The sequence below is a fragment of the Coenobita brevimanus genome, chromosome 14 (assembly GCF_032717465.1).
Source record: "Coenobita brevimanus isolate Jiangsu-jjx chromosome 14, ASM3271746v2, whole genome shotgun sequence".
NCBI classification, from domain to species: Eukaryota; Metazoa; Arthropoda; class Malacostraca; order Decapoda; family Coenobitidae; genus Coenobita; species Coenobita brevimanus.
This window is the reverse complement of record NC_136967.1, coordinates 55244495-55371900: the sequence shown is the minus strand read 5'-3', so window position 1 is coordinate 55371900 and position 127406 is coordinate 55244495. Positions and strand designations below refer to the sequence as shown.

The 127406-nt window shown below is 42.3% G+C and overlaps 1 protein-coding gene across 1 annotated transcript; it reads right to left on the bottom strand.

Annotated features, from left to right (window-relative positions):
• Positions 1–23795: 23795 nt before the first annotated feature.
• Positions 23796–106608, bottom strand: LOC145389708 (uncharacterized). The gene is made up of 4 exons (XM_080264913.1): positions 105945–106608; positions 52260–52464; positions 24461–24665; positions 23796–23984 (listed from the first exon to the last, which is right to left on the bottom strand). Exons 1-4 carry the CDS (start codon positions 106606–106608, stop codon positions 23796–23798), a joined length of 1263 nt encoding a protein of 420 aa, XP_080121039.1.
• Between the last annotated feature and the right edge of the window lie 20798 nt (positions 106609–127406).

Here is a 127406-nt window from a genome sequence, read left to right as displayed (position 1 = left end):
CTGCTGCTGCTGCTGCTGATGATGATGATATGGATAATGACAATACTGAGTTTAATGTACAGTAATACTTAAAATTCCAACAGCTAGGTAAGGAACGTACCTTATACTTACTTGATCCAAAGCTATTAAAAAAAAAAAAAAAAAAAAAAAAAAGTTCTGCATTGAACTGAGCCTAAATCAAGCTCCCCTCTTTTCTTACAAGGAAAGATCTAGACTTCCTGTTTGATGTGCCAGGACACCATTCTTTCTCGTATGCCAAACTCCATCAAACTCCTATTGAAAAACAGTGCCTGAGTCAAATGAGTTGCATCTGTGCTTGAGGGTCTGACCATACATTGCCACTAGATATCCTGCACTAGATTGTTGACAACAACAAAAAAAAAAAAAAAAAAAGGCTTTACCAGTATTGACGATATAATTTAAAAAACTGTCATCAGTAGATTCAACTAATTAAGATTACCCCATGGGCCTCTGAAAACGCACCATGGACCTCCAGGGGGCCATGGCCTCCCGCTTGGGAAGCACTGTTACTAAACAGGAGAACTATATTATTGTTCGCAAAAAGTACGCCACCGTCCAGTGTCAGATACTGTACCTTGTGAGAGAACCGCTGGTGGCGTGAGGGGGCGTGACGTGAGGGCCTCATTACACGCCACTATGGGCTACGAAAGTGACGCTTACGTGACTATGGGTATTTTCATCGGTAGGTGTGGGTGCGGACCAGGAGGCAAATGTTGTGATGTCACGGCGAGGAGTAGGAGGAGGAAGAGGAGGAGGGAGGGGGAGACGAGGGGGGGCGTCAAGTGATGTAAGGAGGAAGAGGGAAAGTATGGGAAGGTGGATGTAACCATAGGAATGTGGGATGATGGAATAATAATAGAGGAAGTGCCAGAGAGATGGGTGAGAATGGAAAGAGCTTGCTAGAGTGAATAAGGCTATATGATAAACCGGAGGGAAGTTGAGATCTACGACAGAGATAAATACGGAGTGATGAAATTAATGATAGGTGGTGTGGAGATGGATGGTGAAGGCGGGGGGAGGGGGCGCAGAGGAGGGTTGGCAGAGGGAAAGAGGGAAAGCACGGAGCAAATTTAATGAAGCGAGTGAAGAGGAAACAGATATTAACAGAACAGGCATTAGTGAAAGGAACCAATAACGAGGGACCAGAAATGAGAAGCGAAAAAAACATGAGTATGGAGAACAAACTACATACCTTATGGCTTTTTCTTGCCGCTACCAGACTATTTTATTCAGCTGTAAAGGGTAGGGAGGGAGTTAATGGAGGCGCTATCTAACCCCTCCAGTTCATAATCTCTCTTAAGGTCAATGAAATCGTCTGAGGGAGGTAAGACTGAAATAAAGCCGTGTTGTTGACCCTAAGGAACTAAGGAATGAGAGATAAGAGAGGGCCAGAGACAAAGATAAAGTGTTCAAAGAGAATGCAAGGTCTAAAAGCTGAAAGATAATGAGTTTGGAAAATGGGAATGAAAGTAGACGGGAAAAAGAAAAGAGAAAGGGATGGAGGTAAAAAGTGTCAAGGAACTGGGATGCATGGGCTTTGAAGAAGAAGAAGAAGAAGAAAGAAGTAGAGGAGGACAGAGAGAGAGAGAGAGAGAGAGAGAGAGAGAGAGAGAGAACAATGCCGCAGCCAGAAAAGGAAAAATTAGGTGGTGAGGAAAGGAGCAGTAAAAGGTCAGACAAACGACGGGAAAAGATGAATGATGCAGGTGAATATTAGGAACAAAATAGAGGGTGGAAAATTGGTAAAAACACTGATATATATGAGGTGGAAAAGGTGCTGAAATAGAAGACAGGAAGGGAGTGATACAGGAACAGTATAATATCAACAAGATATACTTTATTATCTGGGAGCCAAGTACTAAGGGTAGAGGAGTTACAGTTAAAAGAAGACAGAAGAGGAAGAGGGGAGATATGAGAGAGGTGGCAGTGCAAGGTAGAAAAAAAACATTGAAAAACAGAGAATTAATGAACCTATATTCACTCCAGATTGAATAAAATCATCTGGTGCAAAGCCAAATGAAATACTACAGCTGATGCGCCCGTAAGACAATGGAAACAGTATAGAGAGTGGCATGCTTTTGTGTTCCCCTTCAACTGCACAAAATCATTTAGTTTAAACTCAAAGGAAACACAAAAGTAAATGCCCCCTTAAGAGGGCTAGAATGAGAGGAAGATTAACTAGAATGAGAGGAAGTAGTTCTGGAAAAGGAATGAGAAGAAAAACACAAGCAGCACGGCGTGAAAATAAGGACAGTGAGAACGAAAAGAATAGATGTAGCAAGCGTAGGATGACGAAGATAGTGGCAATATAAAGTGAAAACACACACACACACACACACACACACACACACACACACACACACACACACACACACACACACACACACACACACACACACACACACACACACCAGCGAGCTGATGAATCGTGAGTAGGAGGGAATATAAAAATACATTCGAGAAATCTGTAAAAAAAGAAGGGAGGAGAAGGGAGCGGAGATGTCGCGGAAAAACAAATGAAATATCTGAGGATTCATGGATAAGGAAGATGACATGGAGAAGGAGGGAAGTAAAGACGGAAGGAAGGATAGAAGAAAGGAAAAAGAGCGGAAGTAAATAAGACTGTCATGGAAGTTAACAAGACTGTCATTCCCTTAATCTACTGCAAAAAGCTGGCAAAGGGAAAGTGGAATAGACGTAATAATTATATGGGATTCGTTGCCCACAAATTATTATCACTACGCTGGAGTTAACAGTGGTAGGAAATCCAGCTTCTTAAATACAGAAAGTCCTCCTTATATGTCACAATTTGGGGGGATTTTTTCTGCAAAGTCCAGCACGTTGTGGAAAAATTGTCTATTAAACCTACATTCTTTTTGTATGGGAGAAAGAACCAAAGGCCAGAAGCCTGCAAGATTGTTCCCTTTAAAAAAAAAAAAAAAAAGCAAAATTCACACCTACAAGGCTCATATGCCAGATTTCTCCAACTAATAAAACTAAATGTACAGAAAAAGTTTTGATATATTGAGACACATGACCAGTACATAACCCGGACTTACTTTACGGCAGTTCACTTCCGGTGCTTATTTGATTTTATATTTGGAGCTGCATGTTTTATTCTGCTTCGTACTTGGAGAGCAACAGTTCTCAGCATTGTGGCCACATATACACCCACTCACATAAACCTTTCCGAACACTCACAGACACATAAAACAAGCCAGAATGACATCGTTCTCCACCCAACTCAGCAAATCACACACTTTCTTTTATATATTTATGCGACGACATTTTGCACAAAGTCTGGGATTGTCAAATGTTGCTTGCATACCATGACACATCAGGCGTGGACCAGTAACTGCGGGGGGAAAATTCTATCTAGAAAGTGCAGTCTTAGAATGAGACAGACACGCAGTAGTATGACTCAGTTTTGGATGCAACATTTTGAGAGTCAACAGAGAACTTTCGCTATGCCATTATAAGGTACACAGACTACTTCCTTTCTATTTTGGTGACTGATAATAGTACTACACAGTTTTAATAACCAAGTGTTGCTTTATTTCGTGGCCTTCATCTCGATCACTTGATTTTGTTAGGAGCACATCTGATTCCCAGGTAACCTCCCACCCAGCCTACAATATTACAAACCCAGCGAAAGCTCATTAATACTATGTTCAACTTATTCGTCACACAGTAAATCTCATATCCATAGTAACTCTGTCCATTCTCAGCTTAGATCCACCCAGTCCCCTGCAATTCATAAACACATCAAACAAACTAACCTTACTTGCAGGGAACCTATTGTAAACTAGATTGTTACACACATCACTCACACCACACAACACTCGCACCACACGACACTCACACCACACAACACTCATACCACACAAAACACACACTCCACAAACTTACATCACATAAAACTCATGCCACACACCACACATCATGCACACTACTGTACACATTACTCTCACTACGTCACTCACATCATCCATCACTTACAGCACAGAAACTCACACCATACAATAGTCACCGCGGACACCACACAGTACCATAAGCAACTCGCACCACACACCACTCATCACACACACCATACATCATACATCATTTACGTCTTCTTTCACTGGAATATCCTCAAGCATTCATGCCTTTTCCCTCATAATTCATCCACCTTACTTAAAAATTCATAATTGCTTTTGCCGAGAACGTCTTTTATATTTTATTCCTTCTCTCTCAGGATGATTGTATTCTGTTTAGGTGATTTTTTTTTTTTTTTCCGGGATGAATTTGAGTTTTCAGTAATCCCTTTGGAGCAATAGACCCTTCGTTTGCTGAATAATACTGTCTGAAAATTTCATTGACAAACGAAACTAATTCGCTTGATTTCTTATGGGGTTTTCCTCGATTCAGTGCAGCCGTACACTAGGCCCATTCAGCTGGCCAGTCTTCCTTTCAACTAATTTTATAAGTGCTGCAGTGTTATACTCGTATATTAGTTATTTCAGTTTTATTCTCTCCTATTTATAATAATATACTTGCTTTTTGTTTATTCGTTTACTTCACCCGATACAGCATCATTCTGTCATCATTTTAATAAGACTTTGCAGTTACTTCCTTTTACACGTGTCAGGCATCATGTCCATACTCACATCACCCTCCAATCCACACTCTCCGACTACAATTTCTCTTTATTTTATAGCATTAGTTTTTACAGTTTTTTACTCGCCAGCACAGCACCGTTACTTCCCACCGACATTTATTTTGTGTTGTACACCGACTTGGATTGCAACAGGGAGCGCATGAGGGCAGAGTTCAGGTGACTGTGGTTGCCCCTGGACCCACACCACTCAGCTGACAAACGGCAGGCTGACCACGCAACTGTCTGACGGCAGGGTTCACTACTACGGTTATTTGTGAGTGGATCGCGGGCTGGATGTTAGATTTGGGGTGTTTGGGTGTGGGATCTGATGGCCAGGAAGTTAGACAAGTGATCTGATGGCTGAAGAGACGCGGGTTCCGTCGCAGGCTGGAAGGGGAAAATGTATGATCAATGAATTTCGTTCAGACAGGCTTCATCGTTCTTTCAATAGGTCATTTGACATTTCACAAAGACTCCATCAGTCGTTACCTGTATAAAAGTCCTATATGAGACAGCCCTAGCATGCATTCAAAATCGACTGTGGGTACTGGCAATGAAGTAGAGATATATGAGTATTTGGGGCACCAGAACTATTGCTCCTAAGGGAACAACGGATTATCAAGTTCATGTCCAGAGATAGACATATAATAGAGTCCACTGGTGATAACAGAGCATGACGGTCATCTTTATTGGAAGAAATGCCACAACAGACATTCTGTTTGCCTATTAATTTCTCCTCTGTTTTATATACCCTGCGGTGAAAAAAAAGCAATATTTGTCAAGAGGTAGAATATACTAAATTAAAGGTATGTTACCAAATACCTGTGGAAAAATGTAAAGAGGAGACTAGTAGACGTGTGACTAGTACTTTAGGAGTCAAGGTGCATTTTCGAGGGGGCTATGAGGTAATCTAATCATCTGGAATCCCTAGACATTAGTGGCTAGAGACAATTTCATCATCACTTTCCCGAGGCCAGATTCAGAGTAGCTTGTTTACTTCTTGAAAGGAAATGTAGATGAGGATCACGAATGATGTTGTATTTGGTCCTGCGAGACACGAAAAAGGAAAAGTTTGTGAATCAGTGCTGTAGACAATTTCTTGACATCCTCACTACGAGATTTTTTATTTTTCTTTCTTGTTACCACCAGATAAGAGATTTTTCGAGTGGAAGAGTTGAATTATGCCTAAATTAACTCCATTTTTTTTTTTTTTTACAAGAAGCCCTTCCTCAGCTGATTAAAACGTATACTAGCGGCAAGAATAAATGGACTCAACAGGTTAACTCCTTGAAGTCGGTGACCTCTCTCTCTCTCTCTCTCTCTCTCTCTCTTTGTAAAGTTGCTACGCTGGTCCCATCTTTGTGGGCTTCTAACCTTTGGTTTTTCTTTTTTGTATAAAAAATACTCCTCACATCACCATCCCGCACACCATCATTGTCCTCACACCACCACCTCATGTTACACCTTACCATCTCCCCTCACACCTCCTCAGCCTCATCCCTCACCCCCACCACACCACCCTCACCCCCATCCCAGACCCCGATCACGTAACAGCTACGTGAACAAACTTCCTTCCCGCCTCCATCCATCCCACCTCCACCTCTCGCCCCGCCGCTTCATTTGCCGCTTCGCTAATAATATGGCAGCCTTCCACTCTCATCCATTGTGTGTGCTTGAAATATATGCTGAATCCCTGCTTGAAATATATGCTGAATCCCTGCTTCTGTGTGTGTGTGTGTGTGTGTGTGTGTGTGTGTGTGTGTGTGTGTGTGTACTTGAATATGAGAGAGGTGTGCGTGACCGTGGGGTTAATAACATATAGGATACCCACCCTGCGGTACCTCACTCGCTGACAACCCTGTTCCTCCTTTTCTTCCGCCTCACCTTTGCTTATGACGACGGTGTGTGTGACAGCCGGAGATGAGTTAAATCTACCTGCACACACACACACACACACACACACACACACACACACACACACACACACACACACACACACACACACACACACACACACACACACACACACACACACACACAACAAATAAAGCTATAGGCAGTCACCATTCTATATAAGCACAATCATATAGACACAGATACAAAGACCTACGTACACATTGCTCAAGTACATATAAGATGCCTCTCTCACACACATCACCTGCAGTACAAACACCTCCAGCAACAACAACAATAGACATTTGTATAAGGTCTAAAGCTCTTCCCAGATGCACAGATGCTGCATGATTTTAAAGCTGCCAGTAAATTATCCAGTGTGTGATACCATTTGAAGGGATTTCCAGCAGGATGTGAAGGGACTCAAATTTCTAGTAGCTTTTTCCAAACTGGGAGAATGGCGATTGGTGTCTTGTTATAAAATATGCAGATTAGCTATTCTGCGTTTTGTACATTCATGGATAAGTCTGATTAACGTCTGTATCAAATTATTTCTTGTTCTTAATGATAGAGGATCACTCGGCACAATCATGCAAAATCACAGACGCCTCTTTCTCCCTTTTAGTGTGGTTGCCATGATGAGTGAAAACAATGAAGTATCGGTTCATGAAGTTACGCGGCCATTAAACAGACACAGACCGTCATTATTCATCTCAGAGCTTCGCTAGGATAATGGGAATACTTTTCAGTGATCTAAATACAGTACCACGATACCAGAGCAGCCCAGACAATACCTGCTCACATCACATGACCTTGGCTGCTCACCCACTGATCAAAAGGCGGCCTCTGCTTCACGCCATCTCCACCGGACACGGATGTAACAGGGTTCACGAATGTCACAAAGTATGGCAAGGAGGAGGAGGAGGAGGAAGAAAAGAAGAAGAAGAAGAAGAAGAAGAAGAAGATGATGATGATGTTGGTGATGATGATGATGATGATGAAAGGTGTATGATGATGATGAAAACGGATATGAACAACAAACAGAAAAGGGCTTAGATTATGCTTGTTGAGGGTAATTGTGCCAAGCAGCTGATTTCTCCTAGCATATGACACTCACATCCAGGTCCCTAATTTTACCGTCGGATGAAAGGAGAGAAGAGGGAAACAAACTTTATACGTGAGTCTGATCGGCCCTGGGATTGAACTCGGGTCCTTCTATTTGCGAGCTGAATGCGCTAATAATTTTACCACCTAGTCCCTCGCCTCTAAAATCTATAGATGTAAGATGTAAACTGCAGTACACTCGCAGAAGTTTACCTAATATTTCACATCCATTTCTCACCTGCCTTTGCTGGTTAATATTCCTTAAGCTATGAGAGGCTACGTATATTCACTTGCCCATAGATGATTCGTCTTAAGATGCGCTTGAAGGAAACTGTCTGAAATAACATAAAGGTGAAGCTGATGCAGTGGAATGGTAGGCTAACTTTTGGGCCTTACTATACATTATTCTTTTTCCTTTCTTTCTCCATCATAATTTTCTTCTTCTTCCTCCTCCTCATCATCGTCTCTCTCTCTCTCTCTCTCTCTCTCTCTCTCTCTCTTGGCTGGCTACATTGGAGGGTTTAGGGTTGTATTGTAACATAAAGATACACTATGTTTCCGCTAAAGCAGAAAACAATACGGCATTACATCTAATCTAGACACTTAGACAAAATGGGAAGGAATGAACTTTGAGAGAAACTTTCATGATTGGGGGAAATGAGATTAGCAATTTCGTGTGAATGGAGAGGAATACAATATGAGGCGGTGAGAGAGGAAAGTGGCCACAGAGTGTGTGTGGGAATTGAGGGAGGAGCCAAGGAACGATGACCGGAGAGATTTGCAAGGACAGAGGGAGGGAAAATGCAGACGGCAGATGTGGGAGGGAAGGGTGTAAAGGGAAAGTGTTTGGGGGAAAAGAGGGAAATTAACCCCTTGAAGAAGTCTTTTAGGTTTTAATCTTATCGTACATTACTTATAGTCTATATAGTGGGGCTCACACGTAATATTCTTTTTATGTGTCCGATTCTGGGCATAGGCTACAGAACCCGTTCCCTGAGGGCCAGCAGTCCTCCTATGTCACATACATTATCACATGGCACCACTTCGGCATTAACAGCCACCGTCCTTATTGAACGTATGCTAGGGCTGTCTCAAGTATTACTGGATTAGTATTAGCAGGGGCGTTTTTGCGACATGACGGTAGGTCTTTGAGAGATTAGTAAAGTCTACTTTCAACGAAATTCAAATCCTAAAACTTTTTCATGCCCAGCTGGGATTCTTACCTACAGTAGACCACCTCTCTACCGACTCGGCCACTGGTTCCTGTAGTAATAGTGATACTACTACTATCACTACTACTACTACTACTACTACTACTACTACTACTTCTGCTACTGCTTCTACTATTACTACTACTACTACCATTACTATTACTGCTGCTACCACTGCTACTATTACTACTATCTACAAGTACTTTCCGTTAACTCGGGAGAGTCTATTCATGCGGCAAGAGTGAGATTCAGGCTTTATTAGTGTCCTCCGTGCGTTATCTCTCTCCTGGCTTGGTTAAACTTATGCGGAGACGTCAAGAACAAAAATTAGTGAGTTTCGTAGTGAAGCGATTAACCCTTTCACCCCAAGGACGTCTTTTCTATACCAGGAGGTCCATATATTGCGCTTTTCTAACCCGTGTGGTCAGGGAACGGCTGAATCTGCTGGTGTTAGAGTCAAGATATTTGGCTGCTTCGTGAAACTTCAAATCAGTCAGGCATTTAATGACTGGATAAAAAAGGGAAAAAGAGGAGGTGGTATATAGCATGGAAAGGCTTATGAGCAGAAAATGATGCGGGGTAGACACTTTTAACCCTGACTGAGCAGTTCTCACAACACACAGGGAACTGGGATGGGCAATGTAAAGATAATTCATAGTTACATTTAGGCTAGACAATCCCACTAAACTTAGGAACGAAGTCTAGTTGTCAAAGGGTCAGTTAAGGATATGTTACCTAGCCCTACTGGATCGAACACTCTCTCGTTAACCTTAGTAGAATCCCCAGAATATATGAGAAAGAGGATAAGGATGATGGGTAAGAATGGCGTCCTCCTAGTCAAAGTGTTATGCTGTTCACACCGAAGACGTCGTATCTATTTCGTTTTTGCCCTTTCTTGGTGAATTTTATAAAGATTAGGCTGGACTTTTCAAAATGGAAAAGTTATACATAGTCTTCATTAACCTCCATTGATGCTGGAGGATTTTACTGAGCTGAATAAAATCGTCTGGTGGCAGCAAGTACAAAATGAAAATTGGAAATGCGTCCCGGAGCTGAAGATTTTAAGAAGAAAAAGAACATTAGGGGGAAGGCCTACGAAAAGGACATACGAAAGGAGGCAAAGAGAGAACTGTATAGGGCGATATGGAGTCGAGAGAGTAAATCTGGTAAATGGAAGAATATAATGATTTTTAGATGAACTTCTTGAACCAGGTGACATGTTCCTTTAGTGTGTTCCTTCCTCTTCCATACGATTTTATATATATTAGAACTAGAAGAAATCCTTTGTAAAATATGGGTAATTGAAGGCTATCCTTAACCAATCCATATCGAAAATCTTCCTTAAGGTGAACTGAAGCGTCTGGAGATGGCAAGAATAAAAAATTACGTTCTTGTGGATAGGTAGTTAAAAGTGGAAAAATGGTTGGAGAGGAAATGAGACAACACCACAAAAGGGCCGGGGAAAGAGAAGCCAAAAACTGTATGTGTGACGATGTGGAAAGTGAAAATCAAGCCACTGGAAAAACGTGAAATTGTTTAGTTTAAAGACCTTTTAAAAGACTGAATGCACCTGAGCAGAAGACAATGGGTAGCATCCTGAAGTGGACAATGAGGTGTCAGATGATGCAATTATGATAAACCAGATTATATTCTTAAAATAATCCGTTGTTGGCCAGTTCAGTACAGCCAACGAAGGTGGAGGAGGTTATGTATTCACTCATGTCCGTCTGATTTTAAACAAGATATCCCCCAAAGATCTGTTATCGAATTTCAGTCATACTTCGTTGACATGTGGGCAGTGGGACAAGGTAGAGCTAATTAGATTTTGAGTGGGATCTCTAGCCGGATGCATGAACAAATCATTTATTTTACTGGAGTCGGCTGAGTATGCGTTGCCTGAGATTATATAACAAGGAAGACTAAGACTGCAGAATTAACGGACTATGTGGAACCATAAAAATATTCGTCTGGAAGGAAAGACGAATTATAATTGTAACTCTTATTTTTTATTGCGTTGGTCGAGGTAAACGCTTTCTGACACTTTCTTGTTGTTGACAGTATTAACATTCTCAGCCACTACTCACTTTGAGCTAAATAGATTCATCTGGCGTTAGCTGGATAAAATGATAGAGGAAACACAACGATGAGAAAGTAAAAAAAAAGGAACCAAAAAAAAAATATTGCTGGAGACTCAAAGAAAACATGGGTGTTTAGAGATTGATGAAAAAAAAAAAGAATAAAAAGAATGTAAATAGAAAAAGTGGAAAACAGAAAAGGGAAGTCATCGTGAAAAAAATGATGAAGTAATAAAAAGTAGGAGACATAATACTTAAGATTTGTGGTATATAAATTCGGTGCATTTGTGAGGGTGAAACTTGTTGATGCTCGTCCTGACTCAGGGGTGGGCAACAGTTTTGACGATTTACTGTGATAGAATGACGAGAACACGATAACGGGGAAGAGAATTACATGCAGCGGTAGAATATTTTTAAAATTTGGAAAGTGGAGAAGGGAGAAAAATAGAGTGAACATTGCACTGATAAATATGGGGAAGATAAGTGACGAGGAACTGCGGTGGAGAAAGGTAAAGATGCATACGAGATCATACAGAATAACTTGTAATGACAAATACAGTCAAATTCTTTTAATTCAGAGTCTGATGGTTCGGAATTATTACTCCAGGCCAACAAGGGGGAAAAATGGTGATTCAGTTGAGCGGAACCGTCCATTTTCGTACCCACGCCACCACTCACAAAGTCTCGGATGTAGCTCGGCTTGTAGTCTGCCAATGTATCTCTCCCAGTGCTGTTTACTCCCTTAATCTAAACGAATTCTCGCGTATTGTGACTCGTGATGGCTTCCACAACCCTAGGATTAACTTGGATTAGTACACTACTGATGCCTTGGATTTACCTGTAATACACCTGCAGCACATCTACACCTGCACCACACTTACTGTAATGTGTAGGTTGAAAAAAAAAAAAAAAACTGTCGTATTACTGTAATTTTACATATTTTATTAATGTTTGGTGGATGCTTAGAAGGCTTTTCATAGGGCCTGTCCACCAGTTCGGAATTTTCGATAGTCCGGAACCCCTAATGTCCCCTGCATTCCGGATTAAAAGACTTTGCCTGTATTGTGGCTAGACTATATAGCTGTTGTTGCTGTTGCTTAACGCTGGTTTCTTTGGCTAACCAGAATCACTGACCACAGGTGAGCACTTGCTTCTGTGGCGCCGTTCTAAAGATGCATTACCGAAGAATACATACACAGTGTAGGGATCAGGCCAAGATCTTTCCTACGGCAAGGTATATGGAATTATAAGGAAGTTTAACTCTCAGGAGGACGTCGCAGGTGCTCCATCTAGGGTACAGCACCACCAGGTGTAGGCTTCTCATCAGCGTCAGCACATATCTATAAAACAATAAAGTGGGAAAGGCATTACCAAGACCAACAATATTGAAGCATTGTAAAGAAGGATTATTTGGAGAAATGGTATGGTTAGGCGCCGGTACGAGACAGGAGGGAGGCGAAATAAGGAGGCAGCGAGCAAATAATGATCACTAGAAATTGCCAAATTGCACATCTGTTTCTTACACAATAGATTTACGCCATACAGCGCCAGCATAAGCAACTGTAATCATCCATTTGCATGACAATAAGTCTTCCCAACTGGGAATTACTCGAGTCCAATGAGATATTCTCCCAGGTCATAGACAGTAACTGAGTAGATAATGGCGATCTTCCTCGGAAAAAAAAAAAAAAAAAAACAGCTGTGCCAATGTTCTGAAGTTTTTCCAAGGTATATATTTTATTTCCGTAATTCCAGACACAGATATGGCCTCTTTTCTCATTATGTTCTTTCACTGATGTTCCGGAGAAAACGCTGAGTGATTTCCTGGTTACAGTCGCTTTCTGTAGTCATGAAGTTTGATGATTCGAGCTGGTGCCATAAACCGGCCTGTCTGTGCAAGTGCTGGTTTTTCTGTGCACTGGCAGGAAAAAAAAAAAACTCTCAGGAAAAGACTGGTTGCATTCTTTTCTGATGTAATTCACCATGACAGAGTTTGGGAGAGGAAAACTGCCCTCCCGTGTTATTTCTTCTGAAGTTTGTGGAGACTGTGCTATAGGAATGTTAATATATGTGTTGTCTCTTTCGCCTTTACTCTCTTCGTCACATTTTTTTTGTGTGTGTATGACAGAGCTTGTTCTATACGCTCCTTTGTACAATCTCGGTACACTATTTTATTTTGCCTTGATAATTCTTCTGAGTATATTGCCTTTTCTTCTAGGTACCAGTGCTCTCTCCCTCTCTCTCTCTCTCTCCTTCGCTCCCAGCCTGTATCACCGCCAAGGAAGAAAGAGCTGCCCAACTATGGTAATTCAGTGACCCTTTTGTCTGGAGGTTAAATGGCATGAACCAATTTCTTTTGTTGCTTCAATTTGCCTTTTCTTTTTTTTCCCTCCTGTCTTCTCTTCCGGTGTGATTACTGACCCTGTGGTGTACTTAGGCCCTTGTGGGGGGAGGGGGACAGGGGAGGAAAGCTGGTGGGGAGGAAAGACAGGAGGGAAGGAGAAGGGGGAACGGAAAAGGCATAACAGGGAGAGAAAACGGTAAGAAGGAAATGGAAAAGAATAAAAACAGCGAAAGAAGATGGGAAAAGAGGTAGGAAAGGAGTGAAAGAAAACAGAAGAGGAGGAAAAGGGGAGAAATGGCATTATAGAGAGAGAAAACAGTAAGAAGGAAATAAACGAGAATAAGGAGAGCAAATGAGGGAGATGAAAAGAGGAAGTAGAGGAATGGAAGGAAAAAAGAAAATGGAGAGGCAATGAAGCAATGTATAGACGAGAAGTAAAACAGAGGAAAGAGAAAATGTGAGAAGACTTGTGAAAGGGGAAAAAAAGGAAGAGTTGAAAAAAAAAGGGAAAGGGAAAAGGTAGGAAAGGGGAGGTACTGAAGGAAGGAAGAGATGAGACTGAATAACGAGAGAGAGAGAGAGAGAGAGAGAGAGAGAGAGAGAGAGAGAGAGAGAGAGAGAGACAGACAGAGAGAGAGAGAAGGGGGGGAGGGGGCAAGGCATATTAGCAAATGAAGAGGAAAGAGTTACAAAGAAAAAAAAGAGATAATAATAACTGAAGAATGGAGGAATAAGTAAAAAATAGACCTTTGAAGGAATGAAGGCAAAGTGAGATTTCGGTACGAGAAAGGCTGACAGAGTGAAAGAAACCACATATCACTGAGAGAAAAAGAAAAAGGTGGATAAAGAAGGAAGTAATAAAGATTTTTTGTGGCTAATAACATGACCTGCAAGGACCAAGAAAGGATAACTTGGCAGAGAACGACATTGGAAAAATAATGAAACGTGGAATGGGTGCGTTAGTTATAGACTCTTAGATTGAAGACAGAAAGAGAAACATCGTTGAATTAATAAAGCAAAATACAGGTCAGAATAATTCATGTAACCCACAGTACAAGTCACAGAATCATTTCACTGACATCTTGCTGTTTCAGACCCAACATCCTTAATGCACAAGCTCTGACACCTACTTTGCTGAGCTTGGTAACATTGGTTTGGCAGGGAAGGAGGGAAAACAACAATCTATCTATTTCACGTATCACAGCAAAGTAATGTTTCTAGAGCATGAAATTCCCTGCCTGTTCTTTTCAAATATTGTCATGAAATAGTGAATAAAAGCATCGTACATATGGTCTGTTAATTCCTCCTTGTCTTTATTATACCATCCGAATGATATGTACTTAAACTTCAATAAGAGAGCATGATAATCTAAGTGAATGAAAGTGTTATCAGTCACATTATTGCCATGTTATCAGATAGACCCTAAACATCTCTTAGCCTTATCTTGCCCATGGTACCCCACAAATAGTAACCTCTGAGACAGCTAAAGCAGCCCTACCATTACGTGTGGTTACTTACTGTGGGAGTTCTGCCAGTACTTACGCTTCCGCTATCGATAATTTCCCTCCACACGTTTCACCAACCATTTTGCTGATCTGATTTATGGCGACCATTTCTACTCTGGAGTCTTTCATCACCGGGACCTTAAATTTCGCAAAAGTACACGAGAATACTGTTTATGAGGCAATCGCTCATACTCAGCAGGGAAAAAAATATTCTCCCGAGCGATGCTGACAATAGGCCCGGCTTTCTCCGGTACTCGACACACAACAGACCCGCCGTGCCAGGAGAACTTGACATTCATCACACTGAGCACATTTTCCGTGGAGGTTAAGTTAGGAAAACTGCATTATTTTATATTTTACTGAACGTATTATGACAGACAAATCATGCACATTGTCATTATGGTCTTCCTCATCCATCAACCTTATCAAGCCTGAGTATACTGTACGGCCATAATATGACAGCCTATCCTAAAGTGCGTATATTTTTGTCGGGAAGTCACCTGCGTTCAATATAAAAACTAATTATGTAGTGTATACTAGCCTGACATAGCTAACTGCCTTTTCTAACAGGTCAGCTAGGCCAGACACTCATCGTAACTTAACTCCTAATCTACTTTGCCTGATCAGTGTTTCAGCTTAGACCTTATAACTGTCTATATTAAACTATGATATATATATATATATATATATATATATATATATATATATATATATATATATATATATATATATATATATATATATATATATATTCATTAAGAACCTCATTTTTACTGCTCACCCTTTTGATTTTTACAAACTTTGTGGGATATCAGGAACGTGAGAGCGATGTGTGCTTAATTTCTTGCTTGTGTTCTTCTGGGTTAAAACTTCTAACTAGAGCATCGCCACGCTTGTTACGGCCAACCTACAAATCCCATATATTACATTCCGCTTTTCTCATGCCCTGCTCTACCACCCTGCCAGCCCTTCCTGCTCACTCCTTTCCACCCACTCAACCTTTTTCATAACCGCTTCCCGCATACACACACATCAGACTTTTGAGATATGCTTCGCCACATATCTCTGGCGCCTTACTAGCCTACGTAAAACGCTGAAGTGAATGGAAATTGATATACCTGAAATTGTTTGGATTGACCTATCTGAGCCTAAGCAGTCTTGGAATGATAAGGCTTGACCCGAGCGGATGGAAGGCCCTTAAGTGAATTTCAAGAGATTTAACTAATTTGGACCCACATCTCTATACTTTATCAAGGTCTACGTCGAGGCAGCCACACAAAATCCTTGGGACAGTCTGCTCTCTGCTTCCTTTACTTATTTACCTGTTCTTTTCTATTACTGTACCTTGGAACTCAAATTATTCCACCAGTGCCTCTCCATCCACCGACAAATCATAATGTTCCTTTTCCTTACTGTACAGGGGATTTGAAATTTTTGTGAGGGTAATATCTGAAAATGAAGCCAGATAAGAGTAGTGACGGATACTGCAAGACAGGATGACGCAGTGTATGAGCTGGTGAATGGAGAAAGACGTGAAATTGCAATATAGTGTAAGTACCTTGGTATAATGACAGATAAAAGAGGGAAATGTGAAGAGGAAATATGAAGTTGATTGGCGGAAGGACGAAAGGTAGGTTGTGCTACAGAGGTCTTCATATGATACAGGAAACTGAGTACAAAGGCTGCAAGAAGACTGTATGAAAGTTAGTAAGTACCCAAATCATATTATAGGCATGCAGTAATGGTATGGCATGAATAGATACAGCCTTGAGTAGCAGCACAGGAAATGGAATTATTGAGGAATATATGTGAGGTATGTAGCAAGTAGGCTGGAGAGGGAGGGGAACATCATTTAGCAACTCATTGTACAGTGCTATAGGAATGATTCAGTCGTGACTGTTAATAGGCAGAAACGGCAAAACAAAGCACACCTTTGGTTGCCGCACCCATCCCTGCAATAACCTAATTGGAAAGAAAACATTAGTTGTGGGGGAAGTGGAGGCACGAGCCCCCTGTGTCCCACCCTCTGTAAATTCTGGTGCGGGTGAGGTCTACTACTATGCAAAATGTTCTCTTTACCAAGATTACAGACAGTCAAGCTCTTTTCATTGTAAGATACTGACCAACAGAGGCTTGATGCAGTATGTGGCACACGGGATTGGACTGGTCAGATCAATCCCAGTCAGTTTTTGCTTCACACACACCAGAGTCATCAGTGGGTAATTCTTCTCCCTGTGTGTGTGTGTGTGTGTGTGTGTGTGTGTGTGTGTGTGTGTGTGTGTGTGTGTGTGTGTGTGTGTGTGTGTGTGTGTGTGTGTGTGTGTGTGTGTGTGTGTGTGTGTGTGTGGACTAATTACCACTGTGTGATGGCTGTGTGCCGTTCACCTCTTTACCAACCTGTCGCCTAATGAGACCCACCAGAGAGGAAGTACCAACACACCAACTTCCCTCTTTCTCTGCCTTACCCCTACTGCCTCACCACCTCCGCCTATCTTTCTAGACCCTACTGCCTCACCAATCCACGTCTCGCTGCTTTACCCCTACTTCCTCACCACCACCAGTTTGCTTCCATACCCCTACTGCCTCAAAACTCCCACCTCGCTGCCTTACCTCAATCTCCTCACTCCTTCACCACCTCCCTCTTCACTCAACCTAATACCAAAGCTAACTTCCTTTACACACTCTTGTCAGCCTATTTTTCTTAATGTTATCGCCTGCCATTTGCCCGTAATTGATATTATCTAACTTAACCTCGTTTCACCACTTACTAGCTTCTTACATTCTTGTCGGCCTTCATGTATTAACTATTTATTATAGTTTCTTCTTGCCATACATGACAGCACCTATTCTTAGAAACCCACTCTCCTCTCCTTTTTCATCCTCATCCCAGCACTGGTCTGGGGTGAAGTCTACCACTGTACAAAATTTTATGTTCCTAGTTAAAAAAAAGAAAAAAAATAGTGCACTGCCTTCCCTCAGTGAATGCCCAGCCCATGTAAAAACTCACTTCCCTCGAGAACTATCTTCCATGAAGAATCCCACATTGCCTTAAACCTGACCTGGGTGTAGGTCTACCTGTGCAAAAATTTGTCTAAAAAAAAAAAAAATCAATTCTGAGCGTAAATTGGCGGTATTTGGAACCCTCAGGCCCCCTTCCCCTGCCTTAGCGGACCGTCCTCGGTGATTTCACCCTGACTGATACCCAGTCAAGGCGGACGTCTACCACCGTGCAAAAGTTACTTTCCTTCATGTTCCTAGTAGCTAGTTAATGCTTTCTCTAAGGTTTGCCTCCTCCATTCTGGAAAAATACCGTGCCTCACCCCCGCTGTGGAGTAGAAAGAAAAGTGAAGCCGTCAACCATTTTTATTCATATTCTCTTACCGTTTTCTTTCTATAACAAAACCTAACCTAATCTAACCAGACTTAACCAAATATAACCCAACCTTGCACTGCACCTTGATAGTTTTATCTATCTATCTATCTATATACCTAGGCTGCTTCCCCCAGGGAAAGGGAGGTAGCCGAGACAGAACGACACACTCTCCATTTACTCATCCATTCAAACACATTCATTCACATCTTAGCCCCAAAGGGGAGAACGGACAGATCCTCACCGCACCACACCGCACAAGGGTCAACTGCGCAATGCAATCAGTGACATCCGCAGCAGGGCCCGACAGCAGAACTGGTTTACCCCTGCCACATCATAACATACCCATCCCCTTACCCGCACCTGACCTTACTAGCTGATCAGACCAAATGCGGGAGAATATCCCCTCAGGGCTGCGTCATCACTTATTTATTCACAATTTCTCTCCATTTATTTCTGTCACGCACAGCCACTCTTCCTTGCTCAACAGACATCCCTCTCGCATCCAGCGCTCTCTTCACACTGTCCATCCATCCTATTCGTGGTCTTCCTCTCAGCCTTACACCTCTCACATCAGATCTAGTTATCTTTTTCACCAATCGCTCATTATCCATTCTCTCCATATGCCCAAACCATCGCAACACCCTCTGCTCAACTCTACCAGCCATCTCCTGAACAACTCCAGTTCTCCTTCGCACTTCATCATTTCGCGCCCGATCCATACGCGTCACTCCACACATACTCCTCAGACACCTCATCTCCATTACATTCAAACTTTTCCTCTCTGCTACACCCATATTCCATGTTTCAGCCCCATATAATGCAGTCGCTACCACAACACCCTCATACAGCCTTCTCTTTACATCCATTCTAAGCGAACGACATTTAAACACTTTTTTCATTCCTCCCAGCACCTTTCCTACTTCATTTATTCTAAACTTCACTTCTGCATCTATTCTTCCATCCACAGCATTTATATGACATCCTTGTCATATACAGTATCCCCTTCCTTTAGCCTCCCTCATCTCTCTGTCTCTCTCTGTCTGTCTGTCTGTCTGTCTGTCTGTCTGTCTGTCTGTCTCTCTCACACACACACACACACACACACACACACACACACACACACACACACACACACACCTCGTTATCTCTGTTTCCCTTATGCTCCCTCTGCCGTTCCCTCCTTCAGTGTTCTGTGCTTTTACACTTTCTGGTCACGTCTGTGCCACTTTTTATCACTACCTTCCCCTCTTCATCATCACCTCTCCTCTTATTCTTTTATTCTTCCACTTCCCTTGCGGCTCCATTTTACGATCCATTACTGCTCACCCATCATACTTTTATCTATCTGCACCTCATCCTTACATTCCTTCATACCTCCACCTCATAGTCAATCGCTCTCACCTGGGATTACTTCAGTATGCCACTCTTCCACTGTCCTATCATTGCCTCCCCCTCTCACCACTTCATATTCATTCCTACTAGTTACAGTCCATGTTGTCTCAGCTGCTGCTTCTCAAATGCCCTCTCTTTTATATACTCCCTCACCATTTTCCACCAACGCTATCACTCTTGACCTCTTCCTCATCACTTCTTCTTCCCCAATGTGCTTCCTTGAGTTTTTCCAATATCTGATTTGCACCAAGATCTTTCATTAATATCGACAGCACAACTAGTGTTACAATATCTATTTGAAAACAGGGTAACTCGTGAACATCATAACACAAATTGCTGTTAGTCATCACCTGCATCCCTAGATTATTATGTTCTGTAAAGGAGCATTAATGATGATGTTATTCTAAGTTAAATTCATTCTCACATACGCTCTCTCTCTCTCTCTCTCTCTCTCTCTCTCTCTCTCTCTCTCTCTCTTCCCTAAATGAAATTCTTTGCATTTCTTCTTTTCTTATGTTGACACTTTTTCTCATGTATTTGCTCTCATTTCCATTATATGATCTTCCAAGCCCTTTCTTTACTTTGTCACTCATCCTTTCTATCTCTAACCTTGCCCTATTGTCTAAGATCATGAATTTATCCTTTCATCTGAGATAAACAACGAAGAGATTTCAATATGAATACATTATATGACCTAAATAATATAAATGATTGTTGTACGCAATCAGCTTTGTGACAATGCCTGTACATAACAATAACGCTCATAAATTGGATGGTATTGTTCGATATGGTGATGGATGAACTGTATTATGATGATGTAGTGGTGAGTGTTGGTTCCTCGTGGCGGGTGGTGGCGGAGGAAGGTGATAGGGCCATTGTGGGGCTGCGTGCTCTTTGTTGGGCTCCAGTTACGATTGTCTCTATTGTTAATTGGATCCCACGGGACTATTAGCCAATCATCGGTGGCACCAACGGCATCAGACAAACAGACAGGCAGACAGACAGGCAGACAGACAAACAGAGAATCACGTACAGACTGGCGTGAATAACAAATGTATTCAGATAAAATGGTACTTAAAAAGAGATGAATCAACTGATGATTGATTTTTGCAGCCATCGTCCAAGGTCAAATTCCCAACACAGTCGAGTCTTCTCTCCTTTGTCTTCCAGTGGCTTGGTAATGGATAGTGATGATGTATGATGGTGATCTGATTTTGGCTATGGTAATAAAGATTGCTGTGATTACAAATATATGAAGATTAAATGTACCTACTGGCATGTGACCCTGTGTTTCTGAGCAAAATTTATAAACGGATGTGATGAAATGTATATATGTAAATGATGTCAGTATATACTTGATCTTTTTACCAATATGGACGTTTTTATGGTTCTGGACTCTTCACAAAACTCTGAAACCTATGATCATTTTGTGTCAAAAGTATTGTAACATAATGTGATGTTTAGTCAAAAGTACTGTAACATAATGAAAGTTCTTGTTCATATTCATCTCAGTAGTAAGTAAATGACACCATAACTCGTATATTCATACACTTTATTACAGTCTGATCTAGCTGTGGATATTAACATGATCAAAATATCAGCTACATCTCAGCAACAGGAATATATAAATAACTGTAGTAAAAGTACCCTAATGACATCAAACTATTAACAATCACTAAGAAACACGACAAAAAATAAAAACATTCATCCACTCACTTCAACGCGCCATGAGTATTATCACTTGAGGATTCATCACATCACTTACTACTGGCTACTGATGGAGAGATTTTGATATGTATTTTGATTGGGTTGGGTAAGGCGGGAAAGGCACACCAGTCCATGGATTCGTGTAAAATGCTGTGTTTCTCCGATTTTCAATATGACTCGCATCAGTCACGTTCTGACAGACTTAGACTCCATCAGTTCGATAATTTCTTCATTCTAGTTATCTCTAGACGATTTTATTCATCACTGGACAAGCATCAGGAATGGAAGGGTTAAGCGAGCCTTCCTTGATTATTTCTGTACTTGAGATATTTATGGAATTCATCATCAAGAAAAAATTGGAATGAAATAGAAAAGTACGTCCGCTGGCTGAAGGGATTAATCGAAGCCTTCTTCTTCTTCTTCTTCTTCTTTGTCCTAAGGCTTCCCACTAGATACAGGAAGAGGGATTTAGATGCAAAAGGAGGAAGGGCACAATGGTGACTGGGACAGGGCTTAGTCTTACCGGATTAAGAGGCTTTCTAACGCCTCGTTCTCAGCGATTCACCAATATACTTACATATTATTATAGTCGTACATGTCATCTATATTTTTTTAATTGACAAAGATAGCTTCAGCACGTAAGAGTGTATTACCAATGTGCTAGAGTATATTAAAGTACCATACACAGAAAAAAACTGAAAGGAAGAGGCGTTAGAGATTCTGCTTATGCAGTGAGTGTCGAATACAGTCCTAAGAGAATGGCGAGGGTAAGAGAATGACAGAGAATGACTGAATAATGTGGTGATGGGAAAAAACTGATAGGTAGAACAGAGATGGACACAGTGTAGATAATGACAATCCACTGGTGACAAGGATCCATGAAATGTACAGAACATAACATTTTCATAAGTTGGTAAAGAGGGAACCACAGGGTACGGATCAATCAACTTCACTACTGCTAGCACATAGGTGGAGGGCGAAACGCTAAGTACCCTTCCAGCAAAATCCCCCACACAGAAAACCTGAGCATTTCTGGGCCAATCTCCACAATGTGACTACGTTTTATTTCAGTATGTGCTTGCTGTGTTCATACGATTTTTATTCCACAGTATAGATGACCACTTATATTAAAGACGTTAACAGAAGTTTTCTCCAACTCTTCAATTTCTCAGTGTCTCTCGTGAAGTGAATAATATCGTCTGAAGATTGCTGGAATAAAATGAAAATACGGGTGAAGAGTTCAAATGTTTATAAATTTCAAGTGGTAAGTATGAGTAGTAAAACAATGAGTATGGACGGACAAAATCACTGGCTCAGTTCACATATAAAGGATTCTCAGTAACCGAATCATGCAAGTAACTAGAATACACAGGTGGCAGGATTGGCAGTCATCTTTGAAACTGACAGTAAGAAATTTCTGAGGTCTGAAGGCAGTTCTTATTTCGCGAGCTAATTACCCACTTTGTCCCATCACTGTACTGACTCTCAATAGATATGCTCATTTCAGCAACACGTCCGTTCAGTTACTCACTTCACTCACTCTCTTCACTTTTCTTAAACCCTCGTACTGTTTCGCACGATGCTGTAGTCCATGTGTTTCAGTAATGCAAGTATGTAGTTACTCTCATTTTCACAACTGAGATGCTCCCTTTTAGCATTATTCATGAATGTGTGAATTGTACAAACATATTAAGTCAATGTATCAAACATTTATGAACACTTTCAGTAGACATGTTTTCAGTCACAGAGAATATTTATTTTTCCGTACCTAACAGTGGAATTAATCTAACTCTACTGTTATCTGTTTCATCACCTTTCTCAACCTGAAGGCACACCACGTTCACAGTACTTTGCAACTTCGTATCTGGTTTCAGATGGTACATATAGGCTAGTCACTTCAAAAACACTTAGGCTGTTCATTGGTTTCATTTACACAAGCTCACACCTAAACCCACAGAGATTATATGCATCTCGAGCTGCCCAGTATTTGTCTTTCTGTTTATTCTGTTACTTTACTGGTGCTTCTTGTGCCAGAAAATCACCTCACTGCAGTGTATGCAGGTGATGACGATTTCCTCCTGTGACCAAGGCTTCCTCTATGACTCTTACCCAGCCAAGCGCATGCGAGGAATGGAGAACATGAAGTGTGTTGGAGTTCGCAGTTCATATATTGATTACCGATTATTCTTTCCATGATCTAGTCAGTCACTGTTGGCATAACATAATACTCTACATTGTTCTGACAGTGCTGAAGCCTCACACACCAGGCCAGTCCACTCAAGTCCTGTGCCCTGAGCTTCAGTTCTATTTACACTTTGTGGCCTTGTAAGGATCACTGTACAATATCTCCTTAATTTCACACCCGTTTTAAGGTAACTTCAACACATAGAAATCTCTGCTGTATATCTACTACCCATATATATATATATTTTTTTATATTTAAACTTGGCATTCAAGTCCAACACAACATTACATTTTAGCACAAGGAGAGATTGGTGTTGTCGATGCTTTGACAACGGAGTAAGCCACTTGAGTCACTGTTTGAAGTAGTGTGCAAGAGATGCCTGTGATGGTGCTGGTGGGTAGAGGACTCTGGGTGTGACGAGGGTTGGCGGGGAGGTGGTGGGAACGGAGGTGAGGGGCGGCGGGGTGGGCGGATCCAGGGCTGGTGACGACGCCGGCGACACAGCAGCCGCGGTGCGGCTCAGGGCTGCCAGCTGAGCCTGAGGGGAGACACAGGATCAGATGAGGCAATATGGGGCACAAACACACACACAGGCAGCATGAATTATCTACTGTTACTCTTACGAGAAAAGCAGTTCAGACATCATGTATTATCTGTTACTTAACAATACATGAAAGCAACTATTATTGCTCTTTATAACTTGGAAATCATAACCGTTTATATTGATCGTTAGCATAGCATGATCTGGCATTCTGTACCGTGCATCACATCACTTATAGATGGCAAAAAAGGGCAGGATGACGATGATGATGATGATGATGATGATGATCTTGATGCATAACATGACCTTCCTTTGATAACAAGTCAAGTAAATGCTTATATCTCTGCATTATATCTTAAAATTATTACTGAAAATAGTAGTCAGTGAACAGATTAGTTTTCAGTTTCAGTTTGAATTGCTATAAAGGGAGAGCTTGTTGTTAATTTACTCGCAGTGGAATGTCAGTGACTCACATGTCGGTAGTAAAGATCCATGGATGAAGAGAGTGCTGCCATGGAAGAGAGGGCGCCGACTGCTGAGAGAGGGTGGTGTGCGGGGTGTGTGTGGGGTGACAGGGTGGATGGGGTGGGGTAGGGCCAGTAGGCGCCCATAAGACGGCCATACCCGCCCTCAGCCAGCAGCTCTAGACCCACCGCAGTCTGACGCTTCCATTTGGTCCTGCGGGCACAGACTGGGGTCACACAGGAAAAGATTACGAGGCAAGTTGATTTAAGTAATCACTGAAGTAGATACAAAGTAACAAAAATATCGGCCTGTTTCATTACCTACAGCATTAGCACCTTCACAGTATATTTCCTTCATTCATTCTTGCTGCTGCCAGACAATTTTATGCAGTTTTAAAAAGACCTCTTGTCGGAAGGGGTTATAACAATACCAATAACCCTCTTCAGTACATTGTCCTTCAAGCTAAGTAAAACCGCCTGGTAGTGGCAGGAATAAAACATAAAAAGTCAGCAAACTGAAGCATTCAATAACTTTACTTTGAACTAATGAGAAAGTTACCATATAAAGATACACACACACACACACACACACACACACACACACACACACACACACACACACACACACACACACACACACACACACAAACACACACACACAATTTCATGACACGCATAGTTCACTGAACAACACTAGTATTCGATATTACTCGACTGCCTACCGGTAAGCAGTCATCACGTTTTCATCTTATTACGGATTTTATAAAAACAATTGACAGGATCAGTTTTAAAACTAGCCCTGAACGACTGTATGCATTCTATCAACTTCTGAAACTACAAGGATCTGGCCGAGTTCACGATGATCTGTTACACACTCGCTCGAGATAGCGTGGCGAGTGTAATGTTCTGCCTTGTGTGTGTGTGTGTGTGTGTGTGTGTGTGTGTGTGTGTGTGTGTGTGTGTGTGTGTGTGTGTGTGTGTGTGTGTGTGTGTGTGTGTGTGTGTGTGTGTGTGTGTGTGTGTGTGTGTGTGTGTGTGTGTGTGTGTGTGTGTGTGTGTGTGTGTGTGTGTGTGTGTGTGTGTGTGTGTGAGCAAAATAAAAACAAGAGGCGCCAGGCACACTAAACCTGGTCTGACCACTCAAGGTCAATGGTTTTGGTGCCAAATGAAAGTCCATATGAGACTTCCTGTATCTTGAAATTAGTAAACATCTGCACAATTAGTTTCAAAGAGTTCAGTTTCTGTTAAGTATACGTAACACAAAGCATAGCAACTTTTACCAAATGAAGTAGAGTAAATATGACGAATATAATGATGTGGCTGGAAGCAACACAGTGTTCTCACAAGATACTATGGTACACATCAAGGGTGTGGAAGCACGAACGATGGTCGTTGTGGTGTGAAGGCAGCAGTGGACAACGGAAGGGGCGACAAGCAGGAAGCACTTCATTCATTCACCGACCCCCAACCCTTGAGAATTTGTCCACCACCTGCCTTCCGCGACAACAAGTGTATCGGCACGAGAGGAAAAAAATTCAAAGGGAATGACGTATTCTCACAACAATTACTTGAATGTGGCTTCTTTGACAAATTACCTCTTTTGGCTTTCTCCATTTTCAAAGGGAACTGCAATTTTCTATCTGCAACGAGACGTCCCTAAACGAGCCGGTCGCTGTGTGCTGGTTTTAATCTGTTCCCCAAATTACGGCATACGCCAAAGGAAATGGCTGCAAATGGTGTCGACAGATGTTGGAGAATAATGCAAGTGTCGCCTGAGTACAGTTTAATGTTAACAAATGAGGATGAAATTGTTGATTACATTTTCCCCGGTGACAATTGTTGCAAATGGTGCTTGATGTTGCGACACCGGGGACGGCAGTCACTGTCATATTAGCCCAGCTCACGTGATTGGTGGTGAGCTTCTGTGCAGGTGGTGATGAGCTGTAGGGCGCATCGGCCACTTTATGTAGGAGAGTGTGATGGCTGAAGTAGTTAGGTGTGTATGTAACTGTTGTTGGTGGTGTTACTCTGTTAGATGATTAAGGCTGGAGAAAGTGATGAATTTAGTACCGTCGATGTTGGCTCCAGATGGTCATAGGAATGAGAGTGGATGAGAGAGACCTCATGTGGCGATGGGATGTAGAAGGTAGCTAGTAGTGGAATGTCACAATAGTTAATGAAAATAAATCTGGGATGCTCTGCTGGTGATATATTGTGTGTTATAACTTTGGCTGACTGACGCTAGAAAAATAATAAACATCTAACGGCTGTCCTATAAAAAAAAAATAAAAAACTACCTCCTAGTGCCGTTATTAACTTCTCATACAATAGTTTCGGCGACTCACAAACTCTTTTCAAATACGAAGTTACAAAGTATCTATCTATCTAGTTAGCTATCTAAACCATTAGGTGGAGTGGGAGGGAAGAGGTTATAGTAAAATGGAGAAAAAGATGAGTGTTAGAAATGAGAGTGTACGGAACAGCGGGGCTATAAACTATCTGAAGAAACCATGACACAGTGAACCGGTGGCGCTTGTCCACCTTGGGGATGCCTGGAGATTCCCTAGAGGGTGCGTGAGGGATCTGTTATTTCTTTTGGAAGTTCGTCTAGCAAGAAAGAGAACAAGCTCAGTATCTTATCAGACGAGTTCAAGATGATTTACGTCTGTGATCGTTATTACAACTTGTAGAATTTATTCTCATTCTGATAAAAAAAAACTCCCAATAAGTGATGAAAAAGATTATTTAATCCTCACAGAGTAAGAAGGTATGTAGTGGGAATAGTGGGTTACAAAAGAAGAAAAATAAGACAGATAAGGATGATGGTGCGAGTGATATTTCTGATGTCCACTCTTTCTTTCTGACTCCGTTAGGATTCATGAGCTGCATTATGATATGGATGCACGAATCGGAATGTGTTTGGTGTTGGGAGTGCACGAGTTAGCAGGGGTTAGATAACACTAGACTACAAGGATTATGCTGATGATAGGGATGTATGTGCATTAATTACAAGTAAGTATAAAAATTACTATACAGAACAGTGTTTCCGTCGTATTGTTTGTCTTCAGTTTCGTCAGTCTTAATGTAAACACCCAGGAGACACAAATTCACAAAGCATTGTTTCACCCCACGAATCTTTGTGTTAAGCTGAGTACTGATCTCAGGAGTGTGCTTTTGCCGATATGTATTATTAGCAGTGAGCACAGTCTAAAACAGAAACATGAGAACTACTGTCGGGGCAGCAATGTGCCATGCAGTGGGGTTTCTACACTGCTATGCGACAATAGAGCTTGGACTTCCTACAGATATATTTAATTCACTAAAGTTTCCGGTACTAGACATCTGGAACGGATCTTCGACTTTACATGAGAAGATAGCGTAACCTGTGATAAAATATTCGGGCTCAGTACACTCAATATAGCCCTCTTAACAAAATAAATAAGGTAACATGTTCCTGAATTCTTGAGTTTCCCGTTTTCCAGGAGTGATACCAGTTTTCTGTTAGCAAATATTTTTTCAGGCTATCCAATGACGAAAACTACTAAATAGCCCAAAAGAAAAGGCTAGGGCTATAAAAATGCATAGGATAATATACTGCTAAATATATGATAAGAGGTGGAGGTAACATACAATGAATAATTTATGGCATCAGTTAAACCACCATTACGAGATTCAATCAAGCGGTGGAAATCACACCCTTCCTTGCGTATTTGTTCACCCTTCGACCTCACCTTGGGGGAAATAGTGTGTTCGTATGAGTTATTATAGTAACCTGGAAAAAAATAAAATTGTAACTGTATTGGAAAATTGATTATCCCTATCATAAGAGAGAGAGAGAGAGAGAGAGAGAGAGAGAGAGAGACCCTAATTATCGAAACTTAATATCGAGTACTGAAAGCCCAAAGAAAGTTCGTGTCTGATGTACAGTATTCCTCAGTACGTGAAAGGCCAGCAATGAGGCAACCATTTATCAACATTCCAACCTTTCAGCTGGCTAGATCGTGCCCTACGTGTGCTGTCTGCTTCTTGCGTTAGTTCTGAGAGGACACAAAAGAGAAATTAACACTGCGTAAATGTGCCAATATACCGTTTGGCAAGGCTGGGTAGAGGTGTTCGGTGTAAATGAGGAGGGGTGAGACTCTAGGCCGTATTGTAAGTCGCATTGTAAGTAAGCTTCGTAGGTGCTCTTCCTTAGTTATTTATTCTGCGTACTGCGCCTCAACGTTCTCTTGTGAGGTATTTCATTTCGCTTTAAATTCCAAATAAGTTGCTTCAGTAACATACAATAGGATACTAAGGTGCACCACGTAAAATAAATGTGTGAGGAAAAAGTGTCACGAATTGCGGAAACTCCACTTGTGATACGAATACGACACTATGAAACTCCCTCTAAGTGGGGATCAGAAGCGAGGTGGTGTGGGAGAAACTGGCGGAAGAATGAGTTAGAGGAAATGAGAATGCGAAAATATAGATGCATTTACAGTGGGAATTACTCTCAAAGCCTGCTTGAAGGACGAGCCCTTGTGTTAACGCGCTGGAGTCAGAGTGCTCGTCAGTATAATGCAGGTGTTCTTACAGTAGTGCCTCGATAACCCCAGGGGATATCGAAATGGTTTCTTGGGGGTATCCAGTAAAGTATCCTGAAAAAAAAAAGAACAATTTCGTGTATGGTATCTACGACTAACTAATCTGTGTATGAATGTTATTTTGTTGAACAGATAAAGAATGGAATCTGTAGAATTCAACTGTTTGTTCATAGTCATTCTATCCCCTCTTTTCTGTTCTTTTTTTATTTATTTATTTATCTATTTTACAGAAAACTGAAAGTGGAAGGAGTAACAATATTAGACAGGGGGTATCTGGTTGACTCGCGACAGAATCAGGCACACCCCAGACACATCCCAGATGCACACCACTCGCACGTTCATAACACTCTAAAGGCTGAAATGCACCAGATATCACCTTTTCAATATGGTCCAGTGACTCAGGCAGTGAATACCTCACAAACACGGAATTTAACCCTTTCTGTGGCTGCAACAGAAATAGGGATAACTAGATTTAGAGTTAATAAAAATGCCACTGTGAAAATGTCCATTTGAAGATAATTCATGTTGCTAATAAAACAATATTTTATTATATAGTTATGTTTAAATGTCTGTAAATATCAAGGGTATATTGTACGTAACTTTTTTGCTAAGACAACATGGATGCTGTTGATGACCTTTTCCATACCCGTAATGTAAGCCATTTCAGCACCGCACTCTAGGTTTACGCTTTCCAGGATGATCAGTCTTATTATATTTAAAAGTAATCCTAACATAACCAACCTATCCTAATCTAACCTGACCTAACCTAACCTAACCCACATTCATCTCCCTAATCTAACCTAACAACATTAACTGAATATATATCAAACCTAACCTTACCTAACCTACACTCTCCTGAAAAAGAACAAGTGCCCAGATCGATAACAGTTTTGAAACGTCTCCCTAGATATGTACTTTGCTCAGCTCGGCTCCACAACTGACTACTTGAGCCCCGGAACATCTTTATACTTTTGCTCTAGTTAACATCAGACTATTGCAGTTAGGAAGACCTTGCCTCATAGTAATGAGATAAACGAAAACCCTATTTATTCCTTTCATTTCAAAAGTACATCTCAAGTTTAATATCGACAAGAGAGAGCAAAGAGAAAACATAATGGAAGTCCTTCAGGAAAAGGGGTCGTTGAGATATGCATAATACTAGGAAATAAGGCAATGTTTTCGAGCTTCGTCGTTGCCACTAACAGGAAAATCACTGAAGAGCCTGTGGGTGCTGGAAGAAAATATGTATCTGTAGATATTTTTTTACACTGGCTCGACACTGGCAGAACCTAAAGAGAACTTGCTAAACTGATCTGTAATATTAAAGCTGGTTTTAGTGGTTGTAATCTCGCTTCACTAGTCGGGATCCCCACACTTGTAACGGCACTGTTGACTGCGACTGCACAAGTTCATCTTAGAAAACATTACAGTGTATGTGTTTGCTTTAAGTGCGAGAATAAATGAAATACGAAGTTTTATGTATGCAAGTATGAATCCTTGAGTAACGCAAATGTTTTATACGCACAACGAAAATTCACAGGAAGAAAATAATGGATTAGGATGATGCTGTTTGATGTATTTAGATGTATTTCACGACTGGAGGAAAAACACCGCGATTTTTAGTTGTTCTTACGCCATTACTCACACTTTAATATTTTCATCGTGTACATGCACCCAAAGTGAATGTATAAGGGTGCGAGTGTGAATGAGTGTGGTGTGTGCAGGAGAGTGCGTGGGGTGTGTGTAATGAGGCGTGAAGAAAGGGATGCTTCACCACCCTCTCACAACATCCGTGTAAATAACCCGTGTGTGTGTGTGTGTGTGTGTGTGTGTGTGTGTGTGTGTGTGTGTGTGCCGGATTTTCGACTGAATGGGTTCCGTCATGTCAGCTTTTTTTTATTTTTTTATCCAACTGTCTTCAGTCGTCTTGATATTCTTACACACACACACACACACACACACACACACACACACACACACACACACACACACATCTCTCCGTCTCTGTCATGTCTGCCTCTCTCTCTCTCTCTCTCTCTCTCTCTCATCGACACTTCGCTACATTGCCTGCGGGTGCTGTTATATCATCATGCTTTCTCTAGCCACACGTGCTGAGGCGTAAGTTCCCACATCTCATGCTTCCCCTGCTAACACCGCCGCTCTGGGATGTCAAAGTGATTCATAGCAAACGTGATCATATGGTAGAAAATATATCACAGTTTCGGGAAGCAATAAAAAAGACTGATAGGAAGTTATACAACATAGCACACTGCTGGGGAAGTCTGCTTGATCATTTTCTGGAAGTCTATCTAGTAAGAGTGTATTTGTAGCGTGACTGAATATGCACTGAGTATAAGAGTGTGTTTGAAATGCATGTACAGTAAATATAACAAAAAATTAAGATTAACAAATAACGTATGATCACAGCAGAAGTAAAAGAAGTTCTGTCGCACTTGAGAAGGCAACAGAGTCTTTCCATTCACTCAAGGCCTGTCTCTGTGCATTCATTCTCCCTTTTTTGTCTTGTCGCTACCAGATGCAAGCACTGATAGGTGGAGGGATGCAGTTTCATACTATAGTCATATTTTATCATCTAACAAAAAGGCTCGTAATGATAAGATCTGTGTGTGTGTGTGTGTGTGTGTGTGTGTGTGTGTGTGTGTGTGTGTGTGTGTGTAGTGGGTGCACGAGCTTCTCCACCTTATTTCATGACGAACCAATTCCCAGGCAGAGATAGTATCGCTCTACCCTTGGAAGTACAACACAGCGGGTCTAAAGAAAGGCTTCGAGAGTATAACTTCGCAGCCGAGATGAGATCAGGGCGAGCGAACTGCAATTCTCTTTAGCTAAACGGCGTAGACCTGCACGACTTGTGTATCAAGATCTCCCTCACGCGAAAAAATATATAAATAGCCGTGTGTTAGCCGCGGCATCCGGTTCTCTCTCTCCACCACTAAAATCCACACACGTCAGTAGCGAATTATAACACGCAACGGGAGCGATTACAGGGGGGAATAAGGTGGCTGAATTTCGCGAAGGTGTGGCGGTGGTGGAGGCGCGGTTGTGTTTTTCTGGGTTTTATCATGATTCCGCACAACGCGACCGGAAGAGTGCGTTTTGGAAGCGGGTGGATTTGGGGCTGGGAGCTGAGGAGGATGTGGAGAGGAGAGAGAAGGGTATGTGGTGATGGGGCAGGGTGGGAGAGGGTAAGAGTAAGGATGAGTCGGGAGAGATGGAGAGGGAGAGAAGAGATCTAAGTAAGATTAACTCCTTCAGTTAAGTCAATGTCATCTTTTTTTCTTTTTTTTTTACTTTAATTTTGTAACTACCAGACGATTTGGCTCAAGAAAGTGATTTTTTTTGGACTCTTGTTGAAAAATACTACACTTTTTAACCCTATCTCTACAGAAGGCACCCTTGAACTGTATAGAATCTCCTGAAGTGGTAAAACAAAATTGTCAGAGGGAGGAAGGAGATGAAATTGTTTATGTTAGAAAAGTTACTTGACTGTGTAAAAACGAAAGACAAAAATATATCAAAGTTAATGTGTTAAGAAATGAGAAATCAGGTTGTGGATGAGAAGGGGAGTGTATGATGGTGGGGAGGGAGGGGACTGGGGAAGTAATTTGAGAAGATGAGGACGTGGAAAAATGAGCAAGAGGAACCAAGGAGGAAAGAGCTGAGGCGTGTTGTATCAAGCAAAGTATGATAAGCATGAGTATGGCAAGAGATGGGAAAATAATCCGGGATAAGTTTAGTGGTGAATACTGAGTGACTGAGTGAGGGGAGAGACTGAAAATTTATCAAGCATAAAAATGTGAGTTTGAGATGGAAAAGTGAAGCAAAAGGCAAGTAAATTTAAGGAGGCAAAAGACAAGTAAATTTAAGGATAATAGGATGTTGGTAAGGTAGGTTAAAAAAAAAAAAAGAGTTGTGGCATGACATGGCAAAAGCAGAGAGAGAGAGAGAGAGAGAGAGAGAGAGAGAGAGAGAGAGAGAGAGAGAGAGAGAGAGAGAGATGAGAGGACGGAAAATGAAAAGCCAGGAAAAGATACAGGTATAGGCAGGTAAAGCAGGTATTGAGAGAAGCTACCTGTGTATTTTTTTTCTTCCTCATTGACGCCCCACCATGACCACACTCAGCCACCATAACATCGCTGCCGCAAAACCATGAGAAAGGAGAGGACCATTAGCGAGTCAAATATGATGGGAAGTTGTTTAGCGGGGGAGAATGTCGGGAGCAAGATAGAGCTACACTGCCGTATGGGTCAAAAGGCGGTTATCTCCATCGTTAAGAAGTGTGCTATCGACCTTCAAGCCATGGATTTTTAGAGCGCTGAACTCCACCCATCCTGACTGACCACGACGCTAGAGGGTGTGGAAGGAAGGGGGTTGGAAAGGTGGTAGGACGGGGGGGTTTCTGGATAGAGGCTGGGGGGATAAGGAGATGAGATAGTCATTGGAGTAGGGAGGGTGTAGAGAATGCAGGCATGAGAGAAAGTATGGAGGGTGTGGGCACGTGAGGAATGAAGGGGAAAGCAAATGAACCAGGTATTGAAGAGAAGGGAGTCCTGGTGTGAAAAGTCTGCCCATTATAGACTGGGAGAAATATATAGTAATGGGATTGGAACTGGAACTGAATCACTGAAAAAAATAATAATCAGTTGGAGGAGAAATGGAAATGGAGAGACGCATTGATAGATTAATGGATTTAGGAGGTAGAGGTTAAAAAAGATCGTGAGTGTTCGGAACGTGAGAGAAGGACGTAACTGAGGGGAAAACAAGATTATGGAGAAAGAAAAAGAATGTCTAGGGTTAATGCCTATGGACAGCACGACGGCTATTCAGGCTTCAATAACTTTTTTTCTGGACCCAATCTACCCCCAGAATACAACACGCACCAAATGAATTGCATCCGGGTCCCTAGTTGTAATGCTGGCTGAATAGGGACCAGGGGGAAACAAACTTCGTCCAAAAGTTAGACCGGCTCGAGAACCGAATTTAAGGAGACCTAAAGGAATGGAAAGGGAGGGGGAGGATGCCAGGAGATAGGGAGGGGCTCGTCCTGTTGACCCACCAATGTGTGAGGGTTTATACATGGTGGAGAGGGTGGAGGTAGAGGGGAGAGGGAGAAGGGAGTGGGGGGATGGAGAATGACGATGGGAATGGGAGGAGGGACGAGGGAGAGAAGATTTAGGGGAGGGAGAAGGGGATGGGTAGTTGGGGAGGCATAAAGGAGAAGGGAAGGGGTATGTAAGGGAAAAGGAAGAGGAGAGGGAGTGAAGAAGGCGACGGGTAGTTGAGGCGGGGTAAGGGAGAGGGAAGGGGGTATGGGGGCAGGAGAAGGGAAAGGGAAATGGAGAAGGAGGATGGGATAGAGGAAGGAAGATGTGAGGAGGGGAGGAAGAAGAAGGGGAGAGGAGTAGGGAGAAGAGGGAAGGGAGGGGAGGAGTGCACATCTAATAACTTGATTGTGCGGTGGACGAGGCCAGCCACACGTCCGTCTTGCTGGGTTGGGGAAACTGGCCTCACCTGACAGCCTCGTCTGGGTGAGGGTGGTGGGAACTCTCCAGGCCTCCCTTGCTGTTCTTACGCTGTGTTGAAATTTCATTACATAGGGAACTTAGGATCAGGCAAAGGAGAGTAGGACATGAGCAAAATGAGAATCGAAATGGTTATGGTAGTCATTTAACTGTAATGTACATTATTGGGATACACAAGATTTTGACAGTAATATCTTAAAATAAAAGTATGTTCATTGTTTAACATCATGCAAGATTGGGACTGAAAGAAATAAGGCTTCTTGATTTTCAGACACTACATAAAATACCCTATTGAGTTACCAAAACCTAAAGAAATAATTTGTGTGTGTGTGTGTGTGTGTGTGTGTGTGTGTGTGTGTGTGTGTGTGTGTGTGTTCATACTAATTTCCACACAACCTCATGAATTCTAAAAGGAAAGCACTGTTTATCTGCGAGGGACGAGGTTATGTACAAGCCGAACAGGCCTGTGTTCCTGAGGTGGGTAGAAAGCTAGTGACTGGGGAAAGTTGCATTTCTCGTTTCACCAGTCTTCAGTACTTCACTTCCTGGCCATCTTCCTTTGCTTACTTTTTCTGTGTTTCAATGATTTTTAGTTCTGAGATTAGGTCAGCATGCAGTCACCAGCACTTTCTTCTTAGCCTGTCAGCATCAGATTTATTTTCACTGTATATTATCCTACACAAATTCAGCTGAAGTTTTTGGTATATAGAGCGACTAACACAGAACAAGTTTAAAAGTGCCCACCAAGATTGAACTATGAATTATAGCTCTCAGTGGCACGTTCCTCCAAGTCGAGTAAAAGAATTGTCCTGGACCGTGTTGTGAAATGTTGACTTGTGGCGGGAAACGTGTTGCATCTAATTCTTTCTTGCTAAAAATAGCTTAATAATTTCTAAGTATAATTATCCTTCAGTTCAAATTCATCTCGTTCTCTCTGCTATCAGTATCACTCATTTAATTTTCCATTACTCCATTACTGCTATTTATTTGTCTAATTTCCACTTCCTACTGCAAAATTTATCAGTTTCGTTAGTTCCAATGCTGATATTCGAGAACTCACAATTAGTTTATCCTTATGAATGAAAAAATCTTTATCACTGTCCGCTTTTGCCATCGCTCTCAGTGCTAGATATTCAAGGTCTTCTGCCATCATTCTCATTACAGTCACACATTCAGCCTTTCTTTTAACTATCACCACCTCCTTTCACCATACTCCCTCTCATAGCTGGTACCACATCTTGCTCCACTACTACCACATCTTTCACTACCTCAGCCACTACCACCAACACCATCTCCATCACAAGCACTCCCACCACAACCACCTCCGCCCCAGCTATCTCCATCACAATTGTCTCCTTCCGACAACTCTCCTGACATCTTAAATTTGAATGTCATAGCTCTCTCTCTCTCTCTCTCTCTCTCTCTCTCTCTCTCTCTCTCTCTCACACACACACACACACACAAATGGGTGCTACCTTCCCTCTCTCTTCCATTCCTCGGCACACCCACGTCTCAGCTGCAGAGGTGACTGACTCAAACACACGGTGGGGCAAGGCAGTGCATATAGGATGAGACAAAAATGGTAACATTGAGCCAAGCTGGGACTGATTTGACTTCGCTTGTCATTTTAGTTGTTCTAGTTACATGCTGTTCTCATATCTAGTTTATTTGGTAAGGAAGAACAAACTTCCCTTTGGCTAGTGACTTAGGAAAGCAATGCATACCTTACTTTTCTATGCTTTATAACACACACAAAAAAGCCCTTTCTAAAATACCGTTTGTCAAACAGTGACAGATCATGAAAAACTGTATTTGCCTTAAGTGCTTCAGCAAAGTAAAAAGTTTATGTGTCCAGCAGGAGCACACTTTCTGAGGAAATGTGTGCAGTTTCAGATTCACTTGGTACTTTATTTTACGTTTTTATTTTGTGCTGCTCTCATGACGCGAGGCAGTCAAGAGGTAGAGTTCCGACGCGCTCGTGTTTTGCGGCCGTAACATAAATCCCCGGAGATTCCCTGCCAATTACACGCCACTAAAGAGGAATTAGTCCCTCGGTGAACGATTGTTGCGGCGGGCGGATTTATCTGTGCGGTCTCGGATGCATTGTTTCCTCTCTCATTGTTTCGCCGGGTGCAGAATCGTCTTGCCAACACCGAGCTCCTATTCTCTCGGCACAATGGGGGAGAGGGGAGAACCACAATTTCACCCCGGTAGCCAGGAAGGTATTATTCAATTAAACACGGTCGTTTCATTATGCAGGCGAGTCTCGGAAACCAGCTGTCTTAGGGTGGAGCAAGCGATTATTCAAAACCACTGGAGCAGGCAGAGAGAGGGGGAAATTTCGTCCTATTTTATATGATAATTATCGGATTTACATACCAGCGTGGTGGTGAACACGGGGTCCTCTGAGCGCCTCGCCTCCCCCGAGAATTTATATCGTAGATGAGAGCGCCTCGTGGACAAGGGGGGGCCGCGTATAAAATTCCAAAGGCGGTAATCTGGCCTTGATCGATGGCGACAACTACTGATTTACACCGACATAATTACGCTTTCAGAGTCTCCGGCGGGCAGGACACAAGCGGCGCCCCTCCATCACCTCCGTCGCAGACACCGATCGCTACGGGTCACGGTCATTATATGTAAAGAACTCACTAAATCTGTCCAGCTCGGGGAAATCACTGAGTAACCGCAAGAGGGAAAATCATGTAAATTCTTGGCACTGGTAAATCACCGCTCAAGACGAAAAGAACTTTGGAAATCTATAGCACACATAAAACCTTCAACACAGGCCTATCTCACTGTAAATTGGTCGATATTGGAAATTATAGAACTGTTTATAAAACTCATTTGCATCTCTATCTACCAGAACTATAGCAAAAAATAAAAGTAATATATATAAAGGAAGTGAAAGGAGCTTCATGCTAGAAGTAAGTGGATGGAAGAGGAAAAGAGATTTTGAAAATCTTTAGTGTACGTATAATCGTCAACACGAAGTTAAGTGTAAATTGGTGGACGGTGGAAATTACCAAACTATATATAAACACTTACTAGTAAATCTGTCGACCAGGGCTATAGCCTAGGAGCAAAACATTTATCCAGGCCGTCTGAGTTATGGAGGGAGGAGAAGGAAGAGTCTCCTCCCCCTAAAATGCAAGATTATCGTTGCTTTTAGCCGGTCCACGACACCAAGATTACAGGCCAAATTGATTCATAAGCAAATTACACGAGGAAATTACAGGCGATTTGTAACTAATGGTAACCTTCGGATATTCTTTTCCATTTTTTTTCTCTCTATCGGTGCGGGGTCATAAATTTGATCGGGGTTTTGACACTTACGATAGTCTTCGATCACTGACTGGGGGCGACACCAGCGAAAGGAGGAGGAAATTAATTTTATCCATACCGTTACAGGGAGACACTGGGTCACGAGACAGAAAGACTAAAATAACCTCCAAGTAGCAGTGATAAGCAGTGAAGACAATGGTAACATTCAGGATAATCTGAGCAATGCCAAGAGGAGTATTGAGGTAACGGCGAGAACGTCATTTGTATCTTAATTTTACCATCAACCTCACTTATGCAGAGAACTCATGATAAATCTGTTGCACCGTTACTTTCATCACTTAGACAATATCATTGCTTTTTTCGTTTTCTTTGTCACTAATACAACACTCCGAGAAACTGCCTACCAACATCCACACATATATTATTTCACCCTCGGGTTACTTGTACCACCTTTCCCCTGCCCTAACCATCACCGTAACCACTGAATGGCCTCGTTATTGTTACCTGTCTGCCACCACCGCCAAGCACTCAGTCACAGTCATCCAACTCTCCATTATCAGTACCAGTCCATCACGCCGGTATCGGAACTACCATCAAAACAGTAATTCAATTAATACCTTCAACTCGAGAACGTCGTTTCAGTTTTATTCTGGCACCCGAACACATGATTCCATTGAGTTAAAGGGAGACTTTCTTGTAGTAAAGAGGTAAATGAAGGCAATATTTTGCCTTTTTGTTTGAAAAGTCTCGGATGAACTGAAAAAAGTGGTGTGAGTGTAACAAAAAGAAAAATATTGAACTTCCTCATAGTAAAGGAGTTATCATTCTGAAGACGACAGAAGACCTGGGTATTTTTCTTTTTCTTTTTCTACTGGACGGTTTTATTCAGTACTGGAGTTCCTTTTCGTCATGTTGTCGTTGTTATGGACGAGGCTCATCTGAAATGTGACCCTGGCGGATCGGAGGCTTCAGTTGCCCTCCCCCTGCCGTCCTGCATCCTCCTCTTGGGGGACAGGGAAGTTGTTGAGAGACGGATGTATGACTAGACAGCCAAGTAGCTCAGTTATATCAGTGCCACCACATGAAGCGTCCCTCTTCAGCACAGCCTGTTGTCACCGAATGGATAATTAGTTACTGTACTGTCAAACTCACCTCGATTTTCCTCAAACAATAGGCTGATCAATCATTCCATTTGCACCACTGTAGTATCCTAAGTCACATCATCACCTCCTCCACCATTACCACCACCACAGTCTTTCACCACCACCACCATAATAGCTACCACAACAATCCATCACCACCACCACCATCAAAGTAACTACCTCAGCCATCCATCACCACCTCCATCATAATAACTACCACAGCAAACCACCACCACCACCACCACCACCATCATAATAACTACCACCACAGTCATCCATCACAACCACCACCATCAAAATAACTACCACAACAATGTGTCACCACCACCATCATAATAACTACCTCAGCCATCCGTCACCAGCACCATCATCAAAATAACTACCACAACAATCCATCACCACCACCATCATCAAAGTAACTACCACAACAAACCGGCACCACCACCATCATAATAACTACCACCACATCCATCCATCACCACCATCATCATTATTATAACTACCACAGCACTCCATCATCCCCACCACCAGCACACTCCCCCATCTGGAGCAATAGCGCCTCATAAATGCCGTACTCCTACCGACAAATAACTTTCCCAGGCCGAGCCACTAACACAAGTAAAGTTCATTATCTCTCCCCAGTCTGTTTTCTCTTCCCATCCTCCCACCCACGCCTACAAACAGGACAGGCCCACACAGTAATCATCTCCATCAGTCGCCATCTCCAGATTTTGTCACCGTTACCCCAAATGCTGTCATGAATCGTCCTGGATCTCGAGACCTGTCCACTTTAGGGCGAGGATGTAAAGTTTGTATTCCTATTCGTGTTAGTGTCAGACGATTTTACTCAGTGTAGATTGAGGAAACCGCTCAAAGTCAGGGGGTTTGAAACAATTTCTTAAACCTATTCTTTTCGATATCATCTTTTAATTTCATTCTTGTTTTTATTCAGCCAAAGTGAGGCGTCTTGTAAGGTAAACTAGCAGAAATGATACAAATACAGTGCTCTCCCAGAATGTAAATGCTATTCGAAAACTAGTCATCGGCCCAAATAATTTGATTGTTAACCCAGCGCAAGTAATATAGATGTTGGTTCAAATAATGAGTGTTGGTTCAGGTAAGTGCTGGATTAGGCAATGTAAATGTTGGTTTAAGTGCTGTCTCAGATAACATAAGTATTGAAGCACGTGATGTAAGTATTGGCTCAAGTGTTAGTTCAAGTAATACAAATGTTGGTTCAAGTGTTGGTAAGCAGTGCAAGTGTTGGCTTAAGTGTTGGCTCTTGTATTCTAAGTGATGGCTCAAGTGTTAGTTTAAGTATATAACTGTGTGCATTGTAAGTGTTGGTTCAAGTGTTAGCTCAAGCATTGTAAGTGTTGACCCAAGTAATATGAGAGATAGTTCAGATGTTGGTAAATAATGCAAGTATTGTCATAAGTGCTAGCTCAGGTAATGAAAGCGTTGGTTCAAGTGTCAATTTAAGCACTGTAAGCGCAAATATTGTAAGTTATCGCTCAAGTGTTGGCTCAGGTACTGTGATTGTAAGTAATGTAAGTGCTAGCTCAGATGATGGATTAGGTAATGTACGAGTATTTATTGGCGCAAGGAATGAAAGTGTTGATAAATGTAATTGCTGGCTCAAGTAATGTAAGAGTAAGTGTTGCCTCAAGTAACCAAAGTAATGTAAGTGTTGGCTCAAGTAACAGGTGTAAGTAATGTAGGTGTTGGCTGAAGTGATGTGTAAATAATGTAAGTGCTGGCTGAAGTCATGCAAGTGTTGACGCATAGAATGAAAGTGTTGTGTGGGCAAAGATGGCCTCGTCCCCGTCATCAAAGCATCGCCAGGACACAAACACCACCATAAACATCAGTAAGTCACCATCCCCATATTTCTGTTGGGTAAGCATCACCATCATTACCCGCATCGCCATCTCGCTACAACACCACAATCGCCTTCATCTTAATGGCCACCTTTCCTTTGACTTCACTGCTGCTGCCACTATGATTATCGCCGTAATCGAGGCATCCTCATCCTCATCACTCCAACCGCCAGAGCATCACCATCATCGTAAACACTAAACACAAGAGCAAATAAGTAAATAAACCTGATCTGTTAACACTTACTGATACTGAAGGTGGGTGCAGTGAGATCGGTAGATTAATAAGATATTTACTTAAACAACCATAATGTCTAGTTGGCTGCATATAAGTATTATCTATTCGATATTTAATCGTATAGTAGCCACTAGGTATTTAGGTAAGAAATAGCTTAGCTTTCTCATAAAGTTTTTGATAAGGCATGGGACATTCTCAAAGGACCATACTTTCTAGAGAGATGCATATAAATATTATCTACTTAACTCTGACTTATGTTATTGCTACTTGAGTTGAGGGAAGAAATTTAGGGAAGAAATAAAACTTTACCTCACTGTAGTTGAATATTTTTGATAGCCGACGAACTTTTGTGACCAGATGCTTACGGATAAATACAGTATATTAAATTTATCTTATAGTCGCTACTGGAGCTGAGAAGAGAAATTTAGGTAAGAAATATATCATAACTCTCCCCTAATGCACTCGAGAATATTTTTACCGCGATCACAGCCTCCCTCTTACCCCCAGCGCTGATGGATTGCCTTGGATTGGTATCTTAATGAGCGTTGAAATTCCTAGCCTAATGCGTGCTGGGAAACCACTCATCATTTATCATCGCGCTGACCGAAATGGCTTTTAAATCGGAGTTCCGCTCGTCTCTCTCAAAGCGTAACCTACACTTTTACTCGGCAGCGGTGGACAAATCCCTCACAGACGCAATGTGTAGGGTGGGACTGTCATCGCAGGGTTCGACGGAGGCTCAGACAGCGACAGCAGCCTTTAGAAAGCGTAGAAAGGAGCAAAACACCTCTCCTTCCCCACTGCTTTAGGCTATACATGTAAAAGTTATCCATTCGGTAGTTACCAGATTAACCCGTGTCTGGTAATGCTGCTAATCGGCCCGTAATGCCCCACCTAAATCACGTCTAATGGCCCCCCACCGGACAAGTGACGGCCATAATTAATTGCTGATATCAGTTTATTGCCGGTGATTACCCAAGAGCCTGTAAGTGGTGTGGCGGGTGAGTGAACAAGGGTGTGTGTGTGTGTGTGTGTGTGTGTGTGTGTGTGTGTGTGTGTGTGTGTGTGTGTGTGTGTGTGTGTGTGTGTGTGTGTGTGTGTGTTGAGACTAGTACCAACGAAAGTCTGTGATGGTGATAGTAATGAGGAAAAAATAGCAGTGAAATGTGGTGGTGATAGTTGCAGAAGTGGTGTTGATGACAGCGCATAGTGTGTGTGTGTATGTGTGTGTGTGTGTGTGTGTGTGTGTGTGTGTGTGTGTGTGTGTGTGTGTGTGTGTGTGTGATAGTTTTGAAATGTGGTAGTGATAGTTACAAAAACCGTTCAAAACTAATGCTGTAGCTCCTGTGATTGTAGTTACAGTGGTGAAGCAGACAGATGTGGTCGTGGTGGTGATTATGGAACTATGGCAATTTGTGATGATGATGGTAGTTATGGTGCCACTGGTATCCATCACAGAGGCATTTAGGCTAAATATGACAGGGTTTATAGTGCTGGTGATTATGATGAGTCGCTGTAGTTTATATGGTGGTGAATGATAAGGTGATACAGTGGATATAATACTTACAGTGAGGGAAGGCTTCAGTAAATAGGTGTGTTGTTATAGCCAGGATGAAAGTAAACAGATTATCAGTCCTAATGAATTCAAATCAAGGGTTTTTATTTCTTTTGACTTACTGAATGTTTATGAGTGAGCACGATGGAATGGCCTTGTGGTGGTGTGGTTAAATGGTTTTATAACTAGGCCTGTCAGTTGACTTGCAGATTTGGTGGATCCCTGATGAACTGGATGATTAACTGAGTGTCTGTCGACCTAGTAACTAATTAGCCGACTGTATAATAAGTTAACAGCATGATTTACGGCATCACCTGCGCACAACACCCACACCCACTCAACCAAGCTCACACATAAATTCACTCGTCACACCCACATATCACACATACACTCACCCACAATATCCACACCCACCAACCACACCCGGACCTAATCACCACACTCACTCATCACATTCCTACACTCATTATATCCACACCTGCACCCCCTCACCCACCTCATCCACATGCATTCCACCACACCCACAAGTACCCACCACACCGACACCTACGCATAACATCTGCACTCACTTGGTTTTCCCATCTACTCTTCCCCTTCACTTCCTTCCTTAAGTCCTCAAACCGTAAGATAATTATGTTAAAAAGGCCAATTCTTATCGCCCCATCTTATCGGAGACCAAATAACGTAACAACTAGAGGTCTTCGGTGGTAATTGCAGCCTCGATAATATTATGATGTCATGCTGGGAAATAGCGATGGCTCGGGGGAGTAGCTTGGCTAATAATTTTTCTCCGTATTTTTTTTGTACCCCAATCAGCCTCTATTTCACAGCGTGCTGACAATAATAACAGCCCTCCCTTCGAATTTCCATTAAAAATAACCAATATTCGGGCCGGGTAAACACTTAATTGCATATGGAATTTTTCAGGGCTGGGGTCCCCCGAATTAAATGGTTAGGGCGGATCTGCATAATACCCCCACGGCTACCTTACCCTCCCTTCACCATACATCGTGACGACCCTCTACTTCCACCCGAGCTGAATGGTCCATAAGGTAGAGTAATAGGTGGTTAATAAGCGAAGACAATTTTCATGATTATCGCTAAACCCCTGCACAGTTTGAGGGAGGAGCCAAACGCATGAGGCAAATACAGGACATAGGTAGTCTAGAACAGGGTCATGTGGTGCGACTATCAGTGTGCGTAACAAAATATTCGAATAAAATTTTGCATGAGAGTTTTCCGTAATGTTATTTTTAGAGACGTTTACAAAATTTCCAACTGTTTAAGCAATTTTATTTTATCATGCACAGGGATGATGATGTGCTAAATGTAATCCTGACATGCTTTCTGTTACATAAAGATTTCTGAAGATTAGTACAAGTGCAATTTTCTGTAACACTCAGTACAAGTAAAAGAACGATTTTGGGAAGGGATGCAAATTAAAGGTACTGAGTAAAATATTTTGAAATCAAGTGAACTTAGGAACAGAAGTAAATTTAGTTGGATATAGAAATGGGATAGTTTGATCTGTGAAAACATTTGTACTTACAGTGCGCCAGAACAAAAAGACACACACACACACACACACACACACACACACACACACACACACACACAAAGCCCACTCTAAGCTTCTAGTCAACTCTTCATACAGAAGCTGTAAAAGGCAGTTGTTAAGTTACTTTTGTTTTTCACTCTGGATTTAATGTATGATGCCCAATTACAAACTCCGGTGTTCAAACTGCGCGCGCGCACACACACACACACACACACACACACACACACACACACACACACACACACACACACACACACACACACACACACACACACACACACACTCTCAACTTACTGCAATAGGGAAAGATTTCTTATTAAGGACAAGTATAATGGATTTCCTGAAGGTATTATATTGGCTCACATAATTTCCCGTCACGGGTTTCAATTCAATCTTGCAACTTGGATATTGAATGTTACTAGCATGCACATGGATAGAGACAGAGGCGATGTTCAGTGAGCGCTTACTATTGAAGGCTGAGGTCAATGTATAAGCAGGTGGAAAAAATAATTGCTGGATTAAATGAAGAAGTATCGAGGGTGAGTTTATAAGAGTTGATATGACAGTAAGTACATTAATTTTGATGGTTGAGGAAAATATTCTCGCCCAGAAACAATTGCCTGACGAGATGATTGAAAGTATGAGGTGAGGAAATGCATAAATTATGGGAAGAAAAGGAGAATGGAAAAAGAAAAAGACAAATTGCAAGATCTCCAGAACAAAGAGTGGATAATTAGATCACACATCTTCGTAATTATGACGGCTTCCGGGTCAGCCCATTCAAGGTTATGCAAACTCAGCAAAATACGATGATTTTTAGGAGGATTTATGATGGAAAATGAGGAACGAACAGATAAGTGTCAAGTTATTGGTCTTTCATTATGTTCATCACTGACTCTGGTTTTATATTTATCCACTCAGAGACAGACGTCAGGGGTCGGCCTCAAGGTCATTTTTTACTGATGCTGTTAGGTAATAATGTAGTGTTCATAATTAAGATACCGGTACTCCATTCAGTCACCATCTAGTCCTTTATTGGCCCATCACGAGCGTTTGGACCCGAGGAATGGCAGGTACTTGTGGCGACGGGGACCAACCACTGCCCCTGACCAGCATTATATGAGCAGGTAACTCCGATCATCCCTCGGACTTCGACCAGTAAGGTTATCTGGGATGGAGCACCATAACCCACTAGGCCACCAAGCGTCAATTTGGTGATTTTATGATTACCATCTATCGCAGTAAATGGTTTCATGTTTTAAAATAAATTATTTGGCTTATAATCAAACGCTGAGTCCCAGAAGGTTGCGTTGTATTTAATGTGTGAATAGAGAACGTCCCTGCATGTTACAAAAAACATCAATTATTGTAATTAATTGCTTTCACGCCCCTCGTTCCATATAAATAAGGCAGAGTGCAGCTTGTTTTATGGCAGATGAATGACAACAGGACATAAAGTTTGCTGTGTCGAAATGTACTAAAACGATACTAAGTAAAAAAAAAAAGGTTTCAACATTTTTAATAACTAGGACTCGCTGCACCACAAATTGGTCTGGTAAAAGTTTTTCGGTAAACTCAAGAATATTTAAGAAAGTTTAAGGTAGGGAATAAAAAGGAAATAGGACACTAGGCCTAGATTAGATGATTAGACAGTGCTGTGAATAGCTGAAATCATTGAAATTTTATTCACATGATGAAATATATTGTGAAGATGCAACATTTTCGGCCAGACCTGGAGCCCTTCATGCTTAAGTGAATGAAGAGGGTCAAGGACAGGCAGAAAAGATACCTTCAAAATAACTACTTTCATTATGTGAGTATAATTTCTGTCATAAAATCCACTACCAATGCACTCACTAGGAGACACAAGAAGGGAGTGATGTGTTTGCTACTGTGGAATGTGACTGCGATCCCGACCACTGGCTTGAGTGTCCGGAGCGAACTGGTACTCATATTCAGATTTGCAGTTCAGAATGGGACCAACATCAAGCCTTGCACAATGTAAGATGCGTCTCACTGCTGTGTTCACTGAGTAGGATAACTAGTGAGTGGACTGTTGTTCTTGTGGTACTCGGTTTCATTGGACCACACACACACACACACACACACACACACACACACACACACACACACACACACAGATAGATAGATAGATAGATAGATAGATAGATAGATAGATAGATAGATAGATAGATAGATAGATAGAGAGAGAGAGAGAGAGAGAGAGAGAGAGAGAGAGAGAGAGAGAGAGAGAGAGAGAGAGAGAGAGAGAGAGAGTAGCTACACTCGTTTTACCATAACTTGGCCCAGATTTTCGTCCTTTTGCAGCATATTTCACGTAGCTCAGTGGTAGAAAAAGACAACACTGATCCTTTAACAATCTTGCCATTGCACCTCTTCGTGAATAGCATCATATTCCAGTGTTTATCTCTTATTCTGCATGCCAGAAGGACGAATGGCAATTTTAGGACAAGTTAGAGTAAAAAGGGTATAGTGAACAGCAGATGGAAGCAGTGGTGAAACACCAGCAGACCGGAATAAAGCAGAAAAGAAAAGTCATCATCATAGTGCAAGGAACAAGACTTTTCACTTTCTTGCATTTACTGAGGGATCTTAAACTCATTGGATTGTTACTTAAAGCCCTGTTGAAGTTGCCTGAAGTTTAGCTCCTCACAGCGACGAAGGAGAATACTGTTATCCCGGTCAAAACAAATGGCTAACCCCATCTAAGCAGCGTATTGTAGCGTGTGTGTGTGTGTGTGTGTGTGTGTGTGTGTGTGTGTGTGTGTGTGTCCCCTTTCCTACCTCCCTAGCGGCAACCCAGCCCAGCCAGCTAAGCACCCTCGCGAGACAAGATGCAATCGTTCACCCGTACGATGGAATAAATTGCTAAGTGGCCGCGCAATTGAAAGCATAAATAAGTTGGTGTGGATTCATGGCCCCTGAGTAGCTCCTAATACCCGGGGATCGGCAGGCTGACTAACATGATTAGTACCTGCCTTGCCGGGACTCTCCCTTGCCAGCTGCGCGATGCCAGACCCTCAGCGTTGCACCACACTCGAGTCCTAGGTAGCTACAAGATGAGCTGAAACGAGGATCTGCCTCCCACATTATACTAGTCATTTAGTCAGGTTCTTCAGGTATATTGATAGACGTCAGTGGTAGCGATTGAAAGTAAAAGCTTCGTTCACTGGAAATCCTGGCTCCGGCAACTCCCACCGCGCGGTCTATTAGCGTCGTATTATCCACAATACATATAATTAATGAGACTAACCATCGGGGAGCTCCAGGGGTAACAGCGGCCTGATGTCTGGATCTAATTAGACAGGGCCAAAATCGCTACCATTCTGCAGGTGATCTCTTAGAGCGCGTGGGAGAGGACAGCCTGTGGCTGCAGAGGGTTTCAATTGACATTATAAGTGCATTTATGTTGTGTTCTTCAGTTTCGGAAATATTCGATTAAAGGGGTCTTGGCTCTGCACAACTGCCTTTAGATCTCCTTAGATTTTCTGCCTATTTTCGTGTGTTTTGGCCTAAGCAGTCATTCACAGACACGAGCTTTATACGCCGTCCATTTTAACTTGACCTAAAATTGCAATACCTCCATCGTAAGTATTGAGATGTTGCAAAAAAAATTAACAGAAAACTGTGCTAGTCAGGATGGAGTGCTATGGGAAGGGTGTAGAGCTGTAATATTGACGTATTCTGTCACTATGCTATGCTAAGTAGCCTGCAAAAGGACGAAAGTCTCTGCCAAGTTAAAGTGGAGGAACTAGAGCGATTGTTTTTTCTGACTCGGTTGTGTAGCCTACCTCTGAGCCATCTTCACTCCCTCCAAACCCGTTTCTGATCATCTTCATCCGTATTTGTACGCCCTTATAAGCTATCTCAACTCACTTGGCTCTTTTTCAGGATATAGTAATGTTTTACAGCAAAATCTATGCCGTTTCTGTTCTCATTTTATAGATGATGCAGCCTTTATTAACCACTTCAGTAGCTACAAAATAAATATTCAAGTTTGTTGCTGAAATACTGACTGAAGAATGTATTCAACTATCTCTTTCACCCTGACGACTTAGTTTTGACTTTATTCTTGCTACTCCAGACGATTTTACAATTCAGTAAAGCCCTCTCGTACTGAAGAGGCTAGTGAAACTTATAGGTAACCCGTCCAATTAAAAAATTTTTCCTAATCAATATGAAATCATCCCAGAGTAACGAAGATAAAAATTAAAGTATGTTACCGTAGTGACGAGGAGTAGTAGTAGCATTTTCAACTCCAGGCTCATCTGTACGTGAATCCAGTGGTTTGTAGGCTGAAGTTACCCTTTTCATACAGCTCACCATCCTCCTTCTGGGGAGAGGGGGAGAGAGCTGAGAGACGACTGTATAACCAGGTAGCAGAGTTGCCAGGCCACATCAAGGCCACCGCGTTAAGGCGTCCCTCACAAGTACCACAGAGAAGGGGCTAAACTATCATTCAAGAGCTTTAACGTCCCAACCCTTTCCTTCTCAACTTAGAACGTGACTCAGAAGGCGGATCGTAAACAGCACTGCCGACTCTATTTCTATCGGGGTACTTAAAGCCAAAGGTGCTGTTATGTTGGGGAGTCTAATTCCAGTCCTCAGTGGCAAATATAGCCGTATTTCTGTTGAACAACTTTCTCACCCGCCGCCATATTAAGTGAAAATTTTTGTGCTGAGGAACAATGCACCCCCTCCACCCCCCCCAAAAAAAAAAAAATTGGAAAAATAGGTAACCAGTTCTTCATTTCCTCCAGCAAATTGAAAAATGAAAGCGAGAAAAAATGATGTAATCTGGTATGTGAAGTGTTTCTGATGATGAGGTGAGGGGAGCGCAACACACCCAATTTCGAGAACTTGGGAGGCTTAAACGCAATCAACTGTTGGATTCGCTTTCTATCGCTCCAGCGCCTGATTCACTGCAGAAGGAAGAGGAGAAAAAGGAGGAAATGGAAGAAGAGCAATAGGAAGAAAGGAGGAGGAACAGGAGCAGAAAGATGGGGGGGAGGAGGAATGAAGAAAGAAAAGGATGATGATGAAGATGAGGATGAGGATGAGAAGGGGTGAAGAAGACGAAGGGGAAGGAAAGGGACGAAGAACAAGAGGAGGCTGGGAGAAAGAACAGGAAAAAAAGGAATGGGAGGAGGAGACCTGATAGTAGCCCCAACCCTAGACTCTTATCCAACCAGCAGAAGAGCTGGCATTAGGAGCCGGTTTATGCATGCTTAAGTATAGTTTACAGGTCCAATTAATTAAATCCGGGATGATAGCAGGCCATTAGCGGTGATTCATAGGCGGGGTGAGACTCGAAGTGCAAAATCAGGAAGTTGAAGTTGGTAGATGATTTACTTCAAGTACGCCAACTGCAAATTAACTTAACTAGAGGAACCAAGACCTCTCTCCCTCCTTCCTCCATCTGCCCCTCTCCACCTCCAACCCACTCTCGTTTCACCAAATTACACTCTTATTGTTTTCTCATACACAGATTTCTTTTTTGGCTTCGGGACTGTGGTTGACTCACAAGTCATCGTTTCCCTTCCCTCCACAATGAGCAAACCTGTGATTAGAGTTCACTTTGTACTCGCAGAATGATTTACACTTGGCTCGTTATTATTCACATCACCGTAAGGCTGTTTGGGTTTCTTTACTCATGGGGAGCGGAATGCATCATATTTTTATTTTTCCCCACCTGATATTTATTTGCGCATTGTGGGGTGATATTACGCGGCATTTGTATGTATCTCGTAACCTCATCTCGCTCTTTTCCAGGGCGTGATCACCCGCAACCCAGCATTTTTGTACAGTCTCCCCCCTCGTAAAATTGGCAGCTGAATTATCACGTTGGGGGCTGAGATACGGTTGGATGTGATAAGTTTTCCAGGCCGATATATTCAACACTCGCACTCCTCACTTGGGAGCAGGTCGGGTAATTACAGTGGTTCGCTTCCATTTACCGAGCCCATCCCTTATCGCGAGTTGCAGAAGAGCTTGCTTGATATCCGATACTGCTAATAGATACTGAAAGCCGTTGAGGAGAAAATGTATATATAGATTACGGTAAATAGTATATAATCTACAGGACTTCTACGTCGTGCAAAGCTTCAAAGATTACGGATATATTTTACGTCCCAGGCGTATTTAATTATTTTTTTTTTGTTCCCACTATCTTTTCAGCTCGGATAAGTGAAAGCTGATCAGCAGGACTGGCGAATTTTCTTGATTAAACGTTCGGAAACCGTCTATAGTGCTTTTACCTTAACCTGGCAAAGAACATCAACCCCGTTCAGCTCTGTTGATGGTTAAGTGTAGTCAGCTTGAAGAATTGATTTAAGTTGTAACTTTGGAAGGTCGGTTTAATTCGTAACTTTGGAGGGTCGATTTAACTCGTAACCTTGGAGGGTCGATTTAACTCGTAACTTTGGAGGGTCGATTTAACTCGTAACCTTGGAGGGTCGATTTAACTCGTAACTTTGGAGGGTCGATTTAACTCGTAACCTTGGAGGGTCGATTTAACTCGTAACTTTGGAGGGTCGATTTAAATCGTAGCTTTGGCGGGTCGATTTAATAGTAACTTTGAAGGGTTGATTTAACTAGTAACTCTGGAGGACTCATTTAGCTAGTAACTTAGGAAAGTCTATTAATCTAGTAACCAGAGGGACGTACTCCTCTCCCCTAACTTAAGGTCATTGAATTTCATGCAAGCACGACTCAGTATTCCAGCTAGGGGAGTAGTCCAGTTCCATCAGGTGAAAGCAGACTGACGGAAGGGATCCGAAATGAGTGGCTCTAAATGACATGATACGAGTAGAAAACCGAGGGCGTGCCAACACAAACAGGGACAGGGGGACTCAAGATAGCAAGGGACCTGTTTCAGGTAGCACATGAGGCTTCGTAGCACCTTTTCCTTATTGATTTATGAGGTATTTTACATCTTAACATTCTCTTACTTGATATTCGTATCGTTTTAATATCGATGTTGTTTGTATCAGTAACGTACAAGATGATACTGAGGTGCAATATGCAGAATGAATCACTTAACCACAGGCGTTACAAAATTCCAAAAGCCATTTAGAATACGACTCAAATATTATTATACAGATGTGAGTGACTCCGGTAATTTTCGACTCCATGAAGCTGTAAATCCCGAAGCTGAGGAAGTGCAGTGATCAACATAAGTCCAAGGAGATGTGTGTGTGAATTTCCGTGAAGTGAGTGTGAGGGCGCGCCACATCGGGTTAGCGCAGCCAGACGCCAGTTATCGCCAGCATATCTCGATTCTCATCTTGGGTGAGCATGAGAAGTGTTATTTTCTGCCTGAACCTAGTTTATGAGAGGCGTCGCGACCACATGGCGAAGGCGCTTTGGGACTTGCAGCGCTTGTCGCCCTAGCACTTAACCTCTTGCATCCCATAACTTCATTTTCATTTATTTCATACTGTCTGTAAAAGAATATATTTAGTTTAAGGAAGAATTTTCGGAGTAGAGACTGCTGTGGGACCTGCTGCACGGGTCACCTCAGCACTTACTCTCCTCAGTCCAATGGCTTCCTTTTCAATTAATTCTTGGTGTCTCCAAAGACTGTATACAGTTTAATGAAGACTTATCGAGCTGAAAGGATTAGAAACAGCCATGTTTTTTTTTAACCCTTTCGGCAACTGGGGTTTCTCTTAAACTGATTTGATTCGACGGCAGGAAGATGATTAAACTACACAGGGCATCGTCGAAGGAAAGAGATTAATCCTGGCCCAGCCCTGACCTGCGACACCTCAAATGTCAAGTGTCCTGCAACTGCTTGTGTCACTGACAAGGGAAGCACCAAAACATTCCCGTAGATTGGGACATGTAATCGTCGTATCTACGAATCCGAATCCCTGTTTCGGTTCAAAACGCGAACAGACTGGGATAAAGAGATTTTGGCTAAAGGTCTCGCAGACGGCACGAGTATTAACCCAGGGGATGTCTCTGTTCAAGAACAAATATAAAAATGTTATACCACCAACCGTCTGTTCTGGTACCAGGTCTTGACCTGGGTGTCTGTCAGGTTGAGCTTGGCCGCCAGCTCCATTCGGTCCTGCACACTCAGGTACTTCTGCCGCTCGAAGCTCTTCTCCAGCGTCTGCAGCTGGTGGTCCGTGAACGCTGTCCTCGCTTTCCGTTGCTTTTTGGTCTTGAGGCTACAGTCAGAGGAGCGTATCGAGGGGCATCCTGTTCGGAAAGAGAAGAAAGGGCGTCTTAATGTAGGTTAACCTACATCATTGCTTTTCTTCATTCTTTAGTCTGTGGTGAATAATTCACAAAAAGTTCATGCAGAGATTCATAGCTCTATACTGATGGCAATATTACAACATGTATCTGAATTCAGCCGGTCTCTATAAACATCATCATTCTGTTTATGTGTCATATACCAACAACACAGCAGAGAGCTTCAATGCATAGTAATAAATATCGTACATTTGAGTCTGTTGAAATGAAAAACTGGCAAGGAAGTCTCTGCTTCACTTAGCCACGTCCTGAGCATCCTGTTGCTAGCTGTCACCAGCATTACGCTTGGCAATGAGAAACGGAATCCCCTGAACGTGACTCAGTGAAACGATATAATTTTTTTTTATATAGTTTTTATTCTGTCCCGATCGACTGGACAATTTGCGTCAGATTATGTGTACCAACATCAGTGTATATTGGTTTTTATATCTAGCTAGAAGGCTGATACCTACACAAGAGTACCGAATCGTTTTACACCACTGTTTGTGAAAGTATGTTCACGACAGTATTGGTAAAGCTAATTTCTTTTTCTCACTTCCTTCTCCAGACGACCACAGCCGCCATGTGATATGAAGCAAAGTAAAAATTCGGAAAATATCGTATTACAGGCGGTGGGCCGAAAACCTTATATACCCTGGTTCCCGGTATGAGTAAGAGGGGCGGGGGGTTGAGGTCGGGTTGGCAGGCAGATATAAGAGCTTCTCCTTGTCAGTCCTTAGGCGACTGGAACTTCCTGCAGGTGTTTGAAAACCTACTATCGAAATTTTTATGCAAATTTTAAGCTCACTTTTAGCCCTGTTGTAAATATAAAACTAGTTTCATTTTACTTCTTTTTAGGTTTACGTGAGAGCAGGTTCGTCAGTTGGCTGTGCTTCTTTGTTTATATTTACTTTGTCCTCCTCGGTCGTGATCAGGCCAATGTCATTTCCGGTTGCGCCACCCCTGTCCCTCCCTCTTCCCTCCCCACCCTTCCTTCCCTCCATTGTAATAGAGGAGAAGGGTGGTGTGATGGAGGAGGTGGGGTGGGGTGGGGATGAGGGTGGTCAACAGCGCCCGTAAACCGAACCCTGACCCGTGCCGCTCCAGTGCTCCTAAGATGTCCCCCTCACCACAGACCAGCCCGCGAGAGGCCATTCTCAGACACTCGCGTTTAATGTCATGTTCGTAACCCAACACAAATGATTAACACTGAGATGACGAGAGGCCACTCCTCCTCTGAATAAAACTTACTGGCGGAAGAGGGAGGAACGTTCTTAAGTTTTCCGTCGTCGTTCAAAGGTTAGATTGTCTAATTTAGATTCCTTAAACTATGCATAAATTGTAAAGAAGTAACTCCTTAAAAATCTAAATAAATTTTGCACACTGCGCTGCATTGGAAAATTTAGGATTCTTATTTCAAGAAAGTGACACCTAAATGTGTGCATATTATGCACTGAGTATTCGTGTAAACCAAACTATATTTAGAGTGACCAATGTCTAACTGAGAAAGGGAGGTAAATCGAGAATTATGCTAAAGACTACGTCACCTCCTGGAGAACGCGAACAAGGAATGATTTAGGAGTATGAGGTAGGAAGTAAAGTGATAAAAGTGACGGCAGGGAATGGTACAAGAAACCCTACGGAGATATCACTGAATACAAACAAAACGCGTACGAACAGACAAAAGAAAGCGCACTTACACATAAATTCACACGCAAACTCCCTCACACTAAAGATACGTGAAGCGTACAGATGAAGTTGTAAACACATACTGTAGACAACAAAATCAATGCCCAGAAAACGTACCTGCCCCACCATCAATTGCCAAAAAAGACTTCTCTGTAGCACCATTCGTTCATCGTGTGAATGGCCAGTATAATGGGAATTACTTTAGATACGTATTTCGTGTCTAATGCTATTCATGGTATCTAGGCACTTTGAGTTAACAAATTGCTGGGAATTTCTTTTTCTCCCGATGGTGTATGAATGTGAATTGTAGAAACATCATTAATTTCAAATAAAAAGAGAGTAGTGAACCACTTATCTTAACGAAGGCAGTTATCAAATCTCCTCTGGACACATCCATACATTCTAATGCTTGGCGGCCAAACAGCAGAAACTCTGGCAAATGCATCAGCAAGTGTGCACAAATAGATCGGTCTTCCTTAAAGCGAGGATGTCAGAATAAACAGAAAGGCAAATTTCGAATGCTCGCTGTGTCCAACAGTAAATCTGTTCACCTTATGTGGAAAAGAGACCATATTCAAACCCACAGTACTCATTCTTTCCAAATAACAAACTGCGTCTAAGGTCGGAGTCTTATCCCCACTCATGCACATTAACCCCTTCAGCCGTGTTTTTTTTTTTTTTTTTTTTTTATGAGCAACATATAAACATCTGACGTTATCCAGAATAAAAGAAGGAATTAGCCACTGGGAGGCATTCTTGCATGAAACGGAAGCTTATTTGCACTCTTTCCTCAGTGATTATCTTACTTAACTCTTCATTCTTTGTGTAATGTTGTTTAGACCTTCGTATTTTGAATGTAGGCTGCATGAACAACTTACAGAAGAACATTAACATGATGATAGCATGAGGAGTATTATCCATCGAGGCTGGCAAGAATACAAACCATGGACTCTAAGTTAAGTGATAGTTACTTACTAGTTGTTATGCAAATATCGACATACACATTGCTATACTCAAACACTGTCTCCCTTCTTTAAACACACACACACACACACACACACACACACACACACACACACACACACACACACACACACACACACACACACACACACACACACACACACACACACACACACACAGACTACGCCTTATCCGGGTTAGCAACGCTCAGGTATCATAGAGCTAGCGTCCAACAGGTTGAAACCAGAGAGCAAATTCTTACACGTAAAAGTGAGTTTAGGGAGGCAGTCTGGAGGCACCGCACAGACCACGGCTTCCTGGCTCCCCTTACCTCTTGAGAATGGTGTCTGGTGAAGGCTTCATGATCCCCAGTGTTTCTCTCTCTCTCTCTCTCTCTACCAAGGAATAATATCTGATGGAATCTGGCAGTGAAACTTCAAGATTTTCAGTGATTAATTCATCTGTCGACCTGTCTATTATATATCCATCTATCTATCTCTCTCTTTTTCTCTGACTATCTGTCTGTCTCTCTGGCTTCTTTTCTGTGTGTCTACCTGTGTTCTTGACTATTTTCTTCCCCTCTGATTGCCTTTACTTTAATTTATCATTTTGTGACAGACAAAATCTCAGAATCTTCAACTGGTCTACAACAGTTTGGAAATATTTCTGTTCACCTTCCTCTATGCAGAGTTATTGATTCCCTCACCCCAGCACTCTGTCATATTTACTTAACCTCCTCACCCTTCTACGACTCACACTCAGATTAATAAAACTGTCTAATATTAGTTACAATAGTACACTAGACTTATTCCCACCGTGGGAGAGTTAGTGGTGACTGTCTAAACTCTCGCATGACTTTCTCAGCCTGGAAATGTTCAGGCTAAGAGCAGACTGTAATTAAGGTCATTCTCCTAATATTTCATCTTGTGTTTACGTTTGTCTATTGTATCAAGCCAGGCTCTCGTGAATCTCCTTTTCAATATTTTCTCACTGATTATTCACGCTTCTTCATCCAGCAAGGAATCCTTAATCAATTTTTGGAAGTATTAAAGATGCAGTATATTTGCAAGTCCTCCCTGACCTTCCCCACGGCGTTTTATAAAGGTGAACAAGAAATGCGGAAATCAAGGGCTTCCATTATCAACATAAGAAGGATGGAGGTATCTTGTTCGCTTCCCAGTGTTTTTCTCTGTTATAACCGACGGGAAAGGGTTTGATATTTCAGAGCACACCAAAACTTTGATAATTTTTCTTCTTCACCATTTTTTCCCCTTTTCCTTTCAAGCCACATATTAGTTGCTGGCGAGTTTTGCGAAGAGTTTTGCGTTATGGTTTTCGTCAGAGGGTCTTTTTTCTTTGATCGACTTCCTAATTGTCACTTTGCACTTACAATCACATCCAGAGTCTTGAATTGTTTGGGATATTTAACAATTTTATGCAGCGGTTCTTCAAGAAAACACACACACACACACACACACACACACACACACACACACACACACACACACACACACACACACACACACACACACACACACACACACACACACACACACACACACACACACATTCTAAAAGAAAAAATCTACCTCTATATTTTTTGTACTGTGGCGTCAAGAAAAGGTATCAGCTTCCCATAACCCTCTAAAAAAAATGCTAAAATAAAACTCCAAGGTGTGGGCGTTGTTATCGGAGACGTGATAATGAGCCTCGAGTTATAGTTTCTTCGGGGCTTCAGTTCTTGGACACGGCGGCACCTTGGATGGTCCCCTGAGAGCGATAGCCATCACATCCCAAATTTATAAACCCTCCGAGGCCTGAGCTGTAAATAGAATGGCATGTATATAGGTTGGTCTTCCATTCAATAAGGTATCAAACACTTCAGAACTACAATGACTAAATAAATAAATAAATAAATAAATAAAACTGTGGTATTGGTTATCAGGTAGAGAGAATCATCATTTAAATTGGTAGGGATCTTTTGCAGGAACGACCCCAGGGAAGGCGACCGTCCAGGGTGCTGTCAGGTACCGTTGGGGACAAAATATCGCCCACCATTTCACTGTGTTTACTTCACTCTTAGGCCTTGTCGGTCAATTTCCTCCCTGACGTGTGGTGTCAAAGAAGCTTATTTAGGGGCAAAGATGTATATCAAGCCTCTCCACTAAGCAATATTAGCCAGCAGAGGAAAGTAAGACGCAGAGATGAAATGTTAGGCGAACTTTTGGCGAACTTTTTTACTCGATTGAACAAGGTGGAGGTAGGTGATGAGGGGATCTTGAGTCAGGTTACCTAAGGTTTCAGCTGCCTTATCTTCATGGAAAAATAATTTCTTTTCTAATCATATCTTTTTCCTTTAGCTAGTATGAGAATTAAAGAATATACTGGATAAACAAATATGGCTTCATCCCAGCCCATGCCTACTATAAAATTCTTACTTCTAGCCCACTTCCTTTGTATTCCTAATATACCTTGAATTAAGCTTCAGACTTTATCATTCTTCCTGTGTTAATGCCGATAAAGCAAGAGCGCATATATGAAAAACAGTTCTTATGTTTACCAGTATTTTGTCACTTATTCCTCACTAATGCTTTTCCAACACGAGACCTTCCTAAACTATATAAAATGGTCTGACGGAGATAATAATGAACCAGAAATGTAATTATAGTGAAAAAGTTAATGGAGACTGTTCCGGAATCAGTATACTATAAGTCCTCCATAGGCTGCATAAAAGAATCGGCTGGGGGGATGGGAGAATGATACTGTACAGGAGGGGTTAATGACGATTGCCTCTAATCCATTCAGTCGAGAAGTCCTTCCTCAGCTTTAAAAATAATTCATGTGTGACTGAGAAGACTAAAAAAAAAGGATATCATATTGTTACGAATTAAACCAAGAGGACTTTCAAAACCATTGCGCAACGAGAGGCGCGATAAATCCAGGGAGCTTCCTACGAGGGGGCAGCTTCTCAAAAATGCGATAAGGGCGAGGGAGGTGTAGGTATCACGACACAGGATCCCCACCGACCCCACCACCCAACCCTTGCGCAGCTTCCCTCCGTCTTCTCCCTCCACCCCGGCCACATCCTGGGTGTCCCTTACTCCAAGCATCTCACAGGGCCCTCCCAACCCGCCCACCTCACCGCAGGAATGAATGGTAGCGAAGGGGCGGTGTGGGTGGGAGGAAAAGTGGGGCAGGGTGTGGAAATGGAGAGAGAGAGAGAGAGAGAGAGAGAGAGAGAGAGAGAGAGAGAGAGAGAGAGAGAGAGAGAGAGAGAGAGAGAGAGAGAGAGAGAGAGAGAAGTGAAAAGTACCTCGCAAACAGGAGAGATAATGGGATAAGATGAAGCGAGGTGTAAAGGAGGAATGAGAGAGGATTTAGATAATGAAATACCGGAAAGGGAGATGATGGGGAATAATGGGTGTGGTGGAGGGTGCTGAAAGATGTGTATGGGATCAAGGGGGGAGGAGAAGTGTGGATAGACAAGAGAGATGGAACAGAAAATACAATGAAGAATGAAGTAAAAGAAAAGGAGAAAATGGTCGACAGAAGGAAAGACGTAGTGGTGGGAGTGGGTGGAGGAACGGAGCTGTGAGATAGGGGAAGAAATGAAATGAGGTGGAAAGGAAAAACACCGAGGCAGCAAGGTAGCAGAGAGAAGAGTGAAGAAATGGCATGAGAACAGGTAAAAGATTAGTTGGAGAGTAAGGAAGTAAAACTGGAGATAAACTGAGAAAGGAAGGTAATGATGATCAAGAAGCCACAGATGGTATGAGAGAAGAGAAATAAGGACAAAGCAACTAAAGTATTCAGCAATGGGAGACAGAGAAGGGATAGGGACAGGCGTAAGGATGGATATGGGATATGCCCAGGAGCACGCCAAGGGAGGAAAAGGAGATAAAGAGATAAAGGAGTATGATATCCACAACTGATAGTGATAAAGGTGTAATGTAAAGAAATCAGATCTATATATATAATGTTAGCTAAAGGCCACAGGGAAACTCGTCTTATCTACAATAAAAAATAATTAAGTCTAAACGACAATCGTGTGACGTTAGCTAGAATTAAATAGTTAAGTGCAATAATACCAGTGAAAGAGTTGCAAAAGATAAATTGGGCGAAAGTGTTGTGAAATCTTAATAAAAATCAAGCAAATTTTACTCGTAGTACACCCAGTCACCAGATTTCTTCCAAATTCATTCTTAAAAAGACGTGACTAAACATAATCAAAGAAACATAATTATTATCTGTAAGAAAGATTGTACACCGTTCGGATTCCTTGTATCACGAAAATTGCTTCAGTACTTCATTTGCCGCAACGTCAAGGTATTACTGCAGCTGTCGAATGAGACGAACATAGCATGAGAATATCTTAATATAACTTTTTTTCTGAGTGGAGGGTGGAGGGCGGGAGGGAGTGGTCTTGCAGGGGCCATAATGGGAGGAAGAACCAGTGAACTTGAGTGAAAGCAGATTCGGAACTATTTTCCAGGCAGAGAATCAGATGTACAGCTTATGAATCTCTCTGTGAGGGAGGGGGGGCGTAGTAGAAGAGTAAGTGTTTCGAGTATAAAGTGCTACGTGTTTCTCAGTTTGGCAGTCCAAGTAACAAAGGCTCCTAATTTTTGCGCTGAAAGTAGTCTGGGGGAGGGAGGGATTATCTGATTCCCGACACAACTTATAGCTCCAGGACTTTGCACGTAATGAAAGAAATCACCAAATTTGATCTGTCGGTTTGAATTTTGCTTTCTTTACCTGGAAGCTAAAAGAAATACAAAGAATGCAGCGGTATGAATGGCCATGGCTTGTATCTGTGTAATTATCAGAAGCGATTTAAATATTTATCATCTATTTTTGTATATGCACTACTTCAGTCCGAGGACATAGTAATATTTTTAACTTGTTTCTTTCAGTTGTATTCAATTTAGCTGAGCATCCTAATATTCAACCCCTCCAGTTGAGCAACCTCGAATAAACTGAACAAGCTATTACTGTCAAGCATTTTATTGTTCTTAGATTCTTTCTGTCTTTGATTACCACATTTTCTGTCACTAACACCCATGCAGTGATGTCTTATGGCTGCCTCTACTATGGCCCTTTTCTTAAATCATCACACAAAAATTAATAGCATGATTTATTTTTTTTTAAAACTGATCGCATCTCTTATTTCACTTGTTTTCATGAAAGGATTAACTTCACATGATAGAGAAGCTACGCACATTGCTACATCTTAATTTAAATTGGAAAACAGTACGTTTTACTTATCAAACACACACACACACACACACACACACACACACACACACACACACACACACACACACACACACACACACACACACACACACACACACACACACACACACAACAAACGAATACCTCAGCGGTCACTTTAGATGCAGAAAGGGAATAAGACATTATCTGGGGTTGGTAGTCTGATAAGTAAGACGATACATACAAGATAATGTATAATATCCGCCTTCCATTATAAACCGCGAACCCAAACACTGGTCATGATACACAATGCGCTCGGGTATCAGCTGTCTTGTCCATTAGAGGCGAAACCCAAGCCGGCAACAGACAGCTAAGTCCAGGCACAATAGGTTTGGTTGGTGGGTTGTGTGGCCGCCTTGCACTGCTGTGGCTCCGGCAAAAGTAGGTCGTCGCGGAGTCAGTCGTCTGTTCCAAATAATTTTGCAATAAAAAGTTTGTCGACATTTTTCTCTTGGTTGTGACTGTGGAAACTGCTATATGACACGTTTTTGTGAGATAGTAAGTATGAAGTACACAAAAAATGCCATGAGAGTAAAGGAAACTCACGTTTGGGGAGGAATGCAATATACGGAAGGAAGGACACAAAACTGGCTGAGAGTTGTCGGCGATATTTTGTTAGTGATAATACACACTTGCGTCGAAAGTTAAGAATAAACAGCGTGGCCTTTAGCAACGTGGAGGAAAACACCTTATGCATAAAGAATACCCAGGATTAATTTGACTCTTCACCTGTTATGTCCGCTAAAGGATTTAAATAAACAAAGTAAATTGTTTATTTCCATAACAAATATCCCAAGTGATTTACTTGTATATTAGTCGAGGCCTTGGCACACCTGTTAACTGGATCAGAACCTGTTTAGCTTGTTATTTGGGTTTAATAATGCTGTTAGACCTATTGGGCGAAGTATTTAAGGCAGTCTTTGTGTTCACTGTGCGTTATTCCTAAAGAGGTCTTCCTAGGTGAAACGTAAATTAAATCCTGCAGATTTTCTTGTAGTCGAAAGTTAGTTCTTTACATGATTTGCATACATACGAGCATTTACCTAGCTAAGAGGGAGATTAAGTTTGCTGTATGCAGGTGTATATCCACTATGCCTATATAATCATGGAATATACATTTCAGATTAGTGCTGTAGGCGGGAACAATAAAGTACTGTAGCAGTCTGTGGTGCCATTTTCCGATAATGAAGCCGTACATGGTTTTGTGTACCATGGTTGTTTGATTCTAGCCACGTCTTAGGTACATAGTTATCATTTGTATTAATTTGTTATATGGTTTCTGACGAATTTTCTCCAAAGCCTACAACCTTACAACAGGAGATCTGCAGTTAGTACTTTTATGAATATGAGTATTTGTTGAATTTGTTTTGTACGTAGGTGCAGCAACCATAAGGGATGTAACTGAGAAGAGTAAGTGGGGAGTAGAGTGGCTTAAGTAGAAAATTGGCACATGTTGCGAAATCTTTGATACGGAACAAAAGACTGAATACAGGGACTGGAAGAAGATTACATGAAGGTGCGTTTAGTGAGCAACTCTACTGTGACTTGAATGCAAAGTAAAGATTGCTACCTTTCCCATGGAACGCAATGACTTGACACATCTACAATGCCATTATGTATATCTGTGCAAACTGCCATGATTAATGATGTATATATGAGAAAACAAGATCCCTAAATTTATTTATGTGAATAATTTGACCTTTGACTCCATAAAACCGCAAAAAAAAAAAAAATAAAAAATAAAAACACGAAACAAAGAGTCTGAGGGATAGATGCCCAATGAACAACTGTATCTAGACTGAATCGGATTAACAAACTGAAAAGTGGTTGGAAGAAAAAGTGGAAGAAGAAGAAGAAGAAGAAGAAGAAGAAAAAGAAGAAGAAGAAGAAGAAGAAGAAGAAGAAGAAAAAGAAGAAGAAGAAGAAGAAGAAGAAGAAGAAGAAGAAGAAGATGATGATGATTATGATGATGATGATTTTGAAGAAACTGAGGTAATACAATATGGTCTCCAAAATAGTCAGGAGGCCATAAAATGAGGGTAAGAGCTTTGAAACTGAAACTGCTAAGGAATACTGGCATCTGTGTCGTGCAGGCTGGATAAGATAAAGAATTTGATAATCCACGACCATGTGAAGTAAGAAAATAAAGTAATCAAAGGGTAGAAGAAGAAAGGGTTTAAATTATGGTTACATTTTATTTTCAGAAAGGTTTGTGTGAGTGAATTTCAGTGTATGAGAAGGTGTGGAAGGAAAAGATGAACGCTATCCGATGTGGTATGTGAATCTGCGAGAAAGTGAGGGAAGAAAAACTTATTACCACTGTGACAAGTTTATTACTCTTGGTCGCACTGATTTCCTTTCATTTTACAGTACTTGTCTTGCTGTGTCCAATTATCCATCAATCTTCGTCGAACGTTGCTCAAAGAAGCGTTGGTCATCACACTCATTTCCACTGCCAATTTTTTTTATCTTCATGAATAATAGCTCAAAGGAAGCATTCATATAAGATCTTAATCAATTTTTATCATACCAAAGCTTCGGTGAATTATTGTAAGGGACAGTTTTGCATCGTTGTATTTTTTCACTTTAATATTCACTCTGGTTTCGAAGTGCTTGAAGATTTATAAGTAAGAATAAAGTATGACCAATCTTATGCAACGGTAATGCTCAAGTAAGTTAACGAATTCAACACCTGGGCGTGTATTTATTAACTCTTCAACCCTTAGGTTATGCATTTGACCGTCTGTGTATAATGGAACACGTCACAACCAAGCTACTGTAGAGTGACTGTTTGAGTAAAAAAATAATTATAGCAGTTCTTAGATACTTGTTTATTGCAGATTTTAGATGGAATTCTTTATAAACACAGCCCATGGAAAATTTTTGGTCATGTGGTACCCAGGAACAACAGTGACTCGCGCACTTCACAAGAGAAATAAAATAAAGGAAGGAAGAAGGCAAAAAAATGTGTGTATGAGGGAGGGCGGCGGTGGGGCTACCTGCGGCCGGTGTTAATTACTATTGTTGGCGGTCTGCGGTCCAGGCGACGATTATCTCCCGTGATAGATGAGGAGAAAAAAGATACCGTATTTCAAGGGAGACAAAGAGCAGATATAAAGCTTGAATTTCAATCTGGACAGAGAAAAATTTTAGTCTGGGAAGGGAGGAGGAGAGGGCGGGATGAAGTGCGTCATGGAGTCTATTGTGTTAGGCTGGATCAGTGTGTGCAGTATACATTTACACTGCCCTTTATAAATCATAGACTTATTGAGTAGCCAGTTACCAGGTTAGTATGTAAGCAGTTTAGCTGATATTCTCTTTGCATGTTTACTAAACGGTTTGAAGACAGAGTTAAGCTTTCCACGGACATTCATTTATGCTGGGTGAAGAAACAAGAATTATTATCTGTGACATGGTTCTGACATATCTTGAAGTAAATCAGTCATATAGGAATGAGTCAGTCCGTCAGCGAGCCTGATGTATGCACTGCCTAAATCAGCTTTAACATCCAACACGTATTTAAATATGTACTGTAATATAAATTTTAATCAAGTCCATATTGCTTATTGCTTGTGTTTTCATACTGTAGTCTCGTGTTCAGCCTTTTCAAAATTGGAAGAGAACGAAAGTAGCGATAAGGCATTAGGTGAAAAGCGATCAATTATTGTCAAGACTGGCTCTCATATACAAGACACTAGTGGGTAGCTCTACAGACTTCTTTAGCATTAGAAGCCGGAGCAATGTGTTACGGGTCCTATAAGGCAGCTGATCTGTGTGATGGAGGGACATTACTTTCTGCCACCGGAGGAGTCCCACCCTACCCAGTACTACACACATATACCCGGAGATTTTGTAGTACATTGAGAAAGGTGAATGCGGAAATTACTTTTCTTGGAGAGGCAGTGACTGAGTGACAGTTCATATTTCTCATAAACTTCGAAGATGTCTATGAAGAAGTACCAAATCCTTTTAATGGTCTTACGTTTCTCTACCTTCCCACAATACTTTAACTGGTGTCTGCTGCTCCCCATTGTGCTCCATTCCCTCCACTCTTCCTTAGCAACCCTTTATAGATACATCTACAGTACTTTCCCCTGGTCATATCTTGGATCGTTCTCTTCTGTCTTATTGTAATCACTTGTTTCATCCAGCACTCCAACACGTGTACCGTAAACTTGGCCATATTTTTATTTCTTCTGTTTCGTCCTCCCGTAAGTATTTGCGTCCCTATACTTCCTTACATATTCACTGTCTTACACATTCTTCCCGCTTCTTCGCATTTTCTTTTTGTTTGTTTTTGACTCCTCTCCTCTTGATCCTCCCCGTCCTCCTCCTCCACTTCAGGCACACTCCTCCACTTCCCACTCTCCCTCTCTTCCTTCCTTTGATTTAATGCTCTTCGCTTCCTCCTTTCTTCTTTTCTCCTACTCCACCCACTTTTTATCGTTTCTTCCTCTGGGTTTGTCCTCCTACTTTCCTCTGCCTTGTCTTCTTCAACTCTTCCCTCCTGCATCCACCTCCCCCTCTTCCTTCCTTTCTTCTTATTTTGAATTTTTCTTCCTTCCTTCATCCAAATTCTAATCTCTCACTCAATGTTTCCCTCCCTCTGGGTTTGTTTTCCTTTCTTCATCGAGAATCTTCCCTCAGGCTTCCCCTTCGCCTCTCGTATTTTCCTTCTGGATTCCATCTCTTTCCTCTATTGCCTCCTTTAGCTCTCTCTTCTCACTTTCCTCTCTCCCTTCCCTTCCTTTTCTAGGTCTGTTCTGCTTTAATTTTTCCTCTTCCCTCCAACTCTTTCTTCACACCACATTCTCTTCATTTGTCCTCCTGCCTTCCTCTATTTTCTCCTCCCCCCTCGCCCTCTTCCTTCATTTTTTCCGATGTGCTAATCCTCCCTCCTTTTCTTCAACTCTTTCACCCCCCCTCCTCCCTTTCGGAATTTATCCTCCTATCTCCTTTCCGCCTTCATCCTTTCTCCAACTCTTTCTTCCCACTCCACCTCTCCTTCTTGGGGTTTATCCTTCCTTCTTTCCTCCAGCTCCTTCCTCCCTCATCCGTCCCCCAATCTCCTGCTCCCCTGCTCCCCTTCTCCCCCAATCCCCTGCCACCCTGTATTCCCTCCCCCCTGCCCGACACAATGAACAATGGGGAGAATATGAACTTTGCCGCTAATAAGATCAGAGGAAAGCGATACCTCAACTTCCTTTTGTCTATCTAGGGAGTCAGTCGGCTTGAATTACTACCACCCCTCTCCCCCACTCACTCATGAATCTCCTTTTGCCATTTTCTTGTCTCCTAGATCAACGGTCCTGTAGAGGAACGCCTTCACGTGGTGGCATCGATATAGCCGAGCATTTCGACAGCTTAGGTATATGAACGCCCTTTAGTTAATTTCATATCCCCCATAAGGAGGATGGGAGGCTGCAGAAGAGCAACTTAAGCCTGCAGTCTTCTATGCTCGCGTTTTAGAGAATCCTGGGGCCACCACAGGATGAAATTAGCGCACTGGGGCATTTATATTCCTGCTTTGAACACGATATTTTGCCCAGCTGGAGAAATATTACCAGACAAATGCTTCAAAAACACTCCCTAATAACCATATATTGATTGGTGGTGGACCTAGAATTTATCTTTAGCTAACATCAGACGATTTCGCTCAGTAAAGAGAAAGCCAAGCAGTGAAACGAATGAATAAAAATAATTTTTCCCTGTCCTTCTTTTCATCATAATTCAGTTCTGTTGTAAAAAAAAAAAAATCGCTCTATCTATCTATGTATAGCCCGACGCCCTAATTCCGCAAAGGGTAGCCTCAGACAAAACGCCTCCAAGTTGCTCTGTCGCTTATGTTTATTGATTTTTGTGCAATAATTATCCTACGTAGTGGTATCATCGTGACTGTGGTGTTGCTTAATACCAGACTGCCAATATGTCAGTGAGATATGTAAGGCACTGGACCTCAGGAAAAGGGTGTTAGTCTATATACAGTACATTCGGAAGTGTAGGATAATGGACTTGCTAGTACCCTGTCAGGCTGTCCTATTTAATTCGTTGGTCGTTGTTTTTGTGTATAACACTCTCTCTCTCTCTCTCTCTCTCTCTCTCTCTCTCTTCTGTAGTAGTACTGTCATCGGTTATGCTGCCGTGGGACTGTTTCTTACATTCACATTATACTATTTACTTTTCTACCCATTGTATCCTTTTCATTTTAACACCACAATGAGAACAGACCAGCCTGTTTGGGGGAGTTTTTTCTTCTGACCATCACTTAGCCTTTACAGTCATTTTTTATTTCTGTTTCTCAGATTTGACTTATTATACTTTTTTCTGCTTCTCATATTGCCACCCTAATCTTGCTTCCTTCCCTGTGCTGTCTTCTTCGTCATTCCTGGTAGACAAATGGTGAGGGAGCGAGGAGGGTGTTCGACAAGGGGCTATTAGTAGTCGAGGATGTGGTGTGGCAAATGACACTGTGAGGTGAGGCACTGTGACAGCCAGACGCCGGGGGGAGGATAGATGGCATGATGAGTGGGAGGCAGGGAGGAAAGTAGAGTGGGAGGGAGGGAGGGAGGGAGGTGATGAGGGAGGGAGGGAGGAAGGGAGGTGCGTGTGTGACTGGAGGGAGGAAGACGAGGAGGATGGAAATGGGGAGGAGAGAGGGGATTTTGTGGTAGGGAAGGGAGAAGTGGATAGGCATAGGAAGTTAATGGATAGAGGGATAGATACAATGATGGCTGGATGGTGAATGAGGTGGGACTGGGAGGTGCATGCACGACTGGAAGGAGGAAATGGAGGGATAGTGGAGGGGAGATGGAATTTTTGTGGTAGGGAAGGGGGTGGTGGAGGGGGACAGCAATTTTATGGATAGAAGGACAGATGCAATGATGGTTGGATGGTGACGAGGGAAGGAGGTTGACCCAAAAGTCCTTAGCATGTAACTTTAACTTAAAATTAAAATCACCTGAATCACCCAGCCATTTTAAACTTGCTAGAAACCATGAAAAAGCAGTAATTAATCTCGCTAAATCAAACTCTCTTCACAACCAAGCATCCAAACTATTAAAATATTCCTAATGACAATAGAATATTCTGGTCAACACTCAATTGTTTCGATAATAGTTTTAAGTCCAACTGTTACAGATTTTTTTTTTTAAATGAATGGAGGACACTTGTAGACAGGTTTATGGATTACTTTGTTTATTCTTTTGTTTTTCCTTCCTCTGGTCTGTAATTGTATTAAAAAAAAAAAAAGGAGGATGGTGGAGGGGAGAGGAAATTTTTGTGGTAGGGAAGGGAGAGGTGAGGGGGTTGGGCAAGTTTATGACGAGAAAGATAGATGCAACTGTGGTTATATGGTGCATAGTAATTAATTTTATAGACAGGGAAAGGGAGGTAATGATGACTGGATAATAATGGGCAGATAGAAAATGGTTGATGGTGAGTGGGAGTGAGTGAGGGAGGAGTGCCTGTAACTGGAAGGGGTGAAGAGGTGGAGGAAGGAATGGGGGAAGGGAAGAGAGGATTTTTGTGGCAGGGAAGGGGGAGGTGGAGAGGCATAGTATGGTTATATACACATGGATTGAAGGATGATTTGGTGGTAACAGACGCATAGGAAATGGTTTGTTGATTAGTGGAGGGAAGGGGTAGAGAGATAGTGTGTGTGTGTGTGTGTGTGTGTGTGTGTGTGTGTGTGTAACTGGAGGGAGGAGGAGCATGAGGAGGAGGAAGAAGAGGAGGAGATGGGGAGGAGGGAAATTCTTGTGGTAGGTGAGTGAGAGTGTGAGAAGTAGGGTGACATAGTGGTTTAGGAAGAGGTACAGATAATGATGGATGGAGGCTAAAGGATGGGTGGAAATTGGTTTGGTGGTGAGGGGAGGGAGAGGGGAAGAGCGACGGCCTGTGAAAAAGACAAATGGGAAGGATAAGATGAGTACAGGGATGCATGAAGAGAGGGTGGGTGGTGAAGAAGTGCTAGTGGAGTAGAGGAGTGGTTAGAAAATGGATGGATAGATGACGTAATTGAAAGCTTAAGGGAGAATTGGTGAGTGGTAGGTTGCATGAATCATAACCTGGGTTGAGGGGGAACTGATTTATAAGCTGGAAATGAGGGTCTACAATCATACATTAATGGATGGATGAATGGGTAATGGGTAAGAGGGAAGTGATGGAGGGCGGCTGGGGGGAAGGTGAAGGATGAGGCACAGGATGCAAATGATTTAGGAGGACAAGGAGGAAGGAAGAATTGCAGACTGCGAAGAAGTGAGAGAGAAACTGGAAGAAAAAATACAAGAAGAACGTAATAAGGAAGGAGAAGCAGTGAAGGAGTGAAATTAATTATCTTTTACCTAGGTGTGGTAATGGTGCACAGAAGGTATGCTATGGACAATCCGGGAAGGGAGGCTTTGTGGGTCGGATGTGGATGAGCGTGATTAGAGGGAAGATGAGGAAGAGGATACGTTGGAAGGAAGATGAATAATGAGTGTGACGAGAAAACATATTGAGGAGGAGCATGACAGTGTAATAGAGTGAGTAATATGGGCAGGAAGCAGACAGAAGGATGAGTATAGCTTGGTGGTGGTGGTGGCTGAGTAGATAAATCTTTGTGCTGCGGTGTGTGTAAATTCGATACTCGTAGTGTAGTGTTCAGTTTGCGAAAGGAAATTTCACCAGCATCATGGCCACCATTCTGCCTGTCTTCCGCGTTTTTCATCACACTAGACCTGGATATGATATTCAAGGCACATAACAGTAAATGCAACAGCTATCAGTGGTTTTTAAGGGTTGTTGATGATCATCCCTTGGTTGGTGTGTCGTAGACGAACTCCTACACCTCGGGGATTGGCTTCTCTAGCCAATGTGTAGCCTTATGGATATAAGTACATGTATATGACTAGAATGTGACTCAGAGGACCTTATTTCAATTGGCATAAGAGACGTGGTAGCATCTTTTCCTTAGTGATTTATTCTGCATATTAAAGCTTAGCATTTTCTTGGATGATAGTTATGTAGTTTTCATATCGATTTAGTGTGGCGAAAGACGCCTTCATGGTGGCACTGACATAACCAGAGAACTCAACAACCTGGCCATGTAAACGTCTCTCATTTACTTCCCTATTTCCCTGAGTGAGGATGATAGACTGCAAAAGATGAGGAAATTAAGCCTGAAGTCCACTGGGTTCACAGACAGCTGAGCCTGGGGTTGCAGCTACTGACCACTACCACCACCACCACCACTACTGCTACTACTAGGCTACTACTGCTACTACTTTTATCGATATATTTTGCATCTATAACATATAAAAATATTTATACTCGTATACCCGACACAGAAATAAGTCGGTAAGGAAATGGTGTTAAGGAGCCTTTTTAATTTATGAGACCATGAGACTCCACCGCGCTCCGTCACATAACATCCACTTCCGGCCACGTCTGATGGAAGACTGACATATTTTTTGCATATATTTTAAATGACTCATCAGCTTCTCACGCACAAGTTATAAATCTGATTCCTGATCGTGTTTTTTTCCCCTCACTGCTAATAAGTACAAACAGTAGAACATAAAAACACTGTTACTATTTTACGTCGATCCCAGTTCACTTAAACAGTTCGTCGGCGTCTATAATTTTTTCTCCTCCTGTTTTTTCTTCCGCCAAACATCAATTCTTATCCCATCATTTTCCTCCTTCTCTGTACGTCGTCAGTCCTTTTCTATCTAGTACTTGTGTCTACTGTCATAATGTTTTCATACTGTTTCTCTGAGTTACGCCTTTCCCCTCCAATACCCGTTTCTGTTATTCCCCTTCTCATTTTTACATCATTTACTCATTCAGTCCTCAGGTTGAACAGTTTATTCCCTTTAGTCCGATAATGTATGTTTTTATTATTCATCTTCCTCTCTCCACACCATTGTATTCAGCTCAGGAGAGACATTTCGAACTGGATAGGGTAGACAGTGCTCATTTACACATCAACAGTCTCCCCACTGACTGCATCAAATCGTCTGTAAATATCATGAACACATCAAGGAAACTTGTCACCTGACTGGAGTATTAATCCCCCCCACCAGTGCTTAGTTTTGTTATTGCAATATACTCCACGGCGAGCCCCACCCTTGTCCTGCCCCTCCTTGGTCGAAAATGCTGGGGTACACTTGTGATATTAGATCGAGTGTCGAGTGGGGCGCCCTCACCCACACCTGGCTGGCTCAGGTTACTCTCCTTCTCAGCAAGGTTTTTTACTCGGTTGTCCTTCTGTCTCTGGCCTCTGCCTGATATTCTTTCTCTTCGTTGTGAGTGAGACATAGAAACAGAAATAAAAGAATTGGGAAAACACTAGTCAGCTATATATATATATATATATATATATATATATATATATATATATATATATATATATATATATATATATATATATATATATATATATATATATCTATATATCTATATATCTATATATCTATATATCTATCTATATATATATATATATATATATATATATATATATATATATATATATATATATATATACACTGAATGCAACAAAATAATATACAATGTCCTCATTAATCCTTACACAATAAGATGCATCCCGTTAATGGTATCAGATCATCTGCACGTCGATAGGAAGATAAGCTATAAGACATTCTCCTAGCGAAGACGTTAAGGTTTAAGCGTAGTCTGTGTCTAAAGTCCTCGATGAGGAAGGGATCTCACAAGCCAAGTGCTCGTACGCGGTTGTTCTTATTGCTGTGGCTCCAGGTTCATCTAGAACATAAACCCAGTGGACTGCTGGCTTAAGTGGTTCTTCTGCATAATACCATCCTCCTATCGGGGATAGGAAAGTCATTGAGGGACATTTGTGTAACCAGACAGTGGAGTCGCTTAGCTATATCGGCTCCATCAGTTGAAGGTGTCCCTCTCGAGCACCAGGTACAGGGGTAAACAGACTACATGACTGTCGTGATGTATTCCCTTGGACAGAGAACGGGGATGTGGCACACAAACGGACATGATGGATGGATGATCATGATTTCTTTCTAATGGGTTTTGATTTCCAGCTACGATCACAAATATCCAACAATATCATACCAAAATATTTTGAAGTCACTGTATTTAATGGATTTTCCAGTCTATAAGACCATGTATAAAGTCGTTCTGTAATCGTTCTCGTCTTTTATTACACCAGTTAGTTCTCTGAGAGCAGGTGGAGTGACAAATGTTCCTGAGAGCGGTAGTGTTGTACTCCCGTGGACCCGAGCAGCGAGACATTAAGCAATCGCCTCACCCTCCCTTGCCTCTTCACGGATTAACATAACGCGTCGCCCCGTGACCGACTGACGTAACGGAACTCAAAGCGACGCAGATGACACCCGCCAGCGACAGCAAACCTATGGGTGGCGGGGGAAAGGGTGGTGTAGGAAGGGAGAAAGGGGGATACCACGCGAGGGAAAGGAAGGAATGAGACGGAGGGGAAGTTCGGGGGGGGGGGGGAATGGAGAAAATTCGAAAAGAGAACAGGGGGTAGAGGTGGAGGGAGAAATGGGAAAGAAGGAAGGGGGGGAAGAAGGGGAAAGATGAATGGAGACTTGGAATAGAAGGGTAAGACAGAGAAAGGGGGCTGCCGGCAGAGGAAATGTGGGGAAAGACTGAGGAAAGGGAGACAAAGTGGAGATGGGAAAGGAGGAGAAACACGGAGGGGAAAACGTGGGAAACGACAAGAAAGGGGGAGGAACGGCAGGGGGAAAGCGGCTGGCAGGATTGGCAAGTGGGCAGGGTCGGGCTGGGGCGGGGTAACAGTAATGGAGATGGATGAACAAACCTTCGACGGGCATTTCAGAACAAGCGGGAACCCAATTCAAGTTAATCTAAGAGGGAGAAATTACGATTACCTGACCAAACTCGCCATCGACAGATACGGCACAACAAGAAAGATTTAGGTAAAAGGTATTGTTAGGAGAATTAACTTTTTTTTTTTTTTTCACAGATCTACTTGTAGAATAAAATAAAAAATAAATATAGAAGAAACAATATAGTCTATGTTAATTAAAAAAAATAGTATTAGGTAATGCTTACACCTCTTGACGAACTGTTGAAAACAACTGAAAAACACAAGTTGATCTGAGATACAATATTTATAATTATCTGATCAAATATATACTGTGCAATATATACCGAGCATGAAAATCCAGTCGAGAATTCTCCTGGGGGTGTATGTTTCCGAGATTAGACACATTATTACTCACACTTTTAATCTGAGCTCGAGTTTCGTGAGAAAGACTGAAGGGGTTTCGCTCTATTTTAGTCTTCTTATGTCGGTATCTTTGCGCCATTTCTTCTCTTAAGTTTCTCTCTCCTGCTTCTGTGTACATTCTTGTGTACTTTCTCCCTACTTTCGTTTTTTCTTCGTCAGTCCTCCATTTATCAATACCTCTTGCATAGTCTCTTTCTCTCACGTGCTCCTCTATTCGTTTCATCTTTATAATTTCCCCTTACTTCTCATTTCATTATGTTATTCTACTTCATTTCTATTTTCTCCCTCCTCCCACCATCTACTTTCACCTCCCCTCCCCCGCCCACTCCACTCGCGTGTCACTCAACATTACCCGCGACGCAGTGATAGATCGACAAACTCACCCTCTTCCCCTTCCGACCCGCGACCCCGCCTCGGAACGTCTTCATTGTGTAGGGAAATGATGGCAGCAGCGGCGGAACGGGTGATTGTTGACCTCTCGTAGCTACACCTGCGTTAATTATGGTAAGGTGTTGGGGAATGGGCCATTACTTTAGACGGTAAAAGAAGCTCTCCAGTACTACCTAAGCAGTTTGTTTCTGGATCTTGTACTCTAATGAGTATCTTGTATGCTTTATGTAATCTGTGTTAGTATTAAGGACACGAAAAACATATATAGGAGTAGGAAGGTGTTGGGAGCAAGAAAGTCAACTAAATCAGCAAGAATGCCACCCCTGGAGGTTGGGAGGTGGAGTGCGAGTTGATGGTGATAGAGCTGAGTGTAATTGGCAAGTGGTTCTTAACTATGTTGCGGTAGAACAAGAAGATTGCCGAGCTATAGTGGCCGATTCCAGGGCTGATTGTCGTGAGGTGGTGGATGTTAAGGACTGATGTCGGGGTGGAAGGTTGAGGACTGGATTGTAGGGGAAGGGGTAGTGCGCTTGAATTGCGTTGCGGTAACTTTGAGTGCTTCCTGACCCCACGCAACAGACACCCAAACTGACTGTTACCGTGTGCTGAGGGTGGGGAGTTTGAGGTCAATAATGAAGTACTGTGGCAAATTCTTTGTTTTATGGAGCAGGAAAAGCTGATTGATGTCCATTTTGTAACCAATTTAGATTATTTACTGCACCTCCCAGGACGACAATATATCCCTTCTCATGGCCATGATTTATGGCGTTGGGACGACGTGCCGTGTTGAATGCAGGATTTATATAGCTTTGATGCCTCCAGAATAAAAATCCTATTCTTCCACTACATGAACCAGAAATGACCTGTTTCTGGGATACAGACTTTTCTGACCCAAGCCTTACAGAGAGAGAGAACTATATATATATGTATCGTCAATAGTTATATGACTTTTAGAGTTTTATCTGTTGTGTGGTATGTATTGGTAAATTTTCCGGACATTCATCGTCGGACATATGGAATGTGTACACTCTCGAGGTCTTGTAGCTACTGTGTGTGTGTGTGTGTGTGTGTGTGTGTGTGTGTGTGTGTGTGTGTGTGTTTTTGGTCGTTGCAAAGGGTAAGGAATTGTCAAGAAATCGAAATGAATGGCTGAAGAATCTTTGGTGAGGCGCAAGACAAGGCTTTACCACTCGTTATATTAGCCCTGTAGCCGGAGGAATGACTTAATTTGACGGATTATGTGGAGTGCAGCTATAAAGAGAATGCAGAGTGTAGATAACTTTCCTTGTGAGGCGGAGCCAGAATTTCGAATATTTGGACAATGTGTGAGTATATTTTATTTCACTGGATATGCTGCGTCATCATTTTTTCTACATTTGTACTTTCTCTGCTTCTAAATCTTCCCTCACGTCATTTTTTAGTTGATGATGATGATTAGTAGTGTTGCGGAAAGTGTTAATAATGAATAGAGCTTTGATTAACATTGAAGGGTAATGAGCAGTGGGTGAGGTAAATAGCAGAGTGTATTTTGGAGAACTTTCTTGGGTACAATGGTGCTGCGCAGGCGTAGGAGGCGGGGCTTGTGAGCAGGGAACGCCTACGAGTCAACACTGGGCTGTAATGTTTTGTTGTAGAAAATTTCGTTACACCTTTTTCTCAGCAGTTTATTTTGCATATAACATCTTATCTTTTTGTGTGCTATTGGTGCGAAGTATCTTGACTCAAAAGGGATCTAAGTAATACATAAAGGAATATAGAAGTTTAGTATGCAAAATAATCAGCTACGGAAAATGTACAACGAATTTTCAAATGCCAACAAAAGAACCGAGCTAAATGACGGCAATGAAAGTCAAGTACCGTGGTAAAATGCAGCCATCCCAGGACATGCAAGTCAGTCTCTCAAATTAGCAACGCTTTTGGTTATTTGTGGGAAAATGCAATTCTGTCTTTTCCTCACTAACTGCTCGTGTAGGTGATGGTATTAAAATTCCACAGGATCATTAATATGTGTTTTACTGCATCCTCAGACAGTTGTACATTAAATATTTTTTGGATGCATAAACCAGCAATTTAGATTTACTGTGCTGTTTTTTTGACAAGATCGATTCTGACTAGTAAGAGGACCAAATGGTAATGCGAGTGTACATACATAAACAGACACAAACTTACATTCTTTTGATTGCCCATTAACTATGGATCATGATTTCTTGTGCTAGGACCAAAAAAAAAAAAAAAAAAAAAGTTTTGTACAGTTATTCATTATGATTGTCCACCTACATCAACTTCATGCATAATGATGACACTAGTGTATGTGGTGCACTAGGATGATATTTGCAGTTAGAAAAGTAACTGAGGAGGACGCAGAGAAGAGAATATCTAAGTATAAAATAAAGCAAAAGTAATTCACGGGAACATGAAGCCTGCAGCAAGTGTATCCCTGAGTCGGTAAAGTACGAAAACCGCTGCTGTGAATCAACCACATAAAGTTGATATATTATTAAAAGCACTGTACTTCATAGGGTGGCCGCATACCCTCCATAGTCGTGCCGTGAGAGTGGGTTTTGGCACCCTAAGCCCCACCGGAGTTATGTTAGGCAACTAAGGGTCGACCTCCAGGGAACGAAACACCTTGGCTTTTACGTGGGACAGAGTAGCCTGGGAGGACGTGTCATGTAACAAATGCCGACTAACATCTTCACACTCGCTTCTTATTGGTCAGTCCTCCTCGCGTCCGATTCCCTGCCCGGCATATCTGAGTATTCTCTTACACACCCTGCTCGAAAATATCCTTGTTACAAGAGACTAGGCTTTCTTTAGCCGCCTTTGCAAGTGAAGATGGTAGTAGTATCTCTCCTTTTTTATCACAGGACAGCTGATTTATCGTCGTTGTTGGCAAGACAGCAAGTCAGTCATCTCAGCATGCGAAGGAGCCGTCCCCGATAAGACACAATTAATGAAAACGCAGATCATGTGTCATCAAGTCAGGACCGCAACACAAAAGCTGCTGAAATGCGAGTCGTGGTTGCGGTGGCGTGGTGGCCTGGCCCTGCCCTGCCTTCCTGCTGCTCTGCTTCTTGTAAACCCACTTGTTTGTGCACACTAAAGACTAATTATAATCCACTGTATGGTCTTTGTTTTTGGTTTTCCCCTACTCAGTATCGCCTTCATCAGTCAGGCTAATTTGGCATGAAGGACAGACCAGCCTCCACCAGTCTGCTGGCCGCCTGCTGATGTGGACAAGAACAATTATCTTCTACGGGTTTGTTATGCAATGTTGATGGAGCTGAAGGTTACGGCTTTTGGCAGCGCTTAGATGGGAAAGGACATATTTGAGATGTGAAGCTCTGTTCATTTCTTAAAGCTTGTCAAGTCATTCTCAGGATGAATATCTTAAAGCATGTACTCAGCTCATATTCCGGCAACACTGAATGGTCTAAGAAACGTGTTAGGATCCAGCATGTTCAAGAATAATAGTTTTTGTGTAGCGGAAGTTGGATAAGAATGTGGTTAATCCACACATGAGTAGGCATGCCTGCATACAGTTACACTGGTTGTTCAGGCTTCCTTATATGCTGCAACACTTCATCATTTTGCACCGTAACTGAGGAAATACTGTAACGGTGTTGGCCATTGCATTTTCGCTTTACGCCACAGACAATAAATAATACTTCTGAATTCCACGTCCTCCGTACCGACTTCAATTTCCCCTGTATCACATGCTACCAAAGTTGATGATCTCAAGCAATTACAGAACCAATCAAATTCTCACAAGATTAACTCATTTTTACCCTCTGCTTCCCCTTCTGCACCATGCAAGTTGTGCTACCTACCTCACACCCACACTTTACTACGTCTACACCCTCCCGCACCCACACCTTCCTGTACCCACACTCTCCTACACCCACAGTCACACCCTGTCACACTCTTTACCCTCCTACAGCCACATCCTCTTACAATCACACCCTGTCACACTCACACTCTCCTAAAGCCATACTCTTACACACTCACACCCTACTACATCCACATTTATCCACACCCATACTCTCCCACACCCAAACCCTGCCACACCTACATCCTCATACACCCACATCCTCCAACGCCCATACTCTTCTACAACCACACACTACTACACCCACATTCTCCTCCACTTGCACCTCTTACATCAGAACACTCTCCTACACCCACACACTCCTACGTCAAGGAAACTTTCCCCCCGGAGATTCTGTGTGTTTAGTTTCAAGTCAAATTTTCCTTCTCACGTTCACGTCGCAAATCTTCTTGTACCTCGCGTGATTGGCCAGAAACGATCCAATTGGCCTTGCGAGGACTCCGGGAACAAGAGGGGGAGAAGCAAGGATACTCCGCTCTGTAATAATACCGTTGTTTATAAATGGATTCCACTCTGGCAGGGAGGAGGGGGAGAAGGGCGCTGAGGAGGAAGAGGGACTGAGGAGGGAAGTAAGATATGAAGGAAGGAGGAGCAAGGAGATATATAAGAACAGAACCTGAGAAGAGAAGAGGGGAAGGGGAGGAAGGAACTAGGGAAAAAGGAGGTAAGGACGAACAGGGACCGAGAAGTGAAGTGGGAAAGGAAGAAAGGGGGAAACAGGGAGTGGAGTATTAAGAGGAACTAAGAACTGAAGGAGGAGGGGAAAGAAAGGGGAAGTGAAGGAGAAGGGGAGAAAGGAGGAAGACAAAAGATTATGTACGAGATCGATGTGAGGAATGAATGGGGAGAGGAAGGAAGGAAGGAAGGAGGAAAGGAAAATGATAAGTGAGAATAGAAAAGCGGAATTTGAATTAGGATAGGAAGCAGAACACAGATAGAAGAAAAAGAAGTCAATCAGGATGGATGGAAGAATGAGACAAGGAGCACAGCGGTCGTAAAGAAGGAAGGAGGAAGGTAGGAAACAAACTAAAGGGAGGAAAAGGGGATGAGGGAAGCAGAGAGGAAGGAGGGAGGGAGAGAAAAAGACAGAGAGAAGATGGGATGAAGGGAATCAGAAAAGGAGGAAAGGATGGACGGAAACAGAGAAGGAAAAAGGAATGGAGAGAAACAGGGAGGAAGGAAGAGACGGAAGGAGGCAGGGAAGGAGGAGGAAGTGGAGGCAAGTAGGGAATAAGGAAGAGAAGAAGACAAGCATGGAATGAGGAATGAATGGAGGGAAGAAAGGACGGATGAGGGGACGGAGGGGAGCAAGGACGGAGGATGAGATGGAGGGAAGCAGGGAAGAACGAAGGGATGGAAATAGGAGGGGACGAAGGCAAGCAGGGAGGAATGGAGGGAGGGAGGAATGGAGGGAGGAAGGAAAGCAGAGAAAAAGGGAAGGGATGGAGGGAAACAGGGAAGGGGGAAGGGATGGAGGGAATGCAGAGACGGAGGGAGGGAGGAAGGAAGCTACAAAGAGGGACAGGTGATGGGGAGGGAGGTTGTGGGGGGGAGTCAAGGGGGCATGTGGAAGTAACATGACCCTCTGGGAGCCTGGCCCTGCCTTGGTGTTGCATGAATTCACTAATTGCAAGAACCAGCCACAGCGACAGAGGGGAATGAGAAGCTACTGAGGATGTCGCCTATCATGGAAAAAGAAAATTGTCACCGCGAGGAGGAGTTACGATTTATTCAAAAGTGGCGTGAACTCGGCGGGGAAAAGAGAGAGAGAGAGGGAGAGAGAGAGAGACTACAGCGAGTTTAAATTTACCAGAGTAGCATTAAAACGCTCAGGTATATGAATCATGTCACTGTTGCCTTGTCGGGAATGAGAAGTCTTGCTCGGTTCCCTACAATCCTGTTTGTATGGGGCAGAATGGGACTAGATGATGATGATGATGATGATGATGATGATGAACATACTTTTTGTAACTGTAAATCCTGCTATAAAGAATACAGTATGTCTTCAGTTTAAGTAAGGTATGTATACCAGACTAATTCAACATTTATTTTTCCTTACAACCAGTGCTGTAAATTGGAGGAAACTGTACAGTATATTCTGTTTATAAGCAGCAGTGGTAATTTTATTTTTTCTCGTAAACTACTGTGGACTTCCTTAAACACACACACACACACACACACACACACACACACACACACACACACACACACACACACCACACACACAAAAGCAACACAATACACTGGCTTATCATTGTAATTAGTGACAGTAAAAAAGAAAATGAGATTCCTTAGTGCAACATCAACATATTAATCTTTCTGAGCATGCCCAGCCTAGGTTAACCTAAAGTAAACCAACCAAACCTACTCTAACCTAATGGAACTTAACAAAACTTAGCCTAAAATTACATAACTAACCTAGTCTAATTTAACCTGACCAAAACCAACTTAACCTAACCTAACCTAACAAAACTTTATCCAACCAACCTAACCGAAAGTATTCTAGTTTAACTTAATCTAACCCACACCAACGTAACCCAAACTAACCTAATTCTACCAAGTAATCTAATTTAGACTTACCAACCTAACCTAACCTAGCCTCACTTAACCCAGCCCAACTTAACCAAACTAGCCTAACCTAACCCTACCTAAAATGCACTAAAACGACATGAGCCCTCCCAAACACCTAACCTAAGCCAGTGAAACCTAAAATTGTTCTGAAACGACAAATACCACCTTAGGCGACGTCCAGACTTTTTCCTCCATTAACAGTGCAAATGATATCGGTTCCAGCAGCACGTCCGCCACAGGAAGCACCGTCACAATCCCGTTTTTCACAATATCTCGGAATGATCGGCATGAACAATTTGCTGACTTTTCGAAATGCGACGTGGAAGTGCGTCTCTGAATAATGGGTAACTCCTTCTGCCCTCCATTGTCTCCGTCATCATCGCTGGGTGTCTATAAAATGGCTAGGACCACTATTATTATCCCCTATTTTCACTCAATTACAGGCTATTTGGGGGGTGAATTATACCTTTATACAGAAAATCGTGCTTATAGTGAAGATCGATATTTCGCCTTGACTCTCATTGGTGAAGATTGAGTTTCGGCACAATTGAGGGCGGTTTTCTAGGTATGTCTGGCGATTCCGTTGCAACTCTGCTTTACCGATTTATTTTTATACCTTCACCTCAGTATCCTCCTGTGTGACACTAGAGCAGGCTTTATCGATGCTGGAACTACCTAAAGACATCCATGAAACTGGGATACTATACGCAAAATGAATCGCCATCGAAGAGATGCTACGAATCATCTAAAATGGGCCTGACTGAGCCTGCACTGACAAAAAATGAGTCTGACTTGTTCTGTTTGGATGTAAACAACGCTGAACTGACCTACAAAAGTGGAAATGGAGTGACCTGAACTGACTACTGGACTAATTCGATCCTAATTAGTTCACGCTTGCTATTAACAGGTAACTTCGACTGTTGTTCTTCTGTTATGGTGGCTGTTGTTTATGCTGGAGCGACGCAGGTATTCGGTCTACGAACTTGCATGCCACTTCTTTCTGACTGAGTTGCTTGCCTCTCAGTTTCGTAAGATAGTGTGGTTTTAGCGTAGTTAAAAGTGCAAACATCTGTAGTCGAAAGGTTGATAGATTTCAGTATACTTCACTTACGTCATATTGTTTTATCTTACTATTAGGCATATTTTAAGTGGATCTGGATATTTCGTGACACTTTTTCTTTGGCGAATTATTTTGAACATTACGCCTTAATATCCTTATCCATGTTAATGATGCAAACTGTTTTGGAATAATAAAGAGATATTAATAACATGCAAGAGAGGTTTGAGGCGTAATATGCAAACTAAATAACTAAGGAAAAGGTGTTACAAAACCATATGTGCCACCTTATGCCTTGAACACCTTCATAAGTAATAAACGGGTTCGTGTTGTTCACTTTTTCCCCCTTGTGCTCAGTCCTGCACATCCTGCTTCCCGTACATGCTCCGTCACATCTCATAAAATAACTTCCTTTTTTGAACCCCCCCAAACACACACACACACACACACACACACACACACACACACACACACACACACACACACACACACACACACACACACACACACACACACACACACACACACACACACACACACACACGCACGAGTCAGTACAGTATATTCACTTGATGCCACTGTCCAGAACGCTGACCACATTTCACCTATTTTCTTTTGCGGATGACACTATCGTCATTACCATGACAGCTGTCCCCCACCGGCGCTGTCAGTTTCGTATATCTCTTCCTATCCACCTTCTTTTCCTTCTTTTCAGTGGCCTTTGGTTCCTTCCTTGCATAAAAATTGGTTAATTCATTCAGTACGACGGTGTCCTTTTTTTTTATGCGAGGAAGAAGGAACCAAAGGCCATGAGCCCGCAATAACAGTTCCCTCCAAGAGAAAAAGAAAATACAAGAGAGAGCCAAATTCAAGATCCATTCATTTCGAAATGCCTGGACACACTGCGTTTGAAAGACTGGAGATCATAGGCAGCAGGAAATACAGAGTGAGACAGTTCCAGAGTTGACCTGTTGCATAAATGAAGGACTGGGAGTAACGGTTAACTCTTGCATTAGAGAGTTGGACAGAAAAGGGATGAGAGTTTGCTGCTAGACCGGTGCTACGCGCCATACGATTTTTACCTAGCGTAGAGGAGTCCCGTACTAGTAAAGAAGTCAGTAAAGACTATCTAACCCCAGCAGTTCGAAAAGTCTCTCCAGCGCTGGATAAAATCGTCGAGTGATAGCAAGGATAAACTTAAAATATAAGACTCCATGGTACTGTGTTTAACCCTCTTCATCCCAGGGACTCTCGTGCTGAATAAAATCGTCGGCCGTTAATCAAAATATCGGCCGTTAATCAAAATAGAAGACAAAACGCGTCCACAGGCTGAAGGGTTTGAACAAGGCTGGTCATTTGCTCGTGTATTTAATTCCGGATACTTTTCCTTATAGAGTAGTGCGCTCTTCTGCTGTCACTGCCTTCCCGGTCCCCCGTGGTCGTCTGGTCGTGAGCCTCGTTACCCGGACAAACACACGACGACCCCCCTCCCTATCCGCCACTATAAGGAAAACCCATCAAGGCGGTTCCCTCGTCCAGTTAGGTCCTTCAGTGCGGTGTTTGGCATTCATCGTCGCATCTGTCGACCAAAGAAAGTTGGCCAGCGGGCTTCAGACCAGGAAAAAAACGCACAATTCATGTAAAGATTAACTAATTTCATGGTCAGTCATCCTATAACCGAGATAATCCTGTACAGGTAGGGTCCAATAACTCGTGGGATATCGCGCGTGAAATTGCTTAAATTATTAAAAATACTGGTGCTAAACCTTTCCCGACCATGAAATGAAAGCGTCCGGTGGTGAGCAGCTCCTTCCTTCACTCTCCCCGCTGCCGGCAGGTGACAGGCAGGGGCGTGGATTCGGGCGTGGGAGCAATGTGAGGGGAGGCTAGGGCGTGAAAAGAATGTGGGTGTGGGATATGTGGATGTGGGACGTGTGGGTGTGGGGAGAGTGGGGTGAGCATGAGGGAAGGCGTGGGCGCTGGAGATGTTTGGGGATAACGAGGAGTGTTGGGAGAAGGTGAAAGGTGTGAGTGTGTGAATATAGAGAAATAGGAGGTGGCGGAGAGTAACGGAGGATGTGGACGTGGGAGGAATGTGGGCGTAGAGTGCGGGAGGCGTCACTAAAATTCTTTTTCCATAGCAACTTAACTCTACGACAGGTAACCATCTAGTTTAGTTTATTCTTGTTACTGTCAGACGATTTTACTTTTCTTGTGGTCAACCTCTTACAGTTAAGGCGTTAGAAAATGTCTCCATTAACTTCTAAATCACTAAAATGGCGTATATTTATTCTTCACACTACCACCAAAAGATATTCACCTCAGAGGAGCAGAGCAGACGGTCCCCAGCAAAGAAGTGAAGGAACTATTATCATGTATCACTGAGGCAGCTAACGCCAGACTCACAAATCCCTCAGAGTAAGACAGGAAATAAGTCTTAAACGTTCCGGACTCGTGGCTCTTAACTGGCGACCGCAGCCCGGCGCCCATAAAGGCCCACCGCATACAAAACCAATGTGCCACTTGTCATCGCCCACCCGGCCATTACGCGGCATGTCAGGCTCCGTACACCAAGCGCCTCCGAACATCCCACCGACCCACCGACTGGACATTTAAACCTTCCTTAAACATCTGCCAGTTTCTTCCCGTCCCCTCAAGCCTGACCAAACCCTCCCCTCCCTTCCCCCCTCTCTCCATTAGGTCCCCACTCGCCTTCTTTTCCCACCGCCGCCGCTGCCATTACCATATAGGCATTATAATTTAGGGATGCGAGAGAAGAATTATTTGCGAAGCTGCTAGAATGACGTAATTTCGCAGGACTTAAACATTTCCGGTATTTCGCCACATAATTTGCAGGGTCCATGGGAGAGGAATTACTGAATCAGGTAAAAAGCGTCGTGAAACCTAATGGCTGTCAAGATCCGGAAAAGATCTTGTTTTATCTATTTACCTGCCTGCCTACCTACCTATTTATCTATCTATCCCTCTATTCATCTATCTATAATACAGTATATATGCACAGAGCAAAGTTATAACTGCATCATTTTTCTTTTACATTGAAATCATTTTCATAGTCGCGTGTTAAAATCATTCGTACAAATTTTTAGTTCTTCCATACCTTTAAACATGTCAGAAGGTTGTATCTGCTCTTTTTTAGGTTCCCTGCTATTACGCTGATCATTGTGCATAAAATCCCGGGTGCTATACAGTACTTTAACCCTCAGTTCCATCCACACCACACAACTTTCATAGCATTCTCTGTCATATCCAAATCGTAGTTTTGGCGCTCTACCGAATATCCTTCTTATTTTCTGACTTTCTGTTCTTACGTTTTAGCTCAAGTCCTTGTGGGAAAATTTATACCTCAGTAGGACAAGCGCCATTACTTTTGCCGGACACCTGGTAACAGCTTAGAGTATATTGCACGAGCATTTTTTTTTTCTATTCCCAGCTTTTTTTTTCGTGTGCACTATTTTCAAGTGATTGTTCTTTCGCACTACACATAAAAAACGTTGACTAATATAACTTGTGCACCTGTAAGGCTACCCAGGTTAGAACGTAGACCAGTTTGCCTTTTGAATAAGAAAACGAAAATAAAAGAAGAGGTTCCTTACTTATCTGTTCGTGAATGCTACCTAACCACCTCCACCCACCGCTATAACATCCTCTCCTTCTGTCAACATGTTTATGTCTATCGATCCACTCATTCCCATCATTAATTTATTCCTTCTAATCATTCCTTTACCCCCTGAGACCACGAGAGACTTGTAAAACTAAAATAAAAATATGAAACGCATTATAGAGTAGTGGTTAATATTCATATTTTAAAATCTGGGTAAGTTTTGGTCCATCCTGAGCTGAAGGAAGAAAAAAAAGTCTTCAGGTAGTTGGGATAAAGAAGTGGTCAGAGCGAAGAGGCTGCTTTGAATGCATGTTTAGAGTACAAATTATGCAGTCATTTTCATTCCTATATAAATAAGCTAGAGATTTGTGTGTGTGTGTGTGTGTGTGTGTGTGTGTGGTTAGGGTGATCCCATATACAAGCTGCCCCCTCTATTTACCAGGCCTCCTTAGGGGTGTCGTGCTCACAACCTATAATTTTCAGCTCCCTCTCTAGTCCTTTGAGTGCGTGAGTGAGCGACTGTGTGGGTGAGTGTGTGAGTGAGTGATTGTGTGGGTGAGTGCGTGAGTGAGGAACTGTGGTAGTGAGTGAGTAAGCGGTTGTCTGAGCGAGTGAGTGCCTGAGTGAACGGCTGTGCCTGAGTGATCGACTGAGTAAGGGAATGTGTAAGGAAGTTAGGAGTGATTGCGGGAGTGTGTGAGTCAGTGAATGAGTGAATCAGTGAGTGAGAGGAAGGGTGCAGTGACTGAACGAGTGTGTGAATGCTAGAGCGTGTGCGATGATGAACGAGGGAGTGCGTGATTGAGTGGGTGGGAGAGGGAGTGAGTAAGTGAGTCAGTACTTGAGGGAGTCCGTGAATGAGGACTTGCATGACAGAGCCTAAGAGTCCATGGGAAAGTGGGTGAGTCAATACATGGGCAAGTGAATGAGTGTGTGAATGACTGAATGTGTGAGTGAGTTGGTAAGTGTATGGTTATATGACTGTGTAGTGACTTAAGTGGATGTGTTAGTGAGAGAGGGCTTGAGTGAATGCGCCAATGAAAGACTGACTGTGTGAGGGAGTTATGGAACTGATTGCGTGAATGAATGAATGCCAGGGAGGAAGCATTAGGAAAATCCATGCAGGCAGATTTGCGTGAGGGAATGTGTAATTTCTGAGTCAGGGTGCGCGTGCGTGAGTAAGCTTGATTGAAATCGGAGAGAGATTACGCGAGTGAGTGTAAGTACGAGTGAAATAGTGAGTTGATGAATGACTGAGGAAACCACTGTAAGTGAGGAAGTGAGTGAGCATATTGGTGAATAAATGAATAAATCTGAGCGCGTTAGTGAGATATAAAAATGAGTACGTGTGTAACTCTAGTTCTGAAAATATATGCATGAGAGAAGAACTGCGAGTGCTTGAGAAACAAGAGAGGAAATTATTAGGAGATTGATAACGCGTGAGTTGCATGAGTGTCAGTGAATGGAAGACATACTCTCGGTTGAACGAAATAGTCTAACCTTGATCGGATTAAGGTACGGGACAAGATGAGACCGTGAGGGGGACAAAATGAAAAGACTCCACCAGGCAAAGGGATACTGAAGGCATGGAATGACGGCAGAGGAGAAAGTGTTGTGAGGTCGAAGGCTGAGGGAGAGTTGCTTACAGTACGCATGACCAGCAAATCTGTAATACCAACATCAACAACTGTCACAAGGTTGACTGACGGCGTAAAAGACCTTACCAGCAACGTCGTATCATGTTCATGTACAAAAGAATATCATACACTCTCCACTTCCTGCAAAAGTTGGAAAAATATACAAGGCTATGACAATTTGTTGATGGAATATATATTGAAGTCTCGGAGTCCTGTTACATATAAGCACACTATGGGGCTTGGATTTGAACTTACTGGTGAATTAAAATTTCCCAGTTCTCTCTCTCTCTCTCTCTCTCTCTCTCTCCAGCACTACCTTCTCGCATCTCTCAGAAAGAAGGATTAGCTAGTAGCAGTTTCTTTTATGAAGTGGGATATAAACCTCTCCAGAACGCACACACACACACACACACACACACACACACACACACACACACACACACACACACACACACACACACACACACACACACACACACACACACACACACACACGCGCGCACACATTCATTATGACCCTCTCACAGATCTTGCAACACATTTTCCTGGATATACAACGAAGCAAGTGTGTTCAGTGGCCTCAGTCCTTATGACCCGTGGTGACGCACGCTCCCCTCCCCTCCCTCTCACCCTCTCCTGTCATTGCTACCAGTCAAGACCTCGAGGGTGCAGCGTATTTATTCAGAATTCTTGCTCCCTTCAGTCTGACCACAAATTATAAGTGTTAACAGAGCGACTACACACACACACACACACACACACACACACACACACACACACACACACACACACACACACACACACACATATGCACAGATAAGTAGAGAAGCGAAAAGCTAACATATTATTAAAACGATAGCAGTATAATCATACTTTGCATCATCTTTATAAGGGAAAATTATGCAGGCTACTGCGCTAAGATAAATATATTTAGTAGACTAATAACATGGATCTGGTTGAGTGCTCTCCAAAATCAATATGAAACTGAGGGAGTGCACGCTTTACTCATCTGATGGAGCCAGAGTCCTTGATTATAACTCCAGCTGCTTATTTTGCTACGAGGAAGTGGGCTAAGGTGTATAATCAAAGTTTTTCCCCTTTGCTGTGCGTCCTAACTCTACTTGCGGTGTGTTTTGCGGTCGGTCTGATGGTGATTCAACGGAATGAAAATCACGCAGCTTTTATATTCTTAAGGCCAGCTTGACGTAGGGTAAATGTTCATCGGTGGTCTCTGGTTGCGGCTGCTCATGTGAGATGTGAAGAGCCTTGACACACAGGAAGTGAAAAACTCAACGGAAGAAAATGAGCAAGTTGTGGCGACGCAGGCGATTTCAGACATGACTAGATTCCATGTAAAGTGAGCGCCATCCAAGGAGAGAAGTATGGTTAAGAAATGAGGGTCAAGTTGTATCAGTAATATGGCGCTATTAGTCTAGTTTCTCTGCAGAATACTGGAGTAATGTCTGATTTTCACCGACAGTGTTCCCAATTGTGTTCATGGTCTGCCTGCTGAAGGTTAGTGAATCCTAGTGCTTTATTTGTTGATATGATTCACCAAATTATCATCCACGTTCCAAGCAAAGGCTGATATCAATTAAATTTTCTCTGGTGCTGCTGCTCTTTCAAGTTTTAATATAATTCCTTCTATATATTATTACTGTTCTTTCAGTTTTACTGGTGAAATCTTCTGAGTGCATTTTAAAGTTACAGGTCATTCAACGACGGCAAGAACACAGTTAATGAATATATCCTAACTTTATCTCTTGTGAAATTGGCAGAAGCTGAAGACACAGACTCGCTTTTGGTTGAAAATTTTTGCAGGAGCTGGCACGTGCGACCAGATTATCTTCAGATTATTTGGTTCCTCCCGTCATTCTCGCATCGTTCATTTTTCCCTCGACAGGTTCTGTTTTTTGGTTCTCTGGCTTACTTCCATTAGATCTTTTACGCTCGCACGGTCACATCTCCCATGTTCACAGGTTGTACTGCCCCCCTCCCTCCCACTCTGTATCACTCACCAGTACCTCATCCCGTCCTGCACACTCTTTTCTGTCCAGTCCTCTCTCTCTCTCTCTCTCTCTCTCTCTCTCTCTCTCTGTATAATTCTTTAATAGTAATTATATCCGCACAAGAAAACCATAGCAGACACTGTTAAACCTACAAATTATCATATTTTCCAAGTATAAAACCGCCAGACCATCAGTCCGTCAATAGTACTTGTGTTCCTGTTAGATGATAAATTGCTGTACACTGCCATGCCTTATAACTGAGAACACTGGATACGCCAATTGACCACTGTACAAAAACATCTTAGTAATTATATTAGACAGAATATTACGGTCAGTAGCAACTGTTGTTCTGATAACGATGTCTATGCGGATATAATATACTTGTTCTCCATTAAGCTGTCAGGGGAGCAATATCTTCCTAGAGCAACCTACAATCCTCTCTGTTCCCACACTTGATGCTTGTATTTCATTTCCGTACATGACAGTAAGGAAAGCCCCGTCCCTGTTCACTCTCTTTAGGTACTTTATGTGGGACGATTCGTTGTCGCCCTCCCACCACAGTCATTCAGATTAATATTTTCATTCGTGTATGCTCACAATAAAGCTCCAACAATCTCTCTCTCTCTCTCTACATGTGTGTGTGTGTGTGTGTGTGTGTGTGTGTGTGTGTGTGTGTGTTTGACTCACTCACCATCACCTTTAACCTTACACATACATGTTGCACACATACAAGTATGAAATGTCTTATTGCACCACTTCAAGGTTCATGCATTGCTCAAAGAAGCAACTTTAAAACAAATCTTAATCCAGCAATTCTTGTGGACTCCATGGTGTTAACATCTGTTCCTGGACTCAGGTGGCTAATTCTGTAGCTACGGAGAGCAGAGCGTCCGTACATCACCATTAGCTTCCTATTGGGCAATGGTGACAGCAGCCCCCACACGCCAGTCACCCGTCGAGGGCTTCACCGTTCACCGCGCCGTTCCCACACTATTACTAGGGAAAGCAACACTGGGGCTTCCGGTGCTGGGGTAGGGGGTGAGGGGGGTGATGGGGGTACATTAGCGGGCCTGGACGCCGGGGGAGCCTTAAATGAGTGGCTGGCAGCGGCTGACCATTAACGTCTTCGGGACTAAATATGATTCACGTTTCCGCCGGCTCGTCATGAGGACGGGACGACGTTGAAAACATATTAAAGGGTAGACGTTCCACAAACAAGTTATCGCCCATAAGGCTCCCGGTATTTACCAACTCTAATATGTGGCTACTAAGTGTTCAAGGTTAAAACTGTTTCCACTCAGTCAAGACCGAAAGTAATTGCAGAATCAGATGGTCGAGTTCTTAGCGAAAATGAAAGCAGTCGTTGTTACTTAGGGCCTCTGGAAGAATTATGGGTGCCCATGAATGCCGAAGCAAAGTTTGAGAAGGCAGATGAGGGTTATCGTATTTGGTCATGTACAGTACATGCTAAAAGTATCGGAAAATTGGCTCTGTTACGATTACCCCCATTCATGATGAATTCATTTCATTCATTCATTCATTGCCAGACGCCATGTATCCCAAACGGGGTGGCCAAGGGCTTAGAGTTAATTGTTTTACAGGGAGGGGCACTAATCCTCCACCAACCCCACTTGACTCGCAGGGATGCCAACAGCATCTGGTGTTCCCAGGCGGTCACCCATCCAAGTACTAACCAGACCCAGCGTTGCTTGCCTTTGTCCTTCGGGGATACCAGTCGTAAAACCAAAATATATTATAATATAATAATAATTCATCATGCGTTAAGCAACGCATGATGAATTATTATTATATTATTATATATTTTGGTTTTACGCCTGGTATCCCCGAAGGGCTAAGGCTTTGGCTCTGGTTAGAGGACTTTTGGACTGAAGCATGTAGCATTTTATGCCCGGATGCCCTTCCTGATATCTACCAATGACCCGATGCATGAGCTGGTATTTTACTTTGTTGACTGAAATATCACTTTAATCTTCAAGAACTTCCACGATCATGACAGTTAAGAAAATAAGTGAAAAAAGAAGCAATTTTGATATAAGTTAACTTAATCCATTCATCTATACATCATCAAATCCTTTCTTGCTCCATCAAGACATAGTCCTAGGGTTAAGATAGTCATTCCGAGGAAGCAAGGCCAGAAGTTACCAGCTGCTCACTCTTGAACGGCATTTGGGATTTGCACTTAATCAAGAAAAAAAAATATATATATAAGAGGATCCACTGCTGACATTTAAGGAACGCAAAGTTATATTTTGCAACTAGCGACGCACACCCCAAAATAGACCGAGCATTGCACAGTCGACCAGTCATGAGACCCAGAAGCCACACCAGCGCTCAAGTCCTGCCACCCATCCCTCACCAATCCCATGACCCTCACCAAGGCAACCCAGGCCCAATTTCCTCCAACAAAGTACACTGGGAGGGAAACTGGTGGGTGTGTGCGAGCCCCAGCGAGTCACGTCCCTTCTGTATGTTCTCCTAATACATCTTTTCCGTATTCACGTCGGTTAGGGGGCACTCTAACACCACCGTTTTTACCAGTTGATTTCAAATTTCGGACGCTGATATTCTGTCATATGGATTTTGTGTAACCCATATCCTTATCAGAAGACATAGGTAACATGCAAGGGAAAAAAAATAAGAAGTGCTAGACAATCCTCAATTGCCAGAGTCAGTAGGAAAGGAGAAGGCAATCACAAAAGGCCCCACTAATAAGCCACGTCCGCTGCTCACAATGGCCGCCTTGTGACGCCATCGGCTACTTATTGAGGCTAACTATTTTACTGCTTTTTGTGGCACTGACCTTTTCAACTCTGACGTCACTTTTCTCATGTCATAACAAGAGGGAGGAACGTTGTTGTGGCCAAATAAGAGGTCTGACCTGCCAACGAAATGACCGCCATTGCACTGAGCTATTGCCATGTGGTTCAGTGCAAGAGAGAAATACGATTTACGTGGTCTATCTTGCACGTGGCTTAAACCCTTGAATCTGGTGATTTTGTTGTTGTTCGAGCGAGCGAACCAAAAGGAAACACTACACTTCTGCCGAAATTTGATGTCTACAATGCATGACCTATATGACTTGTTAAAATTTCCCTCCTTATGGAGCAAAATTTTCCTTTTCTCAGTTATTGAACCAGTCTGACCATGTCATACCATTCTGAAACTGTCATGAAAACTCCCTTCCATCTGGATTATTCTTTTTCCCTCTAAGAACCAACTATTGCCGAAAGAAGCCAGAAACATTTCCGTTGGGCAAGAAAAAGAACATTTTTTTTTTTTCTCAGCTATTAGTCCAGTCATGGCATGTCGTACGTTTCTTAAAGTGCCATGAAAATGCAGTGGTACCAGCCATTTTCCAAAAAAGAGCCAAATGTCTCTGAAAAAGAAAAAAAAATATATAAACTTGCTCGCTCGAACACGTTGCTCACCTTTGGTATGAGCACTTTTTTTTTTATATTTAGAATAACACCGGACTAGAAAAATCATAACCGTGAGAAGGTTAGTGTTGACTCCTTTATCTGAGTATATTCACTTAGCTGCAGTGGAGTAGAATACCAAACTATAGTGACATTATCAACACTCACTCTTCTATGATCCACTCCCACCTCAGTCAGACTACTAGAGTATCCCCCGACCATTAGAGGACCAAGAGAAGGGGGAATGAGGCAGACATGTAGGTAGACGTGTGGCATGGTGAACAAAGATGAGGATGGGCGCTTGTGTGTGAGGGAAACTGAGAGCAGCATTGTCGTGTGGTTGGGCAGCTCACTAACACATCTTTATTACCTTTTTATTTATTAATACTTGTTAGTATAATCTCTCATGTTCTTTCCATGATCTGTGGCTTCATATAAAGGGCACAAATAGCATAAGAGAAAATGTTAAGGTGCAAAGTGCAAAATACGGAGAGTCGCTGGACATCATCGTACGGTGATGGGAATTAAGGTCTGAGTGGTGTGGCGGGGGTATCAGATGGCTGTGGGAAACACCTGGTTCATCACACACACACACACACTAACACACACACACACACACACACACACACACACACACACACACACACACACACACACACACACACACACACACACACACACAAATACACACACACACACACACACACACACACACACACACACACACACACACACACACACACACACACACACACACACACACACACACACACACACACACACACACACAACTGGGATCGCATTCTCGTCAGTTTGGGAGACTTACTAACACCTCTTCCTTACCTGTTTATTTCTGCATTAAATCCGCTAATATTTTTCCTAAAGATATTAAAAAACATTATATTATTATTCAAAAAGAGATAAAATACATACAAGAAAATACAAAGGTAAAATGGGATGACTAAATCGCTAAGAAAGTTGTGTTTAAACTTTTTTAGTAAGGAAAATACGACTCCTGAGGAAGGGGTGGCCAGAGAGGGGAGAGGCGAGGAAGAGAAAAAGAAAGGAAAAGAAGAAAATGATGGCCTAGAAAATGAGGAGGGGGTGAGAAGGAAAAGAAAATGATGGCTAGGAAGTGAGGAAGGGGAAGGAAAATGATGACTAAGAACTGAAAAGGGGAAGGAAAATGATGACTAAGAACTGAAAAGGGTGAAAAGAAAAAGAAGAAAATGGACTTGGCATTGAGACAGGGATGAAAAGGAAAAGATAAAATGATGGACATGGAAAAAAAAAGTGGGAAGAAAAGGAAGAGGAGAACATGATGGAGTAGGAAATGAGGAGGGTGAGAAAGGAAGAGAGGAAAATGATCGACTAGTAAATGAGGAAGTGGGGAAGAAAGGCAAAGAAGAAAATGATGGATTAAGGGAAGAGGGGTAAAAGAGGAGAAGAATATTTGTAATGAGTAAAAAAAAAAACTATTTTTTGAAAACAGTATTTGGTTAGCAATGTTGAAGGACAAGAAAAAAGAAGAGGAGGAGGAGGAGGAGGAGGAGAATGAAGACGAGCATGAAAAAGAAGATGGCGAAGAAAGAAAGAGAGAAAAAGATACAACTCCTTAGATAAAGTAAACTGATATATAGACATTTAGCTGGATAATATCCACGGTCAGACATCACTAGAGTCACGCTTGCGAAGAGTTCTTGGTTGTCTGTTGCTTCTACCAGACCGGTCACCCTCCAGCCTAAGATACGACACACCCTGGCAGGTCACACATGAAGCATCGACACTCATGCACGATTGACGTGGTAGCATTACTTTTTTTTTTTTTTTTAATGTCGGTAGGACGAAATACAGTAAGTTTATGTCTAATTATACGACAATAAAATTCGTACCTGCAGTCGGCTGTGGATTACGAGCGATCGGAGGTGTGACTGATTTTTACACGGCACTCCGATAATATTTTCCCACTTCTTTATTTTCCTTTCTCCTACTTCAAAATTTAATCCACATTTCCTCCTCATAAAGCACTTCGACGTACAGAAGGGCTAAAAATGCCTCTTATACTGGCTATGGCATCACCAGATCTATGGCATCCGCCTGTCTCGCCTCCACTGTGACTTCCACTACCGTGTCAGTGCCTCCCATGCGATACGCAGTGAGTGCAGGAACAGGCTGTCCGGCGGTCGTGGCGCTGGGGCTCAGGTTTTTGTGCACACCCAAGTTCCTGCTTTCTTGTGTCCCTCCCCCTCGGTCAGTCATCTTGTCTGCTCTACTCCAAATACTCACCCCACTCCCTCCAACACCGTAATCTTCCTTTTTTGTGTGAAGTGGTTGGGTCACTTTGCTTGTTCTGGGGCTCCGTTACTTTTCTCTCCAGCACACAAGTTAAGAACGCTGTCTCCTCACTGACGCGTAATGTATGGTATTAGTTGTTTTTTCCTAATTTCCAAGAGAAATCGTTCTCTTTATGCACACTTTTCAAGACTTTAATGCTGCACACAGTGACTTTGGAATTTATATAATGCATGTGGCCATTTATCAATAACGAAGATTTTTAAGGCTTTAATGAATTTGCCTTTTGATGGCCTTTGCATTGTCGAAATAAAACAAGAAGAAAATGACATACTGACTTTTTATTTTTTAAAATAGCTGTTTACCCGACGATATAATTCTCCTGAGTTTGAGTTATAGGGACCTGAAAGAATTAATACTCTTATCATCAGCTTTCTCATTGTAGGAGCAACTAAAATATTCCCAAGCTGGCATTGGGCGATTTTATTTCACTTGAGTGAATCATAGGAGCCTGATAGATTATTAGAGAAAGCCTAAAATTTGTCTAGAACATCTTAATCCTACCAGGAATATAATGAGTAAACAGAGAATCACTACAACGAAGATCCCATCGGAATTCACCCCGAAGTGGCACCGTAACGCTAATGACACGGCCACCGAGGACGACAAATGCAAAACACTGTGAGGGAGGTGGCCGGGGGAGCCCCAGTCTCTCTCCGGAGCATTCAGCCACCGCGCCAAAAACCATAACAATCCGGCCGTTCAATTACCGAGGGAGCTTTGCATGACGCCTTTGCTCAGCGTCCGTGTGTACTCGATCATTATCCGACGGCCGTGGGAGTCAAACGGCAAAGGGGTCTAAAAAAAGTGTCATTAGGATTGCCCAACTCGATTTGCAGAATACTGTCGTTTTCTTGCAAGCAGTGACTGGTCGGGCGAGAGATCCTTGCACAAGAGGGAAGGTGTGAGACACTGATTCTTCTGTGTCATGGGAAAAATAAGCATGAATACTACTAGATCACCATAAAAAGATTACATTTGAACAGAAGACAAATAGATTCTCTTATAGCTTCATCACTCAATAATTCTGAATATCATACAGAAATCAGTGCTCAGACATTCTAAGACAAAAATCCTTGCTCCCCCGTCCTCGCTTCCTCAACTTTTTGTCAGCGTGACATATTACAGTATAATGTACTGTTATTTTCCCACTGCATTAAGAAAGCAAACCTCGTATGTGAAACAAAGCCAGTATTCCGGAAGGAACACCTATATCACCAGGAAACAAGTGAATAAAAAGTAAACAGGGAAAGAGAATTCGATTGTTTCTTCATCCTGCAGCATTTAGAGATATTAGAAGTTAACAAACGAAATTTTTAGCCATGCTGTAAAAAGGAATGCAGTTTTAAAATAGATGTCATGTGGCTGATTGCGCCAACTTTAGTCAGGGTTCCATCTTCTAACCTGAGCTGTCATACTTCCTCTTATGTTGAAACGAAGCAGAAGGTTGAGAAAAGGAATATTTCACTGGCAGTGGGAGTGATGGAGTGGTAATCACAGTTAATGTGGTAGTGTAATACAGTAAATGACGGTCGTGAAAGCGGGGAGGTAGTTTAAGGAGGAAATAGAAGTAGCATTGTTGAAGTACACTGATGGTCCTGGTAACTTAGTGGTGGTGGTGGTGGTGGTACTGGCAATCACACTATACTAAGAGAACATAATGGTAGAGTCCTTGCAGGAACACAGTAGTAACCTCCATAGTATGTACAGTACATCATGAGATGCAACCTTGAAGCAATTTTCTGCATGTGTTAGTCTGATTTATTATGTATACTTATATGTACACATTATCATGTAAACATATTTGTGTACACACACACACACACACACACACACACACACACACACATATATATATATATATATATATATATATATATATATATATATATATATATATATATATATATATATATAATATATCCATTGTATTTGTCGGTTATAAAACAAGCATTCAGGTAAACGTTCTCCATTCAAGATAATAATGCATTATAATACTGAACCTGATGTGAATTTGTTAGTTTGCATTTCAGACATTTGAAACACATTTTAGCTGCTTAGGCCTTCGGTTGCCAATGATTATTTTTTTCTATGAAATGGTGCGTATGGTGACGATGGTGATAGTAGACAGGGCAACAGCTCATTCAGCCTGAGGACGCTTTTCTGAAAATTTACAATTTAGCTTGTGGTTAGTTAGAATGAAAATAAATATCGTTCTTGGACTGAAGGGAATAGAGACAGGCGTGCTGAGGATGGAGGAGGTGATAACTGTGTTGATGGTAGTGCTGTGGCGGCTGGATTCGCACTGGATAAGTGAAGAGTAGGTGAGGGTAATGATGATGTATTGTAGGTGTTCGTGGAGGACTTAGTGATAATGGTGGTGAAAGAGGAAGTTGTTAGGTTTGTTTGCTAGACGGAGGACAAAGGTATTCACGGTGGCAAAATTTGTGATGTTGGTTGTTGTTGTTGTTGCTGCCCCAGGCTTATCTGAAAAGTTACCCTGTGGAATGAGCCATTCTCCGACAGTCCTTCATCGTCCTTTCGGGGGATAGGGGAGGAGTTGAGGAACGTTTGAATACGCATGCAGTAAAGCCTCCCCTTTGTATCAGTGCCACCACATGAAGGCGTTCCTCTGCAGCACCAGTAATATTGGAAGAAGTGTATATCACCAATAAAGTATGATTGAAAGTGATATTAGTAGCGGGTGTACTGTGGGCCACTGGTGTCTCTATTGGCAAAGACTTCTGTTAAACTGATGTTCTCTTCTAAGGATAATTGCAGCAAATTTCTGTATATTTTCCAGCTAATTTTCATTCTTAACAAAATGGAGGAGGGACTGGGGGTTTCCTAACTGCAACACTGTTATTGTTGGGCAGAAAAACTCATCAGCATGAATTTTCAAGTGCGACCTATAAAGTTATGATGACCGTCCAGGCGATAAATTTGAGATGAAAAAAAAAAAAAAAAAAAAAAAAAAAAGCAGTAGTGATGTTTGAGGTAGTGATGGTGATGATAGGTATTATTCAGGTACCAAAAGTGATAGTTGGGTTAGAGGTGGTGGTGGCATTAGAAGAGGCAGGCTATTGGTACAAAAATAGACTTGGATCGTAGGTATGACTCACGTTGTCCATTGTGTTATTGGAGATGTTGTTATCGGTGGTATCTATCCTGATTTCGTGGTGGCGCTCAATAAGGAAGACACATGGAACAAGGGAAAAAATGTGTCAGTGTTATTAGTGTTGTTATGGAAAACGGTGACGTGATTGGGTCCAGTTATGAGTGTTAATGAGAGCGGTAAAGATGGCTGGGGAGGAATTGTAGGGGAAGGATCTAGGTGTCTATGTGGAGTAGAACAATTATACTATGTCCACTTTGCCTTGACTTTAAATTTCTATGTCTCCATCTTGAATGTTAAGCTGTAACAAGAGATAAACACCAGAATATAGTGCTAGTCAAGAAAAACTGCTGTGGAAAAGATGCAGAGCCGTAGCATTGTCTTACTTTGCCTTTGAGCTAGGGGAAAAAAGCTGCAAAATGACGACGATTTCTTTCAGTTTAGGTGGACAGCTTACGCAGTTGGTGACAGTTTTGGCGATGGAGTTGTCAGTAGTGATGAAGGTGGTTAGAGAAAGGTAATGCAAGGCTTATAAAGAAAAAAGCATTGGGCGACCTACTTAGGGTAAATGTAATATGACTGAGTGTACTGAAGCGGAAAATGGAAAAGGATGAGAGTTCGGGCACTGGATAACATGATAATGGAAGCAGTGGGAACTTAGCTGTGGTTTAGAGGGTACTGGAAGGGGTACCAAAGCCCTTGACACAAGCCAGATGCCTTCTCCGGTTCTCATTCAAAGGCTTGTCGCTTCCCAAACCCCGGCATTACCTGACTGCTAAACCATCCAATCACGTCCAACTTCGAATTCCTTTTTTCATTCTACACGAAACAGGAAACAAATGCCTGAGACACACGCTTCAGTGACTGAATGTTACGGTTTGTTATTTTTATAAGGTATTTTAGGCGAAAATCCGCCTCGGGAAATCCAAGCAATTTCTGAGCATAAGTGAAATGCATGTTATCGTAAAAATGACAACGGAAGCGGTCAATTGTGGCTCCACCCTTCCCTCGAAATTCCTCAAGACGGTAAAGAAAAAGAAAAAAAAAAGAGAGAGGGGGTGGAAATCGAGTTCTCAAGGGGACTGGAATTTGTATCAACTGGGTTACGGAGTTCAAGCGCCCTTTCTCCCACACAAACTGGAGAACGGACGAATATCATTATGTTTATTTGCGAGGGTTTGGAGAATTGGATACACGTGGGCTCTTTCGGCTGTCACTGGAGGGTCAGGAGGGCGAGTGGAGGGGAGGAGGGGCTTTGATGGTGCGAGGGGGAGTGGGGAGAGAGGGGAAGGGGCCTTGAGGAGGAGTGAGGGAGAGAGGGGAAATAGGAAGGGTCTGAGGAGGGAGACAGGAAGAAGGAAAGGGAAAGGTTCAAAGAGGAAGAGAGGGGAAAAGAGAGTGGTTTAAAGAGAGAGGGAGGATAAGCGGGAGAGTGGAGGGAAAAAAATGGAAGGATCTGAGGAGAGAGAAGGAAGAAAAAGGAATGGTTTGAGGAGAAAGGGAAGGTAAACGGAGACTAAAAAAATATATATATATATGAGTAGGGAGTGAGGAGTAGAAATGGGAGAGAAACAAGAAAGGGGTTTAAGGAAGTAGACGGATATGAAGTAAAATGATCTGGGAATGGAGAATGAATAATGGGATTGGGGAGAGGTAGCCTTGAGGGAAATAGTAAAGAACAGGCACAAGGTATAACAGCATAAGGTATCACAAGGAGAATACACGAAAGAGAGGAAGGAGGAAATTGATTCTTGAATGGGATAATGAATATATATATATATATATATATATATATATATATATATATATATATATATATATATATATATATATATATATATATATATATATATATATATATATATATATATATATATATATATATATATATATATATATATATATATATATATATATATATATATATATATATATATATATATATATATATATATATGAAAGAGAATTAGAGATATATAAAGAATGTGAATTAGAGAACATAGAACAGACAAGGAGAGAATTAACCTATTGTAAGAAATTGTTCAGAGTAAGAAATGGATGGAAGGGGACTGGGGAGGTAAAACAGGAAGGGGAAGAAAGATGAAGGGGAGAGGAGAAATGGAAGAGAAAGACAAAGAAATTAAAAGGCAGCTAAACAGAGAACAGGAAGAGAGAATTAAACAAGTGGCTTGGAAAACAAGGAAAGTTAAAGTAAGTAACAGAAGGGAAGGAAGACAGCGAATAAGCAGCAAAGGAAAGGGTGGAAGTAAAAAATCGATAAAAGATGATGAAAGAATGTAAAAGAAGGATAATGAGTAGGGACAGGGAATGGTATGTGGAAGTAAAGGAACAGGAAAAAAGCGAAGAGATAGAAATGGATCAGATTAAAAAAAATGAAGAAAAAAGATAGGAAGGGAGGAGAAAAACAGCCTGACAATAGAAAGGGGGAGGGAGGGAGGGAAGGGAGAATAGAAGAGGAGGGGAAAAGAAATGAAGAAAAGACAGGGGGAAGAGAAAAATACAAAACAAGGGAAGAGGAAAGTGGAATGAAAGAAATGGAAGAGGAAGTTAAATAAATAAAAAACGGGGATGGCAAATGGAATGAAGGGATGAGAAAGGAAGGGAGTAATTGGAGTAGTGACGGGTCGGAACTGATTGGGACGAGAGGTGAAGGGTGAGGTGATGTGGGGAGTGACAGGGGAAGAGGGGAGGGAGGGACCAAGGGAGGGGGACGGGAGGGGAGAGAGAAGGATGGAAGGAATTGAGGAGAGAGTGGGAGGGAGGAACGGTACTGGGAGAGGGAAGGATCTGAAGTACTGAAGAGGATCGGTGCCGGGGAGAGAGAGGGAGGGTGGTGGAGCAAGGAAGAGGAGAGAGAGGGAGCGTTGTGAGGAAAGGAAGCGAAGGAGGAGGGAAGAGGAAGGGTTGGAAGGAGGGAGAGTCGTAAGGGAGAGGGAGGGAAGGAAGGAAGGAAGGAAGGTGCTAGGGAAAGAGAAGAAGAGAGGGTAGGAGGGAAGAAGGGTGCGAGGAAGGGAGGGAGGAAGGTAAGGTGGAAGGGTGATGAGGAATGTGAGGAAGGGAGGGATGGAAAAGTGCCAGGGAGGGTAAAAGAAGGAGAGATTCAGGAAGAGAAAGGAAGAGGGTAGATAAAAACAGAGAGGAGTAATATTTTGAGACCTTTCTAGTACTCTTCGCCCCACTGTACTGTACAACAATTACAACATGTGCTCTTTCACTATCTATCTTTTTATCTGCTTTACTTGTCATTTTTTCCCTGAGTTTACTTTCTTTCACTTTACTTTTTTAACCTTCCTCTTCTTGGTTTTCGTTTCTCTTCCTTTACTTCCCTACTTTTCTCTGTCTGTATCCTCTTCCCTTCCAACTAATCCCTTGACTGAAAATAAAGTATAAGGCAGAGAGTACGAGGAAAGCATGATAAAGAGGAGTGAAAATAAATATAAACAGTTACAGTTGTAGAATTAGGGAATTATAGGTTATTCATCAACATGTATTTGTGAGCAAGAGACTATAAAAATACTAACTCTAAGACAGTAATTATGTAGCGTGAAAAAGTAGTACTGAACAGTCTCAGTTTCCTATGACTCACTCTCAGCCGGATAAAATCGTCTGGTGTTAGCTGGAACAGAATCCAAAATTATGCCGAACCAAGAAAAAGAAGGATGGCTGACTGGAATAAGTTTACAGGACGATTATCCTTCAACGATAATGAGGCTTTACGCTGAGTGTATATCATTTCTTTCCACACAACCTCAGCAAACCTGGTTTTTCATCTAATTATTTTTTTACGTAGCATCTTAATTACATAACTTCTTTAACCAAGGTCTTATAATTTGCCACCTTCATTGCCAATATTCGCAGTCACTGGATCCATCAACTGTTTTAGTGTGCATGGATATATAAATATTTCTTTTTTTTTTATTTCACTTTTTATTCCCCCAAGCTCTCTGTAAAATTGCCACCCACTTCTTCCTTTGCCCTCACATTCGCCGCACCTCCATTACTCCAGGGATTCCATAAATAACAGGGACTTCTAAAAGTGAACCTTTTATCATTCCTTAACGAGCCCGGGGTTTATCCAGCCACCTTTGACCCATGATGGATTCTTTTGTTACCGTTCGTCATATTTACATTTTTTGATGCATATACCCAACAAATTTCTTTCTTTTTCCTGTTACAAACTCCCTTTTTACTTTTATTTTATATATATACTTTTTTTGCGGTTTTGCTAGCTTTATCATTACTTCCTGCGATAAAGTCTCTCGCCAATATATACTGTATATACATTTTTACTTTCACTCCAGTGCCTTGCTTTTTATTATTTTGATTCTTTCTACTTTTACGACTTTATTGAGTTATAGTGCGGGGAGAGCTGATTTAAACTGTACTATCTCTAACCGTCAAGTACTGATAATCTTTCCTAAGGTAAGAAAATTTGCCTGGAAATGGCGTGGATAAGCTGAGCAGTTCGTGAGCGGATTCATTGGGTTTAAGATAGTACTGTATTTGGCGTTTAGAACAATTCCTTGATTCTCCGTTTTTCTGCGACATTCTGAGCTATGTAAATTCCTAAGGGAGAGGGAGAAGGTCTTCAGTATAGTCCAGCAACGAGGCAAAACTTTCTGTACAGTACTATGTCTCTACGTGTTGTCTACCAGTACTCACGGATTTCGGAGGTGATGGGCTACCTGGAGTAATGGCCTCCGTGCAGTTGATAGGCATGCGTGTATTCTAACTAACCAAAAATCATGGTTTTCTTTGTGCTTTCCCTGGCGTGGTGTAGAGACTGGAGGCGAGGCTAGGCGTGTCCCGGGGATCATAAAGGAAATCGCATAAAACGCAGCGAAAAGACCACACCCGTAATCACAGAGGCAGCAACAGTGCCACAATTGGTCGTAAGAGATAGACTAAAGAGGAGCCATAAAGGGACGTTGTAGGAAGTGGTAATGGCCACACGCAACATACAGGCAGACTGGCAAGCAAGACCCACGTAGGAAAAGAGGGACACGGGCAGGTAGGAAGCGAGGGCAAACAGACTGGCATTAACCTTTTTGCTGCCTTGGACAATCTTGATCATTTTACTTAAACTATATCCAGGTGAGTCTCTTCAGCTGAGGGAATTTCCGGCAGTCCACAGATTAACTGGAAGAGTTTTCAAACACTCTGTCTGTTAGACTTTGCCTCAGCTGAATTGAATCTTGTACCTGAATTAAAAAAAAAAAAATGATTCGTCCAAAGAATGCGAAATGGCAGACATAATGACTCAAACAGTGAAAATTAATTGGAAGGGAAATAGGATAAGCAAAGAGACACAGACATAGGTAATAGAGGTGTCAGGAACCCAAAAGAATAGGCAGATAGCGCCATTCATTGACCCCTTCAATATGATTACGTCTTTTAATTTTTTCTAGCTACCTTAATTCGATTTTATCCAGGTTAGGAGAGACTTATGTAAATGGGAGTTTGATATAACCATAATTTACCGCTTCAGTAGTAGAGTGCTCTCGTAAGCTGATTAAAGTAATCTTGTAAAACGCAACAAATGAGTTCGCTAAATGAAGGAGCTAAAACTGACAGCCTCGCATTAGCTCTGGATCATTTAATAAAATCGTCTAGTAGCGGCAACAATAGGGAAAATGCGTTCTCTCGTTATAGGTTAAAATTGGCGGACTTATAATAAAACCGAATAAAACCCCCTGGTAGCAGGAGAAATTAAGTAATAATTTCGTTTTCTATCTGAAAGGGTTAAAGCTAGCAGGCTTGTAATTGCCCTAACTCCACCTGTCTCTGGCAAGGACGGGGTTAATAAGTATCCACACAGAGACATTCACATAAACAGGCAGTCAGGCGCACCGACACAGGAAGGGCTTGAGGGGCCTCGCGGTGGTCATGCTTTTCCCACGCAATTCTTGAGTCCTGCAGCCGCCGCAAGCACGACCGAGGGATCAAGAGGCCAGGCGGGGAACTGGGCTAATGAAGACGGGGGCGGGGCCAGCGGGTGAAAGGAAGTAATTGCAGTTAGAATTATCACGTGTTCACCGCTCCATGAGGGGAAGGGGAGGGTGGGGGGTCTGACCAGGATGGAGAGGGTGTGAGGGGGACGGATGTTAAACGAGGGGAATCAGAAGAGGAAGGAGGGAAGAAGGGAAAAGAAAAAAGTTCCCGGAGGAGGGCTGGTAGGAGAGGTTCGAGAGAAGGGGAGCGCGGTGGGTAAAAAAGGGAATAAAAAGCGAGAACGATAACAGTGGCACCTAATTTACCCCTTCGAAGTGCAGGAAACGAGGCAAGGTTACCGTGGCCAAGTATTTTGTAAGATTGATAGCAAACCTACTTCCTTTTATGGCATTACATGATCAGTAAATCTATAGTTACATTTTAAGGATGGAATCTGTGGAAGGCTTTCACTCCAACTTAGGCATTCTACTACTTAACCACAAGACTGACAGGAGAAGTTTGAAGAAATATACTAGGCAGTAAGTGGCCACGAAGGTGTGAGAGATACTGGAGTGAAGAAAACAGGTTGTGGGGCCCAGTGGAGGGCTAGCGTGCAGTAGAGGTGGGTGAGACGAGGAGGCAGAGAGGAAGGTAATACAAGTAAGAGAAAGAGAGGAAAAAATAGTTAAGAAAAGAAAGACCAAACAGGTCAAGAAAACGGCAAGAGAACTGCAAGAAAGAGACAAAGAGGAAAGAAGGGAAGGAACGGTTGTTGTGATATTGGGAGGAGAGAATTGCCGAATATTTACTTCTACGAACGAAGACTAAGAAGTTTTGAAAGGAAGGAAAGGACTACCATAACGTCTTGGCATGCACTGATTACTTATTAGTGTCTGACTTCACTTTTATTCTCTTGCCAGGACAATCGGCGAGAAAGAATTTGTCGTGTCTCAGTCATTATCTATATGTCAAGTTATATTAAAGATTGTCAACATTTTCGAGATAGTCTGCACACAGCTACAATACACTAACATACTTCTGTGCACAGTGTCATGATAGTTAATGGTAATACATGAAATAAGACCGCCAAATTTGTGAATTTTTGTCTGGCTTGACTTCTCTCTCTCTCTCTCCCTCTCTCTATGTATGTATGTAAGGCGTCTCGGAGTATTTGCCTAAGGAAAGATTGTACCAAATTTGATGCGAACTGGTGAAGGAATAAAGGAATGACACCAAACTGAAGTGTCTGGAGGAAAGAAGAAAGAAAGAAAGAAAGAAACGGCAAATACGATTTCCATCAACGTACAAACGTAAATATATTGTTATGTTAGCTAATGTTTCAAATCGCAATGTTCTATATCTGCTAGCTACTTGCATGCACTAAAGAGAGAGTTCTAGGACTGTAGTTACAGTTCTATGAAAAAAAGAATTCACAAATCTAACAGAGTTGAAACAATATTGAATAAAATAATATATCATTCGTAGACTTTCACTAGACGTGACACATAAACAAGATTGTAGAATGAGTATTTTTTGCAGCGGTTACAGAAAAGTGATATGACAAGGGATGCAAAAAAATATCACAAAAAAATAAAGAAATTCCTAGATTTCAGTCTCTTAAAAAATGGTGGATGACATTGGTGAAACCTTTAGCAATGTAGGGGAACATAGCTCGTTATATCAGTGGCATGTACAGAGTCATTTAAAGTTCTTCATAGTTTTTGCTCTTTGTTTTTTTCTTCCTTCCTCCCAGAACGCACCTTCTCTCTCTCTCTCTCTCTCTCTCTCTCTCTCTCTCTCTCTCTCTCTCTCTCTCTCTCTCTCTCTCTCTCTTGTTTAAAATTCCTTTACTCACGACTTCCTCATTCTTCCCTTGCCGACAACTGTTTTCTTCACAATTCCACACACCTAGTTTTCAAGCCCCTCCTTCCAGTCTGTTGCACTTCCCCTGCCCCTGTTGAGTCAAGGAAGTTCTCTCTCTCTCTCTCTCTTTCTCTTACCTGCACCTTATCAACAGTCTTCCAGGTATATTCTTCCACAGTCATTTTGCATTATATTGTCTTCTCATACACGCCTGAGAACCCTCACCGATTTAACACCCACTTCCAATATCCTCCTGCCTCCTCCTCCATCTCCATCTTCACACCCTGTTACTCCCTCATTTTTTTTCTCACTTTCTTCAATCCTCCTTATCTCTCTCTTCCACACGTCCTTCCTCTTAAGGACCATAATGAAGACGGATGGACCACTGATAGTACCGTAACAGTCTGGTTTCCAATTCATGCAAAAAATTCTGTGGTATTTAGAGTTTCTAGTGTAGTTGTGGCTAGCAAGATCGCCCTCCCTTGTCGACGGATACACCTGGGAGGTCGCGGGTACTGGGATGGGTCTCTCTATTAGCAGTTAAAAATTTATGCCACGCTTATGATCTCTCCTGAATTGGTCGACAAGCCAGAGAGTAGTTCACCAGCAGACCATTCGGCTCATAAAGACCTCTCGACTTAATTGGTTTCTGTTCTTAACGCTTTTATTATATTCTCTCTTGCACTTACTTTGGCAACCTCATAACTGCTGTTCCTAAAGCGGGAGTATTCGTGTCTAGGCTTAAGTAGCAGTTCCCTGGTTATACATCAGTTTAGTGCATATTTTGTCCCGCTGTGTTAACTTGACGCCCGCTGACAGTATCGAGGGGAGGGAACAGCAAGCATCAGATGTTTCGCTACAAGAGTCAGTGAAGCAATGACGAAAAAAAAAAAAAATATGCGAGTGCTTCGAAACTGTTTGGCCTAGTGGCTGAAAATTTTACTGAGAAATCATCAGAAATTTCATCGGGCGAATAAAGAGTGATCCAATGACTCTAACTGTGACAGGTGAATGGGTGCGTTTGGGTGATACACGCTGGTGTTCAGTTACCACTGTCATTACTATCACTATAAAACGACCCCACACAGGAAGCGGAAATCGGCAAGCGTCATTCTGTAGCGACGTGTTTTCGAAATTGAATTTATAAAGTGATGCAATAAACTTGAAGTAGGAGCTGTGCCTGATGATAAAGATCTACAAGCTTCCTTCTGCATAATTTTCAAACAGTAATTTTGATTCAGACCACTGAGTAAATTTAGAAGAACTAAGAGTGGGAAACAGTACGAAAGAAACTTACCAAAACAACTCTATTGTTCTCGAGCCATGCAATTACTGTAGTGGTGCTGTGTAATTAAAAAAAAAAAAAAAGTATCTCACCTATTTTCTCGCCGTTCAGCAGCGCTTCTCTGATGCCCGTTTCTCCTCTCGCGTCGTCTTCCTCCTCTTCCTCTTCCTCTTCACATTCTTCCTCCTCTGCATCCTCCTCGTCCTGGTCGACTTCCTCCAATTTCCTCTTGACTGGTGTCCTGGGGTGTGGCGTGATAGTGACCTCCGGCAGTGGTGACACGCCCCTTCTCCGACTTAGATCCTCCGCCCGGACCTCGCTGCTCTTGCTGGGCGGCCGCAGGAGGTTGGTGATGGAAAAAGAACTCTTTATGGCAAGAGAAGCCGGTAGACTCGTGGAGCTTGCGGTATGGCTGAAATCCTTAACGCTCAGTCTTTGCTGTAAACTCACGTGATTGTTGTTGTTGTTATTATTATTACTGTTGGGGTTATTATTGTTATTGTGGTGATTGGAGTGCCTCTTGACGCTGAGATCTGTTGGCTCTGGATCTTCAGTGGGGTTGGTTTCTCTTTCGTCCTCACCTTCATCTTCACTAACTACTCTCTCTTTGTTCTCGTCACGACTAGGTGCCACCGGCGGGATCTCCGAGACAGCGTTCGTATCCCTGTCCTCCTTGGTTGACGCGTGTCGGATTCGCGCCACCACCAGCTCTCCGTCTTCTACTTCCGCCTTGGAGGAAGCCATGGCCACTGTCATGTTGGCCGGACGTTCATAGGAAAGCAAATAGTTTGTGTCGCAGCGCTCCTTTGTCTCCCCCCCGCCCCCGAGTCAGAAATGCGAGATCATTGGAATTCACAGTTTCCTGGATTTCACTCGCTGAAGTCCCACAATCAGCCCGACACACCGTCAATTAGGTTGTGGAAACAGGCAATAGCTCGAGACACGGCGCAGTTATGCTCCACCTCACTCACTCGCGTCAAGTCCAGAGAAACTCGCAAATGACGTCCTCATAACAGACTTGAGGGCCGGTGAAGGATATGTGATGAGTGAGTCAGTACCGCTGCTCCCTCTCCAACAACACCCTCCCTCCCCCTACCACCCTACCACTCCCTGTCTCCCCCACCCTCGCCCCAGACCGCGGCCGATGTTAACACCGCCCCCTCATATCGGCTGGAGTCGTCCGCCACGCCCACTTTTCTCACCTTTCCTGTTGGGGAGGCTTCCACGCCGGTTGTCAGCTAGTGATTTGCTCAGAAATTTTCAGCGTGTCAGGTTTCCTTATCATCCCGGAGGCGAGTGTTGTCGATGATTGTTCTCCGGGTACCGTCGGCGCCTGGTTGATTGTTTACTGGGGACCTTTTCTTTTTTGTTCACGTGTCTCAGGTAATTATAGCTCAGGGGACTCTGCAAATAAGAGGGGCACGAGAGGGAGCCAGAGTGCTGCTGATAATAACAGTTATTCTTCCTTCCTCTGCTGCTCACTAGAATATCGGTTGCGGTAATTTACTGTTCCTATTAGCTTGTCGCTCGCACTCTTCAAGCCCTTATATAGAGAAAACAAGCATCCAACAATATTACCAAGGTGTATCTTCCTGATTTGATTTCTAGATATATAAACCGCAACATGTACGATACCAGGAGTTCCACCACTTTTTTAATGCACTGTTTTCTACTTCGAACAAACACTCTAACACAGAGAATGTTAGCAAACAAAAGTTCACACAACCACCATACTAATTGTCCATATCAGTTTTTCTTAATAAAAAAAATGCACCTCATCCATGCCACACAAAACCACTCAGATATCCAGGGCCGAAGCAGCCAGGTGTGCCAGAACTATGAGCCAGCGAGCCACGTGTGAGCGAGCAGGTACCAGCGACAGAGGTGACGGCTCCTGTAGCGGCGGGTGTCTGCTCGCGACTGCCATTACTGTGCCGCACTCCACCACCCTGCCTGCCTCCCCCCGCCTACTCCGCTGCCTCACCTGCCTCCCCCCTCTCTCGCCGCCCACCTCTGCCTGTCTCCCTACCTTCTTCCCCCGCTCAGCTCCGAGGTAGTCAGCCAGAGCTCTCCATTCTCGCATATGTTAATGTCTACTTTTATAGCTGTTGAGCCTTAACACCCAACGAGATGCACGCCTTCTGTATCTCATCTCTTGTTCATCCATTTTGACAGCTCTGCTACTAACCACTTTCACGCTCTACGTCTTAACCATCATCCTGGCCACACTTCCACCCGCCTAGCCACCCACCCACCTACATCTTCGCCTGCCAGTACAGTAGCTCATCTACTCACACGTACACTCTACAACCTAGTCATTCATGCCATCACCCCACAACTCACTCTCTCACACACATTTGCTCCATAACTCTTCTACTCAAACGTCCACTAAAAAAAAAACAGCCATTCACATATCCGTCTCTCAGATCAGTCACTCACACGTTCAATCACCATTCGCACATTCACATACTGCTCCATTCACACATCTTCCACGGACAGAATGGTAATCACATCCAACTTCCGAATCAATTACCCATATGTCTTCCGCGATGCTCGTTCACTCTCCTCCGCTTTACCAACCTCAAATAGCTGTCTCCACTACATTCCCACAGTTTCTTTACAAAGCGAGTCCACCCATATGTCCCTCTCACTGTCCCACACACGACCATCTGCAGGCCCTCTTACACATCAACTTCTCATTTAATGTATTCTTCATCCCAGTTATATATCCATGTCTTTAAAATAATTACAGACCCAATGCCTTTTAATTTTTCCACGACTTTTTCCCCACTTCATTAGCCATGTAATTTTGATCTTTTGAAACAGTACTCCCCGTTACATGGAGTTGTCCTGCCTTCCTTAGCAATTCAAACTCCTTCATCATAAAACTATAGCTGATTTTACACAACGGAAAGCACAGTATCTTATTTGTAATCAACATATTGCCTTATGTCAACAAATTTAAGGTTTGATCCTATATGGAATGTTTATATTCATAAGCTATGAGACGTCAGCCAATGATATACTGTACAATAACCTTTACAGGACAAAAGTTTTCATAATCACATCATTCTTGGTACCGCACGACTGTCTTCAGCGTAAGTGTGGTTTCCTCCCTCTCAAGGTTGACTGAAACTGTTGTCGATGTTGGTTAATATTCAGCACGAATCAACCTCAGTTCAGCACTGGGAAATTCGGTCATCTATTAGGAAGTGCCGTTTAACAGAATTGTTTGGGTACGTCACTTGAATGCTTAATATACGTGGAGAACAACCGCCATTTGCCACATAAGGTAAAAAATCTATCCCATGGTGTCGGTGCTACACAGTGTAAGAGCAAAGCGCCTCAAAAGCATGTAAAAAGCGGACAATTGGTGGCAGTGACTTCGAGCAAAAACACACTTCCGGTCAGGCGGTTATCTAGACCAGACCAGTGTTATGCTTCCCGGATTATTCTTGACTAGCAAACACTGAAGGAATTATCTCAAGCATCAAGTTCACATTATTCTGCCTCCCGGAAGAGTGTAAGAAAGTAGCTAACATATTTCCTGAAAGAATGATCATGTTTCGCCACAAAGAAATGCAAATTAGTGTAAGTTAGCTTTCATCTTAACTATAACTGCTTCCATTATACTGGCAGACTAGATATAACGCAGTGACATATTGACTGGTTGTGGCACTATACATTCTTTCCATGATCAATATTTCCCAAGACGCGAACATGATGTAAGTTTTATGGTGGTTTATTTACTGTAGTCAACACCACCTCCCCTCCCCCATACTCTCTCTCTCTCTCTCTCTCTCTCTCTCTCTCTCTCTCTCTCTGTCGACCGTGAAATAGCCAACTCGTGGCTAAAAATGTACTCAGATCATTTTGGTAACAGGAAACCCTTCCAAACAGATTAGCTATTTTAGATAAGAAATTCATTTAGGCTCTTGTTGCGGGCAATATAAAATGAGTAATATCTTCCGCCACACACACACACACACACACACACACACACACACACACACACACACACACACACACACACACACACACACACACACACACACACACACACACACACACACACACACACACACACACTTGGCTGTTTTGACAAAGCATTTGCCTACTGTTGTATCTATTTCAGTCTCACAGTGCAAATAATAACAGTCAGACATTCAGTCAAACAGGTAGCATACAAACGCACAGGAAAATGAAGTGAAAATTGTGCTTCCCTGAATCCAAAGTGGAATGAGTTTGACTGTAGGGGTAGGGGGGAATGGAAGAGCAGCATGTAGTAGTTCGTGGTTGTAAAGCTTTTGTCTGTTAACCATAAGAATGCGAGATGAAGCCCATTTCAGACAGGGAACATTTTGTGGATCTGACATTTGTTTACATAGTCTATCAACATATTCTTCATCGCTCTTCCGCAAATCCCACGGTTATGCCATAATTATATCCTTCTTCATACCGTTACACCTGCCCTGATTGAGATACACCGAGCATAATCAATACAGACTGTTCGGTATGAGTGATCAATCGATGACATGTGATGGTAAGTTTCGTCATCTTTTGTTGTCACATTGGAGGACTGATGATATTAACAGTGTTCTAATTCTTGCCTTTGTAACAAAATAAGTGAGCATCAGACAGTCCTATGAATGCCACAAATGTCTTTTCTAATCTTTCTGAGATCTATATCTCATCTCACAATCTTAGTTCTTCAGACAGACTTGGCGAAACTGTAAGTGCAGTCCAAGATTCACTTTACAAATGCTTCATGATTGTCCCCCCCAGCTCTTAATCACTTCACAACGATGACTTATTTTTCGCTTCATTCCTGCCTACTCAGGATGATTGTAGCCAGCCCGTGAGAACCGTCTGGAGGCCAAGGGGTACGTGAATGCTGTATCTAACCCAAGCAGCTCAAACGTCTATCGTACAATAAATAAAATCGCCAATAGGTTGCAAGAGCAAAACATAAATGAGGTCCCCTGGCTGGGGGCATTGGCACTCCTTGTTTTTGACCATGGTGCACTGAACTCGTCATAATTTTTTGTGGCGAAGGTTAAGCCACATTACACATCAAACGGGCTTGTTGAAGGCCATTTAGCGAAGAGATCATCTTTCGTCTGATCTCCAACATGGGACCTGTCAGATATGGTTGCACCTGACTAGTATAGCTTCACTAATTCCAGCTGCACAATTTCCTGCCAAGGCAAGGGATGTGTGTGGGGTTAACCTGGCTCAAATAATCGCCCGATATTACCACAAGCAATACTGTCTGTGAGTGTATTTGTTGTAAAAATGTGACTTTCATTTGACCCTACTACTTCAATGACATATATATATATATATATATATATATATATATATATATATATATATATATATATATATATATATATATATATATATATATATATATATATATATATATATATATATATTTTAACTACTTCCTGACGAATTTACTTAACTTAGGATAGAGCTCTCGCACTGAAGGAGCTTTGTGAAGGCTCTATCTAACACCTCTAGTTCCCAAGTCTCTCCTGATTAAAGTCCTGCAATCAGGCGACGTGTTTTATTGCTTTATTTTTCAGTACCTCCATTTGATTATGATAATTTGTGGGACCTCTTGTAGTGAAAGGCTAAACGAAGACAGTCATTAACCTCTTCACTATTAGACATATCCCTTAAACCTAGCAAACTCTCTAGTGGCGGAACTACTACTACTACTACTACAGTACTACTACTACTACTACTACCACCACCACTACTATTACTATCACTGTAACTGCTACTACTATTAAGTCTCTCCAGTTTACAAAATTATCTCCATAGTTTAAATACTCTGAAGGCAGTAGGTATATAAAAAACAAGTCATTGGATTGAGGGAGTATATAAAACGGTTAATAGACAATATGATTAAGATAAAAAAAAAGCGATATAGTTATGAAAATGATTGATAAGACGCCTGAAAAAAAGCAAGAGCCAGAAAAAGAAAGGTAAAGATAATACTGAAAGGGTGAGACTATATTTTTGACGTAACTGTGCATGATGTGAATACTGGGTGCTGAGTAAGGCTCGTAAGTGGTGGTAAAGTGGTGAGTGAGGGCGGCCCCTGGTCCCCCCGGCTACACTTGACTCCCAGGTTTGCTTCTCACCTATTAAAACCATTACCCCACGCCGCAGGGGCCCCGGGTATCACACCACTTTCCCTCAGACACACCACCAACTTCCTCCGCCTCATTTACACCTCCTGAAACTCCACTGTGTCGCCATTACACCCCACATTCATTTCGCGGCCTTCAGAGGTTGTTTTCACCACATTAGATACTAATATCATTTGCAACAGTTATTTTTTAAACATTACCTTTTTATGCGTCTCAGTCATCGTTTTTCACCTATAAAGCACACATTTTAGACACCACCAGAGCACCATAACACTCAATCTTCCTTACTTGTGGTGTTACAGTTTTCACTCAGTAACATTACTTCATTACAGTTACATCATGAACTATATTTGCCACTCACAAGCAGCAGGGACGCATTTCATATAATACGAATTCGTCCTGTGTATGTAAAAATGTTTGATTTTTACTTCGCCTTATCAATTAGGCAGATGGATGAACGTCAAATAAAAGTTCCAAGAATTTAAAGTATTATGCAGGGAACTAAACTGTGATTTATAATAAGATTCTTCAGTATGTGTGACTAGATTTTGTAGTAGGTGAGGGAGCCCACCATCCACTCATTTGATATTGCGCTGCCTTCAGGTGATTCTGCACTGAGTGAAATGCCAAATATTTTCTTATGTGGGAACCATACTACCGAATAAATATTTGGTGGTCGAGTGGGTTACGGCGCTCCAACCGGATGTGGCCCATAATGGTTTACATCCGAGGGAGGGTTGGGGCTTATTTCTTACATAATACCGCTAAATGGTCACCAACTAGCAACTCTCCCTTTAAATGTCCAAACTAAGCAACCTAGCCCCGGGCCCCTACACTTCAGATGGTGCAATAAAGGACTGGACGGCAGATACATAAATAGCGATCGGATTCAAGATATTGCGAAGGGTTTTGGCAACATAGTGTGCTCTAGTGGAAGGATCGTTTGCGAAACCTAGTAAATAATGGGTGCATGTATGACTGAGTTTATTGTGTGCGTGACAAGGCACGGTCATTTTCACTGCACGAGATCCCAAGGAAGGATAAATTATAGTGGGGAAAGCGAAAGTAACAGCGAAGATCGAGAGGTTAGTGAAGGCGAGGATGAGCATGAGAGGAGGTGCTGTCACTAACTGACGCTGATTTCAACATCCCTCTGTTATGTGAGAGACAGAAATTGCACTTAAAGACTGACTGGAGGAGGAAACGTTCAGAACTCGTGACAAAGCATTATCCCCTTAGACAAAGAGAGAGAGAGAGAGAGAGAGAGAGAGAGAGAGAGAGAGAGAGAGAGAGAGAGAGAGAGAGAGAGAGAGAGAGAGAGAGAGAGAGAGAGAGAGATCTGCGTTTGACAAGATACTGCTCACACACACACACACACACATACACACACACACACACACACACACACACACACACACACACACACACACACACACACACACACACACACACACACACACACACACACACACACACACACACACACACAGAGTCTCAGGTAATCTTATCTAACCTCACCAGCACCCCGTATACATCACTACATATTAAAGCCTTTGTTACTGGAGAGATGTTCCCTAGACTGAGTGAGGAGTCTGGAGGTAACAAGAGCACAATATAAAGACGGTACTGGGAAGGTGAGGGTTAGTGGGTATAGATTCCACCCCCTTCACTATCAGAGGCCTCTCCAAAAATGATAAGAATGAGAGATAAGAATAAAGAAGTAAGGTGCCATTGGACTGAAAGGCTAACTTTGGAAATGGGTACTATAAGAGGAAGCAAGTAAGAATATTGTAAAAGCCGTCGTCTTTTTAATGGGGCTAACACCATGGATCATCTTCTCATCGATTAACGCCTTAATTCCGTAAGGGGTGGCCACAAGCAAATCGCCTCCATGTCGCCCTGTCCCCCGCCATTTCACTGCCCTGTTCCCAGCTCACACTTCCCTCTCTCTTATATCTCTCCACTCCATCCCTCCATCCATCATGAAGTGTAACCTGGAAATGTAGTTAGCCTACTTGCCACACTGCAATGCGCATGCCACAGGAAATTATTAACTACATTAAAGTTTTGATGTCCCCTTGGTTTTCACAAATTAGTAAAAAAAAAAAAAAACTTGAGCTTACATTCCTCTTCACGATATCATTTATCATAATACGCAGTGGCTTAGAAAGAAAATCGCGAGTGCAAGGCAAGGTCTTTTTTGTGATGGACATTTGTGGTGTGCCTTGTGTTATTCGACGTGATCGGCCTGCATCCCACATTACGTAGTGCAGGCAGCAAAGGTACAGGGAAACCAGATATGTCCTATATTTGCCACGTGCTTTAGAAAGTATTGTCAAAACTCAGGGGCTTGCCTTCTCTTCGCAAGTTAAGCTTTAAGCACACAGTTTTAAGTTCCCCTCCTCCTCCTTTTCCTGAATACGAGGGAGCACTGTTAGAGAAACGTGGCTTCCCATGGTTATTTATAATTGTGATTAAGTGCCTTAGGGTCCGGTATTGCGTGCGATTGCGGGAGGGAGCAGCTTGGCGTTGCATACGACTGTAATCTTGCAAGTCGACGACCAGGCAGTGACGGCCATGCTTGGAGGGGTGGGGTAATGCTGGTGCTGGAACTACTGTCATATATTTGGTCCAGTGTAGTAGGGGGGTGTTGTGGTGGTGATGGTAGTGGTGGTGGTAGTGGAGAGGGAGGGGGGATGCGCTGTTGGTGATGGTTGTCCACTCTGTTGGTGTTGGTGGTGGTATGTATTGGTGATGGTGTTAGCGAAGGTACTGGTGGTGGCCATGGTGATGGTGGTGGTTATGGTATTTGTGGTCGTGGTACTGGTGTTGGTGATAGTACTGACAGTACTACTCGTGTTCATCATGGTATTGGTGGTGGTGTTGTACTATACTCCATTTCACAGACTCTGGCAACATCAGTGATGTCCTCAACACCTGTAGCACTGATAAAGGTCCTCAGTACTAGATATACCTTTTTGTTCTGCCCTTTATATTGATTCTTAGGTAGTAAATAGAGTTTCATTTAGTGCAGAGGATTTACATCGACATTACAGGCGTTGACGACATCACTGATGGTGCCAAACTTGGTGAAATGGAGTATAGTGATAGTACTGACGCTGACGACGGTGGTGCTTTCTGTGGACGTCATGGTATTTGTGATATCGATTGTAGTGATAATGGTACTAGTGATGATACTGGTGCTGATGCTGTTGATAATACAAGTGATGATGCTGGCTGTGGTGATGGTGGTGGTGACATGACGGTTGTCATAGTGTTGGAGGTGCTAACGATGTTGTTGATGGCATTTGTAGTGATATTGTTGATGACATTGATGTTGGGAGGTGTTTGGTGATGGTCGATGAGTCAGTGGGGGGTATTGGTGTTGTTATTGGCTGTGGTGATGATACTGTAGTGGATGTCAAAGTATTGGTGATGATAGGGTGTTGATGGTGGTACTGGGGATGGTGGTATTGACGGTGGGATATGTGGTTGTAACGGAGCGGTGGTGATGATTGTGATGATCATGATATTGGAAATGTTGTTGGTGGTTGCTATAAGACTGATGGTGATATTGGTGCTGGTATTGGTGATGAAAATGGTAATCAACTGGTGATGGTATTTGTGACTGTGATGATACTGGTGATCATAACATTGGTCTTGGTATTGGTGGTGATGGTAGGACTGGGGTGGTATTGCCGGTGGTGATAGGGCAGGTGGTGGTATAGGTGGGGGTATTAGTGGTAGTTATAATATTGGTGCAGGTATTGGTGATAGCCATGGTACTGGTGATGGTGTTGGTGATGACGGCAGTAATGGTGGTCACGATATACGTGGGGGTATTAGTGGTGGTTATGATATTGGTGCAGGTATTGATTAACATGGTTCGTGGTGGTATTAGTGGTGATGGTACTGGTGGTGGTGATGGTACTGATGGAGGTAACAGGGTGGTACTGGTAATGGTGATTCTTGTGTAGGTCATAGTATTGATTAGGGCCATGATACTTGGCGAGGTAGGGACTGGTAATCGTAGCAGTGGTAACAATGGTAGCTATTGTCATAATGCTTTTCGTGGTAAATGTCATGATTATGGTTCGAGTAAGAATGGGAGTGGCAGTAGTGGCAAAGACGGTGTTATGGAGACGATGACAGGATGATATTAGAAAGAAGGAATCATGGAAGTAGTATGTATGATAGGAGAGTTGGTAAAAGTAGTATCAGTAACTGTGGTGGGGTTGAGCTTTATGTCAGTATGGTGATCACGTATTGGTTATGGCTGTGGTGGTGGTTGGTGATAGAAGTGGTTATTGACACAGAGGCAAAGTTGTATTAGTTCTGGCAAAGCAAGGAGGTAAAGGTGGTTATGTGACTGAATTATGGTCACTAGTGGATATAATTCAGGGGGTCCAAGTTTTTCGTACTCCACAGTTTGCGTGAAGAGGGGTCAAGACACGCCATTTCTCCAGGCGGAGGAGAAAGAGGAGGAGGTTCTAAGAGAAACCTTTACCATAGCAACCTAGAGTGATATAGATCATTTTTAAAGCTAACTAGTTTACTGTTCGTTTTTCCACCTAGTTTTCAGAGATTCTCCTGTTGTAGATTTGAGCTGCACAGTTTTGCTTTACATGTCTCAAAAAAGGGCGCATGAACAAAAATACTTATTTGTGCTGGTCAGACAGAATTAATGTTTTCCTTCAGTATCCATAGAGGAGAAACACAGCCAGCTTAGCTCTGCAAGGATATGGATTTTCTTTGAGTTATAGGAAAGCAGTGCTAGTGTCGGTCAGTGTTAGCTCATTAAGATAATCAGTTGTCTTGCTTAGTTGGTAAAAAATCTGATGTAGAACGGATTGCAATGTTATCGTATATGGATGGAAGGGAAACACGGGAAAGAGCTTAACAACATCTAGCCTGAATAACATAGTCTGGTGGTGGTAAGAATAAATCAGTTATGGTTTTCGTGGTTGGCAGAGGCTTGAGAGAGAGAGAGAGAGAGAGAGAGAGAGAGAGAGAGAGAGAGAGAGAGAGAGAGAGAGAGAGAGAGAGAGAGAGAGAGAACCTATACTCTTAGTGTTTTCTCTCCCACTTACTTTAGCCAAAGGTAGTTACACTGATGGGGACAGAACTGCAGTTTATTACTTGACAGAGAGCAAAAGTAGTGGTGGTTAAGGTGATGGTTGTAGTTAGGACCGTTATGGTAAGTATGAGAGTTGAGGTGATTTAGGTAGGCGTGATGGTGGCCAAGACAGTGGCCGATATATGAAGCAGTATTATTATTATTATTATCATTATTATTATTATTATTATTATTACTATTACTACTACTGTTTTATTATTATTATTATTATTATTATTATTATTATTATTATTATTATTATTATTACTATTATTATTATTACTACTACTGTTTTATTATTATTATTATTATTATTATTATTATTATTTTTATTAATATTATTTTATTATTTTGTGCATGTGAAGTGTTGCCTCAAAAATTGTTAGCTACATGGTTCTGTTTGATATTGGAGGCTTTAGGAGACTACCTGGGACGAGCTGAGATGTTGGATATTTACCTGGCCAAACACCTGAATAACTGAGCAATATGCTTTTATTTTATCAAAAAAACTATATGATGACCCACTAATGGTTGAGGCAGGAATAACAGTGTAACACAGTCAGTCCGTGCTATATACACATTTTTCTCAACATTTATATTAATCTGGTGATCTTTTTGTCAATAACAGTCAATTACTTCGCATCAGCCGCCATTTCCACTCTGAATTTCTTCGTTCTAGATCCTCAAGTCAAGCAGAATTGCCTTCTCTGGAGCTATCTTCAGGAAAAACGATAATCGCACATGATTCTGCTGAAATCTACTTGGGCCGTCAAAGCAGCATATGTGGCCAGCCTTATCGGTGTATTTTAGCTTTATGGAGATCTCAGTACGAAATCACGGGCGGCCATAACACAGATTGAGATAACACAGGAAGTGGTTCATGGTCATCGTGAAGGAAGACAGTGGAGGCGGTTAAGAAAAATAAGAAATCTAAGGATACTGATAGCTAAGTTAATGGTGGTGGTTCACACAGCAGTGGTGGTTAGAGCAGTGGAGGAGCATGAAGTAAAGGTGGCAGCTGAGATAACGCTGGTGGTTGTGCAAGTGGTAATAATTTAGTGCTGATGGTTTAGATAAAGGACCGTGATAATGATGTCAAAAATGGTCAAGTCTGGGAGGGAAGTGGTGGTGGCAATAGCTCCTTCACTACGATTACGTCTTTTATCTATTATTCTGGCTAATGTACAGACGATTTTATACAACTTTGGAAACATCTCTAGTATTCAGCAAAGTCCCTCGTAACCCAAATAAATTAGTTTGGAGCTAACATGAATAAGTTCAGAAATACAGTACGCCATCGTAATGAAGGGGTAGTTAAAAGCTGAGTGATTACATGGCATGATTGATATTGTTTTATTCATAACTTACAGATCATTCACACAAATTTCTATATATCTATCTCCCCACAGGCAGTCGCCATAATCCTGTAAGGGGTAGCCGTTTGTCTTTGAGTTTGTTGTTTTACGGGGAGGGACACTAATTCTCCGCCAACCCACTTGTTGACGCGTAGGGAACACTTATGGGTAGGTTATATGGGTACCACCCTGTCTGTAAAGGGCTTCCTGGCTTAGAGGAAACCATTTGGAGTGTCACTCAAAACAAATCCACTTGTAAAGGAAAGATGAGTAATTAAAAGTTACAGGAAAGATGTAAGAAATAGGAAGACAGGAGGGCAGACACAAAAAAAGAATGATAAAGGTGAATGAAGAAGTAGGCAAAACTACATCAAGTGAGTGGATTCAGCACACACACACACACACACACACACACACACACACACACACACAGATTCATAAAACCAGATAACAACGCCGTAATTGGAGCTCCCAACCATTCAGGCCCATTTTCTCTGTCAATCGGTGTACAAGGAAAAAAGCCGCAAGAAAACGCAACAACACGGGTGCTGCTCTGCAGTAAAATAACCAACGAGATGTCTTTAGCGTTGTTTATAGCTGGGGAGTAACGCTAAGCAGCCTTGAGAGGAGTGGGAAGTCATGTGGAAGGTATTTTTCTATGATTTGCTCTCTTCTAATTTCTCTGATCTGTCTTGGTGGGTGGTTTAAGGGTTATCCTGTGTGTGTGTGTGTGTGAGAGAGAGAGAGAGAGAGAGAGAGAGAGAGAGAGAGAGAGAGAGAGAGAGAGAGAGAGAGAGAGAGAGAGAGAGAGAGAGAGATGGCTGAGCTCTCATTTGTCTAGTAACTTCCACCTTTATATTTGCATGTATAGCCTACGTTCGTTCACTCACCCAGGCTTCATCCCGTGCGGCCAATTACTTAACATTCTTGACTCAACAAGGTTCGCCGAATTCAGGTCTCGTCTTCTTCCTTTAAAACTTTTACTACATCTTTTTCTAAGCTCACTTCCTGCGATAAACTTTTTCTTTTATTTATATTTTGTTCATGGAAAAGGCAATTAGTGTATAACCTATTTAGGAGATATCTTTCAAGCTGGTCGAGTTTAATGTAGCCTCAGATGGGATTTTTTACTACGAGAGATCGCCCCTGAGGAGAGTGACATTGCCTTGTAGGAGAAAGAAAAATGTTAAAATCACGTCATCGGGCTGAAGGGGTTAATGAACACTGTAAAAGAACATATGTTGGAGCAGAACGTAGTCTGTTCTTGTAAGTCGTTGTGGATGTCGTAAAACCCTAAGAACCCATTTCCCTGACCTGATCACTGATGGTCGTCTTTGCTTCATTTCCACCGTCCACTCGATTCACAACCTGTTCTCCTCATTAGCTCTGAGGTCATTCACCCCGTCGTTGTTAAAGAAAGTCTCCAGGAAAGCCATGTTTCTTCCTAAGTATCATATCATCTGTGGGAAAAGAGACATATCAAGCCTCTCTCAGCTCAGAAATATTACCAAGCGGAGGAAAGCCAGAAATTAAGTGAAATATATATTGCAAACTTTTGTCTCCTGCTGTTCAGTCTTAGCAATTACTGTAATTGAAGTGTTCCTACAACTTTACCTCCTCTTAAGCATTAATACTTCCTCAGTTTAGTCCAATTAAGAACACTACGCCATTACATCCAAGGCTAGATTTAATTTGATGTACAGATTACCACTTCAACACCTTCATTTGATAGTCAAGTTAACGTCGCTAGGATGTCCAATTACGGCTGCTCTATAATCGCTTAATAACCTCCACTTTCTTACTGGTATTAAGTTTCACCTCAGTCATTTATTCTAATTGCTTGTAAATCATCTAATCAGCAATAAAGTAAGACCAATTTGAAAGAGAATATGGTAGTTAGGGAAAATAAGACCAGATGAGGATGAAGGTCTAATATTAATGCGTATCGACTGCACGGGCGTCATTAAGCCCGAAAATCGTTTGCTAAATCCAAATCCTCCCTTAAAATACCCTCCAAAATTGTCGATGTTCCAGCCAGGTCCCCAATACTGCTGGGTGACAGGGACCACCAACCAGTTTATCGTCCACATTCCCCTCATTAGACCATCTTGTGGCCATCAGATGACGACTTGTTTCCTCCCAAACTGAGGTGAATCCAATATTCCCAGTAACCAGTTTAACTCAGCTCTCATAATTTGTGTCTTTACATTTAATTAGAATGATACTTGTTGTTGCTGTTGTTGCTGCTAAGTACCTCCAAGCTCATCTGGACATGAACCTAAGTTGCCCTTATCCTGCAGTCCACCATTTCCTTTCAGGGGATATGGAAGGGACAAGCTGGTGGGACAGAGGGAATGAGTGAATGGATGAATCAGTGTGAGTGGACAACTGATTAAGTGAGTATGCGAGGGAATGAAGTGAGTGGATGAACTGGCAGGTGAATGAATGAGTAAGAGAATGAATGGATCAATGAGTGAGTGAGTGGGGTGAGGAGGTGTGGCTGCCAGGATGCAAGCAAACAATTACCATCCTGCCCCGGACGTCTCCACTTGGGATGATGAGGCCCGCTATGCACTCTCACCTCGTATTCATTACCTGTAGCAAGTCGCCCAATCCTCCACCAGTAATGAGTTTTTTTTCAAGGTTAATTTTACAGGTATAATATAATGCGTGCAGTTTCCATGTCATATAATCTGTTTTCATGTTTTCTCTCAGTATGTCTCTGTCTCTGCCTGTCAGTCTCCATGTGTGTGTGTGTGTGTGTGTGTGTGTGTGTGTGTGTGTGTGCCAAGTTAACCTGATATAAGAGGTCATCATTACCTTTCTAAATATCACTGATCGTCCAAAATTACTTAATGGCCGGGTGCTTACGGTCGGAAAATTGCGTGATCCTTCCTTGCAGGCGACTCAACAGTTACGCCGAGGTTTCCGCAGTTCGGTCAGTGATATTGTGCCCTGGCGTTACCTCACACCCTGGCGTAGATGGCGTTACGTAAACAGTGACAATGGGTGAGGGGAGATATGAGTGCAGAAGTGGATGAAGTTGCATGTGGAGTGATGGGTGGAGTGACATGTGGAGTATGAGCATAGGAGGAGTGGATGTGGTTATATGTGGAATGATAAATGGAGAGACATGTGGAGTTACGAATGCAGGAAGAGTGGATGAGGTTGTATGTGGGATGACAAGGGAAATAATTAGTACAGGAGAAGTGGAAGAGGTTTGCAGATAAAGTGACAGATGGATTGTCAAGTGGAGTGGCAGGTGGGTTTATAAGTAAGTACACAGGGAGTGGATGAAGCTCAGGTGGAGTGACAATTTGAGTGACAAACAGGGTCATGCGTACTGGATGGGTGGATGAGATTTTAAGTGGAGTGACAGTAGATGGAGCGGCTGCTGTATAGAGTTTTGAGAGAAGGAAACGAAAAAGCAAACAGTAAATGACCTTTTGAACCTAAGTGATTGCTTATGGAGAGATGAAATATGACTCTCCCTCTCTCTTTCTCTCTCTCTCTCTCTCTCTCTCTCTCTCTGTCTATTACAGGGGTCCATTCCTACCGTTACATTCTCAGTGATCACCTTCGTTCTTTATTTCCGCAGAGTCATCGCTTACCGGAAACTTTCTCTCCATAACTACCATCACCCCTCCTTCAAGCGAGCACTTACCAATTCAGCGTTATGATCAGTCTGTGCAGTCAAAGTGAAAAGGACTCTGGATCAGTAAGTTGGATTAAATTAAACTTTTGCTACGTTTCTTCTTGTATTTGGTGTTTTGGGGAATTCTCAATGACTTAAACTTTAGATTGATATCAGATTTTAATACAGTACCTAAATAACTTAAAGTACAGTTTATTTTTGCTACACAGGACTTTGTTCGATAGGATACACAGGGAATTTGAGATATATATACATAAGTAATGAAGAAGTTGATTGAGATTGCCCTTCACCATGAGAGGTCTAATCAGGTTAAGTATAACAGTTTGGACTTAACAAAAATAAAATGAAAAAAAGGCGCCAGTGCATTGAAGTGATTTTAGAAACGACACGAAAGAATGCAATGAACGATTACTGAAATAGGAAATTGGCCTGTGTTTAAAGAGGCGTTGGAGATTCGTAACAATTTTCCCTTAGCTACTCATTTTGCATAGTACATCTTTATAAAATATTCTTTGGACGGACGTAAACTGTGGCGAGATTAAAACGGCATACATAGCATACAAGAGTGTGTTAGGTTTCGTATCCCAAATGAGTCGACAGAGATGAGTTATACGTAATTTTCCTGTCACCAAAAATAAGATCCATAGAGTACAGTGATTTCTGGTCTTTGGTCGTGCTCTCTCTCTCTCTCTCTCTCTCTCTCTCTCTCTCTCTGCTAGTTTAGCATGATTCCCCCTTCTCACAATGCGTGGTGTCCATTTCTATATTTTCATATCTTTCCATTTTTTCCCCACAAATATTTAAGATTCCTCGCAGTGTCTTTCTGTCTTTCTTTCTTTCCTCTCTCCCCCGCCTCGTCGGCCTCTTACATCCCATATTCATTCCCCCCCCCCCCTGTCTCTCGTCTTATTCACTACCCATCTCTCCACCTCTGCCTATGTCCACCCCTCTTCCCAGACACCCCACCTGCTTCCTTCCTTCCTCTCCTCCTTGCTTACTGCGGGAGGAGGAGAATAGAAGGGGGAGAGAGAGTAGGGAGGGAAGGAAAGGGAGGGAGGGGGACAGGAGGGTGGTAAGGAAGGGGAGGGAGAGGAAGGAAGGAGGGAAAGAGGGGGATGGTGGTCCATATGGCGTCCACAGCCAGGAAACCACATTAGCTGAGGCCTTGACGACACACACACACACACACACAGTAGTTTCCTTGCCCTCTGTCACTTTACTTCCATCCTCCAGTCAATACACTTACTGTATATATACACCCATACAAACTCCCGGGAACTAATCAATATATTTTTACATATTTGAGGGCTATATCTACTTTTTTACCAGATTTTTCCTACATACAGCACGCTATATTATTTTTTTTAATAATTCATATGCATTCTGTGTCGAAATCAGTGAGAAGTAAATTGCATAAATGAAAGGTAGAAAGTCTGAGAGCGGTAATAAATGTCTAAGGAAGAGGTGCATGGAAGTATCGTAGGTGGACAAATATACACGCAAGAATATCCAGCCTAAAGCTATTCACAAAGCTTCCTAGGTATATGAACTCACGAACTCAAACTAGTAAAGTATGGTGCAGGATAGGTACGTTTTAAAGCCTGTACATAACGCACAAAACACTCCATCCTAATATATAGCAGAGACAAACGTACATCCCAGGACACATACCCATCTTGCCCCAGACCCTAGTGCAGACTGCCACATGCATAATCCTAGCAAACACACACACACACACACACACACACACACACACACACACACACACACACACACACACACACACACACACACACACACACACACACACACACAGAGTTGGACTAGACTGGCCTAGAGAGGTTTCTCAGACTAATGGATGCTATGTAAACAGGAGAGGCCAGTGAATGACCAACCTTTCTTTCACTGTCTCACCCACCCTCTCTTTCACTGCCTCACCCACCCTCTTTCAATGCCCCCCCCCTCTCTTTCACCGCCTTCCCCCCTTCCCTTTTGCTGCCCCCGCTCTATTCCACTGCTCCACCCATCATCTCCTTCCCTACCCTGAGTTCTCCTCCACTGCTTCATCCTGTCGTATGTAGAGCAACCATAGACATACAGTGATGTCTCTTTTTCTCATTAGTATTGCCACTGACTGAGGATTACGTTTATCTTAGAAGATTAAGAAACATTCAGTTATACCTTTGGATAAATGTGTGCTTTATTTATGATTTTAACTATTTATTTTTCATTTACTGTTACCTCCACCCGATATTTTAACTGAGCTTAGGAAAGAACACCGAAGCACTCTTTTGACTCCTTCAGTACTGTGTTCTTCTTAATGTCGTTCTTGCCACAACCAAATGGCCTTCAAGTTTGGACACTTCTCGCAGAACACATAGACTTGAGTTTTAACATTGTTATAAATCTTTGCTTATAACAAGTAAACGAGTTCTGAATTCACTTTAGCGCCCATGAAAAAAAAGTTACCTCGCCATTCATGTAAACTAACCCGTCAAAGCAGACGTCCGCAAACCATTGAAGGCCAGAAGGAGTGCTAAAGAAACTCATGGTCCCACGAGAATCCACTCCGAAGCCACACCTCTTTTCCCATCCCTCTTCAGGAACGCCCAACCTCCCTCCATCTTCTCTCCCTCGTGTAGTGTCCGCGGCGAAGAGACAATAAAGTGAGAGGGAAAAAAAGGCGAGTTGGCTGAGGTGTGTAAATCAGGTGGGCAGAGGCACACCACTGGCAGCCCGCGTCAGGTGTGTATCCGTCACGACTGCCCATAAACTGGTTAGTGCCATAAAACTTACTGGGAGAGAGAGAGAGAGAGAGAGAGAGAGAGAGAGAGAGAGAGAGAGAGAGAGAGAGAGAGAGAGAGAGAGAGAATGGGAGTGTTACATAGATATAAAGACCACACAAGCACTCAGTCATTACGCTTCCAACGAGGTGATTCAACCGCAGTATAATGAGAGTAATTTCCTTTTTTTGTCACAGAAGTACAAGAAGATAGTACGGCATAATGCGCCCTCCCCCATCCTCCAGTCCTCCCGGCAACAATCTGCAGGCGGAAATTAGGAAAAGTAGTAGCTTCTATGACTTAAATGTATGAAGGAAATTTCCCGGGAAAGAGAGAAAGTAGTATTAAGGTGGAAATTACCCAGAGTGCAGTTTTAAAATAATAGTATGCTTTATTTTTTATTCGTGTTATTTTAAAACAATAAAATGGGGTTACAGTCATATTATTTTTTGTATTGCTACTCAGGGTTATAATTTTAATAATACGTGACTTTCAACAAAAATGTACCCCATCTGCTCCCATCACATCAGCCCACGTCAAACATCGAGTATATTATGTGATACCTGAATCCATTACTAGAACAAGCATCCTAATAATTACGCAGGTATATGATATGGTTGTGGTGTCCGCCTTGCTAACTGGTGACCATTTAGTGTGGCTTTGAGAATGTTTAACTTTCACATGGTCAGGACAGCTTTATATTCTCAAGTTAACGTCAGATTATTTTATTCAGTTGAGAGTGAGTCATAGAAGCCTGAGGACTAATACTGTTCTCATTAATCCTCCCATGTCCGGAACAATCCTAGTATCTTATCCCAGCTACCTCCAGACGAGTATAATCAGCTCGGCGAGTCGTAAGAGCCTAGGAGCTTGAGACAATTAAGGTAGAACTTTGTATCACAGCTTTCGGAGATCTGTTCTGGCCCGTATATTACTCGCGATGAACTATTTTTGTGGAAGCAGGGTTAATTCCATGTCCTTTAAGTTTTATGTTGCTCCCTCACTCAGGCAAATTTGTTTTAATAATGGTGAAAATATAGACAAAATCCGCCGTCAAAACCAGTCGGAATTCAAAAATGATATATTATTTTTCGTCTCAGAAAATTATTTCTTTGTCTTCTGTCAGTGTTTATCGTTTATGTGAAATGTTAGTTTACTCTGTGCTGCGCAAAGTTTGATTTATTTTTGTCCTTGTTTAGAAAATGCACTTCATAAATATACTGTATATTACAAATGTGGTCGCAAATGATTCTTATGAGGCAATACAAATTTTCGTATGATAAATGTTGTTTTTTGTTGATAGACCCTAAAATTTTATTAACACTCTCAGCAGTTTTATTATTTTGCCGAGAGAATTTCAGGTCTTTTCAGTACATCACACTTTAGTCACTTTCAACGCTGTAGTTGCTAAGTATTAGATTTTTTTGTTCTCGATTGTAATTACGATATCTGATTTGTACGCCAGTTTTCATCACAGCTGTGAAGGAAAAGTGTCTCAGAACTGACCCTTAAAGAATGTTGCCTACCGATATTCAACAAAGTGAGCATTATTTACTACAACTCCTTTAGTGCTGCGTAAGAATTTGTCTGACTCAAAATATATTATACCAGTGATTATAAACGCTTCAGTTTTAAGAAGTTTATGATGAGCAACTTTATCAGATACTCTTGGGAAATCTGTGTATGTGATATTATGTCAAATAATTTGCAGTTATGGATGTGAAAGATATTATTGTGGAATTCTAACAGTTGCGTTAGGCAATATCTTAATCTCCTAAATCAGTAGCAGAAAAAGACAAAGCTGTGTCTCTACATCCTTTCTTGTAGCACTTCTTCGTGACTAACATATTTCAGTGCTAATCTATTATTATAACCTAGCACTCAAAATGGAGGGATGACAAATTAAGTCCAAAGTTTTGTGAACAGAGTATAGCTATTTCACTACATGAGGTCTGCCATGAGTTGAAGAAAAGCGTGTGGAGGAAATGAGGAAAAAAACGACAATTTCGTCCTCTTGGCGATGGGTTCAAGGGATTATGATCGACCTTCGGCTGTGGTTGGATAAATGATGCAGAACATACACACCTGTCTGGGAAAATCAAACACTTCAGAGTTAGGCAAAGATGCTATGCCGACTGGTGATTTCTGCCACAAGACACCAGACGATTTTCCTCAGCTTATTTTAGTCCTTTCGTAATGAAGAGTTTGGAAGGTCTCTCCAGCCATCCCTTACTCTCAGTGCTCTCTTTTACTTTATTACATTATAGCTACCTCCAGATGGTTTTATACAGGGACAGGCCTCTCGGATTGAAAAGGCTCAAAATATCACCGTACTGAAGGATGAGTAACCTGGCAGCGATATAAGAAGTGATAAGAAAGATGGAACTAGGTAAGAACAAGAGGAAGATGTAACTATGAAAGAGTGAGGGACAACGGGCATGGGTACGAAGGGTATGCTTAATTGCTCTCACTGTCCTTCTG

Coding starts and splice junctions, on each gene's coding strand:
- LOC145389708 (XM_080264913.1), bottom strand. CDS start 106,608: ATGACAGTGGCCATGGCTTCCTCCAAGGCGGAAGTAGAAGACGGAGAG. Junction 52,465..105,944: donor GCTGAACGGCGAGAAAATAG/GTGAGATACTTT, acceptor CTTTCCGAACAG/GATGCCCCTCGATACGCTCC. Junction 23,985..24,460: donor TGGATCTTTACTACCGACAT/GTGAGTCACTGA, acceptor GTCTCCCCTCAG/GCTCAGCTGGCAGCCCTGAG.